General features: G+C 40.6%; 4 protein-coding genes across 12 annotated transcripts; 2 read left to right on the top strand and 2 right to left on the bottom strand.

Annotated features, from left to right (window-relative positions):
* The first annotated feature begins 4,957 nt into the window (after window positions 1–4,957).
* On the top strand, window positions 4,958–13,896 carry SNRNP48 (small nuclear ribonucleoprotein U11/U12 subunit 48). 2 transcript variants are annotated; one of them, XM_064443378.1, is made up of 9 exons: window positions 4,958–5,145; window positions 5,220–5,333; window positions 5,528–5,588; window positions 6,325–6,399; window positions 9,065–9,253; window positions 10,175–10,296; window positions 10,736–10,851; window positions 11,890–12,051; window positions 13,613–13,896. In XM_064443378.1, the coding sequence occupies exons 1-9, from the start codon at window positions 5,110–5,112 to the stop codon at window positions 13,650–13,652; spliced, it is 915 nt and encodes a 304-aa protein (XP_064299448.1). In that variant the 5' UTR covers window positions 4,958–5,109; the 3' UTR covers window positions 13,653–13,896. The 2 variants fall into 2 exon arrangements, with proteins under 2 accessions (XP_064299448.1, XP_064299447.1); XM_064443377.1 differs by having other exon boundaries at window positions 4,966–5,145; window positions 11,887–12,051.
* On the bottom strand, window positions 11,839–24,935 carry ROPN1L (rhophilin associated tail protein 1 like). 5 transcript variants are annotated; one of them, XM_064443379.1, is made up of 8 exons: window positions 24,880–24,935; window positions 22,574–22,731; window positions 21,921–21,944; window positions 20,377–20,500; window positions 20,044–20,205; window positions 17,548–17,723; window positions 15,607–15,693; window positions 11,839–15,178 (listed from the first exon to the last, which is right to left on the bottom strand). In XM_064443379.1, exons 2-7 carry the CDS (start codon window positions 22,702–22,704, stop codon window positions 15,630–15,632), a joined length of 681 nt encoding a protein of 226 aa, XP_064299449.1. In that variant the 5' UTR covers window positions 22,705–22,731; window positions 24,880–24,935; the 3' UTR covers window positions 11,839–15,178; window positions 15,607–15,629. The 5 variants fall into 5 exon arrangements, with proteins under 5 accessions (XP_064299449.1, XP_064299453.1, XP_064299450.1 ...); XM_064443383.1 differs by lacking the exon at window positions 24,880–24,935 and adding an exon at window positions 24,526–24,745; XM_064443380.1 differs by lacking the exon at window positions 24,880–24,935 and adding an exon at window positions 24,432–24,453.
* Window positions 24,936–29,385: 4,450 nt separating this feature from the next.
* Window positions 29,386–84,772, bottom strand: MARCHF6 (membrane associated ring-CH-type finger 6). 4 transcript variants are annotated; one of them, XM_064443374.1, is made up of 26 exons: window positions 84,696–84,772; window positions 79,899–79,995; window positions 78,965–79,038; window positions 70,077–70,220; window positions 66,868–66,940; window positions 64,901–65,069; window positions 63,556–63,748; window positions 63,203–63,264; window positions 59,542–59,574; window positions 57,830–57,881; window positions 54,540–54,598; window positions 53,857–53,937; window positions 52,596–52,664; window positions 52,405–52,479; window positions 51,434–51,568; window positions 50,830–50,949; window positions 48,552–48,652; window positions 47,720–47,857; window positions 45,734–45,935; window positions 41,384–41,453; window positions 40,034–40,230; window positions 38,514–38,648; window positions 36,348–36,437; window positions 34,888–35,020; window positions 33,802–33,937; window positions 29,386–31,983 (listed from the first exon to the last, which is right to left on the bottom strand). In XM_064443374.1, exons 1-26 carry the CDS (start codon window positions 84,712–84,714, stop codon window positions 31,893–31,895), a joined length of 2,748 nt encoding a protein of 915 aa, XP_064299444.1. In that variant the 5' UTR covers window positions 84,715–84,772; the 3' UTR covers window positions 29,386–31,892. The 4 variants fall into 4 exon arrangements, with proteins under 4 accessions (XP_064299444.1, XP_064299446.1, XP_064299443.1 ...); XM_064443376.1 differs by having other exon boundaries at window positions 40,034–40,215; XM_064443373.1 differs by having other exon boundaries at window positions 79,899–79,999; window positions 84,697–84,748.
* Window positions 84,773–105,062: 20,290 nt separating this feature from the next.
* LOC104049743 (carboxymethylenebutenolidase homolog) lies at window positions 105,063–110,653 on the top strand. The gene is made up of 5 exons (XM_009510492.2): window positions 105,063–105,562; window positions 106,207–106,314; window positions 108,185–108,327; window positions 108,731–108,822; window positions 110,474–110,653. The coding sequence occupies exons 1-5, from the start codon at window positions 105,357–105,359 to the stop codon at window positions 110,651–110,653; spliced, it is 729 nt and encodes a 242-aa protein (XP_009508787.1). The 5' UTR covers window positions 105,063–105,356.
* The last annotated feature ends 6,497 nt before the right edge of the window (window positions 110,654–117,150 follow it).

Below are 117,150 nucleotides of genomic sequence, written 5' to 3'. Positions count from 1 at the left end.
GTGCAGAAGAGGCTCTCGTTCTCTGCAGGGACTATGCTTAATCACAACAGGTGTTAAATAAATGAATGTGCTGAAAGCAGATGCCAGACTGTGCCCGCCAGGCCATTAACAACCCAGGAGGAAAAGACAGATGGGGAACTTCGGCCCTGAGCAGGCAGTGGGTATTGCCCAGTTAGAAAGCTCAGAGCAAAGGAAGGGCAGAGGGAGCAGGCAAAGGATCAAGAATCTCAGTGCAGCAACTGTGAAGGTGCTAGGGCTTAAACGGAAAAACCTATGCAAGCTCAAAACTATACATATTAAAATCGCAGTGTGCAAAAGGACATTACCTCTGGCTGTTTAACAGTGAATTTCCAGCTCTGTCAAATGAGAATGTTTTCCATCGATATTCCTGCAGCAACACACCTTATCACTATGTTTAAGCACAGATGGTTATGTAGCTTCCATACAAATCTGGCGCGTGGGACAACGCCAAGCTTTCAATTGCTTTATCTTTAAAGATAAGGGTGATACCGACCTGCTGAACTGATCTAAATCTGATGAATCCATGAGAGATCACATGGAGATACAGACAGAGGAATCAATAAGGCATTAACAGATGCTGGAGTTGCTGCCTGTAAATCAATTTGGAAGTGTCCACTGTACTGCAGTTTGTAAAATATACCTTAAGCTGTAATTGTGAAATGGACTAAGCTACGAAAGACTAAGCATCAAGATCCAGGAGTCAAGGACCTGTAGCAGGCTCTGAGTCGTACACAGCTGAAGGAATAAATCAGCACCATTCACCTAGCAGAGGATCAAGTGACGTCTGAGCAGTCTCTGGCTTCTCTGGTTGCCACCAGCACCTGTATTGCTCCACATCAGCACTTTGGAACAAGCTGGAAGGGCAACAAAACTAGAACTCAGAGAGCAAATGATGAAAGTTAATCTCTGCTCAGGGGGTCTGGTGAAGGGAATTTTGAAAAATCTGCCTATGCCATGAAGAATATTTCTGTAAATTGATTCATGTGTGCTAGACACCTCATGTCCCTGTAGATAACGAAGCTGATTCAGCTGAATCTGTGCTACAGATTTTGAGTGTGGCATCTTAGCTGAAGTCTGAGATGATAGCAGGAATGACAAAAAAAATTGAAATTCAAATGTCTCTCTGCTTCATCTTTACAAAATCTCTCTGTAGTTAAGTATCTTTTGCTGACTGACGCCCATGTTATCAGCCTGGATACCACATCTCCTTCCCTGGAGAAAATGAGTTTGACACGTGGGCTGTCAGGGCGAGGGGGAAGAGGCAGTATCACTACAAAGGCAAACTAGCAGAGCTGCTCTGAGATCAGCATGGTCAATCTCACCACCCGGGTGCTGGGACGCCTCACCTCCCTGTTTGATGTCCCTGTTTCTGCAGGCCAGCAGGTGGGTGTTAACGAAGCAGCCGAGGTTTAAGCCCTGCTAGGGTTGAGGCAGTTTCTGCATGGCATATGCCCTGGGGGAGCAATCCCCTGCTGCAGGACAGACTGTGGGCTGCCGGGCGCTGGCTGCTTTCTCCATGCCCTTTGCTACACTAGATGCTGAGAAGTTGGTTGCAACTTTGCCAAATATATCGGAGTGGAGCCCAGCAAAAATCTTGTTGCAGGTTGAAAGCTGTCTAGAAGAGGCTTTGCCACCCTACCAGCACACTCAGCACTGCAGCTCTGCAAAGGCATTAGGCCGTACTCACGTACTCCCGTTCTGGGAAGCTGCAACCAGGCAGCAGTTCTGCCTCGGGAAACACAGCTGTGGAGCTTCCTCTCTCCTCCTCAGAAGGGACCATGGAGACCCAGATGTGTTAAACTTGATGGTACATTATTAACCACGTTGTTTGATGACAAAGTCCCAACCTCACTGGCCTGCAGCCAGCACAGTGCCATAGTGCAGGAGAGGAAGGTATGCCACAGACTGGAAAGAATCAGGTGGGAAAGATGATGCAGCTGAACGTCTGTGGTGATCCCACCCCTTATTTGATGGGAAACAACATGAGTTGCCTGGAAGGAAAAATGGTGCTGTGAACTTTTGTAAGCTGGTGGCCTTTGCCTCCCATCAGTCAGTTTGCTCCTGGAAAGGTTGCAGCCAGGATACATAGCAGCAAAGTGACTCGTGGATGGATATTACTCCTGCCTCGGAATACCTTGCTGTACTAAAAGGCCTTGGTTCATCTATTGACCTTAATTTTCTTGTAAACCTATTCCAGAGGCTTAATCTTAGCCCTGTGTTGTTCCAGGCCCTGCCGTGGTCTGTCTGCACTAATACATCTGTCAGACAGGTTTCAAGAGGGTTTCTGCTCCTCTCCAGAGCCCAGGTACCATGGGTATGTCTCTCTGGGTCTGACAGTGACCTAAGCACTGCAAGCTGAGCACTCAGTCTCCACGTGGCAGCCTTATTTTGATTAGTCCAGGTACATCTCTGCTGCCCCGTGTGGGCGAGCTGTAATATTACCTGGGCTTTGGGATGACCAGACTGCCTAGCACCAGCCGCCTCCTCACTGACGTGCTGTGTCACAGGACTTCTCCCAGAGCTCTGGAAAGGCGAGCATTAATTCCAGTGGTTTGTTTCTCAGCCATTTCCCCAAATCCATAAAGGCCAGGAAAAAAAGAAGAGAAAAGAGACAATTTTTAAAATTGTTTCATTATCCTAGGAACTGGTACTTCTAGGGGAAAAGAAACCCCTAAGATCATTCTGAATCATTCAAAGTATTGTTGTTGAGCAGAGCAAAACATCTACTGTGATCTTAATTTTTTAACTACCAATTTAAATTATAAGTTTAAAAAAATAAAAATGTTGTTTAATCTTTACTCTTAAAAAAAATCTGCTTGGATACTTTGTTGAACTTGACTTTTGTAATTTTGAAGAAACAGTGTTTTCCAGTGGAGATGGTCACGACAATTTTGCCGAGCTGTTCATATTACTCTTTTGATAAAATGTGCTAATGTTAGCGAGCCTACTCTAGTACAGCATAGACGAAATTGCAAGGGCAGCTGGGAAGTCTTCAACTGTAAGTATTCTGTATCGCATGAAGTCAAAGATCCCCAGGCAAACATAGCTAGAGACAGAAAATCTCTCAAAGGGCTAAAATCCCAGCTGAGTCTCAAATTCACTGTGCAGAAGAGAAAGGGCTGTAATCTGCTAACGAAAGCAGATGTAAGAGTCATTCTGGCAGCTACATCTGTCATGCTGGCTCCCCCCCCCGGCCTTGTTAAACCCACTCTTCCTTCTAGTCATATGTGCTTGTCTCATAGATGACAAAAATAGGCAAGTACAGACGTCAGTCATGTGAAATTTATTCCTCAGGACAGGCATCATTTTGTCATCCTACATCACAGTCCTGATGCTCCCCCAGTCTCTAGGGGAAGGCTCTCCTAACTTTGCCCAGTCCAGTGGGCAGGACTCTCCAGGGTGTGCTGCAGTCATGCAGCTGCCTCCCACATCAACCCCCGTGCTGCATGCCCATGGGAGCGGTGCTGGGGAGAATCACAGAATGGCAGGGGTTGGAAGGGACCTCTGGAGACCATCTTGTCCAAACTGCTTGAGCAGGTACATCTAAAGCAGGGGGCACAGGAACGCATTCAGGTGGGTTTTGAATGTCTCCAGGGAAGGAGACTCCACAGCCTCCCTGGGCAGCCTGTGCCCCTGCTCTGGCACCTGCACAGGAAAGAAGTTTTTTCTCATGTTTAAGTGGAATTTCCTGTGTTCCAGCTTGTGCCCATTGCCTCTGGTCCTGTCATGGGGCACCACTGAAGAGAGTCCAGCCCCATCCTCTTGACACCCACCCTTCAGATATTTATAAGTATTGACAAGATCCCTCCTCAGTCTTCTCTTTCCAGGCTGAACAAACCCAAGTCTCTCAGCCTTTCCTCATAAGGGAGATGCTCCAGTCCCCTGATCGTCTTGGTAGCTCTCTGCTGGACTTGCTCAAGCATTTCCACATCCTTCTTGAACAGGGGAGCCCAGAACTGGACACAGTATTCTAGATGTGGCCTCACTAGGGCAGAGTAGAGGGGTAGGATAGCCTCCCTTGACCTGCTGGCCACACTCCTTTTAATGCAGGCCAGGACACCACTGGCTTTCTTGGCAGCAAGGGCACAGCGCTGGCTCAGGGTCAACTTGCTGTCCACCAGCACTCCCAGCTCCTTCTCCACAGTGCACCCTGGCCCTGCGCTGCACAGTGTGCTCCTCACACATCCTCTCACATCGCACAGGGCAGGAGGCTGCCGGAGGGGCTGCTGTCTTGCACAGTGTTCCTAGTGTTGCAAGAGGAAAACACGTCAGGGGCTCAGTGGCATTGAGAAGACAGATGTTCCTCCTGCCCCATAGGCATGAGCAGCACTCAGATAAGAAACTTGGCCCTTGCTAAAGCTGGTGAGCAGCTCAGACCTGGGTCTGGTGAAGAAAAAGTGGGATGCCTTCAGTGTCTGCTTGGCTCCTTTATGGGAAAAAGCCCAAAATGGAGCAGGAAGGTACCCCAGCGAGGCTGCAGGGCGTGGGGCGTGCCCCAAGGCCCAGCTCAGACACTCCTCAGGCCGCCAGCCCAGGTCCCTGCCCTGGGGCTAAGGGGGCCCTTTCCCGGGTGCCAGCCCTGGGCAATCGGCTGCTGCTGGTGCCCGCCGGGCCTCGGTCCGCCGTACAGCCACCCCCGCCGCCTTTGAGAGACGGGCGGCCGCCCCGGGAGCACGATCTAGGGCGCGGCCCTTCCTCCGGGCGCTGCGGACCCCTCCCCCCTCCCGGCTCCGCGACGGCCGCTTCCCGGCACCGTGGGGGGGCGGCGGGACCTGCGGCCTCCCGGCACCGCCGGTGCTTCCTCCCGCCGGCAGGCGGCGCCCGCTCGCCTCCGCGCTGCGGGCCCTGCCGGCTGTCGCGGCTGCCCAGAGGGGACGGAGGGCAGGCTCTGCACACCCCGGCTCCTCCTCCGGTCTTCCGCCTGGCCGGGGCTACCGCGGCCCCTCCCCAGGCTAGGAAGGCTCGAACAGGCCGCCGGGCAAGATGGCGCCGCAGCCCCACCATCCTCCGCGGCGGGAGCGCCCTCAATAAACATGGCGCCGGACCGGCCCCGCCCCGCTGTCAGGTGGCCTCGGCGGCCGCCCCGCTATGGCGGCGCCGTGCGCGGTCTGGCTCGGGGACACGGTAAGGCGGCGGGGGCTTCGGCGGGGAGGGGGGTGAGGAATGGCGGTGCGCCCTGACCCGTGTCCCGCCGGCAGGTGGATCGGGTGCCGTGCCCCTACGACGCCCATCACCGCGTCCCCCGGGCGTCGCTGGAGAGGCATGCCGCGTCGTGCCGCCTTCGCAAGATGGGCTACTCCGCCGAGGAGGAGGTGGGCGCCCGGGCCGGTCCCGGGTGGGTTACCGGGGGCGGGGGTGACGCGGGGCCGGCGCTGCTGGCCCGGGGCTGCCGCTTGCCCGGCCGGGCGGGCTGCGGCGGCCTGAGGGCGGTGGGGGGGAAGGGGGTGGGGGTCCCCGCCGGCCGGGGGCGGCCCCGGGGCCTTGGCTGAGCCTCTTGGTCCCGCAGGCCGAGATGTACGACTCCAGCTTTTTCTACGAAAACCTGAAGGTTCCCACCGTCGCCATGGGTGAGCGGCAGCGGGGCTTTGCTTGAGGGGGGCCAGCGGGGGCTGAGGGAGGACCCGGGATGGGGGGACCCCGGGGTGGGGCAGAGGTTGAGGGGGCGGGGGGAGATCCCCAGGGGGGCAGAGTCCAGGTCCTTGCGGTAGCACCCCCCGCTGCTTTGCCAGCCATAACTTCTCCAAGGCTTCTTACAAAAACTTTGTGTTTCCATCAGTAGGTTTATTTTCTCACCATTGTGCTTTGCCTTAATTTATCATCGTTATGCGTCTGTCACTGTGTAATTCTGTTCTGTAGGTCACTTGGCTGTTTTCATCATCAAATGCAAGGAGGGTCCCTTTTTTTTTTTCACTTCTTAGGTTATTTTCTAGGTTTTTCCAGTGCTCACCTCCATCAAGTACTAGAAGTGTGTTAAAACATATGCTTAGCAGGAGGAAAAAATGGCCCTAGAGTTTGGGGGTATAGTAATGGTACAGAACAGAATCACAATATACATATATTTCTTTTTTCATATCCCTATAACCTGAAAAATCCCTTTTTTCCCCCCCTCTGCTCAGTTCAAATATGGAATAGATTAAAATGATCCTTTTAGATCAGCCTCTCCCCTATGCATAAATAAAACTACAATGTTCTATAACATACCATATATAACATAACATATAATAGAGGCTGGGGTATAAAGACCAATCCTACCAAATGCTTGATGTAAAAGTCCTGTGATATTTTTGTCTTCTCTGTCTGCAGATAAAGATCTACAGTTTCACATTGTTAAGCAAGCTAGAGCACAAAGTGTGAGAGAAGGTACCGGCTACAGCGAAGGTGAGTAGCAAGCAGATACCGAGACAGCTTTATCCGCTCTTACGAGAGAGCTGCTCTTGTCTCCGCCCTTGCAGCTTCCTTTGTTCTACTTGTGAACTGCTGTGAGGAATTTTTTTGATTTATTTTTAATATTTCTTCTCTTGTATATTTTGGAGTATAACCTCTTTATCTACTCAGGACAACAAGATAAGAGAATTTGAGTCTGTTGTGCTCACACCTCTAGTTCTCTTCAGTACTGGAAAATCAACACTGAGAAATTCACAAGTTTCTTAAAGCACTAGTCCTTCACTTCCCATCCCACCACCTACACTTTACTTTCTGCTTGTGTTTTCTGATGCTATCCTTCTGCTCGCTGTGGCCCAAACTCTTCTAACGCTGCCTCCAGCCTTGTTCTTCATGTAATATTTTGTTTAAGGATTAATTGCTAGACATAAGCTGTATATGCTTGCCCATCACTCCTGAGATCAAAACCCAAGCAACGTGTATTGTTGTTTTGGATTGTTCCAAGACTGTCCTAAGAAGCTGTATAAGAAATATGCTGACACTTCTGCAAATATGATGTTGTCTTTTGCCACTGCTCTCAACTCCTTAGTTCCTTTATGTTTCATTTTTCAGTGGGTCTTGGGACCAGTCTTGGGACCAGGTTGAGACTGAGCTATGCTTCTCTTTTAGCATTCAGACCAAGACAGAGTAGAAAAGTAGAGTTACCTATAGAAACCACTGTAGAACTGCAGCATATGGTTTGGAAATTACTGCAACACCTGAAAAGCACAGCATTTACTGACTGTAGTCCTTTAGTTTGGTAAATGTGTGTGTGCAGAAGGAAAAGTGCATTTGTTCTGCTTTCCTAAGGGTCAAAAATAGCAGCGCTTGCTCAGGCATAGTTTTTTGTTGTCTTTGTTTCTCCGGCATAGCAAGTGGAGCCTTAACAGTTACTTGGGAAGGAGCTTTCATGTGATGGGCACTGTGTTTGGAGCTCATCGGGTGCATTTTCTCTGGAGGGAAGTGATAACTCATTAATTTGACACAAGCACGTCCGAGCAGAGAGGAAACGGATAAACCCTTTATCAAGTGGTGCATTGCAGAGATACATCAGTGAGCCACTAGATGCCAGTGCTTGCTGTCCTGTTTTCACTGCAAGCTTGCATTTCTCTGAAGATAACACTAAGTCTGTATTGGGGTGGTTTTCATTGTGGCATCTTTGTTGTAAGATTTACTGCTTGAAATTGTTTAATTTGAAGTCTCTGGCAACAGAAACAAATGGAAAGCATTTTTCATTGTAAATTTCCTTTTGACTAGCTGTGTCAAATGAAATAATTTTCTTTGTTTTTTAAAAATATTCTAACCCTATTTAGAATATTATCGCTAGATCATAGGATAGGAAAGCTGGTCTTAATGACAAGTTGTGAAGTTCTTGTAAAATCACATAACTATTAGGGCATTTCTGTGGGCTTCTGTGACCCTGTAGGAACAGTGCATTCTAAAAATAAAATTCTAGTGTTCAATTCTAGTAGTTTAAATCTGTTAGTTCGCATTAGAAAAATTCTGGTTTAGGCTCAGAGTACAGTAGTGAGATCTTGTATTTTAGGTTTGTTAATGTAGAGTTATTGTGACTCCTCTTCCTCTTCTGTGATGTCTTTAGTGAAAGCAGGATGTGAAAGATTGCCTGGCTTCCTGTTAGCACTGCAAAACCTAGAGAAGCAGTAGCTTTGCCTTCTTATGTGTTGGCTGTTGTCTGCCTGGAGACGTACATCTGTGTTGGATTGTGCCTTGCAGGAAGGAGGTTGCATCGTGGGGAGCAGGATTAGGGAGGCCAGGTCAATGGTTGCTGGGCACTCAAAAGCTCTTGAGTAAAATGCTTTTCTGCAGGCAGTATCCTAGAATACTGCATCCTGTGTCTGTAGGGAGGTCGCTTTGCTGATGTTGCAATGGATTGACGATTTATTGTTTGTTTGGAAGAAGTGAGTTTTAACTGGGGAATGGGAAGAGCCAGTACTGGGCTGATCACTCAGGGAAAGAAGAATGTGCAGGCAGTGTGTTTGTTTTCGTAACCTCACAGTTAGTTATCTGAACTAACCTGGGGCATCTTAAAAGTGCCTTTGTAGCCCTTTTAGCTATGAATGGCTGTGGCAGTCTGCTATAAAAGCTCTGTAGAGAAAGTGATAGTGCAAGTGAGACCGGCACAGTGCCCAGTTGTCTGCTCTCCTAGAAGCTGCCATTCCTGTTGGCAGAACAACAGGTATTTCGCAGCTGGTACTTTACAGAAAACTTCAGGAGTCAGACAAACTCACAAGTTAGAACTGCAGCCTCCCCTCTCTTGCTTTGGCTTGTAAGCCGAGAGCTGAAATTGATGGGATGGTACAGCGTGTCCTTTTGATCTAATCTAGTACGTTCCCTTCAAAGCATATGAAAACCTGTAACTAACAGCATAAGCAGCCAAGAGAGGTTATCCACCTCTGTGGGGCTGGGCGGGGGGACTCAGCCTTTTTTTTTTTTTCCCTTTTGAGCAATTTATTTGAAATTAAGAAGGATGAAACTTCCTACAGATACATAGGGGAAGGGTGAAAACAGCATGGGTGTCTTCTGCATTGTTTGTTGAGCTTCTCGGTGTTTTCTTGCATAATTATGCTATTTCACTAATAACAGCTGTCTGTTCAACCTCCAGGATCCTACTCATTGCTGCCTGTAGAAGTTCCTCAAAATCACAAGCGTTTCACCTGTGACCTGACTCAAGCTGATCGCCTTGCTCTTTATGATTATGTTGTTGAGGAAACGAAGAAACAGAGGTCTAGATCCCAGATCACGGAAAATGACAGTGACCTCTTTGTGGATTTAGCAGCAAAAATCACCCAAGGTTAGAAGAACAGTCTGTTGTTGAATTTATGGCTCAGAACTTTCACTTTGTGTCATTAGATGGGTTTTGTTGAAAGCCAAACATAATTGCTTGTGCTATTTTTATTGTGAAAAGCGTACTGTTCTTAAAAGCCGCAACGAAGACCTGGCATCAGAAAACACTAGTTTGCTATCGTTTATGATGATTTCCCTCTGAGGAAGCCTGGGTACTCTGCTCTTGGCACACGTATTGGGTGTATCTTAGTGGATGGATCTTTTGGCTTTGCTGCAACTGACTTCAGGTTCCTTAATGTTGCCAACTTACTGCGCAGCTTGGAACAGTATTTGCTATAAGAGATGATGAGATTAAAGATCGCTTAAGAGTAAAAGTTGAGCAAGAAAGGTTGGCAGTTGTCCGATGGGGCTCTTGAGCAATATACAAATGGGTGTGTTGGACCAAGGCCTCTCATCCTTGTTGAGTCGTGCCAGTTTGTAACTGTACCAAGCGCAACATAAGCATCTGTGTTATCCTGTGGGCCCTGCTGTGCCTAGGAGGTAGGAGACAGTGTTTGTCATCTGCACAGGTAAATGTCTTACATGCTCTGGCTTTCTCACTCTTTGTGTCTTACTGTAATACTGGCTTTGAAAACAAGGCCTGTATTTTGTAGGTGTTTGGCCAAATCACAGGGCCCTATATTGATTTGGATCACTGTCAAGAGACTGAGATCATGTAACAACACCTGATTGGTGGCTTTTTAATCTCGTGTAAACAGGTAGCAAGACGGCTGGAGAGGAAGCTTGTGCTAAATTCATAATAGTTACTAAAGTTTCTCCAGTATTATGTTTTATGTTTCAGACTTAGCACTGAGGCACCAGACTTTCATACCTGCAGGTGCTAACGTCCTGCTAATGACCATTTGTTTTACTTCCAATTTTTTGCTAGATGATAGTCAGAAAGGTCCAAAGTCCCATCTTGAAATTCTGGCTGAAATGCGAGACTACAAAAGGCGGCGGCAGTCGTATAGGGCTAAGAATGTTCATATAACAAAGAAGTCTTACACTGAGGTGAGTATCTGAAGAGAAAGCTATGATTTTGTGCTAAAGAAATGTGCTTATATCAGCATTAGCAATGGTATACCCTTTCAGACAAGGAAAATGTCTCTTTTTCCGCTGCCTTATTAAAATTGCAAACTACAGAGGAATCTTCTTCTCATTTTGGTTTGTTGCAGCAAGCTACAAGTAACAAGAGTGTTTCTGACTATTAAATTTTGAATGTGCAAATAGCAGTAAGATATAGTTTAGCATCTGTTGTAAAATTATGCTACTAAATTAATGCTGAAATGCCTATTTCTGCAAATGAGACTTACCATCAGAGCACCTGATGTGTAGGTTTTGGGGGAATTTTTTGTTGATATGTGTATCTTCTGCTGTCCAGTTGCTTATTTAGGCCACTACCATGACATACTGCCTTATTTTGTTGTTTTTAATATGCCTTAATCTCCAGGTGATTCGGGATGTGATTGGTGTGCATATGGAAGAACTCAGCAGTCACTGGCAGGAGGAGAATAGGTTGGATAATGCAGACACATGTGAAGGAGGGAAGTCAAAATCTTCAGGAAGGTACGTCATAGCTGGCAAATCCATAGCTTGACAGCCTGTAATGTTATCCTATTACCTCTTTTTAATAGCATATAACAACCTTGGCTGATGAAACAGAGAGTTTATTTTATACTAATTCTGTTAACCTCTTGCTTGAGAAGCTCTGTCCACATGAAGGATGGGGAAAAATGAATTATTAACTTTCTTTCAGGGGTAAACAGGTAAGTTGCAAGTGATCCAGGTGAACAGGTAGGTTCTAGTGGAGCTGGGGAATGAATATTGCTCCTTCTGTGTCCAGGTGCATAGGTATGTCAGGTGGGGACAGAACAAAACTTGAAAGTACACAATTTCTTCCCCTTCCCTACCACATGACAGGAAATGCTATGGTAGATAAAATATATAAAATACCTCAGAAAAAAGGTTTTCATAACTTACTAAATAGGGGGACCGTTTGCAGTTCTTACCACCGCAAATGCTGCGGTGCTAACAGGGAGTGTATTTTATGTGTCAGGCAACACTGCACACTCTCCCAAACATTTGTCACTGAAATAAAAATGGAATAATGACCTAGCGATAGTCTATTTGTGCTTCTTCAGGAGATCTTTGAAATGAAAACGTTTTTGAAACAAACTAAAAAGTGCCACTCGGTGTGTGTTTTCAGCATCAAAAGGATGGTGAACGACGAGGCCATACAGGAGATCGGGCTTGCTGGGTTCTTCAACTGTAGGTGGCAGGTGGTTGAAGAATTAAGGATTTTAAGCAAAACAGAGCGAAACCCTTCTACTGCCTCCTGTTTCATGAGCAGAGGTGGTGAGAGTGAGGGGCAGTATTCATAAGAAATAACTGGATTAAATACATACTGAGATGTGCACATGTAAGAGCATGGACTTCGGGCCTCTTTTGGGAGGTACTGTACTAGGGAGACAGAGAGGCTTCATAAAAGATATATCCTCTGTCTTACACCGTTATTAGGTGATTATATTACAAAACTGATACTGAAAACAATAGTGACTGTGAAACTGTTCTTATTGACTAAAATTAATAACTTTTTTTCAGAAGGGAAGACAGGCGTTCAGCTTCAGTGGAGTCACGGCAGTCAGGAGGAAGCTATAAAGATACCGAACGCACCAGACATAGGAGAGAGACCAGCAGGAGTCCAAATAAACGGAAAAGGAGTCATGAAAGAGGCAAAGACAGAGATTCTCGGAGAAAAAGAGAGAGGTGAGCAAAAACAGTGGCAGCTGACTCCTGCTTCTGGGTCAGGCAGCTGCAGCCATTGGCTATGGGACTTAGTGCAGAGAATTAGAATATCTAGTCCAGTTAAAGCTGGGCTAATCTCATATACCGTATAACAAGCCAGCGGCATGAGGCTACTAATACTAAACAGAATTTGCTGTGAGATCATAAACTATGAACCTGACTTCAGAATTTACTCTCACATCCGAAAGGTGACACTTACAACAGCAAGCTACAGGATTAGTGCAGTACTGTTGCAGGGTATTTTAATTCTTGATCAACATATTGCCCATTTAACCAGTTAAGTGTACTTGTCATGCCTGATTTCTGCTCTAGTTTGCACTGGGACTTAATCTGATTATTTTTTTTCACTAATAATCATAGACTCATTTAGGTTGGAAAGACCTTTAAGATCATTGAGTCAAACCGTAAACCTAATGCTGCCAAGTCTACCACTAAACCATGTCCCTAAGCACCCCACCTGCACACCTTTTAAATACCTCCAGGGGTGGTGACTGGTGACTCAACCCTTCCCTGGGCAGCCTGTTCCAGTGCCTGACAACCCTTTCAGTGAAGACTTTTTCTTAATATCCAATCTCAACATCCCCTGGTGCAGCTTGAGGCCATTTCCTCTTGTCCTATCACTTTTCACTTGGGAGAAGAGACCAACCCCCACCTCACTACAGCCTGCTTTCAGGTAGTTGTAGAGAGTGAAAAGGTCTCCCCTCAGTCTCCTCTTCTCTAGACTAAACAGCCCCAGTTCCCTCAACCTCTTCTCATAAGACCTGCTCTCCAGACCCTTCACCAGCTTTATCCTTCTTTGGACACGCTCCAGCAGCTCAATGTCCTTCTTGTAGTGAGGGGCCCAAAACTGCACACAGTACTTGAGGTGGGGCCTCACCAGTGCTGAGTACAGGGGCACTGTCACCTCCCTGCTCCTGCTGGCCACACTATTCCTGATACAAGCCAGGATGGGCACACGGCTGGCTCATGTTCATCTGTATATATGTATATACATAAAATCATTTGACTAGGTTTTCCGTGGTAGATGCTGAAAAGCAATGCTGTTTGGTCTTCAGTAGTTTGGGACATATATTTAGGCAAAAGAAAACAAATCTAGGCCACACCTTGTAGTACTGTCAATAAGGGCATGCTTGCATCTGCAAGCCCATAGGTATGCGGGACCTGTGTTTGAGCAAAGACTTAGGCTGTTGTGCAGAAGAGCTGCTGCACTGTCCCTAGTGTGTGGGGAAGAAATGCTATAGATAACTGCATGGATGGGAATGCAGCTTATATCAAAGCTGGCTTCATTACACAGTGATGCCATTTTCCTAAACTAATTGCCACTATGGCAGTACGTGACAAGACTTTGATTACAACAGCACGGGAAATAAACTGTCTTAAAGTTGTTTACTTTCTTTCCTTAGAAGAGGACGTGATTACATTTAATGAGAGCTTTCCATTTTCCAGATCTGTCTTTTTTTTCTCTTCAGATTCTGTCAGTCTGAGCCTAACAGCACGCACAATGTTTGTGTTTTTGTTTCAGGGATGAAGACAAATATCACAACCATAAAAGAAGAAAGTAGAAACAAGAACCTGATTATTTTGTTTGTCAGCTGTTCAAAAAATTCCTTGGAGAGGAACTATCATCACTGCTGTTGTGCCAGGGACAGTAACACTGTGTACTTAACATTGGTGTTGCCTCACAGCTGTGCTTGGAGACAAAAATGAAATAACGTTAAGGTTTGTCAGGATGGAAGCAGTATATATCAGAAAACCTCTAAGTGTGTAACGCTAATGCATCTATTAATAAATGATATTGAGATCTCATCTATTTGAGTTTAGTCTGACAAGGCTGAAGGATGAAATCTGTGAGAGGCTGTACTAATTCACCTTCCTGGCCCAGAGTTAGTGGATGTAGAAGAGAGCTAATGCCTGGAGTCTAGGATCAATTACAAGTGAAAAGGCATGAAGAGAGCCCCTCTCTTACCCTCCCACCTGACATTGTCGCCTCTGGGAACAGCGTTCCAGAGAGAGCACTTATGGCCTAGTTATAGCATGTACTAGACATGAGAGGGCAGATTTCAGAGTTCTCCAACAGGCTAAAATATCTTCAACTGCAGCTAGCAGTAAAACCACACTAACAGGAAAGTTACTGTTCCCAAGCTCATGCTCAAAGAAATTTAGGATCAGTGTCATCTGGCAAAGATGATGAGAATACAGCTCTCCCTAGAAAGTAGTGCAGAGGCACCAAGGATGCTTGTAGCATTATCGATTGCCATTTTCAAACACTGGGTGGATACCCATTTCCCCCTGAAAATAACAAGGAGGAGTTCCCATCCTGTAGGCTAATGTTAGTGATAGAGGTTGATAAAACAAAGACTTAAGACAAGCAGGTACATAGTAAGGGTGTGCAGGAAGATTCCACTTAACTTCAGTGGTATTTTTATTATACCAATTTCTAGTCCCGTTAATTCCTCACACAGCCTGCTACAGCACAGTCAGTCATTGGCAGCCAAGCTTGTTACTTCACAAAGTAAGCAACTATAAAAGAACAAGGTTGCAGACCTATCTTTCCTACAGTACTTTCTCTGTTTGATCAAGGTGCCAGAGAGGGCGCCGCATATGCTCCTGCTTTTGGCCTCCTCTGGTGCTGCACTCTCTCCAGTTTTACTGTAGCCACTAGTATCCTGACTCTTGTCTCAATTGTTTCTGCAGTTAAGTACGATTATCTGTCACTAAATACTTAGTCTAGTTCTGATGATTTAGATTTCTTTACTGACTACAGCTGTTGAACTCAAAACCAAACTGAACTAGGTGTCAGGCATTTCCTTACCTATGTGACAAACACTTTTACTGTCAGAAAACAAGGTCTATTTTAAAACAGATCTTTAATTAGAAAAGTCCATCTAAGAATTGAAAAGGATATGTAAGTTCTGAAAGGGTGCTAGTTAGAGAGAAGACAATGTGGAATCATTGCTGCCCTTTCTTGAGTTGATGTTTCTTCCAGCAGCTCAGCCACAGCATTCTTCATGTTGAACAAGTCTTGGTAAAACTGTTCATTTACTAGAGCTTGTTTGTTTGGACATGGTGGTCATGTGACAAGCTGTATCTGTGTAAGAGTCAAAAAAGGTTAGAGCTATCCAGAGGCATAATGAGAAATGCACCAATTACAGACATCCAATCTTCTCTAAATTGAATTTTGTGTTTTACTTCTTTTCTTACAATCACTTATGGATCTTCCCACCTAAACTTCATAACAAAATACATTTTACGCAACGTAAGCAAAGGAGTGAGGGTATCGCTCCCGAGGTGTGAGCACCAGCATCTGGGAGGCAGGAGAACAGTATAACCACTATTCGATAGCCCCTCAGTGGATGTTAATTTCAAGAGTGGGATAAAGAAAAGGAAGTGCCAGAGAAGAGGATCACCTTGTATTGTAACGTGCAAATAACAGTCCTCTGAACAGAAATTATTTTCTTGTGCGTATTTATTCCTTTTTGCTTGTGTGTTTTTTTTGTTTTTTTTTTCCCCTCTCACCTGGTGCTGGAAAGTTGGCTTGATCAAAACAGGGTTGAGGGCTGGGTCAGAAAGTTTCTGAGCAGCACCATGCCATTTTGTTGTTCGCTGGAAAAGAATAAGCCAAATGTTTTAGAACACTTTAATGTGGTAAATTCCAGTGTGTTGGATGAGATACAATTGAGGGTTATCTTAATTGCAAATGAGTGGTGTGATTAAAAAGTGATTCTTACTAAAAATTGTCAGTCTGGTAACTGTAATGACAAAAATCAGTTCATTTGTGTGGTTGTGCGTTTTTGAGCTCCCGTGGATGTGGTAGCAATCTAAGAAAGACCAATTCCCGATAGATGGTAGGAAGGGTCAGTATCTGTCTGCAAACCTGCCATGTAGGCAGCACTTGGAGGACAAGCCTGTTACAGGTCTTCAAAAATTGGTTAAAGTGCATTTTCTGTGACCTATGTGTGACTATGGATAAAATGAGTGGGAGTTTATCACAGAGCTGGATTGAAGACACTGTCATTTTCCTAATGCTAATCCCATGCTAATTCTAGCAGGAATATATGCAGTATTCTTATGAATCCCTTACTCCATCTGCTAAAAAGTTACAGGGTTTTGACACTGAATTTTGTGGGCACAAGACTTCATGTAATCAAACCAAGTCTATTAGAGATGAGATTTTCACCCGTAGCAGTTAGCAGGAGTTAGGCCTAGTTAGCAGAGCTGTTCGCACAAGCCTATGAATTTTAAGTTTTTGCTGCTGTTGACAAAAATATGATCAACTGTCTGCCTAAAGCAACAGAATAGTGTTGGTGTGCTCAAGAAAAGAGGTAGCCAAACTATGTGAATACCCCGTTGGTCATAAGGAAGTGCAGATGTCCAGAAGTATTCAGAACAAACAAGCTGTGAGCACCAACGATGGTGACAGCGCATCAGAAAACGGCAGTGCACTTCGAATGGCCTGATCATCAGCAGGGTATTATCTACCCAGTCCTGTAAGAAGGACACCTAATAGTATCGGGAGAAACCATCATTTGGTAACAAACTACTGGATGAAGCCAAGGGTTGAGAACAGGGTTGCCTCTTCGTTATGCAGCAAGCCAAAGATTAGGCAACAGCACAGAAAAGCCCTGAACACAGCTGCCGCTGACAGCAAAACGGATAGCCACACGGTGCGGTTTTGCTTAATCTTCAACCTAAATATCGCCTGCTGTGAAGAACCACATCAGTTCATGGCTTACTGACAAGACTGATACCAAACTCTAAAGCCAACCCCAGAGCAAGCAGAAAGAGGAACACGACAGACTAGAAATGTACCCAACCACCCCAACTTGGTACAAAGAGCAAAACAGGATGAACTATTCAGGTGGGACTACGTCCTGCCTTTGTCCTTTATATCCACTGAAGGCAACAAACACTAAGACCATTCCAGGAAGGACAATTTAGCAGAGCTAATACTACAAAAACAGAAGAGCCAAACCATGTAAGACCAAGCATAAACTAAATATTTCCCCAACAAAATGTCTAGGGAGAAGTATTCAGAAGAAACATGACAGAAACTTCAGACTTCGGGTGGGGACTCCCAGTTTCTCTCTCATTTATTCTCTATGTTAAATCAAAAGAGCAGCCTGTAAGATGCTGCCAGTTCCAGAACCAGTAACATGCAGATGATATAAACCTGTATATGATTGCTTCCTACAGGGAAAATTATACCACCAGGTAGTGACTCCAATATTTCAAAGAAAGATGGATAAATAATAATTTCTCATTTAACAGTTCAAACACTGATGTCAACCACTTAACGAAAAATAACTGGGTACACTTTCAATACAACCTTCGTCAACCTTTACTTCTGTCATTGTGGCTACGCCCAAAGTAAAGACACGATTCACCTAAAATTGAAGCTTTGTGGAGAACCCAGAGTCGACCCATACATTCAAATTCTGTGCATGGATTTTTACTTACGCTTGCTCTTTAATTCCGTGGAGGAATGCTTCAGTTTTCTCCTCTGGTATCTCTCCATCGATACTGGCCAAATAGGAGTAGAGGAACGAGAATGTTTCGAAGGGAACACGAGCTGCTCCGCCTTCTGGGTCCCTTGTTAAGATTTCGCAGGTGTGTTTCATTGAACTCAGTAAGGACTGTAGGGGGTTCAGACAAGAAAGGAAAGGAATGGTATCAGAGCCAGGAACATCCTTTGCATACCGTGACAAACTCGGCACTGCAAGCCACTGGAAGTGACAGTAAAGGGGACAAAGGCTTTATTATCATTACCCAGCTTTCAACCCCAAGTTTACCCTCCAGTGCAGGTCCAGTGATAGAAACGATAACAAAGTTCTAGTAGAAACAGGAGTAAAAATTACCACAATCCCATGAGGTTTTAAGATTGCACAGGGTAGTCTGAGCCTTATCAACCAATACGGCCAAATTGCTGTATCCTGTATCCTGCTACTGTAAAAGCTCAAACATCACTATGTGTGTGTGTGTGTGGTGTGTATGTATATATATGTATGTATATGTGTTTCTTATCTCAATGGATCTAAAGGAATTCTCAGCAGCAGTTAAGACAGACAAATCTACAAAACCCAGAAAATTCTTATGGTTTTGATGATTTTTATTATGACATAGTATGATATTAATTTCTAGGAATGTTGATATTTACTGTTTTCCCTATTTGTATGCGAGTTCCATTTTAGTAGTTAGTAGAAAAAGCACTGAGTCAAAGCCAAGTGAGGTCCAAGTTCCCTTTAGAGCAAACATGCCTCAAAGTATTTGTTCCAAATATACTTTAAAAAAAAATTCCTTTATTCAGAACAATGCCTATAATCCAGTGCCCTGTGCATGCTGAGCTATACGAGGAAACGCATGGAAAAATCCAGCATTGAGCTTCATTGAGTCAGAGACTGGTTGGATGCCATTAAAACAGAAACAAGCAAACAAAAACCAAAAAACACCCCACACAGGCCTTTTTAAAGCCAAGTAGTAATATTTTTGCTAGAACTTTTTCAAAATGTATCCTTACCTCTTCATTAATAAGCAAGCAATGACTTTGTAAAAAATAAGTCTTTCCTAACAGTAGAACACCAGCATTTAAAATAAATGCAGTATCTGTTCAAGATCTAGAACACAGGCCAGAGAAGTGTCATTTTATAACCCCTTAACAGTGTTACTTCATGTAGTTCCTCCCCCAGGAGGCCTCTGTGGGGAAGGAGAGGCAGCTGCCTCCGTGATGGCAGACTCCACCCTCTGCAGGTTGCCACCGCTCGACTGCCGTTCCCACTCCCGCCACTCCAAGCTGCCACTCGCTCGCTCTCACAGCGCAGCGACGTTATTCACGTCCGTCTCCCCACGCGTCACCGACAGTTTAGCAGGCTACTTGCGTGGTCACTTCTCCAAGGCTGTAAATATTCATCAGTGCTTTTACAGAAATTTCAGAATCTGACTATAGTGTTTTTAAGCAGCTCATACTTGTCCACTCTTGTATCTCACCTGTGACCCTATTCGACAATGAACACAACTTAGAGCTGCAGCAAAATGGATGTAATTGTGTGCATCTTCCTCTCTGGTTTAGGAAACTTAAGTTTAGGTTTCAATATGTAGAGCAGATATCAAGTCATTCACTTAATATCTGAAAGGATGGATAGATGGAGGTAAATTTAGACTGCCTAGCTGCATCAGAGTGCTGTTTCTGACAGTGTTTTTGTTTTGATTTTTTTTTTTAAATAAGTACTTTTTTAATATGAAGAACCCAAACTACAAAATTATACTGGGAGGGGGATTGGAATCAAGAAATATACAGAAATGAATAAACAAATAAATATACATATACACGATTGCATCGCCAGGCCACGTTAACGTTCAGGGCTTCCAGCTATTGCAACATTCTCAAAATATTATTTAACGTGTATTTTCTTTTTAGTACCCCTTCTTCCCCACTGTAGAAGTCATTAAAAATATTATACTTCATAAGAACATCAGCTTAGTGCATTTTATAATCTCTCATTCTGTTGAAATGCCCTGCTGAGGTTTTATTACTGACATTAAAAGAATTAAATGTACATTTAGTAACATTAACTGCTTCTGTGAAAATTTAATTGACTGCACAATCAATTAAAAATTGATGTTTTAATTTCTCCCTCCAGTTCTCCTCCGTGGACATTTACACTGATGCCATAAGCATCATTCCTCTATCACCCTCCCCCTCGTGGTCCAAGCTCCCTGTGGACATGCTTGCTCTTCTACTGCCATCCCAGTAAACTGAGGACTTGGCCCTCTTCCTGGTTAAGCTCCCCTGACCAAAAGCTGATGTGGAGCAGAAGTAAACATGCAAGCCACTTTGACAGCTGCTGCAAAAGCCATCACCATTCCCCAAACTCCATTTGCGTTCATTGTTCTATAGTCTACCTCATATACAATCGTATATGACTGCATTTGGATATGGGGCTCCTGCTGTGAACATACCCCACCAAGCACGCTGCACCCAAGTGCGAGAACCTTCATCCATTCCACCTCCTCGCCGAAGTCGTCCAGCTGCAGGATAGCTTTCAGTTGCTCCTCTGCCAAGCACAAGTGCTTCCATTTTTCCTTCAGTTCTGCAACTTTCACCGTGCCTTTGGGAGAAAGCTTTAAACAAAATCATGGTACCGCAATGTGAACTCCAAAAACCAGAACGAAGCTAGGGACACAGTCCCTCCCCAAAATACATAAAATACTTGACAGTCAGTCTCCCCAGCCATCCCCAACACATCAGTGTTCCTCGACAGCATTGTGCATTTGTTAAAGGCCAGTTTGTACCTGTTTGTGCAAGATTTTAAGGAGTCCTAGGGTCAAACCAGCATCTGTTTTCTCTGTCGCTAAAGGCATTTCAATCCTCTCCTTCACAGGAAGGGTCTCGCCTTTTGACAATGCTGAAAAATACCTAAGCGAATGGGAAGAGCAACACACTTCAGTGACCGTGGCCATTACAAGCTGCACAGAAGTAAACACTCTTACAGTTCGGTGAATGCATCCGCACGCTCCTGTGCAGGAGCAGCAGCACTCGGCAAGCCTCCCGCCCGCCCGACTCCCAGCGCCCTGTGCCCAGATGCCACCCTTCTTTTTAGAGAAAGCCACAATCTTTAGACTTCACACACTCCATGTTATGATGGTCTAATAATTCTTAAGGCATTTAACTTATTTTGTGCATGACATACTCAGCCCTTCTCGGCAAAGGCAGAGAGTGATTTATTAACATCCAAGTGGGCTTGCAAACCAAAGCGCAGGCGTTTCCCATTTGACTGACGAGGACCTTAGGGCTGATTCTTTTAACATTCCTCTCACACACTATGTGAAAAGCACAACTGGCTATTTATGCTGCAACTCTCTCGTCAGTGTTTCTGCCATTTCTGTCCACTCCAAAAAAAAATTTAAGACTAGAGTAGAAAGGGAATTAGATGCACATCCTGTTAATTATAAGGCTACCATCACCTTAAGAGCAACCACCTCCACCAGAACTGACCATCAATCTGAACTGTGCAAAAAAAGTTTTCATTCAGTCAATAGCAGGTCTAACTTCACTCGTTTCTTCACTTGGCCTCCCCTCATCCGCCCTGATCACCCACGTCCACGCCCAGGCTATCCCACGCTGTGCAAATACTTGTCAAAATGCACAGCAAGCAACACGGCAGAACTGAACTAGTGTGGCTGTATAGAAATAGGCACGTGGTATGTACGTACGTGTAACGCCTAGGCTGTTTCTCAGCTGGATCTGTTTCCCTATCTGGTTATTCACAGGGACAAGCGCTATACCACCAGCAGCACGTGTGAAACCACAGCCTTGTTCTGCTTCACCTGGCTTCCAGGCCCAGACATTGCTCTGCCCCAGGTGCTCTCGCACCAGAGCGTATTCCAGAAAGGGGTGTGTGATCAGCAGCCACCATGTACACATCTGCAGGGGCTCCTGCAGCTGAGGTAGTACTATCTTTAACTTTAATCTTAAGCAGAGGTCAGGGTCTGGCTGGCAGCGTGGCCATGGCAGCGCCGTGCTGCCCATGCTCTCAGCAGCCCCACGTCCCAGCAGGCTCAAGCTAGCGTGGGGCAAGCTCCCTGCGCACCCACCGCCCGGAGGCATGCTGCAGCCTACCTCCGTCAGGTTCCTAAGAAATGCCACGCTGTTCTAATATGTTCCCTGCTTCCTTTCCCCAACACTGCAGCTGTAGTGATTCAGTTTCATGGTTTTTTTTTTTTCCTTTTTAATGGACTAGCCAGACTCCAGCCTGGTTTTATTAACAGCCTCCCCTCCCTCATATACACAGCACGGACTTTTTAAATCCCCCCAGTTGAGAACATCTCAGAGATACCTTTCAAGAGCTTGTCCACACAAACTGTAGAACAGGAAATAAGACAGTGAGTGGTTGAGGTGAAACAAAAAAAAAAAAAAGAGAAGAATCATTTAAATATCTTAAACCAACTTTATGATGAGGGATTTATTATGTGGACTATCACCTAGAAGTCACAACTTTTTAGGCTTTTTTCCTATTTCAGTAACATCAACAGAGATTCCTTAATTTTGTTCCTGGAAACAACAACAACAACAACAACGATGACACCTAGGCAGGCTTAAGAATTAGAAAGATATTTCTAGGTCTCCTTTAAATTCCAGGAATTGAATTAACTCTCACAGGAGAGGAAAAAAAACAGAACATTTGATCTTTTAAGGTCTAAAAGGACCTCTTTGGTCTTAAACGGCAGAGCAATTAACAAGAACAAAAAAATTAAGATGCATTCTTCTATATGGAAATCAAACTATTCCAGAAATACAACAGTCCTAAACCTCAATGAAACTGAAAATAAGTCAAATACTATACTATTTTTAAAAGGCTCACATGCCGCATTAATGCACAGAGGCGCATATGTAATATACAAGCTGGTTTAATATTCAAGCCAGCTCCACTGCACAACAAACAGGAGCAGCAAGGTTTGTGCTGCATCGTTCTGTGAACATCCTACTTACGCAGCTGCCCACTGCAAAACATCATGAGGCTGAGTCCTAATAGCAGCTTTGGTGAATTGCTTCAGGATATCGGGTAGCTCAGGGGGGATTTTGATCTGCTGAGCGCAGAACATGGTTTCCGGAAGAGGCATGGTCCGTTCGTGTTCGGTGACACGGACCTGGAAGAAATAATAATAAAACAGTACTTCACAGAAGCAGAATGTGAATGAAAAACTGTGCGTGCATATGGTGGGGATCAATGCCTATACCCAAACTCCTTCCTGTCCTACTTGACTGCTGGGAGTACTGGAGAACTGTCACACTCGGCCAAGCACTGCAAGTCTCTAAACACCTTAAACTTGATGGCAACACCACGTGAAAGACTGAAGCTTGGACACCAACCACATCTCTGGGTAAGGAGTACTACTATTTTAACAGGTATCTTTAGATAGTTTTAAACTGATTTTTCTCCTCAAACCTACCACAATACGATTTTGTAAAACAGGTAGTCCACGCAAATCACACCACTCATGCCAAGGTGAAAGCTAGCTACGGTGACAAGTCACTACTGCAAGCCAAGTGGAGTCTTGTCATTTTTGTATAGAAGCTAGAGTATGCAGATTGCCAAGTTCCTACTATGTTTACGTATTCAAAAACCACCGTAGCAAAAAGTTACTAATTTGTGCTCCTGGCAGACTTTACATCAAAAAGTTAGAGTGACAAAAAAATACAGAGGTATGCTGCAATTACACATCGCACTTTGCTCATACAGCTCTACAGGTAGGTTTGTCTTATTCAGGTTGTAACTTCCTTGCTGCAAGGAATCCTGCGCCCCAGGATCTGAAAGAAGGGACAGACGTAGGTTACTGTATGGTCCTTATCCTGTTTGGTGGGAAATCTTTGCGCTCTCATCATTTAAAGGACCAGCAACAGTCTACTTAAGGTGATTTAGCAACAAGAGCTGAAAATGTATCAGCTAGTTGCAGAAGGGAAAGCCAGTGAGAGCAACAGCATCAAGAAAGGACTTAATGTAACAGCATCCTTTATTCCTTTAGATTTTTTTCTTTTTAATTTTTAAGATGAAAATAAGATTATCTGGCAGGTGGCTTTCTCCCCCTATCATGTGAATTTTCTTGTTCTGGGAAAAAAATTAAAAGCAATTAAGCAATGGGACTGCTGTGGCCCAAATTAAACGATACTCAGAACTTAATTTCTGGAGAAACACGGACAGGATACAGTGTCTTCATTACTCCAACGCAGCAAATTTGCATCGGGGACAGAGTTCAGTGCATGCATTTAGTTACTACATTGGTCACACACTTTCAGTAATGATTCAAAACAGCTCTGGCCAAGGGACTGAAGTTGAAGGCAAAAAGTTGGAGATTTCAGGGTAAGGTAGAGAAAAACCGCGAGGAAGGAATATGCATGTGTGTGCAATACCCCTTGAGAAGCAGTCAAAGAAAATTATAAAAAAAAAAAACTAATCTGAAAAGAAAAAAAGTAGAAAGAAAGGCGTGAGACCTGCTTTTCTACAGCAAGCCATTAACCACAGAAGGGCCGAGGGTGGCAGGGGCCTCCGGAGGCCACCGGGTCCAGCCCCGCTCAAGCAGGGCCACTCCAGCCGGCTGCCGAGACCCACGTCCAGAGGGGTTTTGAATGTCTCCGAGGAGGGAGGCTCCACACACCCCCGGGCAACCTGGGCCACCCTCACAGCGAGAAAGCGATTCCCGATGGTCGGAGGGAGCCTCCCGCACGCACCCGCACCTGACGGGCAAAGAAAAGGCAGCCGGGTCGGCTGGCCGGCCTTCGCGACTTGCCGCCACCGGGCCGCAGCCGCGCCGGCCCTTTGTGCTCCCACACGGGTCACCTCATCCCCCACCTCCTCTTCGCTCTTATTTTCTGGTTTTCCGTCCCCGCATCCAAAACCAGGCCCAGGGGCTCCGGGCACAAAGCTAAACCCAAGAGCTACGTGCCTGCAGACGACGGGTACCGACCCCCGTTGCTGGGGGCCGCAGCTCACCGGCCCGGCCTGCGGGAGGGGCCCGCCCGGCTGCACCGGCCCGGCTCCCGCTTCGACGACGGGGGGCACAAACCGCACCCAGCCACCCCCGGAGACCGCCCCCGGGCGAGCTGCGGCCGGGGCAGGGGGGACCCGACCGCCGCCTCACGGCGCCGGCCGGCGGGCAGCGCCCCCGGGGACCCCCGCCCGCCACCCCCACCCCGCCGCCACGCCAGCACCCGGCCGGGCCGTCCCCGAGCGGCCTCCCCGGCACTGCCCGCCCGCCTCGCCCCCCGGGGCGGCGGGAGGCCCGGGCCGGGCGCCTCACCTGCCCCCGGCCGCGGCCCCGCTGCCCGGGAAACGCGGGGCGGCCGGGGCGGGGCGGGCTGCAGGCCCGCCTGCTGCTGCACGGGGGAGGGAGGGGGGTGCTGCCTACGCTGTTTAAAATGCAAGAGCAACACCTGGTTTGTACACACTTCTGAGAAGACCCAGAGCACCGCAAGGCTAAAGAGTCCGGGGCGGGCTGGGAGGGGGCTCGCCGCAGCCCCCGGCCCCGCTGTCCTCCCGATCACGACGCCCGTTTGTTGGCGGCATTGGTGCAGCACGCACGGCCGTCGGGGCCTTGGTTCTGTCATACCTCCCTTCCAAGCCTGGATGAGACGCAAGCAAACACTGCCTGAGCTGCAAAATAGACGTTCCTTAAAATTCCTGTTACTCACAGCAGCTGCTGTTTCAAACAGCAGCCCGGCTGGCCACTGCAGCCCAGTGAGCAGGAGCACCACTGCTGGAGTCACCCTCCCAGGTCCTGGAGATTCAGTACAGGCATACCGCTGCTGGCTGCTCCCACCACGGCCAGCGCAGCCAGTGCCAGCTGCTTCTCAGCACCTGCTGCTCCAGGTCTGGCCCCGCACCGGCTGACAAGGAAGTGTAGGCCACTCTGGAGCAGAGAGGAGCCAAAGCACCTGCTCCATGCCAAAGTCTTGGAGAAGGACTACGAGACCTCTGCTCTTTCCACTGCAGATAAAAACAGCACCCAAGGTAACCTGAACGGCATCCTCGGTAAAGACACTAGTGCATCTCCTGTCTTCATTATAAAGCAGTGCCCCTCCTGTTCCTTCTAACGTGGACTGTAAGTAGCCAGACCACTCAAATGAACTTGATAATAGCATTATTCGCTTCAGAAAGCCTTCACAAGCCCTTGCTCCAAAGAAACTTAGGTGCTGCACGCATGAAACAGGCCAAACCATTAGCGAAAAAGAACACAATCTTATTTGAAGCCAGCCCTTCTTGATCCACATTATGTCCCCACTGATGAACATGGAAGGCCATGCAGGACAAAGATAAAGTCTCTGGAAAAAACCACACACATTTTAACATTGGTTTAATTTCATCATAAAACATGCGTACCCTGCATAGACTACAGGCCAAGTACTGGGCCTCAAAATACTTTGGAGATTCCTACAGCTGCAAGAAAACAGCAAACTTCTGACATACGACTTATCTATTCTTTTAACTTTAAAACGGCCAAGAACACTATGGCAAAAAAACTAACTGTAGCAAACATTGTCCTGCAGGGGTTTACAGAATGGAATTAAATTAATTTCACAATGCAGTTTTTCAAAGGTGTCTAGGGATAACAAGTAAACAGTAGAAGTTTCACATTTGCCATGATCCGCAGTCCTCAGACACACTTGGAACTATCCTAAAAGATGCTCAAACAGTAAATGTCACACCCTCACTTCTTCTGGCTATTTGGTCCAGTGCAGCAAAATCATGCATAGAGCTGCCAGACCATATTATGGGACATGGCAGCATGTAAGTGGAAAGATTTTCTATGAGTATTTCATGAAAATCTCCGTATTCTTAAAACTCATTCTTCTATATGACTTGCAAACTGTTGGAAAAAGCTAAAGGCTAAAAACTTTCATGCGAGAATGAAAAATAATTGGAAAATAAAAGACCAATCAATTGCATGCTGCTCTGCAACATGCTTAATCTATAAAGGCATGGCTAAATTAATCTTTGTATAAATGCTTACATGTAACAACAATGAACAAGACATACTGCATCAAGTAATGGGAAACACTCTGGGGATATGCTTGTTGATCTTTGCAGAAAGTAGAGCGTGGGCGCTGCTCTCCTCTCTCCTTTGCCCCTGAATGGCCAGAAATCAGCACACATTTTACTGCGGGTGGGGGAAGAGAAAAGCAAAAAACCAGCAGTTACATGATTTATGATCATCCTTACTCTACAGTCTCCTGATTTATAAGCAGAACCAGATGTACTGCACATTTTTGACTCATTACTCCTGTGTTAACACAAAGTATGTGCGTAATTACTCATGTTTTAAGTTTGGCATATTGGGATATTGAGTCCTTTTTAAAAAGGCATTTATACTTCAGGGAACTAATATTTTTTAGCTAAAAGTAGCATGCTTTTCACATGTGATTACACTAAAACATCTGCTTCAAGATTACTGTAATTCATGGATATAGAAGAAGACTAAGACAGTATAACAAATAATAGAGTGGAATAACCTCAGAGATAGTTGATGAGTAAAATTACGATCAACGGGGAGGTGAGGGAAGGTGGCTTCAGCTTCAAGGGTTGGTGGTGTTGCTAATTACAGGCAGGTTAATGCAACGTTGTTTAAGGAAACTCAGGATTACACAGGTTGACCCAACAGCCACACTACTTACAAATCCCCTTCAATAAGGAAGAAAAAGGGATCGCAGAAAGGCACAGTGAGAAGGACATTGATGGGTCAAATGTTGAGAATCTTGGCCCAAAGGTGTAGAAAGCAGTAAGGCTTGAACAATTTAGGTTAAGAAAAAACTGATCAAACTCTGACAACATGGGCAGTAAATATATAAGTGTAGCCTCAGTGAAAGAAGTAACTCAGATTCTTCCTTGACACCGAGGACTTCCCCCCCCCCATGCATTTTACCAATTAAGAGCATTTAAAGTATATCCACTGCTTAGAAATTCTGCTGCTGCTTCCTGCTTCCACAGCTCCTGGTCACAACTAGCCTAAATATCCCATGAACGCTCCTTCATAATGCAGCAGTATTTTTAGATTCAGCACATTCCTTACCGAACCCAGCCCAGCCCCTTGCACAACTTGCACCTGCAGAACAAGGTGCACCAATGTAGACCTTCACTCTCAATGTTCTGATACATCCATTCTATTCAATACACATAATGAGCTTTGCAGAGATCTTCATTTTTGTAAGCAACAAGGAAGTCAGTTCTCTCTAGGTAAAACCAGTCTCATTTTCCTCCTTGAAAGCCAAGCGATGCCAGATAAATCAGACAAGTAAGGTTAAGTGCCCCCTGCCTCCCCCCCCCCCCCCGCCCCGATGTCAGACAACTCCAGATATGCTTGATTTCCTCCCCCTGTATAAGCAGAAACAAAAAGCGCCCGTGCAGCTTTGGCATTAGCCACTACTCAGCACGTAAAGCAAATAAGCAGCAAACTGATGTGCAGAGTTGTGAAATAACCTTGTAATTTCTTCATTCCTCAGTATTATATGGAATTCAAAACATTCCGTTTATTTTGGAATAGTACTTGACCTCTGGAAATGCCATCTTCTAAAAATTTCCATTATTGAGTAACTTTGATTTCAGCACATTGTTTCTCAATTTATGGTGACTTCTAAGCAAAGAAGTTAAAACCACAGGCATCGCTTTTCTGGAATCATCATAGATTTAATAAAACTGCTAACAACTATGCAGTTCTTCAGTTCTGGTTACTCTAGTTCAGAACTGAAATAACAGAGTAAGAGAGCTGTAACTTACCGTTACGCTTTGTAAAAGTTGTTTCCTTATCTGTTTCAGAGGACAGCTTTTTTTTTTTTTTTTGGCATCCTGACCTTCATTATACTACCAAGATTCAGTTCTCTGTTTAATGTTTATCTGTATCCTCATTTCTGCCAAGAACCCCACTCGTTGCTCGGGCTGCACAGTGCCCGATGACAAGACAGGCAGAACAGAAACACTGACCCCCCCTCAAAGGATTTCTAGTCTAAACCAACAGACAGGCAGTGGAGTACGAAGAAACAAAATGACTCTGACCAGCATGTCAGGCAAAGCAACCAGCAAAGCACTGTCACTCGTGCTTTTTAAGGTAAAAAGCCCTTTATAGAGTTCTCTGAAGAATAGTGGGGCTGCTGTGCAGATTTTTATGAAGATGTTTGCTCAAGCTTAGGGGAAAGCAAGGAAAGAATTAATGCACTCAGCTGAAAAGTGACATGAATGCTGTGATTGGTGTTGGAGCTGGCATCTTACTGAGGAAGTTACTGGCAGAAAATAGCTACAACGTTCCAGTGGCCCCTCAAAAACAAGTAACTTAGGCTTTACCCAGCTGAGAAGGGAGTCAAGAGCAAGGATGCAGAGTTTTAACTATTTTTAATCAATATAAAATACTCTGTGTAAAAACAGTCAGAGCCATGCTGCAATTAACTTCTTTCAGCACGGAAAAGATAGCTACGGAGCCACCTGACAGTTCTTGGATGAAGGCCTGTGGAAGGACTAAGGGCATTAGATACTGAACACCACAAAGGGGATACAATTAAGCCAGGAGGCGTCTCCAACCGCTCCATTCAAGACCCAAGGTCAACACAAATTGTGGTGAAAGCACACACACACATGCACACAGAATTCTTCCCACTCGAAGAGCAATGTAAGACCACTGCATGCTGCATTACTCGAGCACAGATGGAAGCCACTGGTACCAAGACAGCTGGCAATCTCTGTAACAGCCAGTTAACTGACATGCTTACTATCAAGTTTCCATGCCAGAGGAGTACACAGCACAATAAGGCAGACTTAAAACTTGAAACAATAAAAAAGTAGCATTATTTAATTCTTGTTCTATACAACCTCCATCTTCTTTCCCGAAACACATGTAAAAATAAGGAGATAAGGAGATAAGTTCACAATGGACAGTTTCAGAAACAAACTTCACTTCACCTGGGATCTGTAAAGCAGTGCAAAAGCAAGCACAACAGTTTGACTTGAAACCAGTTCTCAATAACAAAGAGTGAATACAGATAATGTAAGCTACATTAAAATAGTTAGAGTTCACATTACATGACTGGCTGGCCCAATTCAGTTTTTTCTGTCATGACTTGTAAAACAACACTAGTAAGAAACAGCACAAAGGCTTTTTCTTAATAAATTTTAATGTTAAGACCAGTTTGTCTAGATAAAAACACAGAGTTACAAGAACCACACTACTGCAAATTCTGCATGATGCACAGTAGTGCTCGCAATATTTGAGCGGCAAGACGAACTGTTTATGAAAGATACGTCAAAAAAAGAATCTTGGCGTAAGAAAGAATGTACGTTACCAGTGAATTTAATCTTGTGAAAATATATCTGTCCCACAATGTACACCACTGTGAATAGTCAAATGCAGCATTTATGCACATAAAAATATACAGGGCGAATACTCAATTTAGCATTTAGTCAACAACAGTGAATGAGAGGAATATTTTGGTTATTTTTGATTTCATTTCACTGGAAATTTCCTAATAATCACTCCAAATGGTAATATTTGTGGTTCAAAACCATCAGGACAACAGTAATTTAATAAAATAGTAGTTTCTGACTTTCTGATAGTGACAGCCCAATCCTCCGGCCAGTAGATTCATATGTATTTGGCTTGTGCTCACTGCCTTAGAACATGGGGGTCCAGACACCAAAAAGTGCACTACCACCATCACAGCCTGGACCACATTAGGTCAAAACATGCCAGATCAGAGATGCAACATCAATAAATGGAGATGACAATCTCAGAGCAGCTGCCAGATTCTCAAGTATTAATTATATACACATATGGTTAAGTACAGAATACTGAAGGACAGTGTACCGAGTAGCAAGTTAAATGTTCCATCAATTTTCTGATTACTGCAATGGATACTCACATTTCCCCCATTTAATCCAGGAAAGATACTGCAATCTAAGCATGTGATTTGATGCTATTTAAAGCTTTGTGATACTGTTATGTATTTTCTTTAGAATATCTACATAAAAAACCCGCAAACATTACCGCAAAAGAACCCTATCTACATATAGAAATAATACAGACTTGGTTTGGTGGCTCTTGTTTGACTGCGTCCATGCAAAGAAACCTGCTAACGTTTCGTTGCTTGTTTAATAGCATATGGATTTCCCTGCCCAACAGGCAATAAATGGTGTGTGATCAATCAATTCCTCACTACTATTCCCATAAAAATTCACAGTAACCAATTCTGAAAGAAAGATTTTTTTGTTGTTGTGGGTCTTTTTTTTTTTAAGTAATTGTGCAATATAAAATTCGTACTACAATTTGCAGCTTTGGTAACTTACAGAAAAAAGATTTCAAGCTCTTTAATTAAGGACCAGGTCAGAATGTTGCTTACACGATGCTCTTTGTGCAAACACATCAGATAAGGTTCACCTCTCCTCTTGAGATCCTGAAAAATTCTACTATTGATAAGAAATTGGCTATAATGTAAGTTGTGAACCTATCTAATTTTCCTTGGTACCTTTAAATGCTTCCATCACCTAGCCTTAGTAAGTTTACTGTTTCAGTTCAGGAAATCCTGATTCCCAAAGCCAACCCCCCGCACCCCCAACCAAACAGAAAAACCCAGCTGAGCTTCAACAAGTACATTTGAATTCTCAGAAGAGGAAATATTTTCTTGATTTAACATCAACTGTACAATATTACAAACTCAGACACATGAAAAACAATCAGGCAATAGAAAATGTACAACAGCTTTGGTGTTATACAAAATAATAAAAAAGACTTGACAGCAAGATACATAGTTCATTATGTTCTCACCACAGCCACTTCATTGCTGACTGTAAGACAGTTATTTACTTCTGATATTCTCCGTGTGGCCTTTCCACTCATGAAAAATCATACTAGATTACTACAATAAGAACTGTTATGAACACCATAAAGTAATCTCCAGATTTTATAAAAACATCTTGCCTCTTCGCACTATTGCTTTGTGGCACACTGTCAACAGAACAGCAGTCCAAAATAAAGTGACAACTAGATTTAATAAATTAATATACTTTTTTAAAGATGTACAATGCACATTCTTTTTAATCCAAGGTTTTAGGGTGTCAGGATGCTTCTATTTACACATATACAGACCTCAGACAGCATTGATAACATCAGAAAACGCAGATAAGGAAGAGAGCCTTAACTGCTTTCTGGATGCTATTAACAGAATCCAAAACTCTGCTGAGAGTAGTATTGGGAGAGATATCCAAAGACTGAAGAAAAGTCTATGAAAAAAGGACATGTAAAGGCAAAGGGAAGGTCAAGATGTTTAATATGACCATCTATTCTTGTGAAGACTGAGGTGGAGTTGTTGACGTGCCTTGTTTACCAGACTTCCGTTCGTAATTCACAAGTCGTTGCCCAACAAGGTACCTGGGATTATAGTAAAAAACAGTGAGAATGGAACAGAAGTTCATGTGATTCTTTAATGCAAATCTGCTCTCACTCCTCTGCTGCAGAAGTAGGTTTCTCAGTTCAGTGAAAGTTATTCTACAAGTGATCCCTCCCACCTTAATGGTCTTCAACCATCCTCATCTTTTTTCACAACATTCAGGCATTTCGTAACAGAATACAGACATTACAGGTTTGTGTTCACAGCCTTAACTTCAGTAGTCATACAATTCAGATAATAAGCTGAATAAAGATATGAAATATAAATAGTGTGTTTGCATTATATACCCAGCCCTTTTGCTCGATGATACTTTTAAGAGCATTTTTGCAGTGTCTGAGCCACTGCCACTTGACCAACAACTCAGATATATAACCAAATGAGTGCTAATAAGGTTCTAAGTTCAAAAAAGAATCTGCCACGGATGCAGAACATGCATCAGGTAAGAGTAGGAGAGGCTCAGCTCATATATCAAATGAAAAAGACCCCTAGTTGAAAAAATTAAATATTGAAAAGGAAGGACTTGTACTGCATCTCAATCTTTCTTAAAGGGAGATAAAATATCCTAATGCCACTCCACGTCAAGCCTAAGGGCTGCAAGATTCCTTTATTTAAATTTGGTTTCAACATCTCACCAGCTTGGCAGTTTTCCTACCTTACACATTATTCCTTACTTCCTCTATGTCATTGTTCCACGCTCCTACTTTTTGCCATCTAAATTCCTTTCCACGCTTCCATTTGTATCCTGGTTCTACATGTAGAAGAAGAGCAATATACACCTAGGGACTCTTCCCCTGAAACCTGCTGTTTCATTTAGAAACTTTTTCACCACCGCTCCTTTTCTCACGGTACCGAACAACCATCATGTCTCTTTTGTACATTTCAAAATGTCACAAAAACTTGTATGTGCTTTTAAGATTTGTTACAGGAAAGATTTAACTAAGTGTATTTCTAAACCATCGATCTCTACTGGCTAACATGACTACACTTGCTTACTTCCTGAAAGGAGATCATTAACTTAAGTTGTACAAACTTCTTGTCTACATAGTATGTTAATTTCGTATCAAAGTAATTTTCACTTAGATATATTTTCACAGGTTTGTGTACTGTTTACATGGCTTATTTAGACAAGAAAGCAACTTGTAACATTATTTTAAGTTGCAAATCAATACACATACTGCCTGAAAGATATTAACGATTAGATCAAAACCCATTTGTAAATATAAATACCAGCTATGCATACCACAGTAGGCCAAATTCTGCAGAACATGTTAAGAAGGCAGGTGGCAAACAGGATATACATCAGCTGATCAAATAAGAGGTGCTAAAGTATAAAGTGATCTACTGAGAGTAGAATGTTCTTTAACAGGTTAATTGGACTAACAAGTAGAAAGAATCAGAAAAACAGTTATGCAGAAAAGGTTGGAGGAATGGTTTTGTAAGCAGCAGATTGAGAAATTATTTTACTTCCAGATATATCATAAATTATTACATTCACTTGTCCTTCGAGACTACAGAGGGGGAGACAAACAAGCAATCAGCTTCATTTGTGGTAAAAAGCATTCAGGTTAGATATAGAGGGGTGGAGAGTCTTCTCTCTATAAAGACAGTCTATCCTTGTGTTTCCCTGAACCACAGATAAACATTTGCCAAGAACAGTTTAGGTCTGCTTCAGAGGGTCATTTGTCTAGAAAGTTTCTTAAATTCCCTTTTAGACCAAAGTATCTACAATACCCGAGTTTAAGCTGAAGGTATCACAATTTAAAGTGGAAAAATTAAAAACCCCACATGTATATACTCACTTGTCATTTTTAATATGTTCATAAAGGCGCTTGAACTGGCGGACTTGGAAGGACAGAATTCCCATCAAAACCACCACCATAAGCAGAAAAGGATAAATTCGTCGCTGAACTAGGTTTTGCATTTCAGCAGTAACTCCTACAAAACAGGACACAACCCTCACATAATCTAACACTGCTGAAGTAACACACACATTTCTGCTTCTGTACCTGCTTCTATACTTCTTGTTATGCTGTAACTTTATAAGGGCTGTGAAATAAATAACACATCCATTGATCTCAGAGATCCAATGTGACAGCTGCTCTTCTTTTTCATCTGAAGCGTTAAAGCTGAAAGTTTTCCATTAACACAATGAAAATCCACACCAAAAAAAATTGGGCTTATCAGCCCGTCTTGCTTATTGACTTCTATATACCTTGTATCAGAAAAAAAGTTGACACTATAGAAATCTGCATTCAAGTTCGAGGTTGACAGATAAAATGGGACTTCTTGAACATCTTGTTAGTGTCAGAAGTAACTAGCTATAAAGACAACTGTTGACGAAAAAGCACATCTACCTGCTTCTAATAAAATTATTTCCCTCAATTATGAGGAGGTAGGAAAGTCTGAAAAAATAAACTATATTTACAATTTATATTTTATTTTACTACTGAAAACCTCAAAACAAACCCAATATTTTTATCTGTTCCTTTAGAATCTGACAAGTCAGAAAAGTTGTGTTCAGCTCAGTATAACTCTTAAAGGGAGACTAAAAGCAAAGGTTGATTGTTCAAAGAAATGAATTAACCATCCCCTTCCCAGACTAGCTCGGTAGCTACGTTTCTGCTGCTAGATCTTATGCAGTCCTATACTCTTGATGTATTGTGCACTTGGTTTATTAAAATGCCAGTCAGAATAATGTATTGCATTTCTCAAAACCCCCCAAACTTTTAGGATGACACAGCAATCCTTAAGCATTCACACTTACTGGGAGAATAGGTGGGTTTTTTTTTGTTAATAACATGGGGCTTCAAGTTATATTTCCACAGGTATATTTATATTACTCTAAAGCATCAGATGATAAAAAGATATTCTGAATGTATACATACCTAATAAAGGTACAACGCCAGAAGCTATGATGTACGGTACACACAGGGAAAGTAACAGAACAGAGATTACGGGTGCTGCCAGTTTACGGATTATGAAGTGTAAATCAATGTTGCGAATCCCATTTGCATATACCTAAGAAGAACAAGTTAGAAGTAGAATAGAACAATAAAGCAAGCCACACTTTTGCACTAACATTAATAATTACGAGGTTACACTATTCTCCTTGAGAGGAAAGGGGCGTTCCCAACCTGAAAACCATGACTGCCACAGTCAAAGAAGGAAAGACTCTGTGCCAGTCTACATCATGTGGATTCCAGGAAATCAGTTAAATAGTGCCCAGGAGAGCAACTTAACCTGGAAGTGTGTTGTGATTTGGTTGCAGGAGTGCAAGAGACCAGCTGAAAGACCATTAAATAGATGGTTTTGTGGGTGACCTGGGATCACTTTGTGCTGTTACCTTGCTGAAAGAGGATCCTGTGTGTTCTAATAGACCAAATCTATTAAACTTGGTAACACAGGCAAAAAAAGGATCTTATTTTGTGCTTGGTTGGCATACCAGAGCCTCTACATGTACAGTCTGTGTCTGAAGACTGGGCCTCCATAATTCGAGGAGCTAAGGTCTCAACATGACTTGACTGATCATGGGCAAAGACTGATTTCAAAAGGCTACCACCTACAGCTAGACGATGGCTCTGCCCCACAGCCTCAGGATGGCTCAGGAGAATGTGTGTGTATGACAAACAGGCCCAGGGAGAGCATTCAAAATAGAAGGAAGAGCCGTGGTATGTATCAAAAGGTACTCACAGAACTAATCCCACATTTCTCCTGTGTGACACCTGAAGTGATCAGTAAATGGCTTAACAGCCAAGACTATGTGCTAGAAAGGCACCTTTTGTACAGAGGTCAGGACATGCACCATACCCATTACATGTAGGGCAGGGCTGAAAAGTTACTTTCTGACAAGCAATTGAGATACTTCATTGAGACGACAACTGAAGAACTTAAAGGTTATAATCAAGAAAAAAACTTCTGTCAAAGAAAGCAACTCAGAACTGCTCACAGAAACTGTTCTGTGTTGCTTAATAATTGAAGAGGAATGGAAATGCTGTCTTTCATGTGGCTCATCTATGAACAGCTCTGGAGACGGCAGAAATTCTCTATTTGGACACGTGAATTCATCTGAAGAAATAATGATGTTTCTTACTTTAATAGAAACCTGATTAAATTCCATATACCCATATATGCATTTTCTTGATTTTGGACTTCTGAGGTTTATTTTTGTTTTATTGTTAGGTGTACCTTAACGGATTAGGCTATACAGTTTAAAAGGATTCTACAAGACTAGTTGAGTTTTACTCAATTACTCAAATTATTCCATTACTTGCTTTCTGATTTACACAGTCAAAAACATATTCAAAGTGTATTATACAGATAATTTACATGGACAATTTTTTCCTACCTGTTCAATAACAGTTTTCAGCCACCACTGGGGACCCATCAGTGTAATGGCAGCAATAATTTTGGCATGCAGAACTCCAAGAGCCCAGTCCTAATTTTAAAAAATGGACCATTATCATTAACATATTTTTAAATAGTTTGACAGGCAAAAGCTTTTAGAGCAACTTGTTAATATTACTTATAAGCGAAAAGACAATTACTTTTCTTTTTACATGGGACATTGTTTACAGGAGGTGATAACATCTGGAAACGCCTAAGAAAGAGGACGCTCTCAAGTTTAACTGACATCTGTAAAATACTCAACTCCTTGGAGCCAGGAAAATCAGCTACTACTATTAAACCAAAGGCAAATACAGAATAAAGGCATTACACTTACTTAAAGCAACAGACTAACATTCTGGCACAAGCTAACATTTACTTAGAAATAAGTTATTTTGATTCCTTTAAAAAAAAGGAGAGAAACAAGATACTAAGATGCTCACATAAGTCAGGAAAAAAGATTTTTTTCTTTTAAATTGTAGTTATTCGCAAAACCCAACCTGATGTGAGAAAATCTAAACAAAGCAAAGCAATGCTCCTCACAAAAGAATGTTATCCTGTTTACAGGAAAATTTATGCTTTAACATATACCACAATTATCATGGCATGGAATTAAAAGAACACAATATAACTACAGGCAGTAAACACTGCACGTCATGAGTCTGTCCTTTCTGGATTACATACATTTATAAGAGATTCTTCAATAAAAACCACCAAAAATAGAATGCCAAGTGTAGGTTGACAAGGCAGAATAAACAGCTACAGAACTGGTAAGACTTAAGACATCATAGGTAAATTAACTTTCTTAAACTGCTGGGGCAATATATTTTCTTTAACCAATTATTTAAAAATACGTCTTTTCTTCATGTGTATTACCCCAGATAAGTTTTTAATTTTTTTAACCTATTACAAAAAAAGTAAGTGTTAAAGTTGCTTTGTGTTTGCTCAAGCATGTAACCTTTATGTAACTCTATGCTCTTTTGTGAGTAATGGAAATTATTCTCAATTTCAGTAGCTCCTTATTAATTTAGAACAAGTCTCTAATCTGATATTTTGAGGAAGCTCTGCCACATGAAAATAAAATCTTTCAGTATATTTAATGATGAACTTTTAAAGAACTAACATGCAAAAATTAAGAATTTTTAGAATCCCTAGCATTACGGTTTCTTTCCAAAACTGTTTGGAAACCATGATCATCTACCACTGCAGTCACATGATGTGCTGACATACTAGTCATTTACTTAGACACCTCCAAAGTATACTAGTATTATACAATAATGGAATATTTAAATTAGCAGTCAAATTCTTCTTTGTATTGTGGCTTTCAAACATTTGGATACTGAAAATAAATGAAAGCTTGTTTGTGGACAGCTTAGAAAATCACTATCCCTGAACACTTTCTCATTATTTAGTAATATGCATTCTACATCTTTTGAACTATGGTTCTCTCAGTTCGGGTTTCTTTGAGTTAGAAGTTCTGTCATAATTCAGTTTAGGTGATGCACTAGGTGATTGTCACTCAATCCACTGTACCTGCATTTCTTCCACCGACTTGCAGGAAAAAAGTTTGCACTCCCTTAACCTGTGAGACTTGACTAAAGGAAAAACAGAACACTACTACCACAAAATCTTGTATTAATGATTTGACATTTCAACCTAAAACCAGAATGATCCTAAAGCATATCAAAAATTCATTCATAGTGTGTATCATTGTTGAATTAAAACCTTGTATGGATAAAAAGATCAACTGAACCTCTTGCTGCCTAACTGGAGGCATAAAGCTTTCAGGAAAGGTCAGACAGAATGTGTAAGTCCGTGCATACATACAGCTATACTAACTTCTGTACACAGCTTTACAATTGTGCTACAGAAAAGAAGTGTCTATCTGATCACTAAAATGCAAAGATCCTCTGATGTCATCCAACAAAGTTCAGCTTTTCATACTTAAAATTCCTAAGCACGTCCTTCTGGTTTAAATAATCCTCACAGCCAGACCGGCTGTCTTTTCTCTGCCACACAGAAACATAGGAAATGCTCTGAAGCACTAAAGCAACATGAAACAAGAACTCCCATACCCCTCCCTTCTAAGTAATGTATCGAAAGCAGAAGAAGAATGGCAGCAACTGACCTGCCAGGGATAGAAGAGAGGTGTTTGATCCAAAGGAACTCTCAAAGGTGCAACGATGACCAGTTCAAACAGAAGACCGAGCAGAAGTGGAACCACACCAGCTAGCAGTATAGCCACTATTAAAGTCTTCATTATCTAAAAAACCCCAAAGACATCCAATGTGTTTATCAGAGGACTCTTTTTGTTTGAACTTCAAAATGTAACACAAAACTACAAACAGAGAGAGCTGGACAAAAAAAAAACCCTACACAGACCTTTAATTCATACATACATACCCCTAGAAATGATTTTTATTACATATGTAGTTTTGCAATGTGAGTTTTCAAGATTGGGTCCTAACTCCATGCCCCCTCCAGAAAAAGGCATGACTGTGCCTACTGGTGTCCACGTGGTTTTAAACCATAAAAATCACCTTTGACTGTTATCAGTAGGGAATACTATCCAGAGGCACTTCATTACGTTGAGTATTCTTCTGTGTTGGAAAATTGGAGAAGAATCTTTCCAAAACTGATTTTTTCTCCACTGAAAACCAAACCTTAAAAACTCAATTCATTATGGAATATTTCGAAGTCTTTCATTTTTAAGTCAGATTACCATGCTTGAATCTTTCTTTTGTTCTAGAATTAGCTTAATTTACATGCATCATCCAAAAATTAGATACAAAACTAGTTTGACTTAATTAACACGATCAAGAGAGAAGGGACAAAGGACAAGTAGAGCATTACATTTTAGCTCTGAATTTTCTTAAAGAAACTTAAGATTTCCTAAACGAAAATGATGCATGAGATGCTTGGGAAACAGGGTAATACATGAAATACTTATACTGCTCTTCTGTCTGTAATAGTCCAATAAACACACGAGCATGTCCATCAGAAGATGCCATTTATGTTCAAATGTTTAAAATTACTACACTTAGGCAAGAAATCTACTACAGAAATCCTCTAAACTGAAACCACGATAAAAAGGTGGGATATAAATTCATTGCCATGGTAAGAATCTGAACTCCCAGTAATAAAAAAGGATATTTTCTTTAAAATTATTAATCTGAGTAACACAAAGATCTGACAAATCAAAGATCTTTCTGAAAATATGCATCAAGCTTCTTTGTAGACACACATTCTTCATCATCTATCAGCTTTCCTAGCTTTTTTATTTGATAATGTCAAGTTGCTAATTGAGTAATATTTAATCTTCCAGGTGTACATGCAAACATAAATGTATTTGAGCACACATGACATATGGGTAATATAATGCAACATAGTCACTTTTAAAAGAAAACAGAAAAACATACACATATATATAAATATATAAACGCAAACTTATTTACACTGATTGCTTAACATTGTGCTAAATGGCTTACGGAGATAGTTACCCTATGCAATGGGAACGTAAGCTGCAAAAGTTTCAAAATGGTCTGAAAATGAAGTGTACATTACAGAGTAAAACCTGCCAGCAAAACTGAAACAGCACGTTTTGTTAGCTACTTTTTTGAGAAGTCAGTGAACGTTCTCAAGACTCACCATGAGAGACCACTCTTTGACCTTCTGAAAAATCACTCTACGACCCTGCGGCATCCAGGCGACCAGCACTGTCACTGCTCGGATAGTTAGCCAACAGACGTAAAGACCACAAGCAGCTGTGTACAGTTCATGGATTTTGGCAGTCCCCGTCCAAAACGACATTAACCATCGGCCAGCAAATACTGAAAACACAAACACTGTTAAATAGAGTAATTCTTTTGGATGTATTAAGAAAGGATGCCTATTAAAAAACACTTATCAATTTTATTGTTAAATATCAATGCACAGATAATACTCAGCATAAAACAGCATTTTGGTACTATACCCCTAAGGCACGAAGGTGTGAAGCACTACGTAAATACTTACATAGATGATGCCAAACATACACGTAGAGGGCTTTTTTCCCCTAAAATTTCATTACACCAGCAATGTGAACTGAACTACAGCAAAACAAAGCACTGAATACTGTACTATGCAGAGCCTAAACACTAATCTTAAGAACTCCAAAGGCAATAATGGATTAGGGCATAAGCTTGAACTTAAATCTTATGAGCTATGTTTGGGTTACTTCACTGCCTCATCATTCTTTAAGACTTACTGATGGGTCTTCTGAAGCTCTCTGACAAGAACGTGAGACTCATTTGCTCCATTTCATTTTTTTAATAGTGTTTCTATTTACTTATATTATAGTGGAATTATTTTTGTACTACTATTAAAACCATCACAAAATTCATAACTCTGATCACAACAGATTGACTTTACAAGGAGGTAAAAATGATGTGGCGCTACAGTAGCCAGGTTATAAAACTCAAACAAGTTTACATGTCTTAGTTTGTTCCAAATTATTAAGAAAAACCTACAAAGCGCTTTTGATTCGGTTAAAGTACTTATTCATACATATTTGGGAAGCGGCACGTATATCACTTCAAAGTCTCCTAGTGACCTGTCATGATGACACCTTCAGAATATTTAATTAAAGAAGATACTGTAGAAGACCTAGTAACAACCTATACATTTTCCTTCTCTAAATGGTAATGCAGGTGCAAGACTATCAGTTCTCTTTTTCTCTCAATGCTACTGTAGAGGTTGTCTCAGCACTTGGAGACCTGCCCTTAAAAGTATTCTACAACAAAACAAAGGAAATTGCAATCTCTGTCATTTAAATACAGGTATTATCTCTATCATTTACATTTTAGACTGTTAAAATTTGATGATGTACCATTAAAAATGAGACAAATTTCCATGTTTACTCATTTTAAAACCATTGTTTAAAGTTAAAAGATCTGTTACTGTTGAGCATGGCAACATGATGAGTTGTTTTTAATGGCAGTTTTATAATAATAGACTTACCTGGTAAGGTAAGGCAGATAAGACTAGCAATCAGTAATGTTATGCACATGAAAACAATCAAAAGAAATATCTGAAAGATGGAAAAAAGAGAAACAGTTTAAGTTACTTAACCAAAGCCAAAAAACCCAAAAATATGTATCATCCTAGAAAGGCAACTAAACTAGAACGTTCAAATACCAACTGAGGTTTCACTGCATAAGTGATAAGAAACCTATCCACAGTACATACAGCACACCCACAGTACTGTGTATTTCTTTTCAAAGAGTTCATATCAGTTTTCACAACAGTAAAAACGAACATTTGAATGACTGAAGTTCTTTGTTATGTTACATTAAAAACATAATTTCTATTTCTGCACTGACCAACACAACAATTCTCAGTTAACCCTGAAAGGTTTCTAGCTCTGTATGCCAGATAAGCAAGTCAGTGGTTTTATAAGGAAAACCTTGCTGCGAAAGTTCTTCCACATGCCCTCAGGTTTATGTGACCAACAGCTGACAGCAAAGCTGGTGGCTCCTTAGTCAGGTTTACATCTTGTCAGAGATTTCTCATGTACTTGACTTCTTTAAATATTTGAATGTCTAAAGCACCACGTGCTATGAAGTTCTGCTTCACTAATCAAAGCCACACAACAAGCAAGCCTACTATGGGAAAATGAACACCTTATCATAACAGACTTCTAAGAAAATTAAATCTGTAACACATTCTCCGCTGTAAGACTTTTGGAGACAATGCAGATCAGCCTCATCTCTAGGTTAGGATCTTCAGCACTGCTTAAAGGAAGGAAAATCTTGTGATTCTGCGGACACTAGCTTGCGTGAAGAGGGATGATTCCACAATGCCCTGTTACTTGCCAGGTGACAGCCACATACCCTTTTTTCACAGAATACTCTCTTTAGGGTTGGGTATCCCAAACACAGAAAGAAGAAAGCCAAAGTAGCTGATATCTGGACTGTAGGCAAAAAACCCCCAAACACCTTTCTCAATGGTGAGGAACAGATGGTGTGACTTTCTTGGGACCAACAGTTACTTGGGGAACGCTGGGGAAAAGTCAGTCCGTGTGGGAACAAACAACACACGAAGAACTAAAGCTGACATGAAGCTTTCAGACGCCATAAATGGCTGCTTCTTGGATCAGTGAGCAAGAGAATGTGCAAGAGGAAGAGTAACTATTGACTTGGACCAAAACAACGCACAGGCAGCAAGTCATTCATATCACAGAAGCAGCACTGACAGTGACTGCAATATACTCAGACTCAAAGATGTTGCAAGGACAGCCCTCCTCTCTCCAAAATCCACCACAAAATATTATTTCAAAAAAGCAAACTAGCTAAAATGAGGATGTTAATTAAAAGAATATGAAAAATAGTAGTCAAAAGGAAAAATGCTCACAGGAGATTGATTTAGGTACCCTGAAGTGGAAGTTTGGCACAGTCTCCCCAAAGTTGTCACAGTAAACAGTAAAATAAAAATGGATAAAAATGGCTTCCAGAAGATATTTGCAGAAGTTGGAAATAACATCTGGGGGTGGGGTGGAGGAAAAAAAACCCAACCCAGAAAATGGATAAAGTCTAGTAAGTGAAATTCAAACCTACAGCACGACAAGCCAAAAGGGATTTTAGAAATAACATATCAAATCTATGAAAAGTAATTTAAAATATATTTTTATAGTTTTGTTTTTTTTTTAAAGGATCAACAGTGAAGCAATAAAACCTAAAAATCTTCAGGAGAAAGCTTGCCAGAGTTTGCAGGCTCTGCTGACAACTATGGATCATAAAAGGAAGGCTAAAGAAAGGCAAGGCAGTAGTGGGAAAACAAATTCTACACATCAGCATTTGTTCTGGAGAAGCTTTGGGAGGTCCCTGCAAGACAGCCTTTGTTTAAAAAAAGGAATGAGTTGGAAGAATTGTCTAGATTGCCTGATAAAACTGATGATAGGCTTTGATGTAGAATAATTTTTAAAAAAATCTGATCTTTTGATTTTTGTTTGAGATTAACAGTATGTACTTAACTTTTTAAAAAAAAAATCAAACCCATAGTTTTACATGCTTATTTGTAACTGAAATAACATGAAGGATCAGTTCTGATTGCTTGCTTAATTCGTATGGACATAGTGAGTTCTAGTGGAAAATATTTATACATAATAAAAACTGAATATAAAAGACCTTCTTCTAGGTTCTCACAACTTGGTTAAAATGAAAAAATGTAATGAAAGCATAGAAAGATCAGATGTTTATACTTTTTTCTTTTTTTTCCCCTTCTCGAATTCTTAAAATTCCAACTAAGAAAATAATCAAAATATGGTATTGTTCCACAGTGAAAGTCTGTGCAGGAGACACTTTTTTTTAAGATTAATTTATCCAAGTAGAACCAAGGTCAGTATACCAAAAATCACAACTGAAGTACCTACAGATCCTGAATGATTCATTATTTAAATGTTTCAAACAAGTGGAACCAGGGACATAGAATCCTATCAGTGAGCTACCATGTGTTTGAGATTGTGCAAGTGCTCGTCACATCTCTTGATGCAAACAACGGAAAGAAATTCTATTGAATCAGATTTTTCCACAGAATGTAGAAATAAAAAGAAGTCTCCAAAGAACAACTTAAAATGTCTAGATGAAGGTAAGTAGACCAGAAAAAACAGTCTGACAGCTGGATATGGAACTGCTTAGTTATTATCACCAGTTCAAGGTCAGCACCCCGAATTACTGAAAGCTTATACTACGCAATGGTTTGAGAGGGGGAGAGAAGATTTCAGCACGTCCTCATCTATATGCATCCACAAAAAATAAAACAACCCATGCAAAGATAGTTCTAGAAAGGATTTAATGAGTCCCTAGGCTAACACACCCCTTCCTTGAAAGCAGCATGTCCACATTACAATTGTTATATATTGCCAGGTCACAGTAAGTGAGAATCCACTTTAATTGCCTCCTTGGCAGCCAAACAGGGAACTAATTTCAATTAACCTGTCTGTCATCCCAGTAACTTCATAGGAACTTGACTCAGTCTAAGTGAAAATGTCGCAAGTATCATATTTTCTTTAAAAGTAACACAAAAGTCTTATCTGAACTTTGAAATGTGTCTAACTAATGTCTTCTGCATATTAACTCAGTTTTCAGCTGGACCAGTTTCCTGTTCCAGCTCATCATGTGTGTGTTCCAGCATAGACTAAGAAGGGAAGAAAGGAGCAATTGCCATGGAAAGAAGACTGGCACTACTCCTTTCAGTAGTAAGTGTGTATTTATGCTAGATTAAATTGGTCATAACAGGGAGTCGGAGCATGCTCTGACTGAGACCAAACTGATGTAGCAGCAGCTGCTATGAGAGGGCAAATTCATTCTGCTTCCCTAGCCTTTTCATCCCTGAGCTACTTCCTCCCACTGCTTCCTCTACAACAGTGCTGTAGCTCATGCATTCCTGTAGAGAGCCATTTCAGAGGGTAAAAACAGCAGTGGAGGGAATTTACTCTCTCCACTTTTGAAGCCGCAGCTTCAAAACACCCAGAAGCTCAACAGTTGTAAAATCCTAAAATACTTTCAAATTTGCTTTCAGTTCTACTAGGCTGAGGTGGGTTTTTTTTTGGGGGGGAAGCAAGCTTTATTTTGTACTTTGTTACAAGAATTCAGCTGGATTCAGCATTTTAAGGAAACTTTAGAAGCAATACTGCACTGCTCTAACTTCAGCCATTACTTCCATTCTTGAGCTATATCTGAAACCATGGTAAATGAGCTGCATTTAAGTTTATATTTTATTAACTCAGAGTTCTGGTAACAACAAAACAATTTATCTAGTTTGACCTACATATTATTCTATATCCCTATAGTTACAAAGGAAATGTTGTTGGCAAATATTTAACTTTCTAGAACTTCCAAGTATTGTAACACCTTTCTGTGTTTAATATAGACACAAGAGAAGTTCTCAATTTAATTTCTTAATAAAGCAAAAGAAGTTTAAAATACACTTCAGCTACAAGACTTCAGTACGCCCTCTTGAAAGCCATGGCTTGGTTAGAGAGACTCCCGAACTACCCATTTGCTGAGGGGTTATTATATTTCTCTCCATTACTGTTAGGAAAATAAGATATGAACTAATAGATAATACACAACACATATGGGATCTATTATATAAATGGTAACTGAAGGTCTTCAGTTACAGGCTAAAAAAATATTGTGAAAATAACAGTAAGTCTACTTTTTAGAAAGATGCAAACTGTACAAAACACAAAACCAACATGACCCACCACTTGACTTCTGATAACATGTGGGCCAAATCTTTCTTATAAAAAAATTATACCCATCTTCCAAATGCCTTTCCCTTTTACTGTAATGTGTTAGATATACCTACCCTGAGCGGGAATTTTAAAGGCCTACGATAAGGCTGGAAACCTACAGGTCCTCCTTGTTGAAGTATGGCTTGATGGGCTGCATGAAGACCTTCTCCCACAACTGGAATGGCATTATTATTGCGAGCATGCTGGTTGTTAGGCTGCTGGTTTGCATTGTTTTCATTCTCTTCCTGGTCGCCAAGTAGGTAAGAATGGAGATCCCTGTAACAATCAAAATTTCAGTTTTGTTCTGTTCGGTATGAACGAGAATCATACACAAAGACAGGCCTACTCAGAATGAGTACAAATTGTACAAAACTCATACAAGAGTACTGGCAGAATTTACTTATCACAAGTAAAATAAACCATTTGCCAATAATGTACTCAATGTCATCCTGAACACAGAACTTAAGAAAAATGGTAGTGTGGATGCAGATCAGAGCAGTGGGAATACAGCTACAAATGAAGACCGCTTATCTCTGACTGCTTTAGAAACAACATCTGGTATTAAAGTTGTGTATATAAATGGAAAATTGCATTGATATTTCAGTTCGTATAAGCAGGCAGCTCAGTTGACAGCTTTTATTGTACTGCTACTAAGCTCTACCGGAAACAAGTGCCTGCAAACCTAAACTGTACAAGGACAGTACTGTATTGCTATAGACATGTTTTCAAAAGTACACAGTCCGGCAGAGTCTTCCAAGAAGTTTCTAAATTGCTCAAAATCTGTTCACAACTTTCTAAGAATATCAATCCTAGGAAGAGCCAATCTACTTTAAAAAGTATTCCATTGATATTTCTTGCATAGAACATTAGCAAACAGATATTTGAGTAAAACTTCTTAATGTTCATATTGGGTTTTCTGGGGTTTGTTTTCCTCAGCTTTAGCAGAATTTTTATTAGCAGTAAGATGCATGCAGATATTCTATTGGCAGGCAATGAAGACATTTTCACAGCAGTTTGCTTTTTAAGAAAAGCAGAGGAAAATATTTTCATCTTTGCTCAGCTAGAATTGCTGAAGAGATTTCACAATTGTTCTTAACAGCTGCAACAGTGGAGAAAGGAAAGCCCTTTCTATCATCATGTCCAAAATTCTCTTCTTGCATCATGCTTAAACACTATCAAAACATGGACAAATTAATTACAAAAATAACTTCCCAAAATGCAAACTAAGAGAACAGTGGTGGAGAGTTTCCTTATGAAAAGCTAAAATAAATATTTTGGATTGCAGTGGAAGAAAAAAAAAATCTTTCATTAATTTTCTCAGAGTCTCAGACATAACTTAGCAAAGAATAAATCTTCATCCTAATAATATTAATGCCCACAATGAGCAATACATGATGGGAGAATGCCAATACACTCCGAAGTTAAATTTAAAAGTTGACAAACATATGAACTAAAAAATAATTCTAATTCCTAGAACTCTGCCTGGCAGTCTAAATTAAAGAACCTCACTTTGTATAATAATTTACTTCAGCTGACAAAGATACAGTTTATCCTTCTTTAGAGACTGGACTTCAAAATCCCCAATTTAAAAGTATTCACTTCTTCAGCTTAATGTTCTAAATGCTTTTCCCTCCCCCACTTATAGCAAGAAATGCAAGATCTGCACATGAATTTTACTTAGATGACTCATGGAAATGCTCTGCTGACGTGTCTAATTTTTTCCATATAATAGAAAGTTAACAAGCTGTGTCAGTCATACTTTTATAGATTTTTTTTTTTTACTAAGCAAATGCTGTAATACTGCTGTACTATAAAATGCAGCAGCAAAAGAATTACTTGTCAGAGACTAGTCTAGAAGTAGATACAACTACGTCTTAGAAGAAGGTGCTTCCATTGGAAATCACTATACAAGTTTCTCATCCCGTATTTATTTGTAAAATGTAAAATAGCTAATTCAAGCTACTTGTTAGGATAACTCACTTGAAAAAGCATGCTGCTTTCACATTAAAAGGCTAAGCTGGACACAACATTTGTAGCTGATTCTGACTTTCTGTACTTACAGCAAGTAGCCAGCAGTAACAGTCCATGCTCGTACAAGACCTTTCAACCACTGTCTTGTATGACCTTGTTCTAGCAAAGCTGGAAGTACCACCTGAAGCAAAAGGAGCTCTAGCGAAAGTTCACTTACTGGAGCATCACTAGAAACAATGGGAAGAGTAGGAAATCAAACATAAGGAACATTCTGATAGCAGACTTTTACACTGAATTATATTAACACCACAATAGAAAAGTGTGTTGGATGCCAACAGGAACAATTCTTAGGTTTTTGCAGACATTTTTCCTTACATACTACTCTGATCACAGGTTAAGTGTTTAGGCACTTAGGTGCACAGTGCACATGAAATTTAAGAAAAAAAACGTTGAGAAAGATACCAAAGAATACGATTTGCTCTTCTATTTGCTTCTATCTAAATAATAACTGAAACAACAATGAAACAAAGATAGAGCTATCATTAAAAAGAAATGCAGTTACAGGCATACTTTTATTCTTGAAGCAACGATAATCAGGAATGAATGTGAAAAACACGGCAGCAACTTCATTATCAAAAAGCTGAAGGGGAAAGTGTGTCGAGGGCATATAAGCACCGAATAGTTATCATTACGGAAGTAATACAAAATGCCTTTTATTTTCCTTAGTAGCTTTTTGTTTGACGAATTGTGTGATGTATCCACATCCTTTATCTTTTTACTTTTCTAGAACAATGAAGTTTAGATTAACTGAAAACAAACAAAACATACCAACGTCACATTAATGCTAAAAGAGTGTAAGTACACAGTTTTCTAGTTATAGGGAGACTGAAAAAAACCATCTTTTTAAAATTAAATGCTTACCTGTAGAGCATAACATTATATGGAAGAAAGGTAGGCAGGAGATACTTAATAATGCGTATAGGAAGCCAGAGCATGAGCAGTACAATTGATCCAAAGACAATCTGCAATAAGGAAGTGAAACAAGTTAGTCCAAATACCAAAAATCCCAAACCTAGTTTCCCACCCATCTCTGACATGTTTCCTCTGTGTGGTGGGTTAGCCCTGGCTAACAGTCAAACATCTACCCAGATGCTCGCTCATTCCTTTCTCTGCTGAATGGGGAGAAAATAGAAGGAAGGCAAAAAGACTCATGGACTGAGAAAATGACAGTTTAATGGAGAAAGCAAAAGCTGTGCAGACAAGTAAAACAAAGAGAATAATTCAGTTGCTACTTCTCATCAGCAGACACATAATTAGTGACTTCCTGGAAGGCAGGGCTGCAGCACATGTTAACAGTCGCTCAGGGAGACAAATGCCATAACCATGAACATTCACCCTCCCTCCTCCTTTCCCACAGCTTTTACTGCTCAGCATGGCATCACATGGTATGGAATACCCCTTTGGTCAGTCTGAGTCAGCTGCCCCAGGTAGGCCCCCCTCCCAACTCCAGCTCGCTGGAAGGGTGAGGGAACAGGGCAGAGCAGGCAAGAGGAAGAGCCTTGACGCTGTGCAAGTGCTTTTCAGCTACAGCCAGAATACCTGTGTGTTAGAATGCTCTTTCAGCCACTAATCCAAAGCACTGAAGGACTTGGGCCACTATGAAGAAAATTAACTCCATCCCAGGCACTCCAATATGCTATCATGCCCTCGCCAAATAGGACTGTGTCTGAATAAGCACTGACTGACCAGCTGACAGTTAGGATCATGTCAGACCGTTCTACTTTCTTCCCTCTCCCCCAGCACTGGAATTACTATTTTTGGATTCGTCTCTTTCCTTAGTGGCTGAGTTTTCAAGCAACTTGTAGAAGCCTCAAAAGATCTTTCTTTCAGTTTCTCTTTCCTCACATTCTAAATTGGATGAAAGATCAAAATTTAGCAGGGAATATCAGGTACATGAAGACCATGCACTTTTAGAAATCCTGTTTCCTTAAGGAATCAGATTAGAAACTGATTACATTTTAAACACATTCTTACACTTCACATAAATGCACCACTATAGACTAAAAAGGCAAAATCCGTGTTTAACTATGTAAAAGAGGAAAAATCAAATCCCATTCTTCTTGAAACTTAATAGTTTATGTTCTCTGCAAGAAATTTCTTAAAAATATTGAGAAAGAAACAAAGCTTGAGAAGCGTGTTTTTTGAAACGGTAAGCTGTAAATGATCACCATTCTGGGTCCCATATTCTGCATGAGGGTGGTAAGAGTTCTGAATTAATTAGCTAAGCAAATCAAAAGGTGAAGTTCAAGTAGCTGCCAGTTCCAATGCAGCCTGATAATCTCTAAGACTTAGTAACAAGCAGATCTTTGCTTATATTTGGGCCACTTGCTGTGACACAAAGTTTTAGGCAGCCAAAGCATTATGATTATCTGAGGAAGAAATACTCAGAAAGGCAGACAGGTCAGCTCCTCTCACAGTCTGTTAGAGAGCCCTTTAGAACAAGATCTCTCTATAAGCTTCCACTGCTCAAAGCACTTCAGGTGTATTAATACAGTACGTCAAATAATGTTTCTGGTATGTCAGTTTTCACATCTATGTGACTTTTATGTCAAGAGACAGCCTGAGAGCCTTCCCTTACTGCATGCTAGGCAAACTTCAGACAAACAAAAAGGAAAAAACTTTGTTTTCAATATTTTACAATGATAATCTGGAAACAGACACCACTGACCAGATCAGCATAATCCAATAAAAAACTTAACTAGAAAGTTACTCCACCCCTGCTGCATTACATTAGCTGATTGGACACACAGTGTTTACTGAAATAACTAAAAGCATAAGGAAAGAGTTACATGACATACAATATCCATAATATACATTTGCTGTCTGAATACACAAACATTTCCTGTAATTTTGCATAACAAGAAGATAATCACCAAAAAATTTGCTTTGGAAGGGACCTCTAGAGGTAAACTAACCCAGCCTCCTGCTCTGAGCAGACCCAGTCACATCAGGTTGCTCGGAATCTTATCCAGTTGAGTTTTGAGTATCTCAAAAGATGTAGATTCTGTTGGCAACCTGTTCCAGTGTCTAATCATCTTCATGGTGAAAATATTTCTCCTTAAATAGGCAGTAGCATATCTGGGAGCTAACATATGACATTTTCTTTCCAAATAAAGAAATTTTTGAGAAAAGTCCTTACCACTGATAAGATAAACCTCCTGAGATGTCTGTAAATGGGCAGGTGAATCATTTCCTGCACAGGATTAAAGTCTGGATCATTCAAGTTCCTGAGAAACCATAAGACACCAGGTCTCAATACCTGAAATAGAAAACAATATATGAAGAGAAAGTTATCTTTGTGTTTTTTCATTTTGGATAACACTGCTTCAGCAAATACATTTTAAACATAACAGCGGTATTAGTTAAACAAGGTTCAATGAAATGGAACAGAAATAGAACAAAGGAAGCATTATCATAGAGAATTAGAGAAGCAATAACCAGTTACAAGCTTAATTTTCAAGTATTAATTGATCTTAAGCAACTGAAATATATTTGGATTCACTGAAGGCAACACCTGTGTTTAAGGAGTCTTTGTAAACTAAAAATCTCTAAGTAAAATATCCTCTAAATCATCATTTTCCACCGCAGTAAGTACCAGTGCGGCCCCTTTTATGTTAAGGCTGAAATCCAATATACACACACAAAACACAGTAGCAGCAATACCCACACGTGAAAGATTTAACAGTTCAACATGCAAACTCCTCTAACTATGCTAATTACCAATCTCATTCTTAGAGACTTACCTCTCTCAGTAAAAGAATGAAGGATGCGAAATAAAAGACGTAAACCATTCCAACTAACCAGTGCAGAAACATTGTGGTACCTGGGGCAGACTGAAAGCTCAATTCTCTGTCTTTCAAAGTGGCATCAAACATCTCCTAGAAGGTTAAGTAGTAAACAATTATTCATAAAGTTTGGCAAACCTCCACAGTTACTCATTTTGTTTACCCTAGTTCATACATACTACTAGGCGTTTAATTTCAATGTCTGCCTTGTGCTAACATATAAATAATGATAGCATTTAATTAGCAAAAAAAGGGAATAATTTGCAATAGGAACAGCAAATAAAGATCAATTTCTGATCAATTTCTTTCTTCTGACAGAAAGAAAAAAAGAAGTCAACACAAACACTAACATACACTACATATGTTATAGATCAGTACAAAATGAAGTGGCACTGTGATGGAAGCAAATACTTATTCCCTTTAGTAAAATTCTATTTCTACTAAGGCTAGAAGAAATTAATTGTCTCCATTTGAGACAAATCAGTTCGGTTTTCTTTTACCAGGGCAGAAAAAACTGTCCTTCTCAAATCCAAGCAAACACAGCATGTATGTTATTCAAAACGAAGAGACTGGACAACTATTAAAATATGGAGTCATTACCATTTCACATAAGATGGCTATAAATAAGTTTATTCAGTACACAGGTTTGCCTGTAAATTCATTATCACAGGAGTCTTGTAGATGTAGCAAAAAGGATTAGGATCTTATTATTTTAATAGTAGTATGTTAATTTGTATTTAGTAACATAAAGGAAAATAAAATTAGCATTAAGCAGTACCTAAAACCCCTTTCCCTCTGGAAAAACGGTGTTTATAAAAACAGAAGAGTGCTGTCAAATTGATATCAACAGGTCTTCTCATCAGAACTTTTTTCTCCTTTAAATAGAAACACTGTTAAATATATTTTATCCCATTTATTTCCATTCTTACCAAAGAGCATATATCCAGCCACCAGCCACAGATAAGAGGAAACACACCAATTTCAACCACCACTAACAAGGAAACCTTTAGGAAAAAAAGAAACAAGAACATCTCGCTAGTTTAACAGAAATTGCTAAGAAAATTATAATGTAAGCTTAAATTGAGAGGGTTTCTTGCTACACACAAAAAAATTGGATTACCTTGACAACAATATAGCAAACTCCTAATAAACGACGTGATCGCTGGAATTTAACAAGTGCTGCCAAACCCTGAATAGTTTTGTCAAGAAAACAATACTGAAAAATACTTTATAACATAGTTTGATTAATATGAAACACTATTTTGTGGCTTTTAGGAACAGGAAATTTTATAAAAGTGAAATAGGAAGTATGTATTTTACCAGGGCTCTATTTTCAAAATTGTCTGTGACTCTGGAGGTCCCAATCTGATGTGCTGGATAACGCCCCCAAACATGCATCAGAAATAATGAGCAAATAAATAAATAATAATACTACCACTCTTCTTAATTTAAGCATCCAAAAGTTAAAGAAATAAACAGTTGCCTTTGAACATGCCTGCCACAAGTAAGCAAGTTTCAAAACTGACGGCCTACCTTAAGTGGTAGCTTTCCTTTTCACGCAGTCTGAACCAAATTCTTACCTTGTCCGAGAAAAGCTGGATGCATATTACAGTCTGGGGGGTTGTTTTGTTTTCTTTTAGGAGGTAAAACAGAGATATGCCAATCAACTGTTTTACCACATTTGCATTGCACATTGGTATAGTGCGGTCTGAAGTTGATGTCAGCTTTGTGTACTCTTGAACAGAAAACTGCTAACAAATATTTATTCTTTCAAATTGAAGTTGGTGCAGTCCCTTTAAAAACATGCAGCTAGAATGCAGACTTTTTACTTATGACCAAATCCTTCTAGCTTTCAGGACTCTGCCGTTACTTGATTTTCTCTGTAATAATGAGGGTTATCACCTCAAAGAAATCCTTGCTGCAAACTTGCAGTTGTTCAGAGACATAAAAGAAACTAAAACAACCTACAGTCTAAAGATCTGGCAGGATCAAAAAGATGTGAATAAATTTCCCATCATACCCTACATTATTTTCACAGCCCCATTTTTCTTTCTGCTGCAATTACATAGCCCTCAGCAATAGTGTAAGGACAGTGAGGAAAACACAATGGTTCTACACTCATCTTCTCAGACAGACCTTCAAAATTAGTTGGAGGCCTTCAAGCAAGCATAAAAGCCTATGATTTTGTGTTGTTAAACATGTGCAAGTGTTCTGAAGAACACAAGAGAACAGAAGAGAGACCTTGTCTTCTGATTTCACCAAAAGAGCAGAGAAAAATGGTAAATTAATTGCATTTGCATCATGTCTGTGCCTCCTCAAAATACAGCCAGAAAAATGATTTACACAAAATCTGAACCAGGTAACTACTGACAAAAGGATACATGACAAACAATTAGAGTCACTGCTAGCAGAACATATCCGACTATAGTTGTAATCAGGCCTTCGAAGTGAGATGCTTGAACCTGGAGGGGAGAGGAAAAAAGGGAAAGTTTCAGTCTCTTAAAAGATTACATCTCCCTTTTATGTAATTAAATTCAAAATCTCTACTCCTCTAGAATGGCAATTTTCTTTAGTTTTTACGTATTTTAATGATCTACTGCTTTTTTTGGTGTCTCCTTCAAAAGTAGAAAATATTCACATTTACTGGAAAAGCCTAACAACTACTTTCTTCAAACGTGAAAGAACATCATTACGTGAAACAAAAAGTGTCACCTTACACCACCTCCTAGCTTTCACTACCTATAATCAATGTCTATGAAAATTACTCAGTACACAAATTAAGAATGTACATGTGGAACAAGAGGCTGTTTAAAAACCAAAACAAAAATGTATGCATTTTTTAGTAAAAGGAGGAAACCTCACTTGAAACATAAATAATGAAAGTGGGAAAAATTCAGAGAATATTTATCATAGATTAAAAAAAAGGTTTGGAAAAAAAAAAACATGAGATGCACTCCAAGTTACTTCTGTGATCACAAATAAAAGTGGAAGGATGCCACAAAAATACTGTGGTTAAATAAACAGTATCAATTTTTTAACTTTGAAATTATAAAATAGTACTTACATATTCCTCAAAGCCCAGGCCAACAATGGAGAAGTGACCAATATGGTATGGACAAAATGCTGCATAATGTAAGCAGAAAGAAGGGGGGGGGGGGGAAAAGACCATGAAAACTGCTAAATGAAGCCTTATTTGCAAGATGTGTATTGTAACACGGTAATTATTCTGCTTCTCATCAATTCTGTGAAAAAATATCGCTTTCTGTGCAAGTATTTGCAGTGGTTATATAATTTTACAAATACTGAAAATTGTATCTGAATTCACACTGAAGACTATGAACAATATAAAACTACACAGAATAAAAGGGCAGTCTTTTCCCTCTTAGTTCGTCTTGCTGTGTGTAAATTAAATTTCTCAGTCTTACGTACTAGGGTGGTATTGGTCTCAGACTGCTGTAGGAACCTGTTCCGTATATTCACTCTTTCTCATGCACTAAAAGACTTAAGTAGCCATTTTACATCTTGGTCAGATGGGACTTGCTTTAGCAAGGTGTCAGTTTTAGTGCTTTAATTCTTAGGAATACCGTGAAAAATGTAAGCCCTGCAGAATTACGCAAAGGGAAGAGAAGATGAGGGGGAGAAAGACAACGCTTCAGTGAAGGGATAAGGAGCAACTGAGAAGTCTTGTACTTTGAATTAATGTACTAAGAACTGTCATCATTCCTGAGTGCTCACTCTTGCCAATTCTGAGGTCTCAGGAGGAATGAATTGGAAACCTGTGTATTTGCAACAGGATCAAGTAGCTTTTTTAGCTCACTCTGTGGTCTTCTAACCAAACTAGGAACTCAAACACCTTCCTTCAGGAGTAGAAGCAGCCAATAAGAAGTAAAGGAGCTGCAGTAATTGAAAGCTTTTATTTTTGCCTATACTGCCTTCACTATATCATGATAATCCATGGGGACTACCGTGGACTAAACATACTCTCAAATGAAAAGCCTGATGGTCTTCTCTCTCCTCCTCATTTCCATATGACCAGTATGTAAAAAAAAACTACTACGAAAAGATTTAGCAGGACTTGTATTATCCTAATGCATGATCAGAAAGTTTTAATTTATGTCCCTTTCAGAGAAGTCAGAAATTACTGGGAAGAGCAAAAATGCAAAAGACAAAGGGAGGACTGGAGCTCTCCTGCCCAATAAGACCAAGAGAAAGAAAAGGGAGATTTTTTTTTTTAAAAAATTTACTCAACTCCTATAGACAGACTCATGACTTAAAAGTTGTATCTTTTTGATAGCGTTTTATGAGGTTATAGTGCAGTTTATCATGTTTTTAAGTAACTTTAAAAGATAAATTTCTAATAGATCCATATTAATAAAAGCATAAAGGAGTACAGACTCCTATGAGAGTACTAAAATGAGATATAGAAAATATGAATTAAGTTGAACTTAATTAACTTGTCCAAGATAACATCATAGGAGATGTTCTGGACCAGTAATTAAGGTTCCAAATGCTTTCCTTCTCTTATCTTCTAGGAAGTACCTCCTGTGACATTTGAACTCACCAGGACCATAATTACGACTAACTAGAGATTTGGCAGTTCTAAATTAGGCAGTACTACTTAGTGGGAATGATAGTAAAAATAGGTTTGAGATGCACAAATTAAATTCCCAGATCTCCTGCTCAATTTCTGGGGAAAGTCATTCCCCTTCCCTTCTCTACTTAGTTTCCCACTTGTTAAAGCACACTTAGAGCTACTGAAAAACACTTCTATATGACAACCTTATTATTATTACTCACTTATCATTGAACTTAAATTAAGATTTAGAAATTTCATAGTTATTTATTAGAAAGCCTAAATTTTATAGCAGCTAAAAATCCTAACTTCTGATAACTACAGGTCAAAATAGATTCATTATCAGAAATAATCCAAGTATTTTCTAACTCTTATCAGACCACTTATTGTTTTTTGTGAGCTAAATGTACATCATAATTCCTATTTTCTTTTGATCTGCCAGTTCGTTTCAGTTATTAGACGCGCTGAACACTAGTTTGGCATTGTGAGCTTTACTTTGCCATTAAAAATTTCTTAGCTACAGTATCACTTCATTTTTTCAACTCAAATATTCTGCCAAGAAAGACCACTCAAAAACCCAAAGCAACATAACCTATCCCTTTCTAAACTGGTACTTCAAAGCAAGTGAAATTTTGTGTCTGGTATCTCTTCAAGTATATAAAATGCTCTATCTTGTCACTAAAATGCTGCTGCTTCTGCATACAGCTGTGTCAAATTAACAACACTAATAAGCTTGAGCACCATAATCCAAGAAGCTTCTGTTAGCAGTGAAACAGGCAAAACCGAGGCACAGGGAACAGCTGTTATTCTCCCATGTCATTCAACAGGTGTAAGGTTAAAAGAAAAAGTAGTAAAATACTTGTTACCCCCCCTTTCTGCAATAAAACCAGAGTGGAAATGCAAATTTACCCTACATATTATAAGCCGTAAATATAAAATAGGCATTCAGAAACTCTGAAGAGAGCCTTACTGCTTTTTACAATAAGGCAGGCATTTTACCCTTTTGTTTTAGGATTCAAATAACTGAGAAATATACACCTACTGTTTGGGGATTATTTTTAAGCTGTGACAAATTTACATCCAAAAAATTTTCCTAGTGCTAACTATACATGGAATCAGAATATGGGAATATTCCTATCTTCTACTAGAAATAGACAGAGTCTTGCGAACATTTAAAGTTGCAGTTCAACTTCAGCATCTACAGGAAGGAGAAAGGAAAACAAAGTAAAATATACCACTGATTAGAATTTAGTATTTTCTAAAATTTAAGTCAAAGTTGTATGTACTAAGAAAAGTTGTTTTGGACATAAATTGAAAGTATATTTGACAACTCTACACAGTCAGCTACATTCTTGCATGCCGCCCTCCCCAATTTTGAGGTCCAAAAATGGATTATTGATGGAAAAAGTGATTTACCTATATCCAGAGAAAACTATAATGAGTAAAAGATATCCTAGCCATTCCTAAGAGTACTGCATTTGGTCATAAATTACATTCCAGGAGGTTCCTCCTTTAATTTAACAGTATTCCAAACAAGTATTACTTTCTGTCTTTGGTTGAGATCATTAAGCTTTTTGTAGATTTCCTATTTTAAACCTATTCACTTAAAGGAATTAAAATTCCAAAACTAGAAACAATAAAGGTTATTCACATTCCCAGTTCATTTGTAGTTCTGGTTTTAGATGTCACAATTTAGTCTTAGAGAACAGCCTTAAAATTAACCCGCATTATCACTTCACAAAGAAGGATCTTTTTAAATCTTAAGAACAAATGATACTTACCGAACACAAGTATGAACAACGTATTTAATGATACCACCCAAAAGACATGTTCCTGTGAGGAGTTTGGGGGAAGGAGGGAGGAAGACGACAAGGAAACAGTACATAAATAGTCATTTAAATAAGTGACTTTACTTTTGTTTCTAAACTTCTTATTTCAACTGCCTATTATTACCAACCTCAGACACCTTGTAGAGTCAAGGAATTTGCTCTAACACAAAGACCAAAACATGCAGGACAGATTGTGAAAGCATCTGCTTACATTCCTGGACCATCTGCCTAGATAAGAGCACCTATATTTGCTTTAACATTCTTATTTTGTAAAAATAAGCTTTTATTTTAAAATCAATATAAATAGTTCCACCCTTAAAAAGAATTATATGGAATGTGTGGATATTTGTTTTATAAATGAAAATGTCCACCTGAACTTTTAACAATTAGACTTTGTCACAAGAAATCCATTAAGAAAACTGACAGCTCCCACTCTAGAAATGACAGCATGTCTATTTTTTAAATATTACTTTTAGCTAAGATGTGAACTCAGCCATAAGTACATTAGAATGTCAGTCCTTTTGATATCAATATTTAAGGTCAATCACTAATGACATAATAAGCTACATTATTTTAAACATGAGACATTACATTACTGAGACATTTTAGTTCAAACATAAGACATTTATCCACTACAGTATCTAATAAATGCATTCATATAAGAATTATATTTCTTTCACACATTAAATAAAGTAACATTTATACTGCTGGAAGAGAGTACAGATCATTTTTCCTGTTAAAATACAAAGGACTTCTCTTTTTAGGAGAAGCGATCTGGCAGATGATACCCAATGAATGTAGCTGTCATGGGCTAAAGTTTTGTTGCCATCAACTCTTCGCAGTCTCTCTCCCCTGACCCTGAAGTCAGAGCTAGGCATCTCCAACAGTCAGGTAGGATGAGCAGCAGAGTGAGCCCTTCAAATAAGCTATAACAAAGCCCACTAGAAGTTATGCATTATTTAAGTAAGAGTTTGTCAGGGAGCTAATCAATACAGGTTCATCCACAGACAAGAGTTAGCCAACAGCCTTTTTAGGAGTGGTTTACTAAATTATCATAAAGATTTTTGGAACCAATTTAAAAAATACATGCTTCACAAGGCAGACTGACTTTTGTGAAGATTTTAAAGAAAGATTTGATACTGATACCAATTAAAATAATATTCAAGAGGGGAAAACTTCTAAGGAGGAACAAAAAACCCCAAATAAAGTCAAGAAACATAATTAAAGATCTTAAATTTTAAATTCTAGTCTTCACTAAAAACTCACTAGTGGTGTTCTCATGGTATCAGGGCAAATCAGAGAAGTCTGAATGACACTATTTTAATCATAACATAACAAGAAAAACTTAAGGCTAGAACAGGCATGTATTTTCAGTGTATACTTTTTTAAAGGTTCTAATTTTTATTTACAGTGGAGTACGTGATCCAAAGTTACCAGTGTCTTTTATGAAATCCCACTTTTATGCCAAACACACACAATTCTACTCTGTGAAACTCCTAAAAATGACAGTTTGCTTGAACATGACATCACATGAAAGCCTCTTTAAAGAATATATATAATACGAAAACAGGGACTTCAAATAGAATATAATTTTAAAAAATACAGGTTGCTTAAAAAAATAAAAGCCTTCTATAGAAATTCTTAAAATGCATGATTTTACTTACTAAAAAGACCAGAGATCCATCAAGTCCAAGCATCTGTGAAGATAAGTTAATTTACTCATCAGAAAAACTAAGCAAAACACATCTAAAATAAGCCTCATAGAAGCCTCTTTCACACCAACTTTTAACAACCAATATGGTCAAAAGCTTCTTTTATTGCTCGTCCTACAGAACATGGACAAATTCTTAAAGATGAAGACAGAAACTATGTTCTTGTTCGACACAGTAAACTCAGGCGATCAAAGGCACTGATACACATGTGGAATATCTTAATACACATGTATTTACATATGGCAAACCAAACATATAATCAATTAATTTATAGGCTATTTCTCTCCAAGACTTTGAAGACTCTTGTAAATACAAAATCCTTGTCAAACATTCTAGCAATTGAACTGTTATTTAAAAACATGTTTAAACAACTCAATATTAAGAGGAAAATTTTTTTTGCTTCCTAATTACAAAATACAAGTTTATGTTGCATTGAGAAGTCAAAGGTCAGCATTTTACATTCAATGTATAAAAGCAGCTAACAACATATAGTGTAGCAACAATATCCTGTTGCTACACTATACGTTGTTAAGTTTAGAACTGAACTGGTCTACAGCTAGGGAAGACAGGAGACAAATCCTCCATCACTCTGCACAGCTGTTACAGGAATCACCCACAGAACAGCCAAAACCAGAGCATCTATGGTGGCTTAGCATCAACAGACAAGGAGAAGGCTAAGGTACTCAACAATTTTTTTGCCTCAGTTCACTGGTAACCTCTGGTAAGCCAATGGACCACAGGATGGAGACCAGGGGGATAAAACCTCTCCCACTGTAAGGGAAGATCAGGTTCATGACCACCTGAGGAGCCTGGATATACACAAGTCTATAGGACCTATGAGATGCATCCCAGAGTCCTCAGGGAAGTGGCTGATGTAGCTGCCACACAACTCTCCATGATATTTGAGAAGTCATGGCAGTTAGGTAAAGTCCCTGGGGCCTGGAAGAAGCGAAACATTGTGTCCATCTTTAAAAAGGGTAGAAGGGAGTATCCTGGGAGCTACTGTCCTGTGAAGATCATGGAACAGATCCTCCCAGAAGGTATGCTAAAACACAGGGAGGACAGGGAGGTGATTCAAGGCAGCCAGCATGGCTTAACTGAGGGCAAGCCCTGTCTGACCAACCCAGTGGCCTTCTACAATAGAGTGACTACATCAGTGGACAAGGGAAGAACTACAGATGTCATCTATCTGGACTTCTGTAAGGGCTTTGACACAGTCCCCCACAGCATCCTTCTCTCTAAGCTGGGGAGATATGGATTTGATGGGTGGACTGTTCAGTGGGTAAGGAATTGGTTGGATGGTCGCATCCAGAGGGTAGTGGTCAATGACTTGATGGTCCAGATGGAGACCAGTGATGAGTGGTGTCCCTCAGGGGTCTGTACTGGGACCAGTACTGTTTAATATTTTCATCAGTGACGTAGTGGGATTGAGAGCACCCTCAGCAAATTGGCAGATGACACCAAGCTGAGTGGTGCAGTTGACATGCCAGAAGGACAAGATGTCATCCAAAGCGACCTGGACAAGCTGGAGAGGTGGGCCTGTGAGAACCTCATGAGGTTCAACAACGCCAAGTGCAAGGTCCTGCACCTGGGTTGGGGCAACCCCTGGTATCAATACAGGCTGGGGGATCAAGAGACTGAGAGCAGCCCTGAGGAGGAGGACTTAGGGGTACTGGCGAATGAAAAACTGGACATGAGCCAACAATGTGCGCTCGCAGCCCAGAAAGCCAACTATGTCCTGGGCTGCATCAAAAGCAGCGTAGCCAGCAGGTCAAGGGAGGTGATTCTGCTGCTCTGCTCTGTTCTGGTGAGACCCCCACCTGGAGTACTATATCCAGCTCTGGAGCCCCCAGCACAAGAAGGACATGGAACTGTTGGAATAGGTCCAGAGGAGGGCCACAAAAATGATCTTGAGGGCTGGAGCACCTCTCCTATGAAGACAGGCTGAAAGAGCTGGGGTTGTTCAGCCTGGAGAAGAGAAGGCTGCAGGGAGACCTTATTGCAGCTTTTCAGTACTTAAAGGGGGCCTATAGGAAGGATGGGGGCAATGTCTTTAGCAAGGCCTGTTGTGACAGGACATGGGGTAATGGTTTTAAACTAAAGGAGGGTAGATGTAGACTGGATGTAAGGAAAAAATTCTTACAATGCGGGTGGTGAAGTGCTGGAACAGGTTGCCCAGAGAGGTTGTGGAGGCCCCATCCCTCGAGACATTCAAGGTCAGGTTGGACGGGGCTCTGAGCAACCTGATCTAGTTGAAGATGTCCCTGCTCACTGCAGAGACAAAACAAAACAAAACTCTCCTTTGCCCCCCACTTCAAGGATTTCTTACTATTGCAATCCAGAGCCCCCTCTCCACAGTTACTGCTGTAAAGTACTTGGTTCAAGGCTATTTTGTTCCGGGATTTTGCACTAGGTTCCTTACACTAAGATATTAAGTTTTCACATATTTTACAGGGTAAACCAAGATGCAAGTATTTTTGAAAATTCAGAAAGCTTGCATGCTATTTTCACAAGATGAAATAGCAGAAAAGCATACCCCACTTTTGATACTTAATGCAACTAGATGTCTATTGGCTACAATAGGAAATAGTTATGAGAGCTTGCTGAAACTGATTTCTATATTCATGGAGAGGCACCAAAATATTTTCACTGAGGAGTGCATCAACATTTCCCAACACATAAATTGGGTTCAGAAATATAACACTTTTGTCTTGAGGTACACAGTAGAACGGTTCAGAAGCCTGAATTTCTGTATGTCCTTTTCCACTAAGTATCTTCCAAAACAAACTAAGAAGTTTCACTAGTTACAAAAAAAAGATCAAGACCTGTCCCTTGTGATGAAAACTGTATTTCTACTACACTGAATCAAGGCAACAACTATATCACAGCCTAGGAATACAGTGACTAGCTTTCCAACTGTCTACCATAGGCACTAGTGACGCTGGTAAATCACATGAAGCTGCTCTATCTATCTTCAGGCAGATTTTGCTGCATGCAGTGAGCTTTTAACCCCAATGTTGGCTATTTCTAAACCAGCCACAAGAAAATTAGTTCTTGAGTCTCTACACCACTCTATGATTACAGTCTACATGCATCTCATGCTCTAATTATTGTAATCCATATTGTAATCTAAATATTGTAATCCATAAACAGAACAGAAGCAATGTTACATTAAAATCTCTATCATTTTTAAAGAAATTTGTCTTAACCAAACATGTAAATAAACTACATTAACCAAAATTTCTAGTTCTCTCTTTAGTTCAATGCTTTCATGAAAACAAAAATTAAATATATATAATGCAATACCCATGTGCTCCTAATCTCACCTAGCATCCTCAATGGAAGCTACAATTCATTTCTAAACCTGACCAAGTTGAAGACTTCAGAGAAGTCTGTCCTAAAACATGTTTTAAGCTGCTACTATATTTCAGATCAAAGAAATGCCTTTTTGATAGTAGCATAACATTTGGTTTAGGTCACTAAAGCCTCTTACTGATAGTTTTCATACTAAACAATAGTATCCAAATCTATCCCAAATGCATTTTAACACAACAATGCTACAAATAATTTCAAATATGAGTCTCAATTATTAAAGAAAATTATTCTTACTCACTCGCTCCCAAGTAAGCTCTTCTGCTGCTCGATCCCATTCCAAAGCATTCCAGTTCATGTCATCTGAGGAGACAATGGCCAGTTTTACAGCTGTTAGACTCACCCAAACCAAGACGTAACCACTCCATGCTATGTTTTAAATGAACAGACTTAAGCGCATAAGATTCAACACGTAACTGCTAATAGCCTTTCAGCAAGCAAATGCTTCAGCACTCAGAAGAAAGATATGAAATTTGCAAGATAAGCTGAAGTGGGAATTTACACAGCTTCCTTGAGTTATGACAGTTCCGTTTTCAATGGTTTAATTTATATTTGCAAAGAACTAGGACATTACTGTTTTGAGTCACCTGTTACCTTGTGCTCCATTGTTTGCATCTGCTGCATCTTCTACTACAGCATCTTCTTCATCTTCATTATCTTCCTCCTCTTCATCTACTTGTTCTTCTTGAATTTCAGGGTTCTCTCCCACAACTACATTCTCAGCAGCTGGGTTAGCAGGTTGATCAAGCACAGCATTTTCAACACCTCCATTTACAACAGCCTGAGCCTGCAAAAACAGGATTTAGTATTCAGTTAAATTGATCAACTCTCTCCATACTTTTATCCTGTACACAGAAAAAACAAATTGTCTTTAAAAACTGTTAAATGTATTTTTTCAGACAAGCATTAAATCTGGGACCACTAAACCGTTTAAAAGAGGAACAGAAACATTCAGACTTCTTCACAGAGTAGGTGAGGTTAGAAAGGGCCTCTAGAAATCGTCTAGTCAACCCATCTACTCAAAGCAGGGTCAGCTACACCAGGCTGCTCAGTGCTGTTTCCAGTTGGCTTTTGAATAATGAGATGAAGAGTTCACAATCTCTCTGATAAACCTGTTCTAGTAGTTGATCACACTTACAGGTAAAACAAACAAAACCACAGAAAAAACCCCAACCACCTCCCCACCACCCAACCCCCCCCATCTGTTTGGTGTGGTTTTTTTTTTTTTGTTTTGGTCTCACCAGTGCTTAATAGAGGGGAACTCTTGATCTTATGAAAGCTATCATTATATTAGAAAGACAATAATTCAAGGACAACCCAAGTCAGTCATCAAGCTGAGGACCTCTATCTCTGTCTTTAAAAACCTGACATTTATTACAAAAGAAAACAAAATTTTAATTATTTCTCCCCTATGCATGTATTGCTTATATCATCTCCTCTCCTGCTGAAGAGGCTCCTGTAAGCACTAAAGGGGTGCATGTGTGTGTGCTGGGGGATGGCAGAGAAGGTCCAGCCTCAGAGGTTTCAACAAACCTCCTCCGCATACTTTGAGAACAGTAAGTTGTTACCTCACGAACTACTGACGTACCTATGAAAGAAAACAAAAGCAAGCTGCATCTTCATTGACTATGGGTGACAATTCAGCTTTACATGCGCAAAACTATCTTAAAAAAGTGTAGAGATACAGACAGAAGAATCTAAACAATGTTAAAGTTACGTTACAAAAATCATACTATAACAAATCCGTTAACACTCCATTTTACAGAACTTCAAAAACATAACAATGTCACTGAGTTTATAAAGGAACACGTTCAACTTCTGCTAACGTACAAATAAAGATACCCTGAAGTAAAACATTACTGTTATATTCTGATAATTATTTATCCACAAAAACACATTTTCTAAATTTGTCATGAACTACTGAGCAGTCAGGTTTTACCTCATTTTGTTGACCAACCCCATTGAGTGGCTGTTGCTGATTCTGTTCCAACCACTGTGGTGCTCCTCCGTGGACAATCTGTTCACGTAACCAAACAAGGCTGATAAATGCACACAGAGTGCATGTTACCACAAAACAGCCCTGCAAACAGTCAGCCAGTAAGTTCTCCCTGTCAAAGAACGAAAGAAAAAAAACCCACATGAATGACAAAGATATTTTGCTAATAAGACTAAACTTAGTCATTGTTAACTACTACAAACAGATTCTCCTAGTCCAAATCAACAAATAAACTGGTATTTGTGCAAAAAGCTGGATTTATTTATGTGTCTAGGTGAAGAAAGTATCTAGACATAGTTTCTATTTAATTTTAAGAAAAATCTGCTCAAAGGTTTCTTTTAGAAAGGCTGTATGTACCTGTGTACAAATAGTTTTAAGTGCCAAGATAAATGCAAATTTGGAAAGGTTTTATTTCCCTCTGGTTTGACTTGTGATTTTAATACTGTTTAAACATAAGTATTCCTGCAAAACAGGATCCAACTCATTAAGAAGAAAAGCTTCAAGAGTAGTTCAGGAAAAAAAATCTTCAAGAATAGCTAAGGAAACATAATAGTTGCTAAGTAAATGATTTGCTACAGTAAAAGGTCTGTTTAAATGGCTACATGCATAATATCCAGTCCATGGAAACATTTTTTCTGCTGAGCTACGCTAACCAAAATAATGGAACTGCAGGATTTGCCTTCCACTGCTCTACATTTCAGGTAGTCTTTTACCCCAGATACGACCTCTATACTTAAAAAAATCCTAATCCAACTACAGTATGTTATTTAAGACAAGAAATACGCCACCACAGTACTCTGCCACCCCCAAAGTAGTATCAGTCTGGCTCTCCATGCAGCCACACAAACACTTGTGCCTGCACAGCACAGTGAATACCACAGGGACAGGAAGTCCAAAATAAAAAGATGACACAAGATGCTATTGAAATTGACTCTACCAGAGAAATGCATGTCAAAGCACAGCTTCACATGCCATTAAAATCTAACACATACTTGAGTCCTTTGTTTTCTCCCTAGACTGTGAAGGACACAAGAAGAGGTGCTCTAGGTTCAGCCGTTTCAGATTCTTCTCAGAAAAATAAAAATAAAATCTACACTTACTGGGAGATAAGAGGAAAAATACTGTTATTAATCTCAAGTGAGCATCTCCTTCCATTAATAAAAATTAAACATTAACATGAGCTGATGTCTCAAATCTAACAGCCCAACTGAGATGACTTAGCTGAACTGCACACGGCGTTCATTCAAAATTTGCTTGTCTTGCAACTGATTCTACTCAAACTGAGTTTCAGTTCCTCAGGTTCAATATAGTGAAAAAAGTAAGAACCAGCATGAAACTGCTGCGTTGGTACTTACTGATTCTTTAAGTAATATTGATTTAAAAAAGACAAAGATAGGCAATATTCAATAGCATATGGACAGCAAGAAAGCAAGACGATAAAAAGAAATCCCTATCACATAAGAGACTCAGGATGGATAAAAATCAAAATATAAAAACGTAACAAAGCAAACAGAATGTAATGTTAATATTAACTACCAATATTTATTAATATTCTACTACGTGGCATCTGATTTAAACTGTAGAAAATTCATTTCTTAATTTAAGTGTAATTTTTCAGTGTAAATTTTCTTGACATCAAATACAAATCTTCATTAACCAGGGCCTGTTTTGTAAAGTCACTTTTTCATCTCCAAGGATCCTGAATAACAGAACTTTGAAGTGAAATGATTTCTACTCTAATACTGTTGGCCATATATCTTGTTACGTAAAGGGTAGTGGGCAACTGCTTGTATAAAATGATGAAATATAACAAACATAACCGGAAGAAAGGGACACTAAGTTCCAAAGCAAACATTTTCACAGTAATCTGACTGGAAAAGTTATTTTATCAAACTGTTTTAAGTACTTACGTTGACAGAATATCTAATGGCAGCGTCAGTAGCGAGCTCACAGAGCCAGTAAACAAGCACTTGTAGATACGACCTGCATGAAGCAACAGAAGCATGGTATAAATTAGATTCTGGTTATAGCCTCACTTGGAAAGGACCATAGGTACCCCTCTTTTCACCTGTTCTAACTAAATTTATGACAAGAAAAAAATCTCAAATTTCAGTGAACTGACGTAACTCAAGACCATATACAACCATGGGGAACAATAGTAGTTCTGCCTAGTATCTAGCTACATGGTGGGGGGACTTCAAAGGGGTAGGATACTGCTGTGAACTCTGCCAGGCTGAAAAGGTCAAAGAACACAAGACTTGTAACTCCTGATTATACTACACCGGTAGGAAAACAGTAACAAAACTCATTGTAAGATTTTGTGGAGTAAGAAGGGGATTTTATTACTCAAATCTCTAAGCAAGCTATTTTTCCTCACATATTTCACTTGCTGACTCTCATACAAGCACTAAGACATGTACGCGCAAGTGGTCTGGACAGGATCACTTGTGGGCAACGCTGAAGACAAAGGACACCAGCTACTAAATCCTCATTTTATCTCTTGCATTCTTCTTGATTGGTATTTATGAACCAATTTTAAACTTGCCTTTCGTACTCTTCAGGAGTAGACACCATTTGGCATCTTTGCCTCATTGTTTTGTTTAATCCCTCTTGAGCCTGAGGCAAAAATTCAGTTCTCCTATTTTCCTTATCTGTGTATCTTGTAACTCCAGTTCTGTTGTTCATCTTCTTGTCACCTTATCTTTAGCCTGTTTGTTTTCCCTCTTGATTTGGATTGAAATCACATATACAGTTCACTCTGGCAAATAGCAAATATTCCTTTTAGCCCTTCTTCCACTGGTTCTTCTGGTGCTCACATACACAATTCTATTCATACTTCAGTTATGCCAATTTAAGTAGTTCTATTACACACCTCTACAATTTTAGCCACTATACAATTACATGAAACTGTAGCTATATTGGTTTGGTTTTTTTTTGTTCTTTGTTTTAATGGAAACAGAATCACTCAAGAAAAATATAATCATGTGCCATATTGGTGTGGGAACAGAGATTTCTAAAATTTGAGATAAAGGAGGTACTTCAGAGAATCCAACTCCCACTCTAGCATTTCCTGCTGCCTTAGTGTACGCATTAACTTTACTCCGTGGGTACATCTCTCTCACCCCACGTACTGTAGAGGTAGCTTGGGTATTTCACTCTAGAAACCATGCAGCTAAATACAATTATTGCAGAGAATAAGGCCACTTTGGAGTAAACTGGCCCAATTAACCCTACTTCTCTGAACAGATTATAGCAAATTATGTAACTACTTTTTTTCATCCACTAAGTACGCTTTGTGCTAACAGAATAGCGACAGCATATCAGAGGCTGCTGGCATTAGGCTGAGGGTACGCACAGAAAGATAAATTTCTTTTACTCAACCATAAGATGGGCATGCAATAAAGAAGTGAAATTGCCAAAAAGGAACATAGAATTTATCCCACAATGCGATAACTGCATGACTAGCACGTTAATCTGGAAGAGAGATTTGTTCAACCATACCTGTCCTTTGGTATGTTTGACATTTTTATGTTGCACCTTTTTCTTCCAGATATAAAATAATGAGAATATTTCCTTGTGAAGTCAGCCACACATAATTATGTAAGCCATGACAGAAATGGGGAAGGTAAAAAGATTACATTAAAAAGTTTTAAAATATTACAGAAAATTAAAGATTACAGTAAAGGCATTTAATGTAAGATGACAAGACCAATAAAAAAATCACATCCACAAGACAGATCCTAACAAATTTCAAAAATAAATAGATTTTTCAAGGTTTGTCAGACTGAATAGCTGTATCATGTTGGGTATCTTTCCTGTGGAGATATGTTACCCTTCACAGTACATTAGTTCTTGAAGGAATCCATTAACAGGGGTACATGTGCAATGTTAGAAACAGAAATTAAGACAAAGTTTAAAAAAGGTCACTTGTAAATCAAAATCATAGGTCAGTTATGCTGGCTTAGTATATGAGTGTTAAAAACGAAGACATTTGTAAAAAAACCACAAGCCACCCCAAACTATATAGCTAAGTAGGTGGTGACTTCTGGTAACATTTCAGTATTACTGAAGAGCCAATATCAGGTTTTCAGACAGTTATGAAACATAACGACCTTAATTAATCTATTAAATTTGATTTTGCTGTCGTTTAGAAGTTTTAGTAAGAGAAGTAAACACATTTGCACTTTGAAAGACAATGGCAGAAAACCAAGATTAGTCTGAAAACCAAAGGAAGAAATCTGAAATATTTTTTACTGTCAATGTAAATCTTGTTTACTCCATGCCCAGAAAAGCTCCTTTTCCTGCACAGGAAGGACAGGCTGCAGAAACAGGATCATACTTTTATTGCTGATGCCACTATTGTGGTATTTTCAAACTAAGCCAGTGCCAGCTACGAATAAAAGCACAGAACATATTGACAAACTGTCTAGGGAGATGCATTTACTGGCTCCCCACTCTTTTATTCGAGGGGTATATTACTTTTTGTAAAGATGCACTTGCGATCATTTCCTTGATTGAACACTATATCCCTTTTGCCTTTTTCCATCTTCTCCGTATTTTTACCTTGTTGAAACATCAATAGTTCTCCTTCTATTTGTATTTGAAAAGTGAATTTCAAACCGGATACTACAGTAACTGAAGTGTGTGCTCTCTTTTTCTGTTCAATTCCTTTACTAGTTACAGTAGTAGAGTTTTACTAATCAATTTATGTATGACTATATAGGAATTTCACCTTTCATACTAAAAAAAAAATTCCACTTTCACTTATAGATGGTTAGAAAAACCAGGACCATTCTTCTAATCTAATATTAATATATGGCAGCAAATAAAAACTTCCATGTAGAAGATAATCGAAGAGAGGCATTTTACTGGAATAAGACATTTAAAAGCCCTTTTATGGATTTTCTCCTCTTAACGCTTTCTTGCATCGCACTACTGGCTTAAGCACCAAATAGTTTAAACTTCTGAGTGAAAATAAGTAAAATAATGTCTCTGAATTTATGATTTATTTTATTTAAATAAACCAACAATGGTCTCATAAAACTCTGTTGCAAGAAGTGGCATATTTTCCTGCTTTCCTGCCTATAAAAGTATTACAGTACAAAAAATTGATACTTACATGCAGTAAGAGGTACTACTCCCAACCATGCAAAGGCCACAAGTGTATAATGAAACCAGTATCGTATTGCTGTGCCAATACTTGTAACCAGTCCAGCAAAGATGTCTTGGATTGGAAGCCGTGAAGGCATATCTGGGGAATAAACTGTGTAGAAAAGGCACTTATGAAACAGTTCTTCCTTTAAATAAGCATTTATGTAAAAGGCCTGCCAACTACAAAACACTTGTATTTGACAAAAGCTTACTAGAAGAATAAGCATATTTTGTAGATTCCCAAGAGACAACTCAAAGCAAATAACAAAAAAAGCCTTCATATCACATATTTGTTACATTGTATACTGAGTAGAATGGGAAAATTAATAAACTCCCTGCTAGCTTTTGACTTAGAGTTTTCTTAATAGCTTTATTTATCAACTGTAAACCCTGATTATCTCAAAATAAGCTCAAGCCTGCAAGAAAAAGAAGATTCTAAATTCAGCAGCCATCCCACTCAGCACTACCTCAAAGATATCCCTGTTATGTATAAACCAAGTTCAAGGAACGAGCACAAGGAACAATAACGAGTAGCATTTTTGCATACTGTCAATTTTTTGTGCTAGATAATTTAGATTCCACTTGCTATCCAACAGCATAAGAAAGAGATCAGCAAAATGGAAGTACCACCCAGACAGGAAAACTGAAGGGAACTGATTAAGTATCTACTGACAGTGAAATTTACACAGAATGACTTCTACTTTCAACAGGTATCTATTCCATACCATGCAAGATTTTTTCTAAGTTGCATTATGTTCTGTATTAGGAGCAAATCTCTCAGCCTGTATAGGCATTTTCATAACAGTAAATTTTCTTGACTTTTTAAATTCAACACCTATATATTGCATAAACCCATCCCTACTCAAAAGCCAAGAAAAATGGTGACAGGGCTTATTCTTTTGCAAACAGTTAAAAAACATCTCTCTCTAACAAGTTCATTATATTTAGTTAGCTTCTACAGACTTATATGCATGCTAAGAAGTGGTAATGCCCAGTATCAATGACAAGATTTGATTAATGAAGATAAACTATAGTTAGGAGTTGCACAAAGACATTGCGGCCTGGATGTTTAACAGCTATGTTGGAAACAGCTAAGCTTGAAGATAACACATTTAATTAATGGACTATTTTTTAAAATATCATACTTTTAACTACATAAGGGAACTAAATTTTTTAACAACTACTAGAGAAAAGTTTTCCTTCCCTCTAATGCACAATCCTTTGACTTGAAAGTCTGAGAAACATGGCTTCATGCAATCTGCCTGCATCCCACCTTTTCTCTAATGAAGATCCCTGCTACCTTTACCTACATTCCTGATCATCTTTTCACTCCTCTCAGAGAGGAAGCCTCTACAGGAAAACACCCCTCTTCTCTCCAGGGATATTCCCCTAAGTTTCTGTATTGTAAAGAGAACTGCAGAATGTAGAAAAGCAGTATCAACACACAGGAAGTAGCCAACGAATGTAGAGAGTTTGGTGCATTTCAACAACATGTGGATTATATTTGACACAAAGTAACAACAAAACAGTAATCATAAGACAAATAGCAACTGCTTTTAAATTTCAGAGGTTCTTAGTTGTCAGGTATCTGGCAAGGAACTGGAATTTGTTAAATAAAAGGACTAAAAACTACACTACGCTAGGGAAGTGTAGCTGTGAGAACAGAGAGTAGTAAATGAAGCAGGACAGACACATATTTTCACGCTCTCTACCAATTTATGATTTTCCTATTACAGAAGCACATTTAGTATACAATTTGGTAGTACCATAGAAAATGCCACTTGAAGACTTAGTAACAATCTCTCAGCTCACACTGAACAAACATTCTGGAAAATTATCAGAGGAGACAAGTAGACCTTTGTTAAGGGTTCTACAAGAATACCTTCGTAGAGTGTATTTGCTAGGCATTTATGGTATCACTCAGACGAAACTGAACTCAGCAGATACTCTGAGGCTTTTTTTTGTTTTCAGAAAAGTATATTTTGATCAACACTTTGGAACTGCAGAAGAGGCTACAAGGAAAACATTTACTATGCATTAATGATTCATTTCTTAGGGTAAGTTGGGAGGGTTTAAAGTTTTATTTTTTTAAAAAATGCAACTTTCAGAAATCACTGAATACTCACATGGGATTGTAAAAAAGGATGCCCATCCTAACTCAGTAAAGGTGAAGTGGTTGTAAGTGTTAGCACCTCTGCAAACTCATTTTTCTAAAGGCTTTAGGGTTACAAGTGAACATACAAATAAATGCACAACGTAGCTACTACTCAGTGCGACACCTCAACATATACAAAGCTTCTACCCCTATAAGCTTTATACCATGATGATAAAATAAAGCCCTTCTATGTCCTACAACATTTGGGTGGGTGAAATGCAAAAATTCCTAGCATGAAAGGAGCCCCTGCTGTGCAAGCACACTGCAGCACTGAAGCTTGCTGCCAGTGATTTTCATGGCTAATCCCCCTACTTGTGTCTGTCATCTACCACCATTTTCTCTCTACATTCCACCCTCATTCATCCACTCACCACTACCTCTGTGAGGCCTGAGACTTTGACCCCCTGCCACCACTGTATATATCCTCTTCATTCCCTTTCACACACTTGCCCTCTTTATCCTTCCTCCATCCCTTTATTCCCATACCAGTCATCTTTCATAAATCAGTTTGATAAACCAATTTCCTGCCTCATTTACCACAGGTCCTCCACATAAAAATCACTCTACTAAAGGCCAATTAAAGTGACAGTTTTTTCTATTACGGCATGAAATTCAAACAGACTTTGGCTGAGTATAACTGAGCTTTCATAACTTTAGTTTAACTTCTTTGAGCTGTCCAGGCCATGTTTGGCTGGTTGTTTTCTGGGGGTGGGTTTTTGTTCTACACACACCACCCTCCCCTGTAAGCCTAACTTTTTCAGGAACACAAATATTAATTTTGCTTCCCCAAAACAGACAGCTCAGGACAAAAATCTGCTATTAGGCTGCCACAAGTAAGGTAAGTAAAACACAAGGCTGTCTTTAGAAGTTTTCCTTCTCCTACAAAAAACAAGGAAGAAAGCAGATGATGATTAGCAGTTTTCAGGGAAACTGTCAATAGGTTTCAGCTGACAAAACAATCCAGAGCAGGAAAGTGGGAAAAGAGTTCCCAATGGTCTAGCTTACCAAAGTGATATATTTAAGTTTGTTACAGGAAGCTTTCATCATTTCCATCTCCTCAGAGGCTATTTAGTACAAACATCACACAACTATACCCTGACAAACGCAGCAGGGACAATCTGCTGAACCTGAATGCTATATTCCCACCAAACTTACAAAGAAAAAAACCTCACACTTCCAATTTAACTTCTCTTTCCCAATCTTTTCAAAGTACAAAAGCTTAATCCAAATGAAAGCTATACTGCCCACACAATTTCCCTTGCAAGGAGATATGAGAGATACTTAGTCATGACATGGGCAGTACAGAAAGCAGCTCTCATCAGAGCACTATCTGAATAATAGGGGCTTTTTGAATACCTGTGTGTTCTGTAATGATAATGTAATATGTAATGATAATTATAAATATTAGCAAACCTGGATAGTTTCAGACTTCACTTTTGTTGCTTGTATTAAAAAAAAGAAAAATGAAGGAAAAAGCATCCACCACATCAGGAGCACTGGCACTCTCTGTAGTTATAAATGCCAGCTGCACAACAGAAAAACCCAACCAATACAGAGAACACCAGGCTCTTCCTAACACTGAAATTCTCTTGCTCCTCTTTCCTGTCCCACACCAGCATCAGAATTCCTGTACAAACCCACCTCCACAACAAGTCATCAGCAGTGTGTAACTGATCCCAATACAATGGTCCAAGACTCTTCCTGTCTCCCGAGGGGCTACTCCCAATGAATGAGAACAGGTTGTGCAGGTTTAAAAATGTTTGCTTCCCCCATTTATGGCTAGTTGACTGGATGCTTTCTGAAGCATGCAAACATTTGCAGAGAAGTCAAGTATATGATCATTATAAGCTAGTATAAAATACAATGGAACGTTATCCACACTTTTCATGTTACTAGCCAGTAGCATTTTGAAAATGCCAATCTTCCCCCCAGAAGGAAATAAAGATACTAAATGTATTTTCCCAGTTTATGTTATACCTACAGATTTCATGCCTCCCACGAATCCCTTTCTATGGGTGCATCCTCTTACTTTTCACTGAGGGAAGCAGAGGTGCAGAAAGACACTAGAAAAGCAACACCCTTCTGACATATGCTGTATCAAAACACCCCACCACTATTTATTATGAAGGCTCAAAACTTTTTAATAGTCTTATTTTTCTCCACGGCTTTCACAATGCAATTGGATCCTATTCCACTTCTCACTCTTTCCCTATCCAAGTCAGCCTATTTATTTGCCCATAACCTAAACAGGTACATGCCTAGTTGAAGAAAGCAAAACATCTTTCTTAGATTAGGTAAAACTGTCACTTAGACTACTTCACAGAATCTCCACACTTGCAGTCCTCTACGGGTAGAAAATCTACCAGTAGATTTTCTGTTTACTATTACACTTGCAAGCCATTTATATGCCACCTCAGTCATCCTTGCGCACTGATCATGAAATTAACTGTATAATTCGTAAGTAAAAACCTTGTGTTTTGTAGCTCACAGGTTAAAGCACTGGCTTGGTAAAGCAGGGGTTGTGAGTTATTCTTTAGGTTGGACCAGATGATCTTCAAAAGACCCTTCCAACCTAAACCATTCTATGTTTCTGTGTTTCACACTCTTGAGACATACGCAGACTTTGCTCCAGACTGCTAAGGGAAAAGGCAAAAACTACCACTCCTTCTCATGCAAGCAATGGGTCTAAAAAAATCATATGAAGTGACACTCATATATATCTCAACTGCATGTTTACTCCACACCCTGGAGCTGGCTGCAGATGTGTTGGATTCCGTGCTAGCATGTAGCATTTTGTTTCAGAAATTTATGTGTTTTCTAACTAGGCTTTCTAGAAATGCTGAAGCTATGGACTACTGTGTTAAAGTTTGTCAAAATGAACAGGTAAGAAAATTAGCCCATTATATCCTTCAATAAAATCTTAATTACTTTGAGTGGCAAGCCCAACAAAATGGGTCACTCATTTTAGTATAATTACATAGCTTCTTACAGGTAATTTTGTACAAAATTAAAGATCCAGAAGTTTGGAACTTAATTTTTAAGTGTTACTACAAACAACATGCAATCACTAAGCCATCATTTTTGCATAAGTTACTTAAAAATATGAATATATAATTTAAAACTTTACAATTATGTCACAGTGATACTCATCTTTCTTTGCCTTAAAATCTACGAACCATGAACTCTTTCACATTAAGCTAGATATGCTAGTCACATCCGGAAGGTTTTAAGACCATCAAAAAAGTATAAAGGCTTACAGATTATGTAAAAAATCCCAAACCTAAGTATTTAATATGGAGAATCTCAGTGTGCTATAGGATAGCTTAGGAGCTCAATCATCCAAATGACTTACACGAACAAATAGTTCCTGATCCAACAAACTTTCATATTAAGTTACATGTGAACAAAGGTGGCAAGCAACAATAAAGAGGAAGAACAGTAACAAACCAGGATTACAACAACAGTGAGTTCCAAGTGTATGCACGCCTTGATTTAGCAACTTTAGATGCATAAATCAAAAGCTTATTACAGATCATAATAATTTATAAATTGAAGAACATCCCACCCACATGGCTTTCTCACGTTTTACAATCTTTGTTTTAATTAAGCTTGTGACATCATATCGACCACTTACAAATAACGCAGCTGCTTAGGAAGCAGAAGGCTCAAACCATCCCCATCTCCAGCCAAAGATCAGGTGAGTCTACTTCCATATTTGTGTATTTATGTTAACGTTACCTTCTACAGAGAAGAGGAGCTTTGAAAACTATCTTCTCATGGAAAATACAGCCTCACCTTCCTTTATGGGTCAGTGCTTGTGAATGTTTAGTGTGACATCAAGAAAAGTGCATCCTAGCACATAACAAAGGAAAGTGCATGTGTGGGGAGGGAAAGAATACAGAGTTGCCACTCTTTAAAAAGTCAGAAAGAAAATGTGCATGTTAAAAATGAAGAAGCACCTTGACATAATTCAAAAAAAGCCCAAAGCTGCTTTTTTTTTAAATGGCTGTATTAATTCAAACTTGAACTGCAGGAAAGGAATGAATTTTAAAACATATAAAATTTAGCTTCAAAGTGTGCATTTGGAAATTGAGTCATTTGCCTACATGACTAAACATTTTTAGAGAATGTTGCTAGTATTCGAAAAAAATCAGTTCCTTTGTACTCCTGCCAAGATGCAAGTTGAACCTTCTGCTCTTTCCTTCCTTCCTTACAAACAGTAACTATCCTAGTAGTTCAGGTGCTCAATGCTCAAGAAGGCACAAGATGTTACAGAATTTAAAGAGAGTGAAGGACTTAAAGAATATATACACTAGGAATATTTTTATGAATGCTCCATACACAAAGTTATACTAGCAAAGGAGCATTTTTGACAGAATGACAGCAACAGCCTTAACAAGCAAACCAAGCTAAACTAAAAGAGGAGTTGCTGGTATTGCTGCACTATTATTCTCAACTTAGTGCCCCTCCATTGACGCACAGATACTAATTATGTACACACCACATCCCATGGTGAATTAACTTATCTGAAAGCGCTTTAAACCTGCCATGGTTATAGGCCAGATCCAACTTCTCTTTGGATGACTGGCATATACATCAATCCCGTTCTCTGCCTTATCATTCTCCCTCCAGCACCTGTGACTCTTTCCCAGCTCCCACAAACAGATCCAGCTTCCAGACTGGACATCCAAATTATCTTCCAAATAAAGAGGGGTAAGAGAAGCAAGGGAAATCATAACTGCATGAGTGTTGGGTGCAAGGGGAACAATGAAACAAGAGACACCGCTGGAGGAATCTGTGCTAGGTACCCAACATATGCTACCACTGAGTGCAACCTGGTAGAAAAAAAAACAAAAACACACTGCAATGTGGAAAGCCAAGAAGAGAACATCAGCAGCTGAGGGTGCTCAGTCTGGGGAGTGGCCAGTGTGTGGCAGGAGGATAAGCAGACATTTGCTGGAGGCTGCATGTGGAGGAAGTACTCTATTACACGGGGAAGAAAGATGTTCACTTATTACCAATTTCAAGGCCCTTATGAGAAGTGGTAACTTGTCAAGCCACAGTAATTTAATTATGTTTCCTCACATGTCTGTAATCTGGAACTACATTACAAACTGTGCTGGTAACACCTATGTCAGTCAAGGATTAAACTTCTGCAGGGACACCTCTGTTGATAAGGGCAGTGAATAAGCTTTCTACTATCAATAGTAACACACACATAAAGTACATGTAATTTAGAACTTCTCATCCTCTTTTTTTTCTATATCTTAAGGAAAACACTATACCTTTTTGTCTTTGTTTTCCATATAAAACTAGACAGTTCTTAACAACTAGTAGCAGAATACAATTTTGAGACTGGCTAATTTGCTTGTAGGGAGCTCCAGAACTGGGGATCACTCTTAATTTGCAAAGCTTCCTAACAGAAGCAATACAACACCTTTATAAAAAGTTTAACAAATAAAACCTGCAAGCAGATGACATCTCCCTTACTTTTTTTTTATACAGGTCTCTATTATTTAAAAAGAATACCCCTAAAGCATTGCTGTGATCAACAAAATACGCTGTTCTCCTCACAGTGGTAAGACAGTTAATATTGTTTTTTAAATGATCAGCAGTGAAATGTACAGTCTAATGTGTTTAAATAATTGTTGGCAGAAACAGAATTTTCTGATGTTCAATATATAGAAGGAAGGTGGATTACAGGATTTTTGGAATAGAAAATACATACACTACACCATCTGGCTCCATAGCCTCAGTTTTCTCTACCAATGTACAAAACTAGTAAAGTACACTATCATGCCGCACACCTAAAACATTCAAACCTCATCATCTTTCCCAACAAAAGACAGCATCTACAGTGCAGATACCCATCAATTTAAAAAAATTTAAGTTACATATCTACACCATGAAGAACCAAGTTCAGCATTTGTAAAGAATAAACCAGCACAAATAAATTTAATGAGAAAAATATGTAGCATAAGAACCACTTCACCTGTTCAACAGTCAATAAATTGACAATACTAAATGAGCCTAGCCTGCCACCAAGCCAAAGGACCTCACTTATTTCTACTACTACTGTCGGTTCAAATGTAATTAAGAATCCTCTGGGAACTATAGAAAAATACAGTCATTCTTTATCACAAGTTGCCTAACTTCTTTAGTTGAATCTAACATAAAAGGGGATGTACTAGTGGGTAGTTACTGTATCTTGGCTGAAACGCTAGTGGAATAATTATCATTTGCCTAATCTGTCAAAACCATTTAAACTGAAACTGAGAGAAGTCACGTGGTAGTGTTACAGGTGGGTAGTTCAAAGGTAACTGAAAACTGGTTTCCAAATTCAAATTTTACTGTGGTTTCACCTTAACATTCAGACTTCCAAACACTTAAATTTATCAATGAAGCTGAAAACATGCCATAGGCTGTAATGTTGGCAACAAAAGAATGGGACTGAGGCAGTCAGAAATGGTACAGAATAATACTTCCTTTTATGGCTCACGTAAGATTATGAAAGAATCAGATTATTCATTATTTAAAGAATTCACAGTCTACAATAATAAGCATAAGAATTGCAATTCAAACAAGAATACAGAAGTTAAAACACAAGTTTGGATCTATCATGCTGAATGAAAAAGTAATCACTTCATACAAACCAAGACAAAAATAGTTCTGAAAAAATAGGAGCAGTAAAACATACTTACTTGGTGTGAAAGCAAATCTGTGCTTACATAATTCACAGTATTCTTTTCTGCTGTGTTTAAGCCACTGAACTAAGCTGCAATAAAAAGTGTTGATATTAATACACACTATTACACCTCTCCGCCTTATCCCTCCATTAAGGAAAACACACCAATTCTCTGTTTTCAAGTATAAATCAGGATATTGGTACTATTAAGCAGGACTTAAATTAGCGTGTTTATTAAGTCCATTTAGGCCATCAGTTCCAAAAAGTGGAAAAGGTAAGCTGACTATGAGTAATAGCGACTCTTCAATTACATCACATTATTGATAAAGTACATTCTCTGAGCACATCATCGAAAAGGCTAATAACTCAAAACATATATCCTGACATGGACACCCACTAGCGTCCTTATAAATATTTCAAGATATGACCCATATAGGCACACACCTAAGATTTAGAACTGTTGTACTGGTGAAAGAATGGCTATTAAAATACCATCAAAAGGAGTGTGTGCTATAGACTAGAATTAAAGTTCTCACTTTAGCACTTCCCTGATCATGCACCTCGAAATGACCAAAAAGTACTAGGGTAATTTTATTTCGTGCTATAAGATTACATGACCTTTTTATTCACAACTATAAGTGGGAAGAAAAAGCCCCACCATACTAATTTTTCTGCTTAGTTTTCATAAAGCAGACATATGAGCAGAACCGTACCCCTAAACACAATTATCAGTACTTCCTTTCCATATATAATTACTAAATTCTTTGTGAACTGTAATGAACCACCATGTAAAAAAACCAAAACAAAACATAAAAAGCCTTAACACATTTCTGCTGAAAATTGGATTTTCTTACGAGTTAATCTGAAGATTTAGGAATTATTGTTTTTAGAAACATGTCAATGTGTTTTATTAAGAAAAAAATTTTAAACCCCACAAACACAAAACTCACCATTCCTGATGAATGAATTTAATACTGCCAGTACACACACATGGATGATAGAGGGGTTTCTCAGGAGTTCCTTCAGACCGACAGACTCTGCATATATCTGCCGACAAGAACATAAAGCTTAAACACTACTGCTTAAAGAACTGAAATTTACACGACAAACTCTACAATTAAATTCTAGAAACTTTGCCATGTACCAAAATGAAGCAAGAATAAATTTAAAGGGTATGAAAGACAGATTTCATCTGATGCAAGAAATGAAGACTGAGAGATTACGAGAAAAAGCAACAAGAACATTATCATCTGCCTGATCATGTTACAAAACATCCAAAACATGTCTTGTTATATCTTGAAGACTTAAACAGAGTCAAACTACAAGCAGAGGTGCTCTTTGCCTAAAAAAGTTATCACTAAAACAACATAAAGATTGCTAAGGATAATCTTCCCCAAAGAGGAGACTTTGAAATGGAAAAATTCCATTTGACTTTTTAACAAGTCAAATGGAGGCTGAGCAGAAGAGATTTACTAATGTCTAACAAGGACTTAAACACACCATTTGCTACTCTTGAACCTAACGTGGATGTACCTTGGTGCTCTTCATGAAAGGGAAAAGAACACATCGTAATAAACAGAAGCAGGTATTTGGTGAGTTTGCTACCCAAGTTGAATAAGGCTATCCATTTAGCAGTCTACAGTCCAGACACAAAAGGGAAGACATTTTCTGTTTCTTGTTTCATAATTTCAATGTCAGTAATATTTCAGTAGCTCCTGTACCTCCTTTATTCTCTATTTTGACATTTTTTCACAGCTAAAGATTGCAAGATGTTTTGTGGACAAAGTGAGTGTAAACTTCTCCCTCTAAAGAACAGATGTCTATTTTATCACCATTTGGTTATCCAGAGCATTTAAACACACAACCAAATATAAATAAAGATCAAGTATTTTATATGCTTATTGACAGATGCGTGGTATCTTTCCTTTACTCCTCCTTTAATACCATTGGACTTATTCCTGTTATTAAGGAAATGAACATAAAACGTCCATTTTTGTAGAAGATTTAAGATTACAATTTTCTCTTTTGTTAATTATTTCTCTATCAATGACCACTCAGCAAACCTGCAAGAGTGCAACAGATACACATCACAGATTTTGTTAGAAAAATACCAACTTAAAAGTACTGATGTACAAATAACGAAAACAGTCAATTTCAAGTCTGAATTACCCATCTTCATTCTTGGTTGACATCTCCAAAAGTTAATGTATTTCTACAAAAAGTTCCAAAAGGTACCAACATTAAAATAAGAACATTCTTCCACAAAGAAGTCAAAATATGACCATATCCCCAGTTCGCACAGATTAAAACAGTTTCTATACTAAAGCATAAGAAATCAAGCGACCCAAAAGAAAAAAAATAATTTTGTAAATATAAGAGAGATCGGAATTCATACATGCAGACTAAAAACCTAGAACTAACAAAAACATGTATTCAATACCACATCAATGATGCTACAAAGAGACATGAAGAGTATTTCCGTCACAGCCGTATCGAGCAACAACATACTGCTGCAAGCGTGAAGGGCCCCTGGTTTCCCTGCTGACAAGAAGGACCAGAACCGGTGCTTCACATAACAAATGATTCCTTTAACATCACAAGTATTTCCAGATGGCTGCACAGGGCAGGTAGCTGCAACTGACAGGCAGGACCTGCCCACCAGCTGTGGCATGCCCACCTTCCTCCAGCATGCCTTCAAACAGAGCTATTTCACTGCAGTAAGCTGGCAACTTTGTACGCTGCATCAGCCTCGTAAAGGGTCAGGCAAGCACTAGAGCCAGCACAAGAGACAGGATGTGAAACTGCTGCTTTAAGAATACTCCCTGGCACCAAAGAAAGCAAGTTAAAAGCATAGGGTTCTCTGAAGGATGCTCGAGATAGCTCTCTGAACCCACTCATTAATGGTCCGTTGACTTTCACAGCAGACCCATCACTTTTTCTCAAGACCGTTGGAGAAAAAACATAATTTGCCTTACTGAAAGCAAATGAATTCTTTATTTGGAAAAGGACTTCCTTGGTTAGCTTAGTGCTAGAAGTTAAACCTAAATTTTGGTTTGTTTTGTTTTTTTCCAAAGGCTATGAGAAGTTCTAGATATTCCCACTCGTTTTCTAAATCCAAATAAATGTATTATGAGTGCAATAGTCTGGACTGTTAAGCAGCTGACAGCTTCAAATCCATAAACACCACTGAGGTTCATCACGTAAAGCTATGCACCTTATGACCTACTGCCATGTTCAGAGGCAATTCCACCGTGTACAGACGTTCTTTTTCTACTTGCACGCATACTTTTCATCCTGTTCTTCATGCATGTGTTTTGGAAAGAATGACCTTGGGTAACACAGCTCTTCTTTGTTCCCCCAGAGAATGATTCTCTGCCTATCACCTCTCTAACTGAATGTTCACCACTGTAATATCCAAAAGTGAAGATTAAGTTATTTAGCAACAAACTGATGTCACTACAAACAAAAGTACCTCTCATCTGCAAAACCTGGTATCTGATGCTTTCAGGTGCTACAGAGAAGCAACTCTCACATTCAGTCCCAGGGGAAGAAGCTGCCACTTAGGCCTGACCCTTCTTGGCCTCAGCTGCCTCTGCCACCCCAGCTCTCACCATCCAGTTAAGGTTTCTAGCTCCACAATTCAATTCAGTCAAGCACAAAACCCATCATAAACACAATGGCCGTAACCTCATTAATGGGCTATCAATAGTTAGGAAAGTCCATTTGGCACTTTATGGCAGAAGTTTAGGCACCCAATAATATTGCAGCACGGATTTCCTCTTCTTTAAGGCACTAATGCAGTCTTTTCTGCTACTCGTGTTTAAAGCTTTCTAACCTTGGGAAGTCTCTTCAGTGTTCTGGCAAGTGTCGTGAAATTCTAACAGCAGGAACTGAAGTCTGAAACTGTAGAAGTTGTAACATTCTAGTGGTATTTATGGAAAGTGAGTATACAGACTAGTTACTTTCATCCTACTACTCAGAGCTTTTGACGGTAACATTGATAAGACTACAACATAATATCTAAGGCTACACCTGTATGTGTTTGTGTGCATGTATACATATATATATGCACTAATATACATATATATGTATGAAACCCCTAGAAAAGTCCAAATTCCAAGTGTAGAGTTTAACATAAAGGCTTACTTAAAGCAGACAATGCCTTAAGATGCAACTAAGATCCCCCTCTTCCTGGTCTCTCTTCATCTACTTAAGCCCTGTAAAAGCAGGTACTATCAAAGACTGCCACTGTTAACAGCCCATAACTAGCAACTGTGCTGTTTGAATTAAATCCACCAGAGTGGTGCGAACTCAGCTGGTCATTTCCAAGTATCCACTTCACAGCCAGCAATAACCCAGGTTTTCTGAGCAACCAAAGGCCAAGCGATGAAAGTTTCACTTTGTTAACTTCAACAGTGGAGGCATGACAGAGCTGTAGCAAGCAGTTTTAAAAGCTGTTAGATTTTAAAAACACTACGATTTTGATAAACCATCTGTGTTCAGAAGCACTAAAGATGTCTACAGCACAACCCAAGGGACATTTCCACAAAGGTGCTGCATTATTTCATCCAATGTTTTGTGTTTTTCCAGCTTTTCTTCTTTTTAATCCTCTCGAGCTGGAAAATCAAGTGCCACTAGATAAAAAGCTATGTTCATAATGATGCCAAAGTAACAAAGCCAAGACACAACATGCTTTCCTTGAAACTGTCTTGCTGCTGCAATATATTTTGTAGTTATTGCTTAAGATGACAAACAAAGCTCAAATACTGCAAGAAGCATAGGCACAACACACATCCTTTATTTATTTTGGTTTACGCTACCATATGAAGTCCTGTTTATGAAAGTTCTGCGTTATCAGCTTGAACTACAGGGTGCCCCAACGCTACCTGAGCACAGCAAAAGTGCTGACAAAACATACACGTTTTTCTCAAGTAAAGCAGTACTCTTAAGAACAGAAACTACCCATTACAAAAAACACGACTACGATCTGACAACTTCATTTTTAAAATAAGGCAAGTTACTCTGTATTAGTCTCTTGTAGAAGAGACAAACGCATCAGCTTCTGCATCGTTTTACTATTTCGATTTTTTAAGTGCATTTTCCAGCACATGTAACGAAGTTAACCTTGCTAAAGCTGCTATTACTACTCAGCTGAAAGTGAAAATTTAGAACTGGCCAAGTTAGAGGACGGGGTACGACAGCATCTGCCGGTTAGGAGAGGACCGGGGGCGGGGAGGATCCCGCACGCCTCAGGGCGGCCCCCCCCTCACTGCCCCCTGCGCTGCCCCGGGGCGAGCACCCGGCTCCCGCCCGCCGCGCCGGGGTCTCCGTTTGGGACACCCCTCCCCGACTCGCCCCCCGCCCCTCCCCCCCCAGCAACGGCCCCCCGCGAAAAGCAGGCGGCCGGCGGGCCCCAGGCCGCGCGAGGGCAGCGCCACCGGTAACGGCCAGCCCCGCGCCGGGCTGTGACCACGGCACCTGTCCCCCCGCAGGGCCCGGCTCCCAGCGGCCGCCGTTATGTAAGGCGCACCCGCGTGCGCAGGCCAGCGCGGGCGCGGGCGGGGGGGGGTGGAGAAGGGGGGGGGGGCGGCCCGGGCACCTGCAGCCCCGGTACGCGAAGGCCCCTCCCGGAGTAAACAGCCCGCGGCCAGCCCAGAGGGTACCGGGCCCCGCGAGGCCCGCCCCCGCCCCTCGGGGCTGGGCAGGCGGGGCCGCCGCCGGGCCGGGGCGCGGAGGGAGCGCAGTACCTTCCTCGGCGGTCTCCATCTTGCCTGGCTGACGCAGCGCCGGCCGAGCCAGTGGTGTGACCGCGGGGGGCGGGGCCGCCAAGCCGAGCGGGCGCCCTAGAGACCGTGCCACCGAGGCGGCGAGGCTAGAGCGCCGCTCCCGCTGCCGGCGCCGCCTGGCGGGGGGCGGTGGGGCCGGGTGACACGCGCCGCGCCCGGGGCCGGCAAAAGCGCGCAAGTCGGGCAAAAATACAGATAAAACCAGTTCTAAATTCTGCTCCAAACCTAAGAGAAACTCCGCGTTCATACGCGAAGTCGGCCAAGCTTTCGGGAGGGCCGGCGCTCAGGGGCCGGGAATGGGAAGGCCGGGGATTCCCTGTGGCCCTTCCCCCGGGGGGAAGCTGTCCACTCTCCTCCAAATCCCACCTCTCCTTCCTGGGCCTGACATTTCCAACAGGAGTAATAAACTCTTCAGTAGAACACAAACATCTCTTTTAACTTAATCACTGCTGTGTTCAGGTCTCGCTGGCCTAAGTGGCTGAGGCAGTGCATGTTACAACTCCGTACTCTGCTGGCTACGCAGGGAGTTACCAGGTGTTCTTAGATGCGTTGACAAGAATCTTATTAAGGAAGAAAACAGAAGTTCATTGTATTAAGGGCAAACAGAAATTCTGTATTGATGAAATGCATGTGTGTATTATGCTAGTTTTCCTTTCTACCACCCATCTTAACCCCTCTGGTTGATCAATGAGTCGTAGCAACTTTCAGCTCCCTTTACCATATGACCCTTCCGGTCCACCCAGTCATTAAGTCCTTTGCATTAAGGCCCCGTCATCGTGTTGTCACCAAAAACTGGGAACAAAACTGCTTAACACTGGGTGTGTTAAAGAGCAGGCATTACTTTATTCGGCACCGGGTGTATGGGGGATCTTTCCTCTTAACATGCACACATACTGGAGTTCATTTTTGAGATTTATACATGAAAGTTAACACATCACACCTATCTAATACATAATCATTGACCTGACTAAGTACCCCCTTCTTCCATTGGTCCGTACCTTCTTTGCTTAAATTTAAAGCTACAGTATGATTTTAATTCACTGCACATGTTCAAGAGGAATGAGGTGGGGGATGTCCTTTCATCCCTCAGTTAAGTCAGTGGTTAGGACCTCCCACTACTGGAATTACTTTCCCCCCAGTTACTGTGACTCTCTCTGGTTTCATTGTTTCATGGTTGTGGTGCCCCTTGATCTTTCTTGCAGGAGGATGTTTCTTTCTGTCACGGGTCCTTGAAGTTTCTCAGCTCATGAACCTTGAATTCCTTTCACAAGCTGGCTCATTGCGTCATTTGTACTTCTCAGGATGTGGGTTTAGGTTAATAATGGCTCAAGCTGCAAGTTTAACCCTTTAGTAATTTACAACAGTGTCAGCAGCTGAGTGGAGGGTAATTCAAGTCTGGACTTAAATCGCAGAGGTGGTGCATGCCCAAGTTACAATTTTATAACTATCTTCCCTGAAATTTAACCACATTAGTACCTTCAAGATTACCTTCTTCAAGCACCAGAGCTGCTGGTAGGATATATGATACTGGCTTGTGTAAGCAAAAAAAAAAAAAAAAGAAGAAAATCAGGAAAATGTGAAGGCTTGGTGTGTCTCTCCAGTAGCTGTATAATTACAGTAAAGTGCTGCAATAAAACATTTGTGGGCAACGCTGTCATATTCAGCTCTTCTGTGACCTTCCTCTCAGAAAGGCAAGGTGAAAAAACTCCCACTTAAAACTTAAAAAAAAAAAAAAAGAATTTATTTTAAAAGTAAGCTCATTTTCATCTTGACAAATCATCCTGGCATATTAAAAAAGTACCAGTGTAGTGTTGAGGATATAAGAAATGCCAGTGTATTCAGTTTGTCTGAACAAGAAAAACCCAATGAAAAAAACAGATGAAAATACTAAGAAATGGGGCACTTCAATTTCCAAGTACATTCATAATTACCACTCTTTATTCCTCAAACATGTAGCCACTGTTGTTACTCTGTTATGATAAATATAAACTAAATGCTGTATAAAAGTCTCTAAATTATCATTCACATTAAAAAGGCCATGGCAGTGTTAATGTGTATAATTCTCCAATTTCAGTCTTTCGTGGTAGGCTTTTTAAAATTAAATGAAAACTTTTGAAGTGAGTTGCTGTATGTTGCCAGGAACTAATTTCATTCCTATCTCTGCCAATCTATTCAGCCATTTAAATTACCTAGCAACCATTATATGTATGCAATCTTCTCAGCATTTAGAGAGAATTAATCCCCAAATTTTGTTCTTACTCAGTGTTTTGGGTGGGCTACACAATAGCTTACAGGTAAACATGAGTTGAAGACAGGCCATTATATAATTTAAACAGAAAAGGAAAAAACCTGAATATTTTATTATAAGTTAAATTAAATTAAATCTCTCTTTTTCAACTTTCTTGGTGTTTTTCATGAACATATTATTAATCTTTGTCTATTTAGCAATATGTTAGGTGTTCTTTGCCTGAGAAATACCCACAGCTTAAGTAATTTTTAATTTTTGGTACAGAGGAGGATGTTAGAATGTTATTAGCTTCTGACTATCACTGAGATCAAGAATTAGTGCCAACAGGCACGGAACAAACATACTGGAAAAAATATCTCTGCTCCAAGTAAGTTATTATGTGGATAACAGAGGAAATATGGGCATTTTGCAGGTGGAAACTGAAGGCAGTAATAGCTGTAACCCCAAATCATGGAAGGTTATGACAAAAGGAAGGGCATATTTAGAGTGGATGGGAGGAGTGGAAAAAAGACAAGATTCTTTTGAGCATGGTTTTATTTCGGTAAAGCATTTTGGTTTTGTAAGATTTAAATGCTTAGAAAATACATTGTCTTTTCTCCAAAAGTTCTCTTAAGAGAATGCAAAATAAATATTGCAGAATCGAAACTATCCAGCATTTGTACTATAAAATTTCCATCTTTCCCTGCTTCATAAAAATAATAAAAATGATTCCCTTACATTTTTAGAGTTGTTTTGAAAGTTCGGAGCATTGAAGAAGCCAAACGGCAAAACCTAAGGCTTTTCTGTTTTTCTTTAGCTGAACACTTCAAATCACATTTATTTTCTTAACCAGTTTGGTTTTTTTCGGTGCTGTCCTAGTTTTTTTCCTCAGCTGTCTGCCTGACTCTCTCCACAAAAATGGTTCAGTTGTTATGAACAGCAAGTTTCAGAAATGTGGAAAACAAAATGGATTATCTTAAGGGAAACCAAATGGATGTTAGTTTATCTTAAAAAATCAGGCAGTATTTGGGACGAACATGTATTTGGTTCCTAAACAACTGATGCACCACCGCTAGGGAGGTCTGGAGTTTCCATAGCAGGAGAAAAACTGTTTAGAGCAAGCACTCTGGTGTTCAGCACGAAGTATGGCCTACAGAAAATAAGCCTGGAAAAATCAGAAAGCACAAAGGTCTGAGGATGACAAATACACAGGGCAAAAGCCATTGCCACCATGGATCTTCCCTGTGCACTGCAGGGCCTTTAGAGGACGCGCTTCCTGGTGACTGGCCCTTTTGGCATGCCATCTTGTAAACCTGGCCCTAACCAGCAGGTAGCTGCTGTGCCAGCGGATTTCTGGCACAGAGATGGAAAGAAGTAGTCTCAAATGTACTGCGTGTGCACTAATGTTTACTGCTGCACCAGGAGGATGGCCCAGGCTTTTGGACTGATGGTAGATACTGACTCTGAAGCCTCGGGATTGACCGATGTGTTTCCTTTCAGCTGGTGTTTGCCTCTTACCAAATCTAGGTTATGATTAGTAGCTACCTGAGGAATCAAGCTTCCTGAATGAAAATGTGACTTGTGATTCATGTTTTGCACACCTGCTGTATGCCATAAAACACGAAGCATTATGGCATCGAACATACATTTAGGGATGAACATAATGGCTCAGCACCATCAGACACTGCCATGATATAGGCTCCAGATCTGCTCATTTTAGAAAATATGTCTGAGGAGATGCTTGGCTATGCACCAGGTTTTGTTTTATGGATTATTAATGTTTCAATCAAGAAAAAAACTATGCCTGCTACCATTGTCAGACAGAGGTGAGGTTTTGCTAGAGTGCAAAAAAACCTAGCCTGAAATGATATACAGGAGAAATCACTGTTGAAGAGGCTTGATTGAGAAGAAAATCAAGGGTGTTTATCTATGTCTAGATTTCAAGAAGCTAAGTAATACTTGGATGATTGACACACATCTATTTCCACGCATTAAAGAGATATTTGCAAAAGTTCATGACTCTTTTCAAGGTCTGCAGAATGTACATCACCAAATTACATTGCTTAAACTCAGCAGGGATCTTTTGACATGTACTAGTTACAGTGGATTTTCTGTTTAAATACATAGGCCCTATCAACTTGGTTGGGATCCCGCTGTCATGCTGAAAGCAGAGCCAATGGCTGTTATTAGCCTACCTGGGATTCATTGCTCTGTGGATGTTGTTGCTCGGTGAAGGACTCCTGGGCTGAAAAAAACCAACAAAACAAAAACTAAAACCAAACCCAAAAAACACAAAACAAAAACCCAAACCACCACCACCACCACCACCATATGAACCAACAAAAAAAAAGGGCTGTATTTGCTTCCTAATTACTGTAGTATCATTTGAGGCACACGGTTCTTTACCTAAAACACTTTCATCAACTTCAAGTGAACTTCTAGATAGTTAGATATTTGTGTCATTAGATTAGAATGATTTTTTTTTTTTTTTGCATACTTCTCCTTTTTCTCCTTGGTAATAGAGGGTGTGGTGCGAAACATGTTAGCATTGCCAAGTAACTGCTTGTAAGTCCTTCTGAGGATGTGTTGGTTCTCATGTCTTTAAAAATCTGTGGAAATATCCTTACAGATGACAGCAGTTAGGAATTATCCTCAGTATTTATCAGGAACAATCTTATTTCACCAGAAAACTTTTTCTTGACCTTTCACATGTTATCAGAGGTTATGACTGCCAACCAAATTAAATTGAACTCCTCAAGGCATGGTTCAGTTCTACTTCATTTAAAACTGAGCATTGCCAAAAAGAGAACATGTCTATTGTGGAGAATGATCCAAATAGGCACTCCAGGTACTTTCTATAATGACAACTATGTTATTGCCTCTGATTCTCCTGCACTGACTAGGGGGGGAGTACAGGAATGCTTAGATTTCTAATGAATTGTCATTGCTTTTTCTCAAATATTTGCAGCAACAGGAAAAAGGATGGGAGTTGTCTTGGCCAGAGAGAAGTGAGCTATGGTCTAAAGGTTAGAGTTATTGCAGGTTAATCAGGGTCAATGACCTCCATTTTGTGAAGTTGTCTGATTTCTGTAGTAACTTTTACTTCATTGTAGCTTGCACACTGAGAACTGGGCATAAATCCCACCTTTTGCTTGTTTCCCGATGGCAATGATGCATTTCCTGTGTGTACTGCCTCTACTGTATGGTCAGGGAATAAACTGAAGAAACCACTTGATGCTTTTGATGTCTAAAGAGGAGAACAAAATACTTGGCTCAGTGAAGTAGATTTTCAGTTGGGTGACTGACATGGAATTTCAAACACATTTACTACTCAAAACCTATATTTTTGGGCCCTTTGTGGATCAGTTAAACATTTTGTTTTACTCTTTTTTTAATGCAATCCTCATGTCAGATGGGCCTCTGCCAGGGCCTCAGCCTGCTAAAGGGCCTCAGGTGCTAAAGAAAGAGTCATCTCACAAAGATGATGATGCACACAGAAATGGCAGTACATGGTATTTCTTTCTCATGGCCTTGTCCTCAGAGGGTCTGAAGAGTGTCTGAGCAGCTTAGCTCAGCATCCCTATTCAGCTCCTGAGAACAAGCCTGACTGCAATCTGTCCTTTTCAAAGGAGGACATCTGGAAAAGTCCCTAATTTAGAAGTAAGCATCTTAGCTTATCCCTGCTTTAGCAGGAAGAGTCTTCTGAGAGCCTGTATTTCCTGATTCATTATCAACTGAGCACTGAGAACACAAATTACTGTCAAAAACCTGTACCAAATTTTATAGGCAGGACTTTCATATTCAGGGTAGCAAATGGGGTTCTCCTTCTCTTTAGCTTTTCCCTGAATCCTCAAGTTTAATTTTTTGACTCTCTTCTTTCAGTGATCTTCTACCAGGAAGGAAAGCAGGGGCCTTCAAATGATTAATAGCCTCCTGAGGAGATGTACTATCTCTACTTTCCTTACACAGTCCTGGTCCTCCTGAGCCCATTCCTGATCCCGCTTGTATGGAAGGGCAGGGGAGGATTTATACAGCAAAGGGCAAGGAGCTCTCCAGGAGGCCTGAACCTCGTGGTTGCTTCAAGGAAAGCAAAGGCTCATGGACAACTCTCTTCCTCCCTCCATCTTGCTCCCGATGGGGGTAAGCTGAAGCTGGGCAAATGGTGTTTCTCCTTCTGTACTAGGGTCCTGCCATGCAGGATTGTGGGAACAGCAGCCAGGAGCTGTACAGATGCAAAGCATGGTGGAAACGATTATGGTGAATAGCATGGCCAAAATAAGCATGTACAGGTGACTGAGAGAAGAAGGACTAGGAGAGAGACTAGAAGTCAAGAACTGGTAATAGAGGGTGGTCCTTGAAAACGGGCAAAAAGCAAGTGTCACAGCCACCCTCAAGGCAAAGAAGGAGAATCCAGGGAACTACAGGTGAAGCAGCCTCGTCTCAATCCATAGGAAGATTATGGAACGCACAGTGAAAGAGCCTTATGGCAGCTGTGTCCTGGAGACCGTGAGCAGGAGCGTGGACAGATCCAGAGAGGTGGCAGAGCCTCATGGGTGCCACAAGAGGGCATCCCTGCTCCAGCCCCAGGAGGTGGTTCAGCGACTGTGAGAAGAGGGTGACAGAGAAGAGTGTCTCTGGGGCCTGCAGTGGGCCAGCCAGGCAGGGACCACAGTGGTATGCACCTGGCTGGGGCCATCTGGCAAGCTGACGGTCCATGAAATGAACAGCTGCAGATGTTGGGAAGCCTATTACCTTGAATGCTGCCACCTGATTAAGCGTATTACCTGAGAGGCCCCTGGGCATTTCCATGTGTCTGAAGCCTTCACCATCTGAAGCAGCATCCTGCACAGCTGCCCTGCACCTTGCTAGCACTGGTGGCAGCTGAATGAATGAGTCATCAGGGGCTGCTGGTCTGCTGTCCTGCCTCAGGCTGCCATATCTTGCTGTATCTTCACTAGAATAACGCCCAGATCACATCCCATGACTGCCAAAACCCCTTCAGCTGGGTCAGTCATTGCCTGTGCGCAGCTGGGTCTGGAGGTGGTTGGGGAGAAAGATCCGAGGGCTTGGTGCTTCCCCCAGGAGTGTCTGGATGATGTATCTGCTGCTGCTGGTCTGTGCCTCCAGTCAGCTGCAGAAAGAGTGATGCTCCTCGAGCCCCAGCAGGGAGCAGTCCCAGCTCCTGCCCAGGGACTGGCCCTTGCTCTCTGTTCAGTACTGATGCACCAAATGGTCTCACGTGAAGAGTGTGGTGAGTGAGCATGGCTGTAAAGGATTGGGTCTGGTCTGGCAGCATGTCAGCACAGCCCTACTGAACAGCATGTGCCTGTGAATTGATGTTTTCTCACCAGCAGCCTTGGTCTTGCTATGACAGGAGGAAGTCCAAGTAGGTCAGGTGAGAGGGGACCCAGACCTGTCTAGTTTGTCTAAGCAATGGGGACCTCTGTAGATGAATTGGAAATCTGTACAGCAAAGAGCGCTTGCACTTGGTTTTCTGCTTCAGATTTTCTTAGTGCGGTCCAAAATTGGCTTTTGAAAATGTACGCTTATGTTAAATATGTTGGTGTATTTATGTTAATATATCTTTCATTATTATATCTGAAATGTTCTCGGACCAGCAGTATGTGGATTTTGGATGTGGGATCAACTGCAGATCAGCTATCATGACCAGAAAAGGTTTGAATTTAGATTGTCACTGAAAGACACATGAGAAGACATTAAAGACCACTTTCTGGTTCTGAAAACCCATATTTATAACACGCAGAGCAACAAAACATTTGCTAAAGGGGAAGTACAGTTCGGTGACTTTTCCATCTATTTTTCCATCACACTCTCCCTACCTGCTATATTGATCTCTGTCAACTTCTCAAAGGTATTTACTAATGTCCTGCACTTTAGTATCACCTATCAGAGCAGAGCATCATCTAGGTTGGAAGAGACCTTTAAGACCATCGAGTCCAACCATAAACCAAGGTTCAACTCTGAAATGCTGCTGCATGTCATGGAAGACTCAGCTTCACTAAAAATGACAACAGAGACACCTTGCATCTATAAAATTCCCTCTCACAGATGAATTGCTCTCATTCAGAAAAGGAAATTGTAACGGACATTGTTATCTGAGCCTTCTCTGCCACAACTTCATTTCAGATCATTAAACAACTTGTTACAGACAAACTGAGTACTCAGTAAGATTCTTTGCATACTCATTTTTTTATTTAATATGGCTGTATTTTAATGAAAGTTGGAAGCTGAAAGATACAAATTTTCACTCTCCTGGATGTCCATCCTAAATCCATTGTACTTTCAAAATTGCTGTATATATTTAGTGTTGTGCTCCATGGGCAAATTGAAGTCCCTCCCGGAGCCCAGGGAATAAAGTGAGTGGGGCCTTGGGAAAGTGGTGTAGACTGGGACATGTACTGGCTTGGCTCTTCTGAGATTTGGTTGAGCTTGGCTTTTTCTTCAGCATCTCAGTCATGTTCTTTTTCTTTTCTTTTTTTTTTTTTTAAATCTGGAGCTGGAAAAAGCCATATATTTCTTGTTTTCAGGAAAAACAAATTCAGAAAAAAATATATTTTTTTCTTCGTAAAATTTGCATTTAAGATAAATGGACAGCCATTTAGTGAAAGAGAATAGAAAGTTATGAGTGTGGTGACAAGGAGCTTATAATTGTTGCCTTTCAGCTGCTGTTGGGAAATCACAGAAAGAGGAGTTCCTCAAAAAGATACCATATCTAAAGAATATGAAGAATTCCTAACAGCCTTTAAAGTCTGCAGATTCTCTGGGAGGTTTCCAGGAGTAAGCAACATGACTGCCAGTAGTTCAATTGCCTGAAAGATGAACATAAACACATCAAAAATTACTCTGAACTGTACCCAGGTGAAATGTGCAGAACCTAGTTTGCACTTAGGGAAACCAGTTGTTTCCCAAATTTCACAACAACTTTTTATCCCATCAAAGCAGAAAACATAAAATAGGCCTTTTAACAAACCTATATTATAAAAGCATCTTGCTTGGTAATGAAGAGCCTTAATTACAAATGCCAAAGCAGGAGTCTGTTGTTTAATTTCTGACTTTCTATGTGCATAATTTATAAGTTCACTGAGGAATGTGCAGTTTCATTGCTTTTCTTCTGACTCATGCCGTGCTTACTGTTTGCTCTCAAGTCACATAATATGTATTTGTCCCTGGGAATTAATTTAGCTCTCAGAGCTTTAAGTTTTAAAATATTGGCATTTATGTCTTTTCTCACAGGAAAGAATTTATCATCATTTGTTGCATAATATACAGAAATGGTTGTGCTCAGCTAAACCATGGATTTTAACTCTAGGGAACTAAAATAAGCAGGCTGTGTTTTTTTTAAGGATAAATACATATAAACAGAAAAAATCCATGTGATAAAAATTCAGTTTTGGTGCCACCTTTGAAGAAATTTCAGGGGAAGAGGTCAGCAGCAGACACCGGTTTCTGCTTAAAACCAGAGAGGGAGTGTTAGAATAGCTAATAGTATACTGGTATCTGACTGGAATGAGAGGAATCAGGCTTCTGGTTCCTGCTAACGTGAAAATATAAGTGGCTGTACAAAGGCAGGATCTCCCAGAGAAGACAGAGGTTAAGAAGTAGGGTATGGTAGTCTCCACACAAATAGCGTGGTGGGGCAGTAGCTTGTACATGGATCTTTGATGCAGCATATATATGTTAAATTTCAAGGCCACACTGAGGGCATATGTCTTGGGTAGAAAGTCCTGGGTCCTTCTTTCAGGACCAGCCTATCCAAGTCTTACTTCCACAGTGTTATTCCTGTCTCCTTTATATCCAAGTTTTATTTTTGTATAGACATTCACACAAATGCTATCCCATTAATGTCAATCTATCGCGCTCTCATGTGAAAAAGTGTGTGATGGTAGAAACACACTATGAATTCCTTCTGTGGAGAAGATGGCTAATTTCCCTTCCCTTCTCACCCGCCCCACCTTAATCCATGTAACAAGCCTGAAGATCACCCACACACTGAAGAACTCATTTATTGTTTGTATCTGGGCTTACAAGAAGGTTTGCATAAGGAGGAAAGGAAACGCGCTGGGGTCTGGCTTGGTAGAAGTAAGCAGTGTTTTCACTCAAAAAATGGATCTCAGCTCTCCAAGCAAACCTACAAGCAAGCCAGGAGATCTGGGGAAGCTAATAAGTTGTGGTGCAGACTCTTGGTCTCTTTGAAGAGAGGCAGGTGAGTGGGGATTTGATTCCAGCTTGCTGGGGAAGGGTTTCAGGTTTGGGTTGGTTTTTCCTCTTGAGCCAGGAGAACAGGCTGTACTGAACAGATGAGCTTGGCCCGAGGTCTGAGCTGCAGCTCAGGACAGGGCTCTGGAAGGGGCCTGTCTTACGGTAGCTGCTGTGTCAAGTACAGACGCCATCATCTCTATAGCTTCCTGTGGGGAAAAAGGGGAAGATCAAAGACCTGGGAGAGGAACCTTGTGAAGGATTGAATAAGGTGGCCCTAAGATTTTTGCCTCACAGCCCATAACCTGTCAGCTCTCTGAGATCTCATTGTGGATCTGTCAGAGAACTGAGGTCCATTTGTTTCAGACCAGAAGGAAGAAATATGCTGGAAATTGTCAGGACTGGAGGTGGTAATATCAGCCCTTAAGAGCAAATCTGATCAGGCCTTGAAGTTTCCTGCTTAAGCTCATGCTTTCTCCTTGCTGAAACCTCCAGTTTGAAACTCACTAGTCCACAAGTTAGCTGTGGATAAGTGATCTTGGGAGTTCACTTTTTGTTGACACAACTGCTTCAGCACACATTGCCCTTGCAAAAGTTTTAACTGTCCAGGTGGGCAGGGGCAGATGTTGGGGCAGGCAGGGGTAGACAACCTCTTCCACAACATGAAGTTTGATGCCACACAGAGCAGATGTTCTTTCTGGCCCGGATAGGGTGGGCGGTGGCCGCAGTCTGGTTGGCCTCCCTGGCCCAAGCGCTCCCTTCCATACATAGTGCATGTTGCCTGTGTGTCTGCCTGTGCCTGCCCTGGGCAGCGCTGGGCAGGAGACACGCGGTGGTCTGGCCCTTTCCCTGCCTGGACCCCTTTTCTCTCTGAGATCCTCTATTGTGTGTTTACACCACTTTATGCTCAATGACTCTTAGAAACTTATTGGACTCTTAGAAACTCTTAGAAACTGGCACAGACTGTGGGGTAGGTATGCTTGCTCCCAGCACAGACTCAACCATTTACAGGATTACGCTGAAATGTAATTTCTTTCCTCTAGGTCAAAGTTCATTATTTCGCTTTAGGAAAAGGGTAAGAGCGGGTGCTTTCTGCAAACGTATTTAATAAAGTACCTTCGTTGCTATGAAGTGATTTATGTGTGGTAATTATCTTGTAATATAATTAGAAGCTCTTATATTTACTTTCCTTAAACTTCCTGCTTTGATGTTGCACTTGGGCATCTGTATTGCTTTGTGGGACACAGTCCAAAGCTGTCTGGATCCCGTCCAAGATTACTAATGCGTAGACATGTTTGTAAAACAGGACTCTTAAAGTCGAGCAAACATGGGAAAAAGATTTTTTGTTCCTGGCACTCTGTTTAAAAATTTGGAGTTTACAACACTGATTTAGTATAGTAATTTTTGCCAGAATTGTTCAATAATCAGTGATAATAGTAAACATTTCCCCTTTTTCCAGTTTGGAAAAAAACCCTAAAAGTTCATCTAGAAGATGTATAACCTGTGGGACATCATATGAAAGTGGAAATTTTGGGGTTGTCTTGGCTTTAAAAAAGATCTCTTGGAAAATCTCAGCCCAATCAAACTGTTGAAGTGCACACTGGGAGTTCACAGAGGAGAAGCCAGGTGTCTACTCTTGAAAGTTGCCTCTTCTGAAAAGTGGGGTAAATTCTACTGGTGCAAGGTGCAGACTGAAATTGTGCTTGTACCTCAGTGCAAACACAGCCTCAAGTACAAGCAAAGAAAATGACCCCCTTCTAGCTGATTAATCCCAGAAAGTTCCTGAAACATAGAATGATCATTAGGTGAGTTTTGTATGAGACAAGTCATACCAAATAAAGAAGAAAAAAAAAAACAAACAAAAAAAAAAGGAAAAAGGACTTGTGTCCTGGAGCAAACCAGACCAAATATATGTATATTTAAATCAACATTTTATGGGGAAAATTCTGCATACAAAATTAAGCTTTCCATGACTAAATATGTAGAATGAATTAATCCTTGAATGTAATAGTCTGAGTGGTGGATAACTGAAAAGGAAGTACTTTCTAGTTATTTCTGGATTCCAAATTTTTGTAGTTTTAGAGAAGATGACAAAATATTTGATAAGAAAAAATAATAGACATATTCTTAAACCATACAAAAGATAGATGTTTAGGTTTTTAGTTAAGGAAATCAGCCCTTAACCCATGCAGTTATCCATGTAACCTTATTTCTATTGTCTTGCTCATGTCTCTAGGGTTCAGTGCAACAGTGATGCTGCCTCTGATCTGGGTACCTATTTTGGAGCTCCAAAACGTGCTCCAAAACGTGCTATTTTCCCTACATATTGCTATTAATATTCATTATTATTACGAATCATGTGCCTTGTACTGAAATTCCATTAAAAGTGTTTCTTAAAAAAGTGATGAGCTACTGAATAACTTAGAAACACCTGGACAGGGTTAGGTAATTTTAATATGCCTCTTTGCATGTCACCTGCAATATTAAAATAGTTTTCTTGTTAAGGCTTTAGCATAATTAAAGTTATACTCCACCGTTTTGCTATAAAGTTCACAAAACACACCCTCTGAAAACCCACAAGCTCTTTCAGCAAAAAATAGGAAATTGAAGGCTAAACATGCAAATTTAGTTTAGATAAAATGATAAAAATTAATCCAAACCAGGGATGAGAAACACAGAAGCTGTTGGGTCAACCAGTTCTACAAGCCAACAAGCAAATTAGCAACATATGTATTGAAAACATTTTTTTTGCAGATCATCCTTCTGTCCCTGTGGTCAGAGTCATACTTTTGATTTGAGGGAGAAAAGTAGTTGTATGCTCTGAAAGATGACCCTAGCCTATCCAAAAGAAAAATGGGACACTCAGAGGGCCATTAAAAGGAACAACCAGAAACCAGTTGACAGCAGTGGCTTCAAATAACTTACAGAAATGGAGTAGAGTGGAAAGCCAGGAAAGGTGGCGGATGCAAGATAGAGGTGGCCAAAGGGGAGAGACGATGGCAGATTTGGTCCATTATTTTTAGCAGCAAGTAAAAGCACAGGGTAGTGGGAGCAGGGTGAGAGATGCAAAGATTAATAGCAAAGAAGCAGCAATCACCCTGGCCTGGGCCTTGGTGCCCTGTGAGGATCGGTGGGTGCTCTGCTCGGTGCAGGGAACATGGCAGTGCCTGCCAGCACCGTACCAGATGAAGCAGATAAGGTCACTCCCACAGAGGAGAGGCTTCGGAAGCTTTCTTCTTAGACACACAGGAAAGCATGAGAAAGAGCCTGGGTATGGTTCACTACTATCCAAATCAGCGAACTCCTGGAGATTTTTTTAATGCTCCAGGCAAAGGCAGCCATGAACTCCAGAGACCCATGCTAGGTAAATGGTAAAGAGCAAAATTGTAAGTGTGAGACTAGTTTTCACTGATAGCAGTGAAAGTATCTGAACATGTAAACCTCCTGCCAGGCCTTGATTTGCAATAACAAGAGTTGGCTCGATTTCCAAGGGTCTTATTCAAACACTGACTAGAGACCGAAGCCAGAAACCTGGAAAATGAAATCAGATTTGTTAAACTATATTTGTTCACTCCCAAGTGATGACTCACTAGACAAGTTTAGGTACACAGCTTTTTTACTGGATGGAGGGAAAGGAATCAGAACGACATAGAGAATCAAAAGCCACAAACCCAGCTCCAAATTACAAGCCCGCTAATTAGGCCCTCTTTCTTCAGAGATGTAGTGTGAGAGGGGCTAGCTATGGTCCCTATCCTGTAGCCGCCCAAGTCCCAAAGGATGCCTCTTGCTCTCAGGTCAGGTGCTGTGTTCAGAGCCCTCATTGACTTTACAGCTGGCCCCGCAGAGCTGAGCTGGCCTGACCCCATCCCACCACGCCTCTGTGCTAAACCTTTCTGAAAGCCTCTCCACTGGTTTCTCACAAGGTACCCTCAGCAGTGGCAACCTCTTAACAAGGCTGCTATTGCTGGCAGGACCCATGCAAGAGGAGAGGGGAGCCTCGCCATCCCCCTTGCCTTGTCTGCAGCTTCCAGGCTGCAAGCAGAGCATCACTCATCATAGGCACTTTCAATAGGTTTTTCACAACATAAATACAACATTTGTAATGATTTCAACTTTCTGACAAGTCTGTTGCTACCAACAGCACTCCGAGTGCTGTACCAGGTGACAGTAAATGGGTCCTGTTTAAGCCTGTCCATTGGTCTCTCCCTTGGATTCTTTCACTTCTGCACTAGATGACAGTAGAGTACTTGCCTTTCTGGGTTTTTATCTACCAGTAGTTGTCTGGGAGAGAGTATCTTTCTATTTTGCCTCAGGACAGCAGGCTTGCATGTCGTAGGATCTTATTTCTTATGTTAACATACAGCTAAAATGCAGCCAACAGCTGTGAGGATTTACTTCGGGGTTTTATTCCATGCCCATTTCTATAAAACCAGGAGGAGCAATTGGAGGAGTATTGGTGCAAACCATCAGGAAAAAAATTAAACCTAGCAAAAACCAGCTGTGTGTTTCAGGTGAAGGAGAAGTTTGACCACTGTGTGTTTGAACAACTGAATCTGTTGTGCTCATTCCAACCCTTGTCTGTCGTCTTCTGTCTTCTGACTTCTGTTTATTTTTTTTTTTAAACCTAAACATAGAGATGTTCACAGCCACCTTAAAAAATAAATTTATAAATTGCTAGAGGATGTAGGAAATGCATGTGTGCAATGAACTCCATAATTCTGAGTCTATTACAGAGGTGATTATATCTTACAGAGAAAGGAGACAGTCTCTTCAAGTATGGGAGACCTAAATGATTTAGGGTTTGCTGGTCAAATATAATCACAGTGTGCAGGCGAAGGCTTGCATTACAGCAGAGCGAGTCCTTTGCTCTTCTTTCACCCTATCCACTCCCAATTAGAGATGCTGAGCACGAAGACAGGATTTACAGTCATGAGATGCAAGTGGGATCAGATGTCTGCTTCTGCTAGCCCAATCTGTTTCACAGTGGAGTGCAGCTTGGATGGACCCAAGCCCTGGTGAGGCAAGGTAGGAAGACAGTTCTTCAGTCTTGTGGTACTGAGTACAGCATGCCCGCTCAGTTGGGGTTAGACAAGCTCAAGCAAGATGCCATTAATATAGAAGTATAAGCTGGATCTTTTCAGTGAAGTCTTGCTGCTCCCTCCCTTGCAACACAAGCAGTGTTTTTAATGGTTTCTTATACAATCCTGATGTGTTACTGACAGGTATGACAGGACAAACACCCTCTGTCGGGTCATGGCAAACCTTAATTCGGAGTTGTGTGTAGCTCCCACAGCACACAGAGGTGGGACTCATCTTGCCTGACTGATGATGCACTCAGCACAGCAATCTACACCTGCACTTGGTGGGTAGGCTACCATTAAACTCTGTGATCAGCAGAGCTGGTGGCATGTAGGGGACTATCCATTTCATTCTGAAGAAGACACCCATAGAGTGTGAATCATGCCGTAAACCTTAATGATAGCTGTGGGAGTGTAGATACCTTGCTGACATGTAGACATCCTCACTGTAAATGTCTGAAGCTTGGTGAACTGAATCCAACTATCACCTGTTTTACATAGTCCTCAGATGACACAGTGGTCACTACCATACAGAATACTGCTGAGGATCTACAGAGTGACTGGGACCTCTTCGTCATATACACTTAGGATCAAAATTTCTTTATTGATCTTTGACTTGAAATGACACTGTAATTTTCTTTGAGCTCTTTCGTCTCTCTCATTCCTCCCTGCCAACATACACACACACAAAAACCATGTGCACACACAGAGAATATTAAAGCTAGAGTAGACATCAGCCTCAGGGCTAAGCTAATGTTCCTTGCATACAAGGCTGTTATGGAAATAGGAATGGAAAATTTAAATGAGCCACCATCAATGAGAACCAGCTCAGACGCAAATGTTTCTAACTTGTTGGAAGCAAGTCTAATCAAAAATAACCTGGAACACTTTTGGACTTGTTGGGAATACTTGCGGGTGTGGCTGTAATATGTTTAATCTGTGTGCTAGGGAGACTTCCATAATTTATTTATGCTCCATGTTTGCCAGGACAGATTCATCTTAATATGGCACAAATTCCATTAAAGATGTTTATTATGGACAGTAAAAGTGCATGAATACACTCTAAGAAAATGCATCTCTGAATTTAACAGTCCATCAGCAAATGCACCACTGATGCTAAATGTCTCAGCTATAAATGCTGAGGTCCAAAGATTCTGCAGTATCTTAAATGGCTGCATCACACACATCATTTCCTTTTCAGTGTACAGATCTGGAAGGGAATTTTTCCCACAAAACCAAAGTGTGCCAATAAGATCACTCAGTAGTCCTCGGTTTAACTTCTCCGTACTATTTTGTTAGGAATTACACATATTTAGAGAGATGAAAAAACCAATAGCGTTTGTGTGCATCTTGCTTTCTAAACTTATTAAATAATAAATAAATAAAAGGTGGAGTAAAAGGCAATTGATGCAGAGCCTGCTGCACCCAGCCTCTCCGCATGATCTGTCTCCACCCCTTCCAGTTGGGATGACTCCTGTGCTAAGCCTCTCCTCCTCACTTCCCAATCCCAAAGTCTGTAGAAGAGTTGAAGAGCACCTGGAAACTGGATGAGCAGCATCAGGAGCAAAACTGTCAGCAGAACTGGTTTTCTTCTTCTTGTGTTTAGAGAAATCTAGCTGGTATTGCTCTGAGCAGAAGCAGCGAACTGGGCTAAAACAGGATCCTGTACTCCAGGTACGTGATGGAAAACTGGTCCATAAAGACTGAGCTGGCAGCAGAGAAAGGCTAACTACTTTTAACTGTTTTGAAACGGAGAAATCTGAAATTGCTAGGCAATTAGATATAACTCTTTGAAAAGGCATGAAACATTTAGCAAAAACCACTCCTTTAAAGTGAGATTTTTACTTTCATTTCAGTAAAAAAATGCACAAAGACAAGTTTTAGGGAGTGGATAAGGTGACGATAAAGGGTGTCAACTTTGGGAAAGACTAGATTTCATTTAGAGTGCTTGCTGCAAGTTGTGGCACAGCAATAATTCTGAGGACACTGGTAACCATTTTATTTCCATCAGTAGCAAGATCGCATTAAAGGACCATAGTAATTTCTTTTGCAATTATGGTAATGAATTCCCATGCTTTTCCTTGTTTGGTCCATTGGAGCACTTGCCATTGAAATAAATTACTGCTGGAGTTTAAAATGTTTGCACTGGACCCAGGAAAACAGCAGAGATGTCACATCTTGGCATCACTAATCCAAGGTCCTGCCAAAGAGCACAGCACTTGGAGATCACGTGCTCATATTCACTTTCGGAGAAGAAGGGATTATCCTTAGGACTACCTTTGCCCCTGTTTTACCTCATTGTTTTGTTTTTTTTTAATTTTTAGCCCCACCTCCCAACTAGGGATTTGTTTTTTTCTGATTGAAAACTAAGACTCAGCAGGATTTAACCATGTGAGTTGTTGCTCCCTAAAAATGTAATAGTTTGGGTCTATCCTACACCCAAGGGAGCCCACCTTTGCCTTGTGATAATAGCAAATAACTCTACTCAGTTTTTGTTACTTGCACGAATACTGAATGGTATTGAGACACCCAATGAAGAGCAGAACCACTGGTGAAAAGGAGAAGCTATAAAAAGAACTCTTGATGAGCAGAAGGATGACAGCAGACTCATGGATATCACTCTATTTTTCCTGTTAGCAGCAGTCAGTTTCTCCCCGATCCTCACTTTGTGCCAGGCCCCATGTCTCCTCTGTGCTGGAACTCAGCGATGAGGAGAGGGGTGTAAAGGTGAGATGCTGCATGCTTGGAACTGTGCCATGGGGAAAGCAGGAAAAGGAAAAGGGTAATGGATGAAACCGGTGGGAAGAGGGAATGAGGTGAGACAGGACAGGTAGGAAATATCCTGGCTTATGGCTTTGCCACACCGTGTTGCGTGGGACAAATTGGGCGGGAACAAATGAAGCTTCTGACTGAACAGGATCCCATCAAAGACTTCTAAGAGGTTTGGGTGTGGCTGACTATTTAGTAACGTTCTCCACAGCCTGGTGCCTGGAGAAGAGCCAGGTGGCTGGCACCAATCAAGACAGGCCAAAGAAATGGTTTCTGGGAAGCAACCAACAGATAGGCAGTAGGCTGTTTCACAACTACTGCAAAGCTTAATGACTCCTAAACACGACTTCCTTGAAGGGAACATCATAGGTTGTGCCCTTCTGAACAAAAGACCTTAGTGGGGTAAGACTTAGCTGCCATCTCAGAAGCCAGTGGTGGTAGCTGTCTTTGGGAGTGCCTGTGAATTCTCCAGGCAGCCTCTTGCACTTCAACAGGCTCATTCATCTTATGTTAAAAAAAAGAGATAGGAAGTACTTTTGCATAAACAGACATCCCTCAAGCATGTTCGGGCCTATTATGTGGGGCTTAAAGTAGGAGATACTCTCCCATGCATGTTACAACTTCCACTTTCATACAATGCCAAAAAAATGGAGGTTTTAGTCCTGAAGATCAGGCTGCTTTATGCTTCCTATCACCAACCCTGATATTCAGATGTTGAGAAAGGTGGGAGAACAATTAACAAATGTAATCAGCTCTCAGTTATCAGCACAGGGGATCATCCACCTCATGGCTATTTCTGAAGCAGCTTGATTCTAGCAGTAAAGCCACATTTGCCCAGTTCCTGTATCTCTACCAGCCAGAGTTATGGTTGTAATCAAGCATATTTGTTCAAACTCAGTGCTGGACCTGCCAGACCTGGTGACAGCAGCCCCAGGCTTGGGAGAGGATGAGGGGGAACAGTGTCTCTGCACTATACATTGGGAAGGCTGATTATTTTGGGTATAAGGCAGTCTAAATGCATATAAAATTTGGATGCTGTTATTCAGCCTGTGTTAATCATGCAAGCTGGGAAGTGTTGTGTCAGGCATAAGCAAGTGGTGAGTCTCTGCGGCAGTGACTCTGTGTTCTTCAGTCTGCCTGCACCATGGTTCCAAATGTGTCCATATTGCCTAGGCAAAATTTCCTATTACTCGGGGAAACCTAGCTCTCTGTTGCTGTGGTTCATGGAGAGCTGAGAAAGGTATACATTTCTACCATAATTTGCCAACACTTCTATGAACGCTAGATTGTTTTCTAAAGAACATGTTACAACACAAACAGAAATAATAGGCTGATGTATAAATGACGAAGCAGAGAGAGTCATAATGTATATGCAAGTGTATGTACTGCATCCCCAAGGACAATTTCAAAGCAGTACATGGCTAGGAAATGCTACTATTAACACTGCCCCTGCTGACTTAATTGGATACCTTGTATAGATGCATTATAACACTACTTTTAATTACAGGAACACATTCTACTTTTTGCAGAGTCCATTCCAAGCTCCTGACACAGAGAGTCAGAACAACTTTTGACTTTAATCTCTCGAACACAGCTCTGGATCATTGTCTGTCATTACTATTTTTGGAGAAGGGACAAAAGCAAATACTCTCACATATTTTGAATGAGATTTGCATATCCATTTGTTTTCTTGCAATCCCTTTCAAGGGCATACGAGCCCAAGGCATTGGAAGCTAATTCACAAATCAGTACTGCAGTCCTTCACCAACTGCTCCTGATACATTGGCTCCCAGAACAGCTGTGATGCTGCTACCGAAAGCACAGATTAGCTAGTAGGCACCAGGGCTGAGAGGAGCACTGAACACTGCTTTTCTGTAGCAGTTGAGTGATGTGGCCCTTACCCACCACAAAATTCAGAGAAACCAGCATGGGATTCGCCATGAAGACATGCATGATGGCCCCTTGCCTGGGGAGAGAGTGACATCTGAAGCTGTACTGCTTCACACAAGTACTGACAGCGCGGGAGCAAAACAGACGTGACATGAGAGTCACAACCTACATGTGCAGGTTGTTCATAATTTTATAGCTTCACTTTTGGTATTTCTCTTCATTCACAGCTTAATAACACATTATGGACTAAAAGCCATTCTGCACTGGAACATTGATTTTGCTTTTTTCTACTTTCTCCTTTCAGACAAGGATGTCAATGTTATCTATAGAAGTTATTGAATTACTTTCTGCAGATTTTATTCACCCTTAAAAATTTGTGTTAACAAATAATTTTTACTTTCTTGCTCTCTTTTCTTTTTCTTTTTTTTTTTAGGTTTCCAAATGGCTGATCCTTTTCTCTATGATACTGGAGAAAGATCTCAGTATGGGTGCCTTGGACATGAAGTACAAATTGAGCACATCAAGGCATATGTTTGTAGGCCATCTTTTTTCACAGACAAAGCTGTGATTGTGATTCATGATATATTTGGATGGCTGTTCCCAGACACTAGATACATAGTCGATTTGATTGCAGGTCATGGATACATGTAAGTAACTGTCTTTCCTCTCTGCCTCATAAAAGCGCTGATAGATCACCAGCCCAAAGTTAGACATGGCATGTGATGTCTCCTATACACACAGGGCAACCATACCATTTCAGTCCGAGCAAATAAAAATGTAAAGGGACAAAATGTTCCCATGAGGCTACCAAAGCTACTAAAACTGACCCATCAAAAATGGCTACCTGAGCACAAAGCCACGAGGAGTCATGAAGTGCCAGCGTTTGCACTTATGTGGCAGCGTGGGTGATTAAAAGATAAACTGTGGTATCTATCTTTAAGTTGTATAAGCTTTTCAGAAGCAAACCTTTTGAACGGTTGCTTTAGCTTTTACTAATGGAGATATATATATGTGTTTACATAGAATCAGGTTGCTTAATCCCTTTATTTTTGTATTAAGTATGTCTAGGGAAATAATGAGAGTTTATTTGTGTTTTGTTTTTTTTTTTTCCGTAGATAGACATATACTTTTAGCTCTGCTGATTGCCAGAACAGGATGAGTAGTATATGATTCAGATAGTAACTGTGTAGATGTGTACTCTGGAGTAGAGAAGACATTAGAAGACATTTAAACATCCACAGATTCTCCCCATCTGGATGTGAAAGTTGACTTGATTCCATGTCTCACACAGAACTATCTGCCCAGACTTCTTCAAGGGGACAGAGCCCTGGAAAACTACTGATCACTGGGCTGACTTTGCTGATTGGATGAAAGATCATGATCCTATGAAAGTAGACAAGTAAGAAACATATTTGTACTTGAACTTTAAAAAGCATCCAGAAAATGAGGGGAGTTTGTATGAAATGTTAAAAGCAGCACCTCATGGCAGGGCAAGCTGGCTGCACACACAGAATTGCTTATCCTGGGAGGTTCTTCTGTGGTTCTGGGCACTGCCTTGGCTGGGATTTGGAAAAGATCATCTGCTCCATCTGTCACTCTGCTTATTGTCCCCATCTTGTTTTCCTGGGCCCTTTTCTAACTATGTTATACTGGCCACACAGGCTCATAGCCAGTGTTTCATGGGCTGTGAAATACCCAGCACTCTGACCCACAAGTGTTGATTCTGCCTCCAGTTCCTCAGGATAAGGGGGAAAACTCTTCCAGAAACGCCCATGTTATCTGCCAGTTGTCACTTGCCTGTCTTGCTCTCTGTCTTGTAGATAATGCTAGGTACAGATCATATTCTCCTGAGCAGCACTAGATGAAAATTTACAAGACTGCCCAAAACCTAAGATACATCTGATCACCTATACTGTTTTTCTCAGTGTGAAATAGAGGCCCCATTATCTGTAGAGCCTAGCAGTGCCTGTAACAAGGCTTCCCTGAATTATGGGAGGAAATACTGTTTCTTCAGTATCTATCACCACAGCCTAAACCTCAGAAGATGATAGTGAGGCAGTGACACCCTATTACTCAGCTATCATCCTGTAAGCCACAAGTATTCTTCTGACCCTCTCAAGAGGCCCCAGCAGTCACAGCCTAACTTCAACATCTCTCAGCAAAGCTTTTTACTATACAGTTGCAGAAGCTGTGACTGAATTTTTTGAAAAGATGAATGACTAACACCTGTAAAAAATCCCACTCCCAAGAGTGAGCAGATATGTGGGCATCGTCTTAAACAATTAAGACCTCAAGGATATGCCTGTGCTGTCTCTTGAAGGTTCACTTGTAGTTGCTCTCAAGGTCAGATCCATTGCTCTTTCAGCGCGCAAAGAATGCAACACGCCCATGACTTAGTATCCTTCCATACAAAACACACCTGAGAGAGCTCATCCATTCACAGTGCACATGCTACAAGCCTAGGACATGATCTCCTGATCGTGTCACTCTCATACTGCTTTTTTTTCAGCTTAACCAAACCTGCAATGACCAATGTGCAGAATATTGGAAAATATAGTTATTTGTATATGCAGTATGCCTTTAAAGTTCATTTAAAACTCTGCTGATAATAAGAAAGATAAAACTAGGAAGTTAGCAATTAAAAAAAATTACCTGCTCTGGCCTACGTTAAAAACAATTTGCTTATTTTTTGCATTTACCTCATGCAATACCTGTTTTTTAAACATTATCGTTACTGACAGTTTAATTTTGAGTAATTGCTGCTTTGGTATAGTATTATTGCATGTAGGCCTGGTAGGATATTTTAATATTAACTCATGCAAAAGGAATGACATACTCAGGATGAACCTTTATCTAAACAGGTGGACTCTGTAAAGATAGCACAGTGAAGGTTATCTATTCCTACAATCCATAATGCAAGGTGTTGTTCTACTTGCAGATATGTCTTGTCTTTAGTTGTCCTGTCCTAGACAAAGTGATTCAATTAAAAATTTGCTTCTTTTGAAAACAAAGGAGCAGGTCACGATTCAGGTAAGTATTTAACTACCTACACCTGTACTTCCCTAAACTAGGATCAGAGATGTTAACTCCCATTTAAGAACAGAAGCCACTGCTTTGGGCTCAAATGTGTTTTATAAGTATTTTCTGTTTCAAATGATTGGGGGTGCAGATGCAGAAAAAGTCATGTATCTCTTTTAATTTACTTCTTAAATTGTCAAGTATTGTTTCTGCAATAGATTCCTTAGTTTACTTTTGTTTATATGTCTTAGGGAAGCTGATGTTGTCTTGAAGTATCTAAAGGAACAATGCGGTGCAAAGAAGATTGGTATCGTTGGGTTTTCCTGGGGTGGAATGGCAGTACATCACTTGATGCTGAAAAATCCTCAATTAACCGCTGGGGTGTCCCTCTATGGTAGTGTAGAACACATGAAAACTTACATGGGCTCACATGACTATGCATAGTTTGTAAGTCTAGTTATTGCTTTGTAACAATTTCTGTAAATGCTCAACTCAAAGGTGAGTTGCAGATTTTAATTATGGTTATTTCAGCAACATGCTATATTGGTATAAAAAATTAAGAATGCTGAAAACCAGAAACAAAAAAGCTTCCTTTTGCACAGTGGTTTTCTAATGTTTTTTAGTGCTTGGGAAGTGGGGAATTATGTTTTCCAGATGCTTTTTTCTCCATTTAAATAGAAACTGTCCTTATCTAAAAATTTACATAACGAGTAAACCTAAATAGAAATGTTTCATTTGCCACTTATCCTGCAAGAATGTTAACTTCACTAACAGACTGTTTCTCAAAAACATTATAGGAATCATCAGGGACTCTGAAGAAAGATACAATTTATTAAATCCCACATTTTTCATTTTTGGTGAGAAAGACCACACTATTTCTTATGATGAGGTAAGATGTTCTACTGGAAATGCTTTTTTCTTCTCCCATAGTTCTTTCATCCCACACAGAAATCCTAGCTTGTTAGAAACCATTTTCAGATATGAAAAATCAGACAGGGTGGATTGTTTTCCTTCTATTGCAACTTCCCCCATACCTTGCTTAGGTTATTCAAAGCTTCTTTTTTGAGGTGAAAAATGCAGTAAAGATCAGTCTCTGAGTGGCTGGACAAGCAGAGTGTGAAACTGGGCAGGGAGATTCAACTGGTATGAGCCTAACATCTCAAAAGCTTGGCGACTACTGCTATGGTTGAGAGAACAGGCAGTTAAACCACTGAATTTGGACTTTGAATGGAAAAAAATAATTTCAGCCTAGTAACTGAGCTTTCTGATGATGTGAACCAATGAGTAATTGCTTTTGGTACAAGAAGACAAAATGAACTGTGTCAGAATTTTAACTAAGACCATTATAATTTGTGGACTCTATTTTGACTCCTGACTGACATCTATATTCTGATATAACCCCTATTGTAAGCATATCTGAGAGGCTGGGTAAATATATGGGTAGGAAACTGGTGCCCTCTTCTGTGCATAAGTTCCTTCTCTTCAGTGACAAGGATGACATACCACCTCTAGCATAGGCCCTGCTCCTACACAACAGACTAACTGGGGAACTGGCCGTGTGCTCTGGGAGTGCAGAGGCCGATCAGTATTTACTTTTAACTGTGTTATTCAGCATGTTGATCTGTACATCAGATATGTGTCTCCCCTGCACAGGAGAACAAACCCTTCACTCCCTGGCACCTTTTTAGGGTAAAAGCGGCTTTTTCCCAGGGGCACAATTTTCATAAGTACATTTTTTCCATCATGTGTCACACACTGAAGCCATACCTTTCTCTCCTGAATCTTTCTCTCTGAGCTATCTGTGCAGATTCTGTAATAAAAATGCCTGTGTTAAAAAAAAAGTCCTCAGATACACTGTTTTCTGCACTAAGCAATAAAGGGCTCCATATAAAAAAATGTGAACATGATGTAAATTACAGTACTGTCTCTAATCTGCACAATGGGTAGAATTAAGCTTGCAGGGGCAGAATAAGTGTTCATTCTCCTACGTTCTGACTTTTTAATAGAAAGGAGCACAAAAATGTGACTACACCTATACAGGTGCATAATCGTGTGATTAGTTCTCTGTGTGTAAGCATGTGTGTACTTATCATCAAAAGATTGTGCGAGAGCAGTGGTTTTTTGTTATTCAGTAAACTAAGCTCCCCCCTTGTGTTTTCTTAAACTCTGATACGAAGCCTATCAAAATATTTTAGACTGAGTCACTGAGGTTTAGGGAATATGTTCTCCCAAGATTAGAGCTTAAAATTAGATTACAAACCATATTAAGTCTCTGAATAGAAGTGCACCCGTTCCTTTATGGCAATGAGATTTACCAAACCATCTCTGCAGTAACTGTTGAGGTTCTCAGACTCACCCATACTTTTAAAAAGCATTTCAGTCTTGCATTCCAAGGAGGGGCTTTCTCATCTGTTGAGCAACAGAGCCTGCTTCAGGTGTGATAGTCAAGAAAAGACAAAGATGTAGTGATATGAGAAACAGCAAGTTTGGCAAACCTGAAAAAAAGCCACAATATAATGGAAGAATGCTTTCTTTTACAGATCACCTTACTGGAGGAGAAGTTGAAACAGTACTGTAAAGTTGCATATAAAATTAAAGTTTATCCTGGACAAGTTCATGGGTTTGCACAGTTGAAACCGGAAGATATGAAACCTCATGATAAACCTTATATTGAAGAAGCTAGAAAGGATATGATTGATTGGATCAAAATGTTTATTTGACAAAAGCATAAAGTAACACTAGGCTGCAAGATCTGTATTTAATTATATTTTAGAGAAGAAAATGGTCAAGGGAAAACTATCTGGTTTTGAAAAATTGTTTAAAAACAAAAATAGGAACAATTTAATTTATAGTTCTTTATTATTTTTTTTACAAAACAAACAAGATTGTGAAATCAAAGTTGGACTAAAGGATGATTAGGCATTAAAAGTTGATTGCATTTATCTTGCTTTGTGTTTGCTTCATTATTCTGCATTATGACATCAATAGTAATGATATTGTTTATCCATTTGTCTATGCTAGCAAGCATGACTTTATCCTGACTTTACCTGAGTTGTTTCAGGATTTATGTTGGTGTGATGATTGGTGATCATAGGTGTTAACACAGAAGTACCCTGGTTTTGCATACAGACTTTTTTTTAATCTGTTTTTCTATTAACTACAAAGCACTTGTCTCCAATATATTGCTGTACTGGGCAGAATTTCCCATGTGTGAAACAAACGTTTGGCAATGTTAAGGATTTAGGAAGGAATGATGTTGTTAAGTGGCAACCTTCAGGTATTCCCTTGGCAATATTAAGAAGGGAACTTCTAGTATTCCTTCACCAACATCAGGGAAAAACATAACCAGTCCCTCCTGGCTGTGGAAGTAACCCAGGCATGAACACTGTGGAAACAGTGGGTTTTATTGTCCTGGTCCAAACCAGGCACAGGCTGACAGGGAGGTGCCCCCACTCAGTCCTGATTATATTGTTCTCTTTGCATTATATCCCTTCTTCCTCTCTCAAGTTCTTCCCCTTTATCATCCTTATCTCCTCACAAGTACACACCATATAAACAACAATAAACAACCCTGGCAGGGGCTCCAGTTTTGCTGACAAGCTGACCATTTTTATTTCATTGACTTGGTAATGACTTGGCAACTTGGGTTTACTCAGAGATGCTCTAAGGGCCCCATGTCCCTTTTTACTTTCTACAACATCTGTCAGTTCTTCACACTGTTGCCTTGTTAATGTAGCCATAAATCAAGCCTAGATATCTGCATGGATATTACTTTCCCTTTGGTACCAGGGATGTTTGACGGTTTCACACATCACTATACTATCAGTGCAATTATGAAGTCACCTTATGTGGGTTGTCCGCATACCTCAACAGACTGAGTATGTTAAACAATCCTGCTGTGAGAAGTTATGAAGTTAGAGGCACTGTACAAACTGCATGTTGCTCAGCTATCTGGACTGGCAGTCAATATGTCTGTCTTTGCCTCAGTGGAGGCATGGCTATAGATGTGGTGATGGAGGATGTTCAATAGTTAGATCAATAGTCCAATGCCCGAACATACCTCTCTCCCGCTGTGCTCTGGGGAGGGGAGGGTGTTTCACAGCCAAGCACTGGAGCAGCCCACCCTGAGAAGTGGTGGGGTCCCCCTCTTTGGAGACTTTCAGAACCCCGCAGGGTGAAGCCTTGAGTGGTGCAGTCTGGCTTAGAAGCTGTCCTGGCCCACTGTGGGAGACTGGACAAGGTGACTTCCAGGGATGCCTTGAAAAGTCCTCTGACCCCCTAAATCCCCATGCCAACCTGGTGCTTTCTACATGATAACCCCAGTCTGTGTTAGCCCATGTCCCCAAATGGCTGTACCAGGTCACTGGCTGTATCTCATGTAGCCAAACATCCAGGTTCCTATCCTGCAGCATTCCCGCATACCCCAAGGAGAGCTCCAGGCCCTCAGCGCCATTTCTGTCCCTGCGTGCCTTCATGACCTCAGAAAAATCCTCCAAATATTGTGGGTTTGTGAAGGCAGTGCTCTACATTTTTCTAGGAGACGAGGTGTGAGCATGATGAAGCTTTTGCTAATCATGAAAATATAAATTTGAGGGAGCTGGGAAGGCAGTGTCTGCTATAGCTTGTCCGGAACTGAAAAATGTTGTTGGTGTTAAAAACCTCTTTGGAGTGGGCTAGAAACACACATTGTATGCGCAACAGCTTTCTCCCATTTGTTTTCCCATGTACTACACAGCTTCTTTAAGCATTCAGTGGGGAGCCGGCTTAGATGAAGCTAACGAGCTGGGTGCCGTAGCTGTGGGATAGCACGTGTGGGATGCAGCTGCAGGTTGTGTAAACAGTTTTTACAGAAGAGGTGTGAAAGACTGCCTGTTCTCTTCCCCAAATGCGCTGAGCCCTGGGTTGTCAGGGCTGGCACAGGGTGCCTACAGCCATGCTGGGGATCGAGGCTCTCCTGCCGTTCGCAGCATGTGGCCATGGGTGCCATGGCTTCTGGGGCCCCTGATAAATTGTTCCCAGGCTTGTTTGGCTGACCATGATGGTGGTGGATGCCCTGAACTCACCCCAGTTCATTCCCCTCTGCCCTCATCCCCCCTCCTCAGTGCACAGGTAAGGAGTTTGCAGGCAGTGCGTAAACTTCCCTCCAGGTCTTTAAATGGCGCACTGAGGCAGAGTTCCTCACACGTGCGGAATGGGGAGGATGGTTTGCCTCAGAAGAAAGGAGGCATGTTCTGCACATAAGCCCTAGCTGCTCAGCCCAGACGTAACTCTAGTTTAGGCGAGAACCGATGCAGATCACTATCATAGCTAGCTTTTCAGTACTGCATTAAAAGCGCTGTGTTTAACAGCTTCACAGCCATCCTCGCTCCAGGAAACGTCCACAAGATGGGGCCCCTCTCCTTGGCTGTCGTGAAGAAGGCTTTTAGGTGCTCGGCTCTAATTGAAATAATCAACACTCTGAATGGTCCCTGTCAAATCCTACGGTAATGGTCCATGGGTCCATTTCCACTGTCAGAGGGAACCTGGCTTCCTAGTATGTGGGAAGCTGTAGTGAGCAAAGCTGCTGAATGTTGCCTCTGCCTGCAGCAAGGCACTGTAGCCTGCTGGGTTATGATAAAAGGTGGAATGTCACCTCCGCCTTAGGACTTTTGGGTTCTTCAGAGGGAGTCCTGGTTGTGATACAACATTGTCACACCCTGTGTTTGATTTTGCACTGCTGAATGTTTATCGGTCTATCTCCTGTACATGGCAAAATCAGATTGCTTTGGGATATCATTAAAACTTGATAAGCCAATGAGTTGGAAGAAGCGTGATTTGAATTGTACCCTGAAGGTATTCTGTTTATGCTTGCTCATTGTAAGATTTTTTTTTTGTCATACAAACTAATATAAATAGAGGTATACTGAGCTGCTTAAGGGAATTTTAACCATGACAAACAGTATTAGTTCCAAAATGGTCTTTTCAGTGGTGCCCCATGACAGGACCAGGGGCAATGGGCACAAGTTGGAACACAGGAAGTTCCACCTCAATATGAGAAAAAACTTCTTCCCTGTGAAGGTGCCAGAGCAGTGGCACAGGCTGCCCAGGGAGGCTGTGGCGTCTCCTTCCCTGGAGACATTCAAACCCCACCTGGATGCGTTCCTGTGCCCCCTGCTCTGGGTGTGCCTGCTCAAGCAGGGGGGTTGGACAAGATGACCTCCAGAGGTCCCTTCCAACCCCCACCATTCTGTGATTCTGTCATTCTGTGAATCTCCTTGTGATTCACTGTTAGTTAAATTTGATTGGTGAAATTGTGTAAAATCACATTAAAATGACTCAGCAAACTAAAACTCAGTTGGGAGGGGACACACCTTAAGCAATCCAGACATACCACTGAAGAGGTGGCATTCAAAGAATAGCAGCTAGTAAATCTGAACTTCTGCCATCCAAGTGTCACCAGCGCTCATTAAAGGTAGGAGAAGCCTCTGTTACAATATAGACTCTTGCAGAGACCACTTTTTCTAGTTTCATGTCCGGCACTCCTATCACGTGAGGTTCAGAGCTTGCTGGTTGGGAAGATGGGGAGTTGCCACCTTGATGACATGCCAGAGAGGAAGAAGGAAAAGGGCTGATGAGGTGTTTCTGAGCAATGGGAAGAATAGAAGGATGAAGGGGAAGACACAGAAGTGTTTCAAACTAGAGCTGTTTCGAGTCTTGTTGCCTATTTCTGTGTTGATGCTGTAGGCTCAGGCTCATCACTGTGGGTGGGAGAACAGTACAGATGCTGTTGTGCTGTGGCCGCAGTATTAGAAGTTCACAGATCAGACTCCCTGCCTAAACTGGGTCTTACAAAAATTGCTTCACTATTTGGTTTTATTTTATAGAGGGGGCTTATGCAACAGCCTAAATCTTGAAAATGGGAAGGGTAAATCAAGGCAATGGAAGTGTCAGATCTGGGCTTTAAATAGGTCATGCGTGGGCTTGATAAAATATTACAAAGTGTCTTAAACTGTGAGACCATAAAGTATAGCAAGTAAGTTTTTGGGAAAAAAAAAAAAAGAAAAAAAGGCAAGGCGCGCAACATTTTAAAGTCATGATGCAATTCATACTTCATAGAGCTTTGAAAAAAAAGTCAAAAGAGATGGCAATGCAGCTGATTTCTTAGGTGGAGAACAAACCTGAGTAGTTAATATGTTCAAAGTCTTCGTGTGCCTCAGCCGCAGACAAGTTTGAACTATATTTCATTTGAAGTTTCACAAATGCAAAGAGCTGATCTCAACTACAAGTGCAAAGAGCTGATCTAAACTGCAAATACAGTCAGATTCCTAAACTAACAACCTCCTGCTCATTGAATCTGTGGTGATTGAATTACATGTAGGTGAAAATTAGAATTAAAAAAATAAGCAACTTTTAACATCCTGTGTTCCTGCAATTTTTATGTAAATTAATTTTAGCTGTATCAGATAAATTCTACGGGGTGCAGGGAGAAAAACTGTTTTGTTCATGGTCTGCTCTACATCTCTGTTAGTCCCTTCTGTGAACTATTCTTCCATACTTCTGAAAATCTGCATCCATGTAATTTTAATGGGTATTTTTTACCAAGCATTCACTCTATTCAAAGAAAGGTTATGCTGTGAATTTTGGCGTGTTGGTAGGGATAGCCTCAGCAGTACAGGATGATTTTTCCCCTTTCTGTGAATAATTCCTAAACATTCTTTGAGTCTTTACATTTTTAAAAAAACTTATTGATGCAGCATCTTGGTTTTGTTTATTACACCTTGTTAATACTGTTATTTTTGTTTAAACATAGCTTGTGTTTTACCACGTATTTTTACACAGATTTATTTTAAAAGAAAGAAGACATTTACTTAAATAGAAATCAATTTTTGTCAGCTTTCCGCTCAGATGAGCTGCTCATGAAGGAAAACAGCTGGCAAGTGTGATGGTAGGAGAGTTGTTCCGAGTCTGGTCAATTATACACAGTGGGTTTGAAGTCTCACAGCTTTGCTTTGCCTGAGAGTTGGAAAAGGTACTTCTGCCTCATTCTAATGCTGGCAAAGTCTAACTGGTCAGTCTAACTGGCAAGTTAAACTCCAGCTGCATCTTTTGGAGATTATGTGGTGACTGATTGCAGAAGGTCAGGAGACGAGCTTTGTTCAAAAAAGGCACTGTTGAGAGACGTCCTGAAAGGGGGCCAGTTCTTGGTGCTGGGAACCTCTCCATGTGTCACCCCAAAGCACACTGTCCTATGTAAAGAGTATAACTGGTGTAAAGAGGCAGGATTTGGAGTAATTTGTTTTGTTGTTCACTGTGTTTTCTTGTTTTGTTTTTAATACCATTTACCATGTTACACACATTTGTAGCAGAGAAGTTGAGAGGGGAGGGAGTGTTGGAAGTGCATTAAAGGTCTTGTATGACATCTGTTTGAATTAATTAGAAAGTCTAGAAGGGGATAAATGGTTAAGAGACATCCCCAACAAAAAATGGTTAAGCATTGAAGAATGCATTTGATTTTTATTGCCAGCATGCTGTGTTTCAGTTTAGTAAGGGAAGCAGCCAGACCAAGGAATATCATTCCAGTGCATGCATTTACATGGGAAGAGAGACTAGCTCTCGTTAATAAGAAAACAGTGCCCTTTTGATCAGTTAAGAGTGACAGCAGAGCTAGGTTAAACAGCTTCTCAGACTAGGGTAGAAAAAAGGCAGTGTGTGTAACTACCTAATGCTTGGTGGAGGAGGAAGAGTAGGGAGCACCAGAAATTACCTGAGTTTCAACAGATGCTACAGTGGCCTATCTCCAGTTGAAAGGAACTGAGCTTGAAGGGCTCTTCTGAGAAGGCCTCGTAGGTCGTAAGGTTTTCAGCAACCTTTCTTCACTTGGGGAGAAGTGGAGTAGTTTCCAGTTTGTCCGTTAAAATGTATGTCTCTAAAGAAGTGTCATTTCTGTGATGTATGAGGGTATGTTGTATGTACAACACCGGTGTGCGTCTCTGAATTCCTCTGGCCACTCTCACTTCAGATTACATAGTAAGTAGCTCTCAGAGAAAACCCTCTGCTGATTTACCTTCTTCAAGTTGATTTATTAAAACTTTTAGAGATGCCAGTTAATGATGTGCTCCCTGGGAAAGGGCTGCACACAGCAGCAGATATAATGAACCAGCAAACTGCGTGTAGGCAGCAGCAGCAGCCTTGGATTCCCCATGGAGGAGGGGAAAGGGGTCATGCACAATGAAAACTT

This window comes from Phalacrocorax carbo, chromosome 2 (assembly GCF_963921805.1).
Source record: "Phalacrocorax carbo chromosome 2, bPhaCar2.1, whole genome shotgun sequence".
Taxonomy (NCBI): Eukaryota; Metazoa; Chordata; class Aves; order Suliformes; family Phalacrocoracidae; genus Phalacrocorax; species Phalacrocorax carbo.
The sequence above is the reverse complement of the archived record's forward strand: the minus strand, read 5'-3'. Positions and strand labels throughout refer to the sequence as shown.

Bases quoted from the DNA above. Each gene is read 5' to 3' on its own strand.
- SNRNP48 (XM_064443377.1), top strand. From the start codon at position 5,110: ATGGCGGCGCCGTGCGCGGTCTGGCTCGGGGACACG. The intron at 5,146-5,219 runs GTAAGGCGGCGG...TCCCGCCGGCAG, and splicing joins CGGTCTGGCTCGGGGACACG to GTGGATCGGGTGCCGTGCCC. The intron at 10,297-10,735 runs GTGAGTATCTGA...CTTAATCTCCAG, and splicing joins CAAAGAAGTCTTACACTGAG to GTGATTCGGGATGTGATTGG.
- MARCHF6 (XM_064443373.1), bottom strand. The intron at 52,665-53,856 runs GTATCCTTTTGT...AAAACTATTCAG, and splicing joins TGACTCTAATTGTTTGTCAT to GGTTTGGCAGCACTTGTTAA. The intron at 35,021-36,347 runs GTAGGAAAAAAT...TGTTCTTCTTAG, and splicing joins TGAAAACTGTTATTGAACAG to GTATATGCAAATGGGATTCG.
- LOC104049743 (XM_009510492.2), top strand. From the start codon at position 105,357: ATGGCTGATCCTTTTCTCTATGATACTGGAGAAAGATCTCAGTATGGG. The intron at 105,563-106,206 runs GTAAGTAACTGT...TGTCTCACACAG, and splicing joins ATTGCAGGTCATGGATACAT to AACTATCTGCCCAGACTTCT. The intron at 108,328-108,730 runs GTAGTGTAGAAC...AAAACATTATAG, and splicing joins CGCTGGGGTGTCCCTCTATG to GAATCATCAGGGACTCTGAA.
- ROPN1L (XM_064443379.1), bottom strand. From the start codon at position 22,704: ATGCCTCTTCCGGAAACCATGTTCTGCGCTCAGCAGATCAAAATCCCC. The intron at 20,206-20,376 runs GTACAAACTGGC...TTTTGTTTAAAG, and splicing joins TTAAAATCTTGCACAAACAG to CTTTCTCCCAAAGGCACGGT. The intron at 15,694-17,547 runs GTAAGTAAAAAT...ATTCTTTTCCAG, and splicing joins CACGGAATTAAAGAGCAAGC to CGAACAACAAAATGGCATGG.